Source organism: Oncorhynchus kisutch, unplaced genomic scaffold, assembly GCF_002021735.2.
Source record: "Oncorhynchus kisutch isolate 150728-3 unplaced genomic scaffold, Okis_V2 Okis02a-Okis13b_hom, whole genome shotgun sequence".
NCBI classification, from domain to species: domain Eukaryota; kingdom Metazoa; phylum Chordata; class Actinopteri; order Salmoniformes; family Salmonidae; genus Oncorhynchus; species Oncorhynchus kisutch.
In genome coordinates, this window is record NW_022261979.1 from 7,802,316 (window position 1) to 7,904,815 (window position 102,500).

Consider the following 102,500-nt stretch of genomic DNA (forward strand, 5'->3'; position numbering starts at 1 on the left):
CTCACCTGGTTGTCTAGGTCTTCATTGGTTAGTTAGGAACTCCCCTCACCTGGTTATCTAGGTCTTAATTGGTTAGGAACTCCCCTCACCTGGTTATCTAGGTCTTAATTGGTTAGGAACTCCCCTCACCTGGTTGTCTAGGTCTTAATTGGTTAGGAACTCCCCTCACCTGGTTGTCTCCCTCTTAATTGGTCTTAAAAACCAGCTGACACTGGGCCATGGAATGAGTGACACCCCTGACCCCTGGTATCCATACAACCCTAGTCTCATGGGATCATCCTTCCAAATCTGACCCCTGGTGTCCATACAACCCTAGTATCATGGGACTTCCAAATCTGGTCTCATTGATTGAGTGAAGGGGGTACACTGTCCAAAAACATCTAAAAGTGACAAGTAATATGAATCTCTCCCAAGCTCCCTAGAGTTACTCAAATTCCTCATCTCAAACTCAAACACCAAATCCTCCAAAACAAAGATGGATCCTCTCAAACACCAAATCCTCCAAAACAAAGATGGATCCTCTCAAACACCAAATCCTCCAAAACAAAGATGGATACTCTCAAACACCAAATCCTCCAAAACAAAGATGGATACTCTCAAACACCAAATCCTCCAAAACAAAGATGGATACTCTCAAACACCAAATCCTCCAAAACAAAGATGGATACTCTCAAACACCAAATCCTCCAAAACAAAGATGGATACTCTCAAACACCAAATCCTCCAAAACAAAGATGGATACTCTCAAACACCAAATCCTCCAAAACAAAGATGGATACTCTCAAACACCAAATCCTCCAAAACAAAGATGGATACTCTCAAACACCAAATCCTCCAAAACAAAGATGGATACTCTCAAACACCAAATCCTCCAAAACAAAGATGGATACTCTCAAACACCAAATCCTCCAAAACAAAGATGGATACTCTCAAACACCAAATCCTCCAAAACAAAGATGGATACTCTCAAACACCAAATCCTCCAAACAAAGATGGATACTCTCAAACACCAAATCCTCCAAAACAAAGATGGATACTCTCAAACACCAAATCCTCCAAAACAAAGATGGATACTCTCAAACACCAAATCCTCCAAAACAAAGATGGATACTCTCAAACACCAAATCCTCCAAAACAAATCCTTCAGTGTTAGAAGAAGCTGCTAGAAGAAGCGTGTCATATTTCAGCTCTGTAGTGCAGCGCTAGTGGAAAGTCAGGTGGAATTGTATTTATTTGTTATTTTACTAGGCAAGGCAGTTAAGAACAAATTCTTATTTTCAATGACGGCCTAGGAACAGTGGGGTTTAACTGCCTTGTTCAGGGGCAGAACGACAGATTTTTACCTTGTCAGCTCGGGGGATTCGATCTTGCAACCTTTTGGTTATTAGTCCTACACTCTAACCACTAGGCTACCTGCCGTCCCTACACTCTAACCACTAGGCTACCTGCCGCCCCTACACTCTAACCACTAGGCTACCTGCCGTCCCTACACTCTAACCACTAGGCTACCTACCGTCCCTACACTCTAACCACTAGGCTACCTGCCGTCCCTACACTCTAACCACTAGGCTACCTGCCGTCCCAATGAAATCCAGTAGGAAAGGTCTAACCTCAGTATACTAACTGAAGACTGAATAGTTTCTGTGAATGTGTTATCTAGCTATAGCAGCTGGCCTTGTCCTCTCCTCACACGGTCCTTTAATCTGAAGAGACAACAGCCACACAGCATGTTGATTACTTACACCAGATGTTGCAGGAATATCCCCCCGTTGAGAGATATTAAAGTTCAATTGAACTGAATTGAGTGTAGTCCACCAGAAATCCATCCTGGCCACCTCTAACTGATTAGGACTAAGATACACTAAACTCAAAAAAAGAAAAGATGCACCAACTCAAAAAAACGAAACAAACAAAACAACCCAAAGAAGCAGCAGAAAACGTGGTTGGAAAAGTGCTCCACTTGTATTTATCATCGTTGTTGTTTTTCTTCATACTGCTTTTTCAACGTTGCAGTAGGAACTATTGAAGACATTGACATCAACAATTGACATCAGTAGTCACGCTTGATTGAGGTTATTCATTATGCAGTAGTTAGGTTGTGAAGTAGACGTAGTCCAGTTCTCTCTCTCTTCCCGAGAAGGTAAGTCTTTCTGTCAAGTTGTCTCAATTGCTGCTGCTGCCAGTAGAGATGGAGGTCAGTGATCCATCTTTACCCTCCCTTTCCACTGCTTTCTTCTTCGTCTCATCTTTGAAGAAGAGTAGCGGGAACATCCCTAAGATGCAGCCGATGGCAACTCCGATGGCTTTACCCTGAAGACAAAACAAGAAACAACGTTCCATTACTACTCTGATGCCTAGTACTAATACAAATACTATACTAATACTAATACTATACTAATACTAACACTATACTAATACTATACTAATACTAACACTATACTATACTAATACTAATACTATAATATACTAATACTAACACTAATACTATACTAATACTAATACTAATACTATACTAATGCTATACTAACACTAACACTAATACTATACTAATACTAATACTAACACTATACTAATACTAGCACTAATACTAACACTAACGCTAACACTAATACTAATACTAACACTAATACTAACACTAATACTAACACTAATACTAATACTAATACTATACTAATGCTATACTAACACTAACGCTAATACTATACTAATACTAATACTAATACTAACACTATACTAATACTAACACTAATACTATACTAATACTAATACTAATACTAACACTATACTAATACTAGCACTAATACTAACGCTAACACTAATACTAATACTAACACTAATACTGACACTAATACTAACACCAGCACTAATACTTACACTACACTAATACTAACACTAATACTAACACTAGTACCAACACTAGTACTAATACTAATACTAATACAAACACTAGTACTAATACTAACACTAGTACTAATACTAACACTAACACTAGTACTAATACTAACACTAGTACTAACACTAACACTAATACTAATGCTAGTACTAATACTAATACTAATACTAATACTAACACTAACAATAATACTAACACTAACACTAATACTAACACTAATACTAACACTAGTACCAACACTAGTACTAATACTAATACTAATACTAACACTAGTACTAATACTAACACTAGTACTAATACTAACACTAACACTAGTACTAATACTAACACTAGTACTAACACTAACACTAATACTAATGCTAGTACTAATACTAACACTAATACTAATACTAATACTAACACTACCACTACCACTAATACTAACACTAATACTAACACTAATACTAATACTAACACTAATACTAACACTATACTAATACTAATACTGACACTAATACTAACACTAATACTAATACTAACACTAACACTATACAAACACTAATACTAACACGAATACTAACACTAATACTGACACTAATACTAACACTAACACTAATACTAACACTAATACTAACACTATACTAATACTAATACTGACACTAATACTAACACTAACACTAATACTAATACTAACACTAACACTATAACACTATACAAACACTAATACTAACACAAATACTAACACTAATATTAACACTAATACTAATACTAACACTAATACTAACACTAATACTACCACTAATACTACCACTAATACTAATACTAACACTAATACTAACACTAATACTACCACTAATACTAATACTAACACTAATACTACCACTAATACTAACACTAACACTAATACTAATACTAACACTATACTAATACTAATACTAACACTAATACAAATACCAACACTAATACTAACACTAATACTAACACCAATACTAATACTAACACTATACTAATACTAATACTAACACAAATACTAATACTAACACTAATACTAATACTAACACTAATACTAACACTAATACTAACACTAATACTAATACTAACACTAATACTAACACTATACTAATACTAATACTAACACTAACACTAATACCAACACTAATACTAACACTAATACTAACACTAACACTAATACTAACACCAATACTATACTAATACTAACACTAATACTAACAATACTACTACCACTAATACTACCACTAATACGAACACTAATACTAACACTAATACTAACACCAATACTAATGCTAACACTATACTAATACTAATACTAACACTAATACTAACACTAATACTAACACCAATACTAATACTAACACTATACTAATACTAATACTGCCACTAATACTAATACTAACACTAATACTATACTAACACTAATACTACCACTGACACTAACACTAACACTAATACTAACACTATACTAATACTAATACTAACACTAACACTAATACTAACACTACCACTATACAAATACTAATACTGCCACTAATACTAATACTAACACTAATACTAACGCCAATACTAACACTAATACTAATACTAATACTAACACTAATACTACCACTAATACTAATACTAACACTAATACTAGCACTATACTACCACTAATACTATCACTAACACTAACACTAATACTAACACTAATACTAACACTAATACTAACACTATACTAATACTAATACTGGCACTAATACTAACACTAATACTAATACTAACACTAGCACTAACACTATACTAATACTAACACTAATACTAACACTAATACTAACACGAATACTAACACTAATACTAATACTAACACTAATACTAACACTAACACTAATACTAACACTAATACTACCACTAATACCACCACTAATACTAATACTAACACTAACACTAATACTAACACTAATACTAACACTAATACTAATACTACCACTGATACTACCACTAATACTAACACTAATACTAACACTAATACTAACACTAATGCTATACTAATACAAATACTAACACTAATACTAGCACTAATACTAACACCAATACTAATACTAGCACTATACTAATACTAACACAAATACTAATACTAACACAAATACTAATACTAACACTAATACTAATACTAACACTAACACTAATACTAATACTAACACTAATACTACCACTATACTAATACTAATACTAACACTAATACTAACACTAATACTAACACTAATACTAAAACTAGCACTAATACTATACTAATACTAACACTAATACTAACAATAATACTACCACTAATACTAATACTAACACCGGCACTAATACTAACACTAACACTAATACTAATACTAATACTAGCACTAATACTAATACTACCACTAATACTAACACTAATGCTAACACTATACTAATACTAATACTGCCACTAATACTAATACTATACTAACGCTAACACTAATACTGCCACTAACACTACCACTAACACTAATACTAACACTAACACTATACTAATACTAATACTAACACTAATACTAATACTAACACTAACACTACTACTACCACTAATACTAACACTAATACTAATACTGACACTAATACTAACACTAATACTAATACTAACACTAACACTATACTAATACTAACACTAACACTAATACTAACACTAATACTAACACTAACACTAATACTAACACTAATACTAATACTAACACTAATACTAACACTAATACTAACACTAATACTACCACTAATACTAACACTAACACTAATACAAACACTAATACTACCACTAATACTAATACTACCCCTAATACTACCACTAATACTAACACTAATACCGACACTAATACTAACACTAATACCAATACTAACACTAATACTAACACTAATACTATACTAGTACTAATACTAACAATACTACTGCCACTAATACTAATACTAACACTAGTACTAATACTAGCACTAATACTAACGCTAACACTAACACAAATACTAACACTAATACTAACACTAATACTATACTAGTACTAACACTAATACTAACAATAATACTACCACGAGTACTAATACTAACACTAATACTAACACTAATACTATACTAATACTAACACTAACACTAATACTAACACCAATACTAATGCTAACACTAATACTAACACCACTACTAATACTACCACTAATACTAATACTGCCACTAATACTAACACGAATACTAACACTAATACTAACACTAATACTAACACTAATACTAACGCTAATACTAAACACTATACTAATACTGCCACTAATACTAATACTAACACTATACTAACACTAACACTAATACTACCACTAACACTACCACTAATACTAATACTAACACTATACTAACACTAATACTACCACTAACACTACCACTAACACTAATACTACCACTAATACTAATACTACCACTAATACTACCACTAATACTAACACTAATACTAACACTAATACTAATACTGATACTAACACTAATACTAACACTAATACTAACACTATACTAATACTAATACTGACACTAATACTAATACTAGCACTAGTACTAACACTAACACTAATACTAACGCTAATACTACCACCGATACTACCACTAATACTACCACTAATACTAACACTGGTACTAATACTAACACTAATACTAACACGGATACTATACTAATACTAACACTAATACTATGCTAATACTAGCACTAATACTATGCTAATACTAACACTAATACTAACACTAATACTGCAGTGCTACCAGTACGTAACCTACACACAACTCTAATTATAGCAACACAGAGAGGACTGACAGAGAGAGGAGAGAGAGAGAGAGAGAGAGAGAGAGAGAGAGAGAGAGAGAGGGAGAGAGAGAGAGAGAGAGAGAGAGAGAGAGAGAGAGCCAGGGACAGAGAGACAGGGACAGGGACAGAGAGACAGGGACAGAGAGAGAGGGGGAGACAGAGAGCGAGAGAGACAGAGAGAGACAGAGAGAGACAGAAGAGAGAGACAGAGAGAGACAGAGAGTGAGAGAGAGAGAGAGAGAGAGAGAGAGAGAGAGAGAGAGAGAGAGAGAGAGAGAGAGAGAGAGAGAGAGAGAGAGAGAGAGAGAGAGAGAGAGACAGACAGACAGACAGACAGACGGTGTGTACGTCCTCTCAGAGATACGACAGAGACTCACACTGTGGGTGCTAACTCTGGTCTGCCACATGTCAGCCTGTTTGGGGTTCAGATCAGGGCCCACCAACCCACAACGACAGGCCAGGGCTTCCACGTAACCTGCAAGGCTAACACAGGAAAATACCATGGTTACATACCTTAACACGCTAGAAAAAGGTTTGGTTACATACATCAATGTACTATCTCTGTTAACCCAGACGTAAAACCAGAAGTAATGTGATCAGCAGCATGATTAACTTCTGTGTTCATACTGTACGTGTTAGAAATGGAGAGTTCCGGAAAGAGTCCCCCCCCCCCCCCCCAAAAAAACCTGAACTAACGCTGCTCGGCTCTCACGTATCACATTCAGTCCTGGGAGATTCCCTCTGTCAACACGCAGAATCTGCCCACGGGAGAACCACGTTATAGACAGCTCTCAAACTATGGTCCTGGGCCCATATTGGGTCCAATTGTTGTGTTCTTTACCTTTTAATTATTCATCTACTTATTCTCTATGGATGAACTTTTCTATTGGATATTATTCTGTACGGTTGAGGAACAGTGGCAGGTAAAGCATTACACTGTCTCTATTACACCTGCTGTAAAAACCTGGGCGTGTGACGAATAAACTAGATTTGATTCTAAAAAAGACTAAAAAAGACTCTTTATGAGCTAAAAAAAACTGATCCTAGATCAGCACTCTGAGATTTATGAATACAAGTCCTGAGCTTTAAGGGATCACCAGAGGAAAGATCCCATTCATTGCTGGAGTGATGTACTATGGTAATACGAAATTACCATAATACGAAATATGGAAATATTAAATTCAACCAGTAAATATGCACGGCAGAAAACCTTCTGGCACAGACGTCTGTGCATAGAATCATAAAAAAATGGGGGAAAAAAAGTTTTAAATCATCATTAGTCAAAATACATGCTGTTATTCAACACCAGCCCTTCTCGGTCCTGGTCCTCCGATGGTGGAATGAGCTTCCCCTGAAGCTATGCCCTCTGATGGTGGAATGAGCTTCCCCTGAAGCTATGACAACAGAGTCCCTGTCCATCTTCCCCCCCCCTGAAGCTATGACAACAGAGTCCCTGTCCATCTTCCCCCCCTGAAGCTATGACAACAGAGTCCCTGTCCATCTTCCCCCCCTGAAGCTATGACAACAGAGTCCCTGTTCATCTCCCCCCTGAAGCTATGCCCTCCGATGGTGGAATGAGCTTCCCCTGAAGCTATGACAACAGAGTCCCTGTCCATCTTCCCCCCTGAAGCTATGACAACAGAGTCCCTGTTCATCTTCCCCCCCTGAAGCTATGACAACAGAGTCCCTGTCCATCTTCCCCCCCCCTGAAGCTATGCCCTCCGATGGTGGAATGAGCTTCCCCTGAAGCTATGACAACAGAGTCCCTGTCCATCTTCCCCCCCTGAAGCTATGACAACAGAGTCCCTGTCCATCTTCCCCCCCTGAAGCTATGCCCTCCGATGGTGGAATGAGCTTCCCCTGAAGCTATGACAACAGAGTCCCTGTCCATCTTCCCCCCCTGAAGCTATGCCCTCCGATGGTGGAATGAGCTTCCCCTGAAGCTATGACAACAGAGTCCCTGTCCATCTTCCCCCCTGAAGCTATGACAACAGAGTCCCTGTCCATCTTCCCCCCCTGAAGCTATGACAACAGAGTCCCTGTTCATCTTCCCCCCTGAAGCTATGACAACAGAGTCCCTGTCCATCTTCCCCCCCTGAAGCTATGACAACAGAGTCCCTGTTCATCTCCCCCCTGAAGCTATGCCCTCCGATGGTGGAATGAGCTTCCCCTGAAGCTATGACAACAGAGTCCCTGTCCATCTTCCCCCCTGAAGCTATGACAACAGAGTCCCTGTTCATCTTCCCCCCCTGAAGCTATGACAACAGAGTCCCTGTCCATCTTCCCCCCCCCCTGAAGCTATGCCCTCCGATGGTGGAATGAGCTTCCCCTGAAGCTATGACAACAGAGTCCCTGTCCATCTTCCCCCCCTGAAGCTATGACAACAGAGTCCCTGTCCATCTTCCCCCCCTGAAGCTATGCCCTCCGATGGTGGAATGAGCTTCCCCTGAAGCTATGACAACAGAGTCCCTGTCCATCTTCCCCCCCTGAAGCTATGCCCTCCGATGGTGGAATGAGCTTCCCCTGAAGCTATGACAACAGAGTCCCTGTCCATCTTCCCCCCTGAAGCTATGACAACAGAGTCCCTGTCCATCTTCCCCCCCTGAAGCTATGACAACAGAGTCCCTGTTCATCTTCCCCCCTGAAGCTATGACAACAGAGTCCCTGTCCATCTTCCCCCCCTGAAGCTATGCCCTCCGATGGTGGAATGAGCTTCCCCTGAAGCTATGACAACAGAGTCCCTGTCCATCTTCCCCCCCTGAAGCTATGCCCTCCGATGGTGGAATGAGCTTCCCCTGAAGCTATGACAACAGAGTCCCTGTTCATCTTCCCCCCCTGAAGCTATGCCCTCCGATGGTGGAATGAGCTTCCCCTGAAGCTATGACAACAGAGTCCCTGTTCATCTTCCCCCCCTGAAGCTATGCCCTCCGATGGTGGAATGAGCTTCCCCTGAAGCTATGACAACAGAGTCCCTGTCCATCTTCCCCCTGAAGCTATGCCCTCCGATGGTGGAATGAGCTTCCCCTGAAGCTATGACAACAGAGTCCCTGTCCATCTTCCCTCCCTGAAGCTATGACAACAGAGTCCCTGTCCATCTTCCCCCCTGAAGCTATGACAACAGAGTCCCTGTCCATCTTCCCCCCCTGAAGCTATGCCCTCCGATGGTGGAATGAGCTTCCCCTGAAGCTATGACAACAGAGTCCCTGTCCATCTTCCCCCCCTGAAGCTATGCCCTCCGATGGTGGAATGAGCTTCCCCTGAAGCTATGACAACAGAGTCCCTGTCCATCTTCCCCCTGAAGCTATGCCCTCCGATGGTGGAATGAGCTTCCCCTGAAGCTATGACAACAGAGTCCCTGTCCATCTTCCCCCCTGAAGCTATGACAACAGAGTCCCTGTCCATCTTCCCCCCCTGAAGCTATGACAACAGAGTCCCTGTCCATCTCCCCCCTGAAGCTATGACAACAGAGTCCCTGTCCATCTCCCCCCTGAAGCTATGACAACAGAGTCCCTGTCCATCTCCCCCCTGAAGCTATGACAACAGAGTCCCTGTCCATCTTCCCCCCTGAAGCTATGACAACAGAGTCCCTGTCCATCTTCCCCCTGAAGCTATGACAACAGAGTCCCTGTCCATCTTCCCCCTCCCTGAAGCTATGACAACAGAGTCCCTGTCCATCTTCCCCCCCTGAAGCTATGCCCTCCGATGGTGGAATGAGCTTCCCCTGAAGCTATGACAACAGAGTCCCTGTCCATCTTCCCCCCCTGAAGCTATGCCCTCCGATGGTGGAATGAGCTTCCCCTGAAGCTATGACAACAGAGTCCCTGTCCATCTTCCCCCCCTGAAGCTATGCCCTCCGATGGTGGAATGAGCTTCCCCTGAAGCTATGACAACAGAGTCCCTGTCCATCTTCCCCCCCTGAAGCTATGCCCTCCGATGGTGGAATGAGCTTCCCCTGAAGCTATGACAACAGAGTCCCTGTCCATCTTCCCCCCCTGAAGCTATGTCCTCCGATGGTGGAATGAGCTTCCCCTGAAGCTATGACAACAGAGTCCCTGTCCATCTTCCCCCCCTGAAGCTATGACAACAGAGTCCCTGTCCATCTTCCCCCCTGAAGCTATGACAACAGAGTCCCTGTTCATCTTCCCCCCCTGAAGCTATGACAACAGAGTCCCTGTCCATCTTCCCCCCCTGAAGCTATGCCCTCCGATGGTGGAATGAGCTTCCCCTGAAGCTATGACAACAGAGTCCCTGTCCATCTTCCCCCTGAAGCTATGCCCTCCGATGGTGGAATGAGCTTCCCCTGAAGCTATGACAACAGAGTCCCTGTCCATCTTCCCCCCTGAAGCTATGACAACAGAGTCCCTGTCCATCTTCCCCCCCTGAAGCTATGACAACAGAGTCCCTGTCCATCTCCCCCCTGAAGCTATGACAACAGAGTCCCTGTCCATCTCCCCCCTGAAGCTATGACAACAGAGTCCCTGTCCATCTCCCCCCTGAAGCTATGACAACAGAGTCCCTGTCCATCTTCCCCCCTGAAGCTATGACAACAGAGTCCCTGTCCATCTTCCCCCTGAAGCTATGACAACAGAGTCCCTGTCCATCTTCCCCCTCCCTGAAGCTATGACAACAGAGTCCCTGTCCATCTTCCCCCCCTGAAGCTATGCCCTCCGATGGTGGAATGAGCTTCCCCTGAAGCTATGACAACAGAGTCCCTGTCCATCTTCCCCCCCTGAAGCTATGCCCTCCGATGGTGGAATGAGCTTCCCCTGAAGCTATGACAACAGAGTCCCTGTCCATCTTCCCCCCCTGAAGCTATGCCCTCCGATGGTGGAATGAGCTTCCCCTGAAGCTATGACAACAGAGTCCCTGTCCATCTTCCCCCCCTGAAGCTATGCCCTCCGATGGTGGAATGAGCTTCCCCTGAAGCTATGACAACAGAGTCCCTGTCCATCTTCCCCCCCTGAAGCTATGTCCTCCGATGGTGGAATGAGCTTCCCCTGAAGCTATGACAACAGAGTCCCTGTCCATCTTCCCCCCCTGAAGCTATGACAACAGAGTCCCTGTCCATCTTCCCCCCTGAAGCTATGACAACAGAGTCCCTGTTCATCTTCCCCCCCTGAAGCTATGACAACAGAGTCCCTGTCCATCTTCCCCCCCCCTGAAGCTATGCCCTCCGATGGTGGAATGAGCTTCCCCTGAAGCTATGACAACAGAGTCCCTGTCCATCTTCCCCCCCTGAAGCTATGACAACAGAGTCCCTGTCCATCTTCCCCCCCTGAAGCTATGCCCTCCGATGGTGGAATGAGCTTCCCCTGAAGCTATGACAACAGAGTCCCTGTCCATCTTCCCCCCCTGAAGCTATGCCCTCCGATGGTGGAATGAGCTTCCCCTGAAGCTATGACAACAGAGTCCCTGTCCATCTTCCCCCCCTGAAGCTATGCCCTCCGATGGTGGAATGAGCTTCCCCTGAAGCTATGACAACAGAGTCCCTGTCCATCTTCCCCCCTGAAGCTATGACAACAGAGTCCCTGTCCATCTTCCCCCCCTGAAGCTATGACAACAGAGTCCCTGTCGAACTTCCCCCCTGAAGCTATGACAACAGAGTCCCTGTCCATCTTCCCCCCCTGAAGCTATGCCCTCCGATGGTGGAATGAGCTTCCCCTGAAGCTATGACAACAGAGTCCCTGTCCATCTTCCCCCCCTGAAGCTATGCCCTCCGATGGTGGAATGAGCTTCCCCTGAAGCTATGACAACAGAGTCCCTGTTCATCTTCCCCCCCTGAAGCTATGCCCTCCGATGGTGGAATGAGCTTCCCCTGAAGCTATGACAACAGAGTCCCTGTTCATCTTCCCCCCCTGAAGCTATGCCCTCCGATGGTGGAATGAGCTTCCCCTGAAGCTATGACAACAGAGTCCCTGTCCATCTTCCCCCTGAAGCTATGCCCTCCGATGGTGGAATGAGCTTCCCCTGAAGCTATGACAACAGAGTCCCTGTCCATCTTCCCCCCTGAAGCTATGACAACAGAGTCCCTGTCCATCTTCCCCCCCTGAAGCTATGACAACAGAGTCCCTGTCCATCTTCCCCCCTGAAGCTATGACAACAGAGTCCCTGTCCATCTTCCCCCCCTGAAGCTATGCCCTCCGATGGTGGAATGAGCTTCCCCTGAAGCTATGACAACAGAGTCCCTGTCCATCTTCCCCCCCTGAAGCTATGCCCTCCGATGGTGGAATGAGCTTCCCCTGAAGCTATGACAACAGAGTCCCTGTCCATCTTCCCCCCTGAAGCTATGCCCTCCGATGGTGGAATGAGCTTCCCCTGAAGCTATGACAACAGAGTCCCTGTCCATCTTCCCCCCTGAAGCTATGCCCTCCGATGGTGGAATGAGCTTCCCCTGAAGCTATGACAACAGAGTCCCTGTCCATCTTCCCCCCTGAAGCTATGACAACAGAGTCCCTGTCCATCTTCCCCCCCTGAAGCTATGACAACAGAGTCCCTGTCCATCTTCCCCCCTGAAGCTATGACAACAGAGTCCCTGTCCATCTTCCCCCCCTGAAGCTATGCCCTCCGATGGTGGAATGAGCTTCCCCTGAAGCTATGACAACAGAGTCCCTGTCCATCTTCCCCCCTGAAGCTATGCCCTCCGATGGTGGAATGAGCTTCCCCTGAAGCTATGACAACAGAGTCCCTGTCCATCTTCCCCCCTGAAGCTATGACAACAGAGTCCCTGTCCATCTTCCCCCCCTGAAGCTATGACAACAGAGTCCCTGTCCATCTTCCCCCCTGAAGCTATGACAACAGAGTCCCTGTCCATCTTCCCCCCCTGAAGCTATGCCCTCCGATGGTGGAATGAGCTTCCCCTGAAGCTATGACAACAGAGTCCCTGTCCATCTTCCCCCCCTGAAGCTATGCCCTCCGATGGTGGAATGAGCTTCCCCTGAAGCTATGACAACAGAGTCCCTGTTCATCTTCCCCCCCTGAAGCTATGCCCTCCGATGGTGGAATGAGCTTCCCCTGAAGCTATGACAACAGAGTCCCTGTTCATCTTCCCCCCCTGAAGCTATGCCCTCCGATGGTGGAATGAGCTTCCCCTGAAGCTATGACAACAGAGTCCCTGTCCATCTTCCCCCTGAAGCTATGCCCTCCGATGGTGGAATGAGCTTCCCCTGAAGCTATGACAACAGAGTCCCTGTCCATCTTCCCCCCTGAAGCTATGACAACAGAGTCCCTGTCCATCTTCCCCCCCTGAAGCTATGACAACAGAGTCCCTGTCCATCTTCCCCCCTGAAGCTATGACAACAGAGTCCCTGTCCATCTTCCCCCCCTGAAGCTATGCCCTCCGATGGTGGAATGAGCTTCCCCTGAAGCTATGACAACAGAGTCCCTGTCCATCTTCCCCCCCTGAAGCTATGCCCTCCGATGGTGGAATGAGCTTCCCCTGAAGCTATGACAACAGAGTCCCTGTCCATCTTCCCCCCTGAAGCTATGCCCTCCGATGGTGGAATGAGCTTCCCCTGAAGCTATGACAACAGAGTCCCTGTCCATCTTCCCCCCTGAAGCTATGCCCTCCGATGGTGGAATGAGCTTCCCCTGAAGCTATGACAACAGAGTCCCTGTCCATCTTCCCCCTGAAGCTATGCCATCCGATGGTGGAATGAGCTTCCCCTGAAGCTATGACAACAGAGTCCCTGTCCATCTTCCCCCCTGAAGCTATGACAACAGAGTCCCTGTCCATCTTCCCCCCCCTGAAGCTATGACAACAGAGTCCCTGTCCATCTTCCCCCCTGAAGCTATGACAACAGAGTCCCTGTCCATCTCCCCCCTGAAGCTATGACAACAGAGTCCCTGTCCATCTCCCCCTGAAGCTATGACAACAGAGTCCCTGTCCATCTCCCCCCTGAAGCTATGACAACAGAGTCCCTGTCCATCTTCCCCCCTGAAGCTATGACAACAGAGTCCCTGTCCATCTTCCCCCTGAAGCTATGACAACAGAGTCCCTGTCCATCTTCCCCCCCCCTGAAGCTATGACAACAGAGTCCCTGTCCATCTTCCCCCCCTGAAGCTATGCCCTCCGATGGTGGAATGAGCTTCCCCTGAAGCTATGACAACAGAGTCCCTGTCCATCTTCCCCCCCTGAAGCTATGCCCTCCGATGGTGGAATGAGCTTCCCCTGAAGCTATGACAACAGAGTCCCTGTCCATCTTCCCCCTGAAGCTATGACAACAGAGTCCCTGTCCATCTTCCCCCCCTGAAGCTATGCCCTCCGATGGTGGAATGAGCTTCCCCTGAAGCTATGACAACAGAGTCCCTGTTCATCTCCCCCCCCCCTGAAGCTATGACAACAGAGTCCCTGTCCATCTTCCCCCCTGAAGCTATGACAACAGAGTCCCTGTTCATCTTCCCCCCCTGAAGCTATGCCCTCCGATGGTGGAATGAGCTTCCCCTGAAGCTATGACAACAGAGTCCCTGTCCATCTTCCCCCCCTGAAGCTATGCCCTCCGATGGTGGAATGAGCTTCCCCTGAAGCTATGACAACAGAGTCCCTGTCCATCTTCCCCCCCTGAAGCTATGTCCTCCGATGGTGGAATGAGCTTCCCCTGAAGCTATGACAACAGAGTCCCTGTCCATCTTCCCCCCCTGAAGCTATGCCCTCCGATGGTGGAATGAGCTTCCCCTGAAGCTATGACAACAGAGTCCCTGTTCATCTTCCCCCCCTGAAGCTATGCCCTCCGATGGTGGAATGAGCTTCCCCTGAAGCTATGACAACAGAGTCCCTGTCCATCTTCCCCCCCTGAAGCTATGCCCTCTGATTGTGGAATGAGCTTCCCCTGAAGCTATGACAACAGAGTCCCTGTTCATCTTCCCGCCTGAAGCTATGACAACAGAGTCCCTGTCCATCTTCCCCCCCTGAAGCTATGCCCTCCGATGGTGGAATGAGCTTCCCCTGAAGCTATGACAACAGAGTCCCTGTCCATCTTCCCCCCCTGAAGCTATGCCCTCCGATGGTGGAATGAGCTTCCCCTGAAGCTATGACAACAGAGTCCCTGTCCATCTTCCCCCCCTGAAGCTATGCCCTCCGATGGTGGAATGAGCTTCCCCTGAAGCTATGACAACAGAGTCCCTGTCCATCTTCCCCCCCTGAAGCTATGCCCTCCGATGGTGGAATGAGCTTCCCCTGAAGCTATGACAACAGAGTCCCTGTCCATCTTCCCCCCCTGAAGCTATGCCCTCCGATGGTGGAATGAGCTTCCCCTGAAGCTATGACAACAGAGTCCCTGTCCATCTTCCCCCCCTGAAGCTATGCCCTCCGATGGTGGAATGAGCTTCCCCTGAAGCTATGACAACAGAGTCCCTGTCCATCTTCCCCCCCTGAAGCTATGCCCTCCGATGGTGGAATGAGCTTCCCCTGAAGCTATGACAACAGAGTCCCTGTCCATCTTCCCCCCCTGAAGCTATGCCCTCCGATGGTGGAATGAGCTTCCCCTGAAGCTATGACAACAGAGTCCCTGTTCATCTTCCCCCCCTGAAGCTATGCCCTCCGATGGTGGAATGAGCTTCCCCTGAAGCTATGACAACAGAGTCCCTGTCCATCTTCCCCCTGAAGCTATGCCCTCCGATGGTGGAATGAGCTTCCCCTGAAGCTATGACAACAGAGTCCCTGTCCATCTTCCCCCCTGAAGCTATGACAACAGAGTCCCTGTCCATCTTCCCCCCCTGAAGCTATGACAACAGAGTCCCTGTCCATCTTCCCCCCTGAAGCTATGACAACAGAGTCCCTGTCCATCTTCCCCCCCTGAAGCTATGCCCTCCGATGGTGGAATGAGCTTCCCCTGAAGCTATGACAACAGAGTCCCTGTCCATCTTCCCCCCCTGAAGCTATGCCCTCCGATGGTGGAATGAGCTTCCCCTGAAGCTATGACAACAGAGTCCCTGTCCATCTTCCCCCCTGAAGCTATGCCCTCCGATGGTGGAATGAGCTTCCCCTGAAGCTATGACAACAGAGTCCCTGTCCATCTTCCCCCCTGAAGCTATGCCCTCCGATGGTGGAATGAGCTTCCCCTGAAGCTATGACAACAGAGTCCCTGTCCATCTTCCCCCTGAAGCTATGCCCTCCGATGGTGGAATGAGCTTCCCCTGAAGCTATGACAACAGAGTCCCTGTCCATCTTCCCCCCTGAAGCTATGACAACAGAGTCCCTGTCCATCTTCCCCCCCCTGAAGCTATGACAACAGAGTCCCTGTCCATCTTCCCCCCTGAAGCTATGACAACAGAGTCCCTGTCCATCTCCCCCCTGAAGCTATGACAACAGAGTCCCTGTCCATCTCCCCCTGAAGCTATGACAACAGAGTCCCTGTCCATCTCCCCCCTGAAGCTATGACAACAGAGTCCCTGTCCATCTTCCCCCCTGAAGCTATGACAACAGAGTCCCTGTCCATCTTCCCCCTGAAGCTATGACAACAGAGTCCCTGTCCATCTTCCCCCCCCCCTGAAGCTATGACAACAGAGTCCCTGTCCATCTTCCCCCCCTGAAGCTATGCCCTCCGATGGTGGAATGAGCTTCCCCTGAAGCTATGACAACAGAGTCCCTGTCCATCTTCCCCCCCTGAAGCTATGCCCTCCGATGGTGGAATGAGCTTCCCCTGAAGCTATGACAACAGAGTCCCTGTCCATCTTCCCCCTGAAGCTATGACAACAGAGTCCCTGTCCATCTTCCCCCCCTGAAGCTATGCCCTCCGATGGTGGAATGAGCTTCCCCTGAAGCTATGACAACAGAGTCCCTGTTCATCTTCCCCCCCCTGAAGCTATGACAACAGAGTCCCTGTCCATCTTCCCCCCTGAAGCTATGACAACAGAGTCCCTGTTCATCTTCCCCCCCTGAAGCTATGCCCTCCGATGGTGGAATGAGCTTCCCCTGAAGCTATGACAACAGAGTCCCTGTCCATCTTCCCCCCCTGAAGCTATGCCCTCCGATGGTGGAATGAGCTTCCCCTGAAGCTATGACAACAGAGTCCCTGTCCATCTTCCCCCCCTGAAGCTATGTCCTCCGATGGTGGAATGAGCTTCCCCTGAAGCTATGACAACAGAGTCCCTGTCCATCTTCCCCCCCTGAAGCTATGCCCTCCGATGGTGGAATGAGCTTCCCCTGAAGCTATGACAACAGAGTCCCTGTTCATCTTCCCCCCCTGAAGCTATGCCCTCCGATGGTGGAATGAGCTTCCCCTGAAGCTATGACAACAGAGTCCCTGTCCATCTTCCCCCCCTGAAGCTATGCCCTCTGATGGTGGAATGAGCTTCCCCTGAAGCTATGACAACAGAGTCCCTGTTCATCTTCCCGCCTGAAGCTATGACAACAGAGTCCCTGTCCATCTTCCCCCCCTGAAGCTATGCCCTCCGATGGTGGAATGAGCTTCCCCTGAAGCTATGACAACAGAGTCCCTGTCCATCTTCCCCCCTGAAGCTATGCCCTCCGATGGTGGAATGAGCTTCCCCTGAAGCTATGACAACAGAGTCCCTGTCCATCTTCCCCCCCTGAAGCTATGCCCTCCGATGGTGGAATGAGCTTCCCCTGAAGCTATGACAACAGAGTCCCTGTCCATCTTCCCCCCCTGAAGCTATGCCCTCCGATGGTGGAATGAGCTTCCCCTGAAGCTATGACAACAGAGTCCCTGTCCATCTTCCCCCCCTGAAGCTATGCCCTCCGATGGTGGAATGAGCTTCCCCTGAAGCTATGACAACAGAGTCCCTGTCCATCTTCCCCCCCTGAAGCTATGCCCTCCGATGGTGGAATGAGCTTCCCCTGAAGCTATGACAACAGAGTCCCTGTCCATCTTCCCCCCCTGAAGCTATGCCCTCTGATGGTGGAATGAGCTTCCCCTGAAGCTATGCCCTCTGATGGTGGAATGAGCTCCCCCTGAAGCTATGACAACAGAGTCCCTGTTCATCTCCCCCCCTGAAGCTATGCCCTCCGATGGTGGAATGAGCTTCCCCTGAAACTATGACATCAGAGTCCCTGTCCATCTTCCCGCCTGAAGCTATGACAACAGAGTCCCTGTCCATCTTCTCCCCCTGAAGCTAGGACAACAGAGTCCCTGTCCATCTCCCCCCTGAAGCTATCACAACAGAGTCCCTGTTCATCTTCCCCCCTGAAGCTATGACAACAGAGTCCCTGTCCATCTTCCCCCTGAAGCTATGACAACAGAGTCGCTGTTCATCTTCCCCCCCTGAAGCTATGACAACAGAGTCCCTGTCCATCTTCCCCCCCTGAAGCTATGACAACAGAGTCCCTGTCCATCTCCCCCCTGAAGCTATGACAACAGAGTCCCTGTCCATCTTCCCCCTGAAGCTAGGACAACAGAGTCCCTGTCCATCTTCCCCCTGAAGCTATCACAACAGAGTCCCTGTCCATCTTCCCCCTGAAGCTATGACAACAGAGTCCCTGTTCATCTTCCCCCTGAAGCTAGGACAACAGAGTCCCTGTCCATCTTCTGGAAACCATACAGTGCCTTGCGAAAGTATTCGGCCCCCTTGAACTTTGCGACCTTTTGCCACATTTCAGGCTTCAAACATAAAGATATAAAACTGTATTTTTTGTGAAGAATCAACAACAAGTGGGACACAATCATGAAGTTTTTTTTTAACAAATCAAAAACTGAAAAATTGGGCGTGCAAAATTATTGTGCTCCTGGTAGCGTTGTGCTCCTGGTAGCGTTGTGCTCCTAGTCGCGTTGTGCTCCTGGTAGCGTTGTGCTCCTGGTAGCGTTGTGTTCCTGGTAGCGTTGTGCTCCTGGTAGCGTTGTGCTCCTAGTCGCGTTGTGCTCCTGGTAGCGTTGTGCTCCTGGTAGCGTTGTGCTCCTGGTAGCGTTATGCTCCTAATAGTGTTGTGCTCCTGGTAGCGTTGTGCTCCTGGTAGCATTGTGCTCCTGGTAGCGTTGTGCTCCTGGTAGCATTGTGTTCCTGGTAGCGTTGTGCTCCTGGTGGCGTTGTGCTCCTAGTAGCGTTGTGCTCCTGGTAGCATTGTGCTCCTGGTAGCGTTGTGCTCCTAGTAACGTTGTGCTCCTAGTAGCGTTGTGCTCCTTGTAGCGTTGTGCTCCTGGTAGCGTTGTGCTCCTGGTAGCGTTGTGCTCCTGGTAGCGTTGTGCTCCTAGTAGCGATGTGCTCCTAGTAGCGTTGTGCTCCTTATAGTGTTGTGCTCCTAATAGCGTTGTGCTCCTTATAGCGTTGTGCTCCTTATAGCGTTGTGCTCCTAATAGCGTTGTGCTCCTAATAGCGTTGTGCTCCTAATAGCGTTGTGCTCCTAATAGCGTTGTGCTCCTAATAGCGTTGTGCTCCTTATAGCGTTGTGCTCCTTATAGCGTTGTGCTCCTAGTAGCGATGTGCTCCTGGTAGCATTGTGCTCCTGGTAGCGTTGTGCTCCTAGTAGCGTTGTGCTCCTAGTAGCGTTGTGCTCCTGGTAGCGTTGTGCTCCTAGTAACGTTGTGCTCCTAGTAGCGTTGTGCTCCTAGTAGCGTTGTGCTCCTAGTAGTGTTGTGCTCCTAGTAGCGTTGTGCTCCTTATAGCGTTGTGCTCCTGGTAGCGTTGTGCTCCTGGTAGCGTTGTGCTCCTGGTAGCGTTGTGCTCCTAGTAGCGTTGTGCTCCTGGTAGCGTTGTGCTCCTGGGGAAGCTATATTTCATAGCCTGTCAGGGCCAGTGCATAGCGGGCATGGCTCTAAAATCTGATGGATGAATGCCACCTCAGATGAGATGCCCGCTGGCCACCAGCTTTCAGGTTCAGTACAGATGTGACCAGATGTCTCTGGAACATGGACAGCATCTGTAATAACCCCCTATTTCCCTATATAGCGCACTACATTAGGCCAGGACCCATATTGCTCTGGTCAAAAAGTAGTGCACTATATAGGGAATAGATGCACCCATGGGCTACATTTGAAATGGCACCCTATTCCCTATATAGCGCACTACTTAGCGCTCACCGCTTTGGGGCTGTAGTGGGTTAGGCTGATGTTGTGATGGATGGATGCTATCTCCATTATGATGCTAACTGACGGCCAGACAGAGCAGCTACCTCCATTATGATGCCAACAGAGTGCCAGACAGAGCAACTGAGGGCCAGACAGAGCAGCTATCTCCATTAAGATGCTAACTGAGTGCCAGACAGAGCAACTGAGGGCCAGACAGAGCAGCTTTCTCCATTAAGATGCTAACTGAGTGCCAGACAGAGCAGCTACCTCCATTATGATGCCAACAGAGTGCCAGACAGAGCAACTGAGGGCCAGACAGAGCAGCTTTCTCCATTAAGATGCTAACAGAGTGCCAGACAGAGCAACTGAGGGCCAGACAGAGCAGCTATTTCCATTATGATCCTAACAGAGCGCCAGACAGAGCAACTGAGGGCCAGACAGAGCAGCTATCTCCATTATGATGCCAACAGAGTGCCAGACAGAGCAGCTACCTCCATTATGATGCCAACAGAGTGCCAGACAGAGCAGCTATCTCCATTATGATGCCAACAGAGTGCCAGACAGAGCAGCTATTTCCATTATGATCCTAACAGAGCGCCAGACAGAGCAACTGAGGGCCAGACAGAGCAGCTATTTCCATTATGATGCCAAAAGAGTGCCAGACAGAGCAGCTATCTCCATTATGATCCTAACAGAGCGCCAGACAGAGCAACTGAGGGCCAGACAGAGCAGCTATTTCCATTATGATGCCAACAGAGTGCCAGACATCTCCATTAAGATGCCAACAGAGTGCCAGACAGGGGTACAGATGGCCCAGGAACATGAGCAGAATCCTGAAATGACACTTACTGTGGGCAACAGTAAGTAAGTCCCGTCTGACCCAGAATGGCCAATAGAGAGAACATTCCAGACTCAGCCGGCTGTCTGTACCACTTGGGAAGAAGCCATGGGATTGTGCTCCCACATTGGCCAATTCAGTTCGTTTTGGGTAAAGAAAAAGACTGTATAATCTATAGGAATGAAGTGAAAAATTTCTTTAATTGAGGAGTATTCTCGCAAATAAAAAATAGAAACGTCATCTAGTCTCAAGGTAAGAAATATTGTCATTTTCAAATACAATCTGTTTTAGAGTTGTGGTCAATTTGCAGTGAACAAATTATTAGAACTATGTTCAGTCAGGGGAGAGGGACCAAACGATCTGTTTAAATTCAGTCAGGGGGGAGAGGGACCAAACGATCTGTTTAAATTCAGTCAGGGGGGGGGGGGACCAAACGATCTGTTTAAATTCAGTCAGGGGGGGGAGGGACTAAACGATCTGTTTAAATTCAGTCAGGGGGGGGGGGGGACCAAACGATCTGTTTAAATTCAGTCAGGGGGGGGAGGGACTAAACGATCTGTTTAAATTCAGTCAGGGGAGAGGGACTAAACGATCTGTTTAAATTCAGTCAGGGGAGAGGGACCAAACGATCTGTTTAAATTCAGTCAGGGGAGAGGGACTAAACGATCTGTTTAAATTCAGTCAGGGGGGAGGGACCAAACGATCTGTTTAAATTCAGTCAGGGGGGAGGGACCAAACGATCTGTTTAAATTCAGTCAGGGGGGAGGGACCAAACGATCTGTTTAAATTCAGTCATAGGAATGTCTTCACTCCAGCAGAATCAATAAAAACCAATAACCCAACAGGTCACTGCAGATATCACCCGGGATAAACCTGGGATAAACCTGGGATATCACCCGGGATAAACCTGGGATATCACCCGGGATAAACCTGGGATATCACCCGGGATAAACCTGGGATAAACCTGGGATAAACCTGGGATATCACCCGGGATATCACCCGGGATAAACCTGGGATAAACCTGGGATATCACCCGGGATAAACCTGGGATATCACCCGGGATAAACCTGGGATATCACCCGGGATAAACCTGGGATAAACCTGGGATATCACCCGGGATAAACCTGGGATAAACCTGGGATATCACCCGGGATAAACCTGGGATATCACCCGGGATAAACCTGGGATATCACCCGGGATAAACCTGGGATATCACCCGGGATAAACCTGGGATATCACCCGGGATAAACTAACAAGCATCACTGTGCTCTGCTGAGCAAACAGCTTCCCTGACAACAGATGATGATGATGATGATGATGATGATGGCATAATGGTTGTGGATACAGTGAGTAAAACTAGTAAACAGGCTTAATGAGATGCGTTGATCGTTAGACAGTCACACACACACACAGAGGGAGAAATATGCTGCTCGTTACTATAGAAACTGATTGTCGTGGAGGAAGACAGGAACTTGTAAAGACCACCCTTTCTCAGGACAGACAATACATCCTGTATAATCTGACAGAATGGGGATAATGCACCAGATGTCAGCCGGGTGATTATTACATAGCTCCACATCTACGGTATGTACTTAATAGACATACAGGGATAATCTGACAGAATGGGGATAATGGACCAGATGTCAGCCGGGTGATTATTACATAGCTCCACATCTACGGTATGTACATGATAGACATACAGGGATAATCTGACAGAATGGGGATAATGCACCAGATGTCAGCCGGGTGATTATTACATAGCTCCACATCTACGGTATGTACTTAATAGACATACAGGGATAATCTGACAGAATGGGGATAATGCACCACATGTCAGCTGGGTGATTATTACATAGCTCCACATCTACGGTATGTACATGATAGACATACAGGGATAATCTGACAGAATGGGGTAATGTACCAGATGTCAGCTGGGTGATTATTACATAGCTCCACATCTACGGTATGTACATGATAGGCATACAGGGATAAAAAGGATAATTTGTTAGGTGGAAGATTACTTGACTACATGGACCGTTATGGACACACTGTAAAACAACATACAGTATGTTGGGACAGGTACTGCTATAACAGGGAACGATGCTCTAGTGTGTTGGGACAGATACTGCTATAACACGGATTGATGCTCTAGTGTGTTGGGACAGGTACTGCTATAACAGGGAATGATGCTGTAGTGTGTTGGGACAGATACTGCTATAACAGGGAATGAAGCTCTAGTCCGCAGGCCTGGGCAACTCCAGTCCCCGGGGACCTGATTGGTCCTAGCAAACACAACTGATTTAAACGAATTACATTCTAAACTGAAGATCAGAATCAGTTGATTATTGGAGTCAGGTGTGTTAGCTGGGACAAAATGTGACACCAATCAGGACCGTAGTTTCCCATGGCCTGCTTGTGTTAACCTCCATGCCAGTAGAGGGCAGGCTGGAGCCCCAGATCAAACCAAGCTAACAGAGGAGAGGCTGGAGCCCCAGGTCAAACCAAGCTAACAGAGGAGAGGCTGTGGAGCCCCAGGTCAAACCAAGCTAACAGAGGAGAGGCTGGAGCCCCAGGTCAAACCAAGCTAACAGAGAGGAGGCTGGAGCCCCAGATCAAACCAAGCTAACAGAGGAGAGACTGTGGAGCCCCAGGCCCCAGACATGGGACAAGTCTACAACATATCTGGGATCAAGCTATAACAGATCAGGGTCCAGGCTATAACAGATCTGGGTCCAGGCTATAACAGATCAGGGTCCAGGCTATAACAGATCAGGGTCCAGGCTATAACAGATCTGGGTCCAGGCTATAACAGATCTGGGACCAGGCTATAACAGATCTGGGACCAGGCTATAACAGATCTGGGACCAGGCTATAACAGATCTGGGTCCAGGCTATAACAGATCTGGGACCAGGCTATAACAGATCTGGGTCCAGGCTATAACAGATCTGGGACCAGGCTATAACAGATCTGGGACCAGGCTATAACAGATCTGGGACCAGGCTATAACAGATCTGGGACCAGGCTATAACAGATCTGGGACCACACTAGAACAGACCTAGGACCAGTCTAGAGCTAAGCGAACTGTAACTACATGTATCCTATTGGCCCTGTTGTCAGCATTATTTATTTATTTATTTTATTTCACCTTTATTTAACCAGGTAGGCAAGTTGAGAACACCTTTATTTAACCAGGTAGGCTAGTTGAGAACACCTTTATTTAACCAGGTAGGCAAGTTGAGAACACCTTTATTTAACCAGGTAGGCTAGTTGAGAACACCTTTATTTAACCAGGTAGGCAAGTTGAGAACACCTTTATTTAACCAGGTAGGCAAGTTGAGAACACCTTTATTTAACCAGGTAGGCAAGTTGAGAACACCTTTATTTAACCAGGTAGGCTAGTTGAGAACAAGTTCTCATTTACAATTGCGACCTGGCCAAGATAAAGCAAAGCAGTTCGACAGATAAAACGACACAGAGTTACACATGGAGTAAAAACAAACATACAGTCAATAATGCAGTATAAACAAGTCTATATACAATGTGAGCAAATGAGGTGAGAAGGGAGGTAAAGGCAAAAAAAGGCCATGATGGCAAAGTAAATACAATATAGCAAGTAAAATACTGGAATGGTAGTTTTGCAATGGAAGAATGTGCAAAGTAGAAATAAAAAAATAATGGGGTGCAAAGGAGCAAAATAAATAAATAAATACAAATTAAATACAGTTGGGAAAGAGGTAGTTGTTTGGGCTAAATTATAGGTGGGCTATGTACAGGTGCAGTAATCTGTGAGCTGCTCTGACAGTTGGTGCTTAAAGCTAGTGAGGGAGATAAGTGTTTCCAGTTTCAGAGATTTTTGTAGTTCGTTCCAGTCATTGGCAGCAGAGAACTGGAAGGAGAGGCGGCCAAAGAAAGAATTGGTCTTGGGGGTGACTAGAGAGATATACCTGCTGGAGCGTGTGCTACAGGTGGGAGATGCTATGGTGACCAGCGAGCTGAGATAAGGGGGGACTTTACCTAGCAGGGTCTTGTAGATGACATGGAGCCAGTGGGTTTGGCGACGAGTATGAAGCGAGGGCCAGCCAACGAGAGCGTACAGGTCGCAATGGTGGGTAGTATATGGGGCTTTGGTGATAAAACGGATTGCACTGTGATAGACTGCATCCAATTTGTTGAGTAGGGTATTGGAGGCTATTTTGTAAATGACATCGCCAAAGTCGAGGATTGGTAGGATGGTCAGTTTTACAAGGGTATGTTTGGCAGCATGAGTGAAGGATGCTTTGTTGCGAAATAGGAAGCCAATTCTAGATTTAACTTTGGATTGGAGATGTTTGATATGGGTCTGGAAGGAGAGTTTACAGTCTAACCAGACACCTAAGTATTTGTAGTTGTCCACGTATTCTAAGTCAGAGCCGTCCAGAGTAGTGATGTTGGACAGGCGGGTAGGTGCAGGTAGCGATCGGTTGAAGAGCATGCATTTAGTTTTACTTGTATTTAAGAGCAATTGGAGGCCACGGAAGGAGAGTTGTATGGCATAGAAGCTTGCCATATGGTTATGGTGAATTATAGAATAGAGTATTTGTTCATTAACCTCTCTCCAGTTTCATTCTGACAGGTTAGAGGACATCATTAACCTCTCTCCAGTTTCATCCTGACAGGTTAGAGGACATCATTAACCTCTCTCCAGTTTCATTCTGACAGGTTAGAAGACATCATTAACCTCTCTCCAGTTTCAGCCTGACAGGTTTGAGGACATCATTAACCTCTCTCCAGTTTCATCCTGACAGGTTAGAGGACATCATTAACCTCTCTCCAGTTTCATCCTGACAGGTTAGAGGACATCATTAACCTCTCTCCAGTTTCAGCCTGACAGGTTAGAGGACATCATTAACCTCTCTCCAGTTTCATCCTGACAGGTTAGAGGACGTCATTAACCTCTCTCCAGTTTCAGCCTGACAGGTTAGAGGACATCATTAACCTCTCTCCAGATTCATTCTGACAGGTTAGAGGACATCATTAACCTCTCTCCAGTTTCATCCTGACAGGTTAGAGGACATCATTAACCGCTCTCCAGTTTAATCCTGACAGGTTAGAGGACATCATTAACCTCTCTCCAGTTTCATCCTGACAGGTTAGAGGACATCATTAACCTCTCTCCAGTTTTAGCCTGACAGGTTTTCTGTTTAGCTATAAGCACATTGTGCACATTCCAGGTAGTATTTTTTGCAGTTGTTCACCGCAAATAATCAGTTCTCACAATGCTTGGAGAAGTCTGGAAAGTTCTCAAAAACCCTATTATGACTGTAGCAATCTTCCTATAGTGGCTACAATAGGATGCTAACAGGGACTGTAGCAATCTTCCTATAGCGGCTACAATAGGATGCTAAAAGGGACTGTAGCAATCTTCCTATAGCGACTACAATAGGATGCTAACAGGGACTGTAGCAATCTTCCTATAGCGACTACAATAGGATGCTAACAGGGACTGTAGCAATCTTCCTATAGCGGCTACAATAGGATGCTAACAGGGACTGTACACAGTGTGACTGCAATAGAACTCCACCAGGGACTGAACACAGTGTAACTACAATAGGACTCCACCAGGGACTGTATCAGCCCTAACAGACGATTGGTTTGATCGGCCTTTTCTTACCCGAGTCCAGCCAGGTCCGACACAAGGTTCCCCAAGGCAGCAGCTGCAGAGAGAGAAGAGAGGGAGGTCATGGTTCTGCCCGGGTGAAGGACTGGTTGATGACGTCAAGAGGTCGTTGTATGCTCCAATGAGATCCATTCAAACACAAACACAGGAGTGGAGCAGGCTGTAGCAGTAGCTGTGTCTCTGACTCATCATTAAACAGCAGGCTGTGTCCCTGACTCGTCATTAGACAGCAGGCTGTGTCCCTGACTCGTCATTAGACAGCAGGCTGTGTCTCTGACTCATCATTAGACAGCAGGCCGTGTCTCTGACTCAACATTAAACAGCAGGCTGTGTCTCTGACTCCTCATTAGACAGCAGGCTGTGTCTCTGACTCGCCATTAGACAGCAGGCTGTGTCTCTGACTCATCATTAGACAGTAGGCTGTGTCTCTGACTCATCATTAGACAGTAGGCTGTGTCTCTGACTCATCATTAGACAGCAGGCTGTGTCTCTGACTCATCATTAGACAGCAGGCCGTGTCTCTGACTCAACATTAAACAGCAGGCTGTGTCTCTGACTCGCCATTAGACAGCAGGCTGTGTCTCTGACTCGCCATTAGACAGCAGGCTGTGTCTCTGACTCATCATTAGACAGTAGGCTGTGTCTCTGACTCATCATTAGACAGTAGGCTGTGTCTCTGACTCGTCATTAGACAGCAGGCTGTGTCTCTGACTCATCATTAGACAGCAGGCTGTGTCTCTGACTCATCATTAGACAGTAGCTGTGTCTCTGACTCGTCATTAGACAGAATGCACCTGAACTAATAGAGAGAAAATCATGGTAAATGAGATGCGACAGAGCCAAATGTGAATTACCGTACAGCTGGTTTGTTAATGGATTTCATCTGCTCTTCCTGCTCGTTCGATGCTGAAAACAGTTTATTTACACTTGTGTCTGTCCAGAGACTGAGACAGACAGAATCACGGCCCACAGGACTGATGTGTTTTAACTGTGACTGACGTGCCTGGAACAATCATTGATCTGAATGTCATGGCAACGCAGGGTCGTTCTGGAGTCATGTAGGCTGCGAGGGACAAGGGGTCTGTTTAATGTTAACAGATACCCATGTTAACACATCAATCTATGTATTTCAATATCAAACACACAAACGAATCACTGAACGTCACATTAGAACGGCCCATAACAAAAATGCTGTGTTGAAGATTTAGAACCAACAAAGGATCTAGAACCTTAAAAGGTTTCTTCGGCTGTCCCCATAGGAGAACCATTTGAAGAACCCTTTTTTGTTTCCTGGCAGAACCCTTTTGGTTCCAGGTAGAATTTTTTAAAGTTCCATGTAGTACCCTTTATACAGAAGGTTCTACATGGAACCCAAAATAGTTCTATGTGGTTCCAGGTTTCTACCTGTAACCAAACATGGTTCTCCTATGGGGACAACCGAAGAACACATTTGGAACCCTTTTTTCTCAGGGTGCAGATACAGTAGTCTGAATCTAAAACTACATTGTGAAGATAGTGAATCTTGATTGGAGGAGAGAGAGAGAGAGAGAGAGAGAGAGAGACAGAGACAGAGACAGAGACAGAGACAGAGACAGAGACAGAGACAGAGACAGAGACAGAGACAGAGAGAGACAGAGACAGAGACAGAGACAGAGAGAGAGACAGAGAGACAGAGAGACAGAGAGAGAGACAGAGAGACAGAGAGAGAGAGAGAGAGAGAGAGGGGGAGAGAGAGAGAGAGAGAGACAGAGAGAGAGAGAGAGAGAGAGAGAGACAGAGACAGAGACAGAGACAGAGACAGAGACAGAGACAGAGACAGAGACAGAGAGAGACAGAGAGAGAGAGAGACAGAGAGAGAGAGAGAGAGACAGAGAGAGAGAGAGAGAGAGAGAGAGAGAGAGAGAGAGAGAGAGAGAGAGAGAGAGACAGAGAGAGAGAGAGAGAAAGAGAGACAGAGAGAGAGAGAGACAGAGAGAGAGAGAGAGAGAGAGAGAGAGAGAGAGAGAGAGAGAGAGCAGGACCAATGTAATTACAACCGTTTCAAGGTCAGCTGTCTGTAACTTATTTCAGCCTCAGGGTTCAGTCCCAAATGGCACCCTATTCCCTGTATAGTGCACTACTTATAACCAGGGCCCATAGGGTAGTGCACTACTTATAACCAGGGCCCATAGGGTAGTGCACTACTTAAGGAACAGGGTTCTATGTGGGATGCAGTCCCAGGCTGTAGCAGTACTGTAGCAGGGTTCTATGTGGGATGCAGTCCCAGGCTGTAGCAGTACTGTAGCAGGGTTCTATGTGGGATGCAGTCCCAGGCTGTAGCAGTACTGTAGCAGGGTTCTATGTGGGATGCAGTCCCAGGCTGTAGCAGTACTGTAGCAGGGTTCTATGTGGGATGCAGTCCCAGGCTGTAGCAGTACTGTAGCAGGGTTCTATGTGGGATGCAGTCCCAGGCTGTAGCAGTACTGTAGCAGGGTTCTATGTGGGATGCAGTCCCAGGCTGTAGCAGTACTGTAGCAGGGTTCTATGTGGGATGCAGTCCCAGGCTGTAGCAGTACTGTAGCAGGGTTCTATGTGGGATGCAGTCCCAGGCTGTAGCAGTACTGTAGCAGGGTTCTATGTGGGATGCAGTCCCAGGCTGTAGCAGTACTGTAGCAGGGTTCTATGTGGGATGCAGTCCCAGGCTGTAGCAGTACTGTAGCAGGGTTCTATGTGGGATGCAGTCCCAGGCTGTAGCAGTACTGTAGCAGGGTTCTATGTTGGATGCAGTCCCAGGCTGTAGCAGTACTGTAGCAGGGCTTCTGCAGGTTTTAGGCAGCCATCCAGAGAGAGAGGGAGAGAATGTGTACCAGACTTATTTAACAAGATCAGAGCCTAATAAAAGTCCAAAACAACATCCATCATATTGAACAATTGGACAGTGAGAAGTACAATAGGTTACATGACCAGCTGGAGTTTACATATAAAGCCTTCAACTTCAGGTTGGATTTGACTGATGATTCCAATTCATTTGTCAATTTAAAGCCGCAGACATGATTTATAATCCAATTTAGTATCCCCTGTGGACACTCAGAACTCCCCAAGAATCTTACTTCAGCATTTTGTTTCTCTGGTGTAGATGTTGTGCGGTATGTACAGTATCGTTAAGACTCTCTTAGATGTTTGTCTAACTGTTAGAAACACAGCAGGCTTGTTTCAGAAACACAGCAGTGAGGAAATACGATTACAGACAGACGGCAAAACTAGTGATATTCTCCTCCTTCATCCCCTCTGGTACTTTACATAACAGCGGGTGAAGAAACACTGTGTTCAAAGTGAAATTCGATCAAAAGTTGTTCTCTCTCCTTCTTTTCTTCTCTCCTCCTCAGATCAGCTGACACATCCATTTCCCTCCACTCAGATCAGCTGACACGTCCATTTCCCTCCACTCAGATCAGCTGACACATCCATTTCCCTCCACTCAGATCAGCTGACACGTCCATTTCCCTCCACTCAGATCAGCTGACACGTCCATTTCCCTCCACTCAGATCAGCTGACACGTCCATTTCCCTCCACTCAGATCAGCTGACACGTCCATTTCCCTCCACTCAGATCAGCTGACACGTCCATTTCCCTCCACTCAGATCAGCTGACACGTCCATTTCCCTCCACTCAGATCAGCTGACACGTCCATTTCCCTCCACTCAGATCAGCTGACACGTCCATTTCCCTCCACTCAGATCAGCTGACACGTCCATTTCCCTCCACTCAGATCAGCTGACACGTCTATTTCCCTCCACTCAGATCAGCTGACACGTCCATTTCCCTCCACTCAGATCAGCTGACACGTCCATTTCCCTCCACTCAGATCAGCTGACACGTCCATTTCCCTCCACTCAGATCAGCTGACAGAGTAGAGCTCTGGACCAAGCTAGTTATAGTAGAGCTCTGGACCCTGCTAGTTATAGTAGAGCTCTGGACCCTGTTAGTTATAGTAGAGCTCTGGGTCCAGCCTGCTGTTAGTTATAGTAGAGCTCTGGGTCCAGCCTGCTGTTAGTTATAGTAGAGCTCTGGGTCCAGCCTGCTGCTAGTTATAGTAGAGCTCTGGGTCCAGCCTGCTGCTAGTTATAGTAGAGCTCTGGGCCCTGCTAGTTATAGTAGAGCTCTGGGCCCTGCTAGTTATAGTAGAGCTCTGGACCCTGTTAGTTATAGTAGAGCTCTGGACCCTGCTAGTTATAGTAGAGCTCTGGACCCTGCTAGTTATAGTAGAGCTCTGGACCCTGCTAGTTATAGTAGAGCTCTGGACCCTGTTAGTTATAGTAGAGCTCTGGGCCCTGCCTGCTGTTAGTTATAGTAGAGCTCTGGGTCCAGCCTGCTGTTAGTTCTAGTAGAGCTCTGGGTCCAGCCTGCTGTTAGTTATAGTAGAGCTCTGGGTCCAGCCTGCTGTTAGTTATAGTAGAGCTCTGGGTCCAGCCTGCTGTTAGTTATAGTAGAGCTCTGGGTCCAGCCTGCTGTTAGTTATAGTAGAGCTCTGGGTCCAGCCTGCTGTTAGTTATAGTAGAGCTCTGGGTCCAGCCTGCTGTTAGTTATAGTAGAGTTCTGGGTCCAGCCTGCTGTTAGTTATAGTAGAGCTCTGGGTCCAGCCTGCTGTTAGTTATAGTAGAGCTCTGGGTCCAGCCTGCTGTTAGTTCTAGTAGAGCTCTGGGTCCAGCCTGCTGTTAGTTATAGTAGAGCTCTGGGTCCAGCCTGCTGTTAGTTATAGTAGAGCTCTGGGTCCAGCCTGCTGTTAGTTATAGTAGAGCTCTGGGTCCAGCCTGCTGTTAGTTATAGTAGAGCTCTGGGTCCAGCCTGCTGGTAGTTATAGTAGAGCTCTGGGTCCAGCCTGCTGTTAGTTATAGTAGAGCTCTGGGTCCAGCCTGCTGGTAGTTATAGTAGAGCTCTGGGTCCAGCCTGCTGGTAGTTATAGTAGAGCTCTGGACCCTGTTAGTTACAGTAGAGTTCTGGGTTCAGAACACCACAGCCTTGTCTTTCTACTGTTCACTGAAATAGCCCTGCAGTATCTCAGTGGGAGAGGATTCACAGTCTGTTATACAGCAGAGCTATATGACCAGCAGACACACCTCCACACAGAATATTATACTGGATCTGAATTCATTTACTCCACATAGAATACTATACTGGATCTGAATTAATTTCTTCCACATGGAATACTATACTGTATCTGAATTAATTTACTCCACATAGAATACTATACTGTATCTGAATTAATTTACTCCACATAGAATACTATACTGTATCTGAATTAATTTGAACTGTGGTCAAAACTAGTAAAGGGCCCAGTGAAATGCCTTTGTTGTAACGTGATTCTTCTATTGAAGGATAGTTACACTGTTTATTCCTCCGACCACACTAGTAAAGGGCCCAGTGAAATGCTTCTGTTTATTCCTCCGACCACACTAGTAAAGGGCTCAGTGAAATGCTTCTGTTTATTCCTCCGACCACACTAGTAAAGGGCTCAGTGAAATGCTTCTGTTTATTCCTCCGACCACACTAGTAAAGGGCTCAGTGAAATGCTTCTGTTTATTCCTCCGACCACACTAGTAAAGGGCTCAGTGAAATGCTTCTGTTTATTCCTCCGACCACACTAGTAAAGGGCTCAGTGAAATGCTTCTGTTTATTCCTCCGACCACACTAGTAAAGGGCTCAGTGAAATGCTTCTGTTTATTCCTCCGACCACACTAGTAAAGGGCTCAGTGAAATGCTTCTGTTTATTCCTCCGACCACACTAGTAAAGGGCTCAGTGAAATGCTTCTGTTTATTCCTCCGACCACACTAGTAAAGGGCTCAGTGAAATGCTTCTGTTTATTCCTCCGACCACACTAGTAAAGGGCCCAGTGAAATGCTTCTGTTTATTCCTCCGACCACACTAGTAAAGGGCTCAGTGAAATGCTTCTGTTTATTCCTCCGACCACACTAGTAAAGGGCTCAGTGAAATGCTTCTGTTTATTCCTCCGACCACACTAGTAAAGGGCTCAGTGAAATGCTTCTGTTTATTCCTCCGACCACACTAGTAAAGGGCCCAGTGAAATGCTTCTGTTTATTCCTCCGACCACACTAGTAAAGGGCTCAGTGAAATGCTTCTGTTTATTCCTCCGACCACACTAGTAAAGGGCTCAGTGAAATGCTTCTGTTTATTCCTCCGACCACACTAGTAAAGGGCTCAGTGAAATGCTTCTGTTTATTCCTCCGACCACACTAGTAAAGGGCTCAGTGAAATGCTTCTGTTTATTCCTCCGACCACACTAGTAAAGGGCTCAGTGAAATGCTTCTGTTTATTCCTCCGACCACACTAGTAAAGGGCTCAGTGAAATGCTTCTGTTTATTCCTCCGACCACACTAGTAAAGGGCTCAGTGAAATGCTTCTGTTTATTCCTCCGACCACACTAGTAAAGGGCTCAGTGAAATGCTTCTGTTTATTCCTCCGACCACACTAGTAAAGGGCTCAGTGAAATGCTTCTGTTTATTCCTCCGACCACACTAGTAAAGGGCTCAGTGAAATGCTTCTGTTTATTCCTCTGACCACACTAGTAAAGGGCTCAGTGAAATGCTTCTGTTTATTCCTCCGACCACACTAGTAAAGGGCTCAGTGAAATGCTTCTGTTTATTCCTCCGACCACACTAGTAAAGGGCCCAGTGAAATGCTTCTGTTTATTCCTCCGACCACACTAGTAAAGGGCTCAGTGAAATGCTTCTGTTTATTCCTCCGACCACACTAGTAAAGGGCTCAGTGAAATGCTTCTGTTTATTCCTCCGACCACACTAGTAAAGGGCTCAGTGAAATGCTTCTGTTTATTCCTCCGACCACACTAGTAAAGGGCTCAGTGAAATGCTTCTGTTTATTCCTCCGACCACACTAGTAAAGGGCTCAGTGAAATGCTTCTGTTTATTCCTCCGACCACACTAGTAAAGGGCTCAGTGAAATGCTTCTGTTTATTCCTCCGACCACACTAGTAAAGGGCTCAGTGAAATGCTTCTGTTTATTCCTCCGACCACACTAGTAAAGGGCTCAGTGAAATGCTTCTGTTTATTCCTCCGACCACACTAGTAAAGGGCTCAGTGAAATGCTTCTGTTTATTCCTCCGACCACACTAGTAAAGGGCTCAGTGAAATGCTTCTGTTTATTCCTCCGACCACACTAGTAAAGGGCTCAGTGAAATGCTTCTGTTTATTCCTCCGACCACACTAGTAAAGGGCTCAGTGAAATGCTTCTGTTTATTCCTCCGACCACACTAGTAAAGGGCTCAGTGAAATGCTTCTGTTTATTCCTCCGACCACACTAGTAAAGGGCTCAGTGAAATGCTTCTGTTTATTCCTCCGACCACACTAGTAAAGGGCTCAGTGAAATGCCTTGGTGCTGTAACTGTTACCCATAATCAAGAGAACAGAAGGTTTCCTGCTCAGAGGAATATATCTGAAGGAAAAAAGACTGAGAGAATACCAAACAGAAAACAATCTCCCACTATCACAATACATATGTTGTTGTCCCAGACCCCAGGATTCAATATGTTGTTGTCCCAGAACACAGGCCAGCCATAGGTGATGCTTCAGACCTCAACTACCCCAGGATTCAATATGTTGTTGTCCCAGAACACAGGCCAGCCATAGGTGATGCTTCAGACCTCAACTACCCCAGGATTCAATATGTTGTTGTCCCAGAACACAGGCCAGCCATAGGTGATGCTTCAGACCTCAACTACCCCAGGATTCAATATGTTGTTGTCCCAGAACACAGGCCAGCCATAGGTGATGCTTCAGACCTCAACTACCCCAGGATTCAATATGTTGTTGTCCCAGACCCCAGGATTCAATATGTTGTTGTCCCAGAACACAGGCCAGCCATAGGTGATGCTTCAGACCTCAACTACCCCAGGATTCAATATGTTGTTGTCCCAGAACATAGGCCAACCATAGGTGATGCTTCAGGCCTCAACTACCCCAGGATTCAATATGTTGTTGTCCCAGAACATAGGCCAGCCATAGGTGATGCTTCAGGCCTCAACTACCCCAGGATTCAATATGTTGTTATCCCATAACACAGGCCAGCCATAGGTGATGCTGCAGGCCTCAACTACACCAGGATTCAATATGTTGTTGTCCCAGACCCCAGGATTCAATATGTTGTTGTCCCAGAACACAGGCCAGCCATAGGTGATGCTTCAGACCTCAACTACCCCAGGATTCAATATGTTGTTGTCCCATAACACAGGCCAGCCATAGGTGATGCTTCAGACCTCAACTACCCCAGGATTCAATATGTTGTTGTCCCATAACACAGGCCAGCCATAGGTGATGCTTCAGACCTCAACTACCCCAGGATTCAATATGTTGTTGTCCCAGAACACAGGCCAGCCATAGGTGATGCTTCAGACCTCAACTACCCCAGGATTCAATATGTTGTTATCCCATAACACAGGCCAGCCATAGGTGATGCTGCAGGCCTCAACTACACCAGGATTCAATATGTTGTTGTCCCAGACCCCAGGATTCAATATGTTGTTGTCCCAGAACACAGGCCAGCCATAGGTGATGCTTCAGGCCTCAACTACCCCAGGATTCAATATGTTGTTATCCCATAACACAGGCCAGCCATAGGTGATGCTGCAGGCCTCAACTACACCAGGATTCAATATGTTGTTGTCCCAGACCCCAGGATTCAATATGTTGTTGTCCCAGAACACAGGCCAGCCATAGGTGATGCTTCAGACCTCAACTACCCCAGGATTCAATATGTTGTTGTCCCAGAACACAGGCCAGCCATAGGTGATGCTTCAGACCTCAACTACCCCAGGATTCAATATATTGACAGTCTCACAGACGTTTCCAGTTTCCACAGAGTCAATAGCTTCGTTTGCTGCTGGTACCCATCCCAAATTCCATCAGGGCTCACAAATGGGAAGAGATTGAAGAAATCCGCTGACAGAGCAGTGTGTGTGTGTGTGTGTGTGTGTGTGTGTGTGTGTGTGTGTGTGTGTGTGTGTGTGTGTGTGTGTGTGTGTGTGTGTGTGTTTCCTCAGCTAGTCTCATGGTCTTCATATAACAGGTTCTGCAGCAAACAGTTTATACGGTGCTGGTTCAATAACAGTTTGTGGTTCTACTCCTCTCCTCTCCTCTCCTCTCCTCTCCTCTCCTCTCCTCTCCTCTCCTCTCCTCTCCTCTCCTCTCCTCTCCTCTCCTCTCCTCTCCTCTCCTCTCCTCTCCTCTCCTCTCCTCTCCTCTCCTCTCCTCTCCCCTCCCCTCCCCTCCCCTCCCCTCCCCTCTCCTCTCCTCTCCTCTCCTCTCCTCTCCTCTTACCTCCACCTCCCCCCTCCTCTCCTCTCCTCTTCTTCCCTCACCTCTCCTCCTCTCCCCAAGGCCAGAGAAAGGGAAGGGAGAGGGACACAGTAAAATAGATCATTTTGTCATTATATTATGTATGGAGAGTGAATTATCCCCATCCTCTATCTGACAACCTGATGTTCTCCTCTGTTACAGACTCATTTATCTCTGATATGTTCTCCTCTGTTACAGACTCATTTATCTCTGATATGTTCTCCTCTGTTAAACTCTCATTTATCTCTGATATGTTCTCCTCTGTTAAACTCTCATTTATCTCTGATCGGTTCTCCTCTGTTACAGGCTCATTTATCTCTGATATGTTCTCCTCTGTTAAACTCTCATTTATCTCTGATATGTTCTCCTCTGTTAAACTCTCATTTATCTCTGATATGTTCTCCTCTGTTAAACTCTCATTTATCTCTGATATGTTATCCTCTGTTAAACTCTCATTTATCTCTGATATGTTCTCCTCTGTTAAACTCTCATTTATCTCTGATATGTTCTCCTCTGTTAAACTCTCATTTATCTCTGATATGTTATCCTCTGTTAAACTCTCATTTATCTCTGATATGTTCTCCTCTGTTAAACTCTCATTTATCTCTGATATGTTCTCCTCTGTTAAACTCTCATTTATCTCTGATATGTTCTCCTCTGTTAAACTCTCATTTATCTCTGATATGTTCTCCTCTGTTAAACTCTCATTTATCTCTGATCGGTTCTCCTCTGTTACAGGCTCATTTATCTCTGATATGTTCTCCTCTGTTAAACTCTCATTTATCTCTGATATGTTCTCCTCTGTTAAACTCTCATTTATCTCTGATATGTTCTCCTCTGTTACAGGCTCATTTATCTCTGATATGTTCTCCTCTGTTAAACTCTCATTTATCTCTGATATGTTCTCCTCTGTTAAACTCTCATTTATCTCTGATATGTTCTCCTCTGTTAAACTCTCATTTATCTCTGATATGTTCTCCTCTGTTACGGGCTCATTTATCTCTGATATGTTCTCCTCTGTTAAACTCTCATTTATCTCTGATATGTTCTCCTCTGTTACGGGCTCATTTATCTCTGATATGTTCTCCTCTGTTACAGGCTCATTTATCTCTGATATGTTCTCCTCTGTTACAGGCTCATTTATCTCTGATATGTTCTCCTCTGTTAAACTCTCATTTATCTCTGATATGTTCTCCTCTGTTACGGGCTCATTTATCTCTGATATGTTCTCCTCTGTTAAACTCTCATTTATCTCTGATATGTTCTCCTCTGTTACAGGCTGAAGTCTCATTAATCTGTGATGTGATATGACTGTTATGGTATGTTATATGTTATATTATGGTACGGTAGCTAGCTAGACTATGGATGAGTCCCAAATGGTACCCTATGCCCTATATAGTGCACTACCCTATGGGCCCTGGTCAAAAGCAGTGCCCTGTATAGGGAACAGGGTGCCATTTGGGATGCACTGTCTCTCTGTCGTTTGGTTCCCAAGAAGGCTGGATCATTGTGTTAAAATGCAAATGATCACCTCTTGTCCTAAAGTGAACGGCTAGGATATCGCTGTCGTCATTCAGACGACTGAAGAGGAATATTACCATACATATGAATAATCGTCATCCGCTATCTGTCACTCTCTTCAGTGTCTGGCAGCTAGCCAGACCAAGGGGACAAACTGAGAGAACGTGTGTTTCAAATGGCTCCCTATTCCCTATATCCCTCAAACTCAACTCTGGTCCTCCAAGTCAGTCCCTCTGCGTGTTTTCATTGTTCACCTCTAATCAGGGCCTGATTTAGACCTGGGACACCAGTCATTGTTCACCTCTAATCAGGGCCTGATTTAGACCTGGGACACCAGTCATTGTTCACCTCTAATCAGGGCCTGATTTAGACCTGGGACACCAGTCATTGTTCACCTCTAATCAGGGCCTGATTTAGACCTGAGACACCAGTCATTGTTGCCCTCTAATCGTGGCCTGATTTAGACCTGGGACACCAGTCATTGTTGCCTTATAATCAGGGCCTGATTTAGACCTGGGACACCAGTCATTGTTCACCTCTAATCAGGGCCTGATTTAGACCTAGGACACCAGTCAACGTTGTCCTCTAATTAGGGCCTGATTTAGACCTGGGACACCAGTCATTGTTCACCTCTAATCAGGGCCTGATTTAGACCTGGGACACCAGTCAATGTTGTCCTCTAATTAGGGCCTGATTTAGACCTGGGACACCAGTCATTGTTGTCCTCTAACCAGGGCCTGATTTAGACCTGGGACACCAGTCATTGTTCCCCTGTAATCAGGGCCTGATTTAGACCTGGGACATCAGATGTGTGCAGCGGGCTCCGGACCTCCTAGGGTCAGAGTTAATCTACATATGGTGGATTACTGACCACAGCCCTATGGTCATATTACAGTGGAGTCTGCTGAGGGGAGGACGGCTCATAATAATGTCTGGAACGGAGCAAATAGAATGGGAACCATGTGTTAGATGTATTTGATACCGTTCCACTGATTCCGCTCCATCCATTAACACGAGCCCCGTCCTCCACAATTAAGGTGCCACCAAGTAGTGTACTGCATAGGGGATAGTGTGCCATTTTGGAGGCAACCCAAGGCTTTAATTAGACGTTGAGTGTAGGATTAAATTGCCAAGTTACATTCAGATGGACATTAAATGTATTGAGATAGTCGCCAGTGAAAGTCTACACAACCCCTTGGACAGTCTTCACATTTCCTGCTTTAAAATTTAATCGAAAAAGAGATTCAATTAGATTTTTCCCCCCTATTGATCTACACAACCTAATCCATATTTTCATAGAGAAATAATAAAAATAAAAAATAAAATAAAAATGGATCTCCTAATAAAAATGTATTTACTAAGAAATTGAAAATGAGTGTAATTGACATCCAAGAGTGGAATGGGTGGAATCACTTGTGGCAGCCATTACAGCTGTGAATTAATGTGAATAAGATTCAACCAACATTGCACAACTCTTAGGGCAACATATATCAGAGAGAATAAAGTAGACGGCACACGTCAAACGTATGATTTATGACCCTATGTCAGGAAGATGTGTGCATGCCCAGGTTTGCGTCTTTGGACACTGTGCTATCTAACCTCCAAACAAGCTTCAATGCCATACAACACTCCTTCCGTGGCCTCCAACTGCTCTTAAACGCTAGTAAAACCAAATGCATGCTTTTCAACCGGTCGCTGCCTGCACCTGCATGCCCGACTAGCATCACCACCCTGGATGGTTCCGACCTAGAATATGTGGACGTCTATAAGTACCTAGGTGTCTGGCTAGACTGCAAACTCTCCTTCCAGACTCATATCAAACATCTCCAATCGAAAATCAAATCAAGAGTCGGCTTTCTATTCCGCAACAAAGCCTCCTTCACTCAAGCCGCCAAGCTTACCCTAGTAAAACTGACTATCCTACCGATCCTCGACTTCGGCGATGTCATCTACAAAATGGCTTCCAACACTCTACTCAGCAAACTGGATGCAGTCTATCACAGTGCCATCCGTTTTGTCACTAAAGCACCTTATACCACCCACCACTGCGACTTGTATGCTCTAGTCGGCTGGCCCTCGCTACATATTCGTCGCCAGACCCACTGGCTCCAGGTCATCTACAAGTCTATGCTAGGTAAAGCTCCGCCTTATCTCAGCTCACTGGTCACGATGGCAACACCCATCCGTAGCACGCGCTCCAGCAGGTGTATCTCACTGATCATCCCTAAAGCGAACACCTCATTCGGCCGCCTTTCGTTCCAGTACTCTGCTGCCTGTGACTGGAACGAATTGCAAAAATCGCTGAAGTTGGAGACTTTTATCTCCCTCACCAACTTCAAACATCAGCTATCTGAGCAGCTAACCGATCGCTGCAGCTGTACATAGTCTATTGGTAAATAGCCCACCCTTTTCACCTACCTCATCCCCATACTGTTTTTATTTATTTACTTTTCTGCTCTTCTGCACACCAATATCTCTACCTGTACATGACCATCTGATCAGTGTTAATCTGCAAAATTGTAATTATTTGCCTACCTCCTCATGCCTTTTGCACACATTGTATATAGACCCCCCCTTTGTTTTCTACTGTGTTATTGACTTGTTAATTGTTTACTCCATGTGTAACTCTTTGTTGTATGCTCACACTGCTATGCTTTATCTTGGCCAGGTCGCAGTTGCAAATGAGAACTTGTTCTCAACTAGCCTACCTGGTTAAATAAAGGTGTTCTCAACTAGCCTACCTGGTTAAATAAAGGTGTTCTCAACTAGCCTACCTGGTTAAATAAAGGTGTTCTCAACTAGCCTACCTGGTTAAATAAAGGTGTTCTCAACTAGCCTACCTGGTTAAATAAAGGTGTTCTCAACTAGCCTACCTGGTTAAATAAAGGTGAAATTAAAAAAAAATTAAAAAAAAATATTTGGGCATCCGGTCAGGACATCCTGGCGGGAACGGATCACGTGCTTATGCCCATATATGGGCATCCTGTTCCTGTTCTCACGCGTTAGAGGGTGTGCTAATTTATGCATATATCTATTCCTTTGAAGTTGTCATGATGATTGATGTGTAGGGACCTGGGGGGGGGGGGGGTCTGTGTTTGAACATTTGAAAGAGAATGGCCCCACACCCCCTATTGTATTGCCCTTAGGGTTGTTGTCTATGAAGCAGGAATGGCTGGGAGGGGGAGTGTGTCAACTACAGGTTTGGGTCAAATCCAATGCAATACAACACAGAGTGAAACTCTGTATTTTCAAGTAATGTGGTGGCAACATCATGTTATGGGTATGCTTCTCACCAGCAGGGACTGGGGGGTTTGTCAGGATCAAAATTAATATTAAAAAGAGTCAAATCCAGGTAAAAAGTTAGTTTCTTTTTTTTTGCATGACAATAACACACATTTGAATGCCAAAGACACACTAGAATGGCTTTCCAATAGGTGTTGATTGTTCCTGAGTGGTCCAGTCTCAGTCCTGACTTAAATTTGCTTGAGAATCTCAGAGACACGGTTAGAATATTACTGTCCATCAATGATTGCCAACCAAATTTACTGAGCTTGAGTAATTTTTACAAAAACAATGGACATACAGTGCATTCGGAAAGTATTCAGACCCCTTGACTTTTTCCACATTTTGTTACGTTACAGCCTTTTTCTAAAATTGATTAAATTACATGTTTTCCTCATCAATTTACAGACAATACCCCATAATGACAAGGCAAATTGATAAAAAATGTAAAAGTGAAATAACTTATAAGTATTCAGACCCTTTGCTATGAGACTTGAAATTGAGCTCAGGTGCATCCTGTTTCCATTGTTCATCCTTGAGATGTTTCTACAACTTGTTTGGAGTCCACATGTGGTAAATTCAATTGATTGGACATGATTTGGAAAGGCACACATCGGTCTATATAAGGTCCCATAGTTGACGGTGCATTTCAGAGCAAAAACCAAGCCATGAGGTCGAAGGAATTGTCCGTAGAGCTCAGAGACAGAATTGTTTTGAGGCACAGATCTGGGGAAGGGTACCAAAACATTTCTGCAGCATTGAAGGTACCAAAGAACACACTAACCTCCATCATTCTTAAATGGAAGAAGTTTGGAACCACCAAGACTCTTCCTAGAGCTGGCCGCCCGGGCCAAACTGAGCAACCCTGATGGTCACTGACAGAGCTCCAGTGTTCCTCTGTGGAGATGGGAGAACCTTCCAGAAGGACAACCATCTCTGCAGCACTGCACTAATCAAGACTTTATGGTAAAGAGGCCAGACGGAAGCCACTCCTCAGAAGAATGCACGACAGCCTGCTTGGAGTTTGCCAAAAGACTCTCAAACCATGAGAAACAAGATTCTCTGGTCTGATGAAACCAAGATTAAACTCTTTGTCCTGAATGCCAAGCGTCACGTCTGGAGGAAACCTGGCACCGTCCCTATGGTGAAGCATGGTGGTGACAGCATCATGCTGCAGTGATGTTTTTCAGCGGCAGGGACTGGGAAACTAGTCAGGATCGAGGGACCTCAGACTTGGGGTGAAGGATTAGCTTCCAACAGGACAAAGACCCTAAGCACACAGCCAAGACAACGCAGGAGTGGCTTCAGGACAAGTTTCGGAATGTCCTTGAGTGGCCCAGCCAGAACCTGGACTTGAACCCGATCTAACATCTCTGGAGAGACCTGAAAATAGCTTTGCAGCGACGCTCCTCATCCAACCTGACAGAGCTTGAGAAGATCTGCAGAGAAGAATGAGAGAAACTCCCCAAATACAGGTGTGCCAAGCTTCATACCCAAGAAGACTCGAGGATATATTTGTGTCAAAGGTGCTTCAACAAAGTACTGAGTAAAGGGTCTGAATACTTATGAATACATTTTCTCAAATGTATAAAAACCCGTTTTTGCTTTGTCATTATGGAGTATTGTGATGTCATTATGGAGTATTGTGATGTCATTATGGAGTATTGTGATGTCATTATGGAGTATTGTTTTAGAATAAGGCTGTAACGTAACAAAATGTGGAACAAGTCAAGGGGTCTGAATACTTTTCCTGTATGCTCTGTATGTTGGTAGAATATTATAAAAAATGATTCACCGCTGTCATGGCTGCCAAAGGTGCTTCCACCAAGTATTAACTCTGGGGGGGGGGGACATACGCAATCAAGACGTCTTCAGGTAAATTTTATTATTTTCCGTAAAGATTTTTCACTTTGAAAATGTGGAGTAGGTTGTGTAGACCTTTGGGGGGAGAAATTGAATGTAATTGTCACGCCCTGACCTGAGTAGTCTTTGTTTTCTTTATATATTTTGGTTAGGTCAGGGTGTGACGAGGGTGGTATGGGTGTTTTTGTCTAGGGTGTTTGTACTGTCTAGGGTTTTTTGTAGATTTATGGGGTTGTTTTCCATCTAGGTGTTTATGTAGGTCTATGGTTGCCTAGATTGGTTCTCAATTAGAGGCAGGTGTTTATCCTTGTCTCTGATTGGGAACCATATTTAGGCAGCCATCTTCTTTGGGTATTTTGTGGGTTATTGTCTATGTGATGTTGCATGTTTTGCACTCAGTGTTTATAGCGGTCACGTTCGTTTTGATATTCTGTTTTGTTTGTTTAGTGTACTTCGTGTTATTTTCGTCTTACTTTAAAATAATGGATTCACATCACGCTGCACTTTGGTCTCCTCACTACGACGTTTGTGACAGTAATCCCCTTTTAAATATAATTCCGTTTGAAATGTAATCCCTTTTGAAATGTAATCCCGTTTGAAATGTAATCCCTTTTGAAATGTAATCCCGTTTGAAATGTAATCCCCTTTGAAATGTAATCCCGTTTGAAATGTAATCCCCTTTGAAATGTAATCCCGTTTGAAATGTAATCCCTTTTTTTAAATGTAATCCCGTTTGAAATGTAATCCCTTTTGAAATGTAATCCCTTTTGAAATGTAATCTCTTAAAACTGTGCAAGGGGCGTGTAGACTTTCACTAGGCACTGTAAATATACAACAACAAAAAACATTACAAAGCATATAGCCTGCATCCCAAATGGCACCCTATTCCCCATATAGTGAACTACATAGGGAATACGGTCCCATTAGGGACTCGCATATTATTTCTGGTTTTCGACATACCTGCCATAGTTGAAATCCCAAGGACCACACCTATGGACAACTCAATCTGCGTGCCCTAAAAACAAAACACACAAACACCCTCATCAATTCTCTGTTGTTATTTGTTAAGGCCATGTGGGAAAAACCCCAAACACGTGACATATAGTGGGGCTTAAGTGTACTACCTATGATGAAAATTACAGGCCTCTCTCATCTTTTTAAGTGGGAGAACTTGCACAATTCGTGGCTGACTAAATACTTTTTTTTGCCCCACTGTATGTTTATATAGTGTGTGTTTCATGCTGTAATGAAAAACCACCGCTGAAAGCTAAAGCTTTTGTATTCAACTTCAATGAGTCAATTTTTTGTCCCTCAGAATGAAAGTCTTTGAATGAGGTTAAGTGAGTTAGATGTGGATAATAGAGTCTGCTTTTTGTGGCAAAAAAATAAATGTCAATGTTTTGAAAAGCTAAAATTAGAATTGACCAACTCTCTAGCTACAGTAAATGACAGATACCAGATTCTCACTTCAACGTCAATGAAACAGATATCTACCACATATTACTGTAGAATCTATCTAGTATTACTGTAATACTAGTATGGATAGAGATCTACCACATATTACTGTAGAATGTATCTAGTATTACGGTAATACTAGTATGGATAGAGGTCTACCACATATTACTGTAGAATCTATCTAGTATTACTGTAATACTAGTATGGATAGAGGTCTACCACATATTACTGTAGAATCTATCTAATATTACTGTAATACTAGTATGGATAGAGGTCTACCACATATTACTGTAGAATACATCTAGTATTACTGTAATACTAGTATGGATAGAGGTCTACCACATATTACTGTAGAATGTATCTAGTATTACGGTAATACTAGTATGGATAGAGGTCTACCACATATTACTGTAGAATATATCAAGTATTACGGTAATACTAGTATGGATAGAGGGCTACAGCATATTACTGTATAATATATCTAGTATTACGGTAATACTAGTATGGATAGAGGGCTACAGCATATTACTATATAATATATCTAGTATTACGGTAATACTAGTATGGATAGAGGTCTACCACATATTACTGTATAATATATCTAGTATTACTGTAATACTAGTATGGATAGAGATCTACCACATTTACTGTGATACTAGTATGGATAGAGGTCTACCACATATTACGGTATAATATATATAGTATTACGGTAATACTAGTATGGATAGAGGGCTACAGCATATTACTGTATAATATATCTAGTATTACGGTAATACTAGTATGGATAGAGGGCTACCACATATTACTGTAGAATGTATCTAGTATTACGGTAATACTAGTATGGATAGAGGTCTACCACATATTACTGTAGAATGTATCTAATATTACTGTAATACTAGTATGGATAGAGGGCTACCACATATTACTGTAGAATATATCTAGTATTACGGTAATACTATAGAGGGTCTACCACAGAGACACAGATCTAAACGTGATATTCATTTGATGAAGTGGTGTAACTTACAGCTACAATCATGATGGCGTTGTCCAGGAAACCAAATCCTACAAAAGGAATGGCGTTGTGTAGAAGGACTGCAAAAGAAAGAACACACACACACACACACACACGCACACGCACACAACATCCCATTTAACATCCCACACATGTACTGGAAACTTGAAGAAGTGATGAGACACAGTGAACCTGGACGAACATTTGGCAGTTACAAACGGGGAAGAAAAGTGAGTTCTACATAACTCGGCCCTCTGTCGTCAGTCCTACTTCTGGCCAAATGTTCTCTGGTACCAGACCAAAACAGGGAGGTGTTGCAAAAACATTGGCCGTCTGATTCAACTAATCAAAAGCAAAGGAATCTGTCTTGAACCTGAATGAACTCATTCTAACTCCTATTGGCCATCAATGTGGAATTCTTTTCCACTCTGGTCATCAACCCGGGTATACTGCATGATAGTCATCAGTTCAGCCCTGGTGAATATGTGGGCTGGGAATGTGTCTGTGAGCACAGACAGGGAGGAAACAAATCCTCTAGCGTTCTCCACTGTTTCATATATGAATCCTCCTGCGTTCTCCACTGTTTCATATATGAATCCTCCAGCGTTCTCCACTGTTTCATATATGAATCCTCCTGCGTTCTCCACTGTTTCATATATGAATCCTCCTGCGTTCTCCACTGTTTCATATATGAATCCTTCAGCATTCTCCACTGTTTCATATATGAATCCTCCAGCGTTCTCCACTGTTTCATATATGAATCCTCCTGCGTTCTCCACTGTTTCATATATGAATCCTCCAGCGTTCTCCACTGTTTCATATATGAATCCTCCAGCATTCTCCACTGTTTCATATATGAATCCTCCAGCGTTCTTCACTGTTTCCTATATGAATCCTCCTGCGTTCTCCACTGTTTCATATATGAATCCTCCAGCATTCTCCACTGTTTCATATATGAATCCTCCTGCGTTCTCCACTGTTTCATATATGAATCCTCCAGCGTTCTCCACTGTTTCATATATGAATCCTCCTGCGTTCTCCACTGTTTCATATATGAATCCTCCTGCGTTCTCCACTGTTTCATATATGAATCCTCCTGCGTTCTCCACTGTTTCATATATGAATCCTCCTGCGTTCTCCACTGTTTCCTATATGAATCCTCCTGCGTTCTCCACTGTTTCATATATGAATCCTCCTGCGTTCTCCACTGTTTCATATATGAATCCTCCTGCGTTCTCCACTGTTTCATATATGAATCCTCCAGCGTTCTCCACTGTTTCATATATGAATCCTCCAGCGTTCTCCACTGTTTCATATATGAATCCTCCAGCGTTCTCCACTGTTTCATATATGAATCCTCCAGCGTTCTCCACTGTTTCATATATGAATCCTCCAGCGTTCTCCACTGTTTCATATATGAATTCTCCAGCGTTCTCCACTGTTTCATATATGCATCTATCTTTTCAAAGACACCTCTCTCTTTTCAAAGACATCTCTCTCTTTTCAAAGACACCTCTCTCTTTTCAAAGACACCTCTTTCTTTTCAGACACATCTCTCTTTTCAAAGACACCTCTCTCTTTTCAAAGACAGCTCTCTCTTTTCAAAGACACACTCTCTTTTCAAAGACACCTCTCTTTTCAAAGACACATCTCTCTTTTCAAAGACATCTCTCTCTTTTCAAAGACATCTCTCTCTTTTCAAAGACACATCTCTCTCTTTTCAAAGACACCTCTCTCTTTTCAAAGACACCTCTCTCTTTTCAAAGACAGCTCTCTCTTTTCGAAGACACCTCTCTCTTTTCAAAGACATCTCTCTCTTTTCAAAGACATCTCTCTCTTTTCAAAGACACATCTCTCTCTTTTCAAAGACACATCTCTCTCTTTTCAAAGACACCTCTCTCTTTTCAAAGACACCTCTCTCTTTTCAAAGACACATCTCTCTCTTTTCAAAGACATCTCTCTCTTTTCAAAGACATCTCTCTCTTTTCAAAGACATCTCTCTCTTTTCAAAGACACATCTCTCTTTTCAAAGACACATCTCTCTTTGTTTTCTTCCTCTCTTACCGTATCTCAGCTGAGCCGATGTGGGAGGGGCGATGACCATTTCCCCTGAAGAAGGAGGAGAAAGAAAACATGCATTACTATGGAGAAGAAGACAGTCCTGTCTGGAAGGACATGTCATTACTATGGAGAAGAAGTCAGTCCTGTCTGGAAGGACATGTCATTACTATGGAGAAGAAGTCAGTCCTGTCTGGAAGGACATGTCATTACTATGGAGAAGAAGTCAGTCCTGTCTGGAAGGACATGTCATTACTATGGAGAAGAAGTCAGTCCTGTCTGGAAGGACATGTCATTACTATGGAGAAGAAGACAGTCCTGTCTGGAAGGACATGTCATTACTATGGAGAAGAAGACAGTCCTGTCTGGAAGGACATGTCAGACAGAGAAGGAGAGGGACAGAGAGACAGAGGAGGAGAGGGACAGAGAGACAGAGGAGGAGAGGGACAGAGAGACAGAGGAGGAGAGGGACAGAGAGACAGAGGAGGAGAGGGACAGAGAGACAGGGAGGAGAGGGACAGAGAGACAGAGGAGGAGAAGGACAGAGAGACAGAGGAGGAGAAGGACAGAGAGACAGAGGAGGAGAGGGAGAGGGACAGAGAGACAGAGGAGGAGAGGGACAGAGAGACAGAGGAGGAGAGGGACAGAGAGACAGATGTGTCCCAGGCCGACGGGACAGGGATTAGAAGGGGACTGTCAATGTATCCCAAATGGCACCCTATCCCTATTAAGTGCCCTACTTTTCACCAGGGCCCATAGGGAATAGGGTGCCGTTTGGGACTGACCTAGTGGAATTACATTGAAATCCCATTCTTAACACATTAAAATACAAAACGGTGAGTATTAATGGTGTGTGAAACGTCCAGTAGGGTAATGCCATGCTCTGCAACCAGGACCCACACAGGACGACTACCATGCGTCCCAAATGGCTCCCTAGTCCCCATATAGTGCACTACTGCAGACCAGGGCCCATAGGACTCTGGTTAAAAGTAGTGCACTATACAGGGAGTAGGGTGCCATTTTGGACCCAGTCCACATCTACCAGCCTACAGATTAAGTCTGTCTGCCTTTCAAAATAGTGTATTCAATTATCTCTATGCCCTTAGAGTCTGAGAGTAGGATCTTAATTTGATCACAGTGATGCAGGAGAACGTTCCTGAAATGCAGGACATTTAAAACCTTTTTTTGTGAATTTGAGGTTTAAAAAAAGGCTTCTAAAGTTTGTAATTTCCATTTCGAAATGCCGAAAACTTTATTTTGGACCCTTATGAAAAATGTATCAACATTTACAAAAAATGTCAATTAGTTACAATCCACATAATAATCGTTTCACTACATCCTCAATAACATCTGTTAGAATGTGTATGTGACCAATAAAATTGGATTTGATTATAACTCACATTTTCTGTTGCCGCAGGACTATTTTCCTGCTGTAGCAATCTGGCTCAAATTAAGATCCTACATCTGTAATCTGTATCTCAAATTAATGTCCATGTAGGGTTTATTCATGCCTATGTAGGGTTTATTCATGTCTATGTAGGGTTTATTAATGCTTATGTAGTGTTTATTCATGTCTATGTAGGGTTTATTCATGTCTATGTAGGGTTTATTCATGTCTATGTAGGGTTTATTCATGCCTATGTAGTGTTTATTCATGTCTATGTAGGGTTTATTCATGTCTATGTAGGGTTTATTCATGTCTATGTAGGGTTTATTCATGCCTATGTAGGGTTTATTCATGTCTATGTAGGGTTTATTCATGCCTATGTAGGGCTTATTCATGTCTATGTAGGGTTTATTCATGTCTATGTAGGGTTTATTCATGCCTATGTAGGGTGTATTCATGTCTATGTAGGGTTTATTCATGCCTATGTAGGGCTTATTCATGTCTATGTAGGGTTTATTCATGTCTATGTAGTGTTTATTCATGTCTATGTAGGGTTTATTCATGTCTATGTAGGGTTTATTCATGCCTATGTAGGGTTTATTCATGCCTATGTAGGGTTTATTCATGTCTATGTAGGGTTTATTCATGCCTATGTAGGGCTTATTCATGTCTATGTAGGGTTTATTCATGTCTATGTAGTGTTTATTCATGTCTATGTAGGGTTTATTCATGCCTATGTAGGGTTTATTCATGCCTATGTAGGGTTTATTCATGCCTATGTAGGGTGTATTCATGTCTATGTAGGGTGTATTCATGTCTATGTATAGTTTATTCATGTCTATGTAGGGTGTATTCATGGCTATCCCTCTGAGGCTAAATGTTAGTTTAGTGAAGGTTTCTCAGAAATGTAAAATGTCTTTTCTATCTTATTCTCCACACACGCTGCCACACCACACACACACACACACACACACACACACACACACACACACACACACACACACACACACACACACACACACACACACACACACACACACACACACACACACACACACACACACACACACACACACAAGGTGTAATAGCCTATGAAGTTTGGCTGACTAACTCCCACCATGATGATACAACACAGTCATCAGCAGGTAGGAGGTACTGACTAACTTCCACCATGATGATACAACACAACACAGTCACCAGCAGGTAGGAGGTACTGACTAACTCCCACCATGATGATACAACACAGTCACCAGTAGGTAGGAGGTACTGACTAACTTCCACCATGATGATACAACACAGTCATCAGCAGGTAGGAGGTACTGACTAACTTCCACCATGATGATACAACACAGTCATCAGCAGGTAGGAGGTACTGACTAACTTCCACCATGGTGATACAACACAGTCATCAGCAGGTAGGAGGTACTGACTAACTCCTACCATGATGATACAACACAGTCATCAGCAGGTAGGAGGTACTGACTAACTCCCACCATGATGATACAACACAACACAGTCATCAGCAGGTAGGAGGTACTGACTAACTCCCACCATGATGATACAACACAGTCACCAGCAGGTAGGAGGTACTGACTAACTTCCACCATGATGATACAACACAGTCATCAGCAGGTAGGAGGTACTGACTAACTCCCACCATGATGATTCAACACAGTCATCAGCAGGTAGGAGGTACTGACTAACTCCCACCATGATGATACAACACAACACAGTCATCAGCAGGTAGGAGGTACTGACTAACTTCCACCATGATGATACAACACAGTCACCAGCAGGTAGGAGGTACTGACTAACTCCCACCATGATGATACAACACAACACAGTCATCAGCAGGTAGAAGGTACTGACTAACTCCCACCATGATGATACAACACAGTCACCAGCAGGTAGGAGGTACTGACTAACTCCCACCATGATGATACAACACAGTCATCAGCAGGTAGGAGGTACTGACTAACTCCCACCATGATGATACAACACAACACAGTCATCAGCAGGTAGGAGGTACTGACTAACTCCCACCATGATGATACAACACAACACAGTCACCAGCAGGTAGGAGGTACTGACTAACTCCCACCATGCTGATACAACACAACACAGTCACCAGCAGGTAGGAGATACTGACTAACTTCCACCATGATGATACAACACAGTCATCAGCAGGTAGGAGGTACTGACTAACTCCCACCATGATGATACAACACAACACAGTCACCAGCAGGTAGGAGGTACTGACTAACTCCCACCATGATGATACAACACAGTCACCAGCAGGTAGGAGGTACTGACTAACTTCCACCATGATGATACAACACAGTCACCAGCAGGTAGGAGGTACTGACTAACTCCCACCATGATGATACAACACAGTCACCAGCAGGTAGGAGGTACTGACTAACTCCCACCATGATGATACAACACAGTCACCAGCAGGTAGGAGGTACTGACTAACTCCCACCATGATGATACAACACAGTCATCAGCAGGTAGGAGGTACTGACTAACTCCCACCATGATGATACAACACAGTCACCAGCAGGTAGGAGGTACTGACTAACTTCCACCATGATGATACAACACAGTCATCAGCAGGTAGGAGGTACTGACTAACTTCCACCATGGTGATACAACACAGTCATCAGCAGGTAGGAGGTACTGACTAACTCCTACCATGATGATACAACACAGTCATCAGCAGGTAGGAGGTACTGACTAACTCCCACCATGATGATACAACACAACACAGTCATCAGCAGGTAGGAGGTACTGACTAACTCCCACCATGATGATACAACACAGTCACCAGCAGGTAGGAGGTACTGACTAACTTCCACCATGATGATACAACACAGTCATCAGCAGGTAGGAGGTACTGACTAACTCCCACCATGATGATTCAACACAGTCATCAGCAGGTAGGAGGTACTGACTAACTCCCACCATGATGATACAACACAACACAGTCATCAGCAGGTAGGAGGTACTGACTAACTTCCACCATGATGATACAACACAGTCACCAGCAGGTAGGAGGTACTGACTAACTCCCACCATGATGATACAACACAACACAGTCATCAGCAGGTAGAAGGTACTGACTAACTCCCACCATGATGATACAACACAGTCACCAGCAGGTAGGAGGTACTGACTAACTCCCACCATGATGATACAACACAGTCATCAGCAGGTAGGAGGTACTGACTAACTCCCACCATGATGATACAACACAACACAGTCATCAGCAGGTAGGAGGTACTGACTAACTCCCACCATGATGATACAACACAACACAGTCACCAGCAGGTAGGAGGTACTGACTAACTCCCACCATGCTGATACAACACAACACAGTCACCAGCAGGTAGGAGATACTGACTAACTTCCACCATGATGATACAACACAGTCATCAGCAGGTAGGAGGTACTGACTAACTCCCACCATGATGATACAACACAACACAGTCACCAGCAGGTAGGAGGTACTGACTAACTCCCACCATGATGATACAACACAGTCACCAGCAGGTAGGAGGTACTGACTAACTTCCACCATGATGATACAACACAGTCACCAGCAGGTAGGAGGTACTGACTAACTCCCACCATGATGATACAACACAGTCACCAGCAGGTAGGAGGTACTGACTAACTCCCACCATGATGATACAACACAGTCACCAGCAGGTAGGAGGTACTGACTAACTCCCACCATGATGATACAACACAGTCATCAGCAGGTAGGAGGTACTGACTAACTTCCACCATGGTGATACAACACAGTCATCAGCAGGTAGGAGGTACTGACTAACTCCTACCATGATGATACAACACAGTCATCAGCAGGTAGGAGGTACTGACTAACTCCCACCATGATGATACAACACAACACAGTCATCAGCAGGTAGGAGGTACTGACTAACTCCCACCATGATGATACAACACAGTCACCAGCAGGTAGGAGGTACTGACTAACTTCCACCATGATGATACAACACAACACAGTCATCAGCAGGTAGGAGGTACTGACTAACTCCCACCATGATGATACAACACAGTCACCAGCAGGTAGGAGGTACTGACTAACTTCCACCATGATGATACAACACAGTCATCAGCAGGTAGGAGGTACTGACTAACTCCCACCATGATGATTCAACACAGTCATCAGCAGGTAGGAGGTACTGACTAACTCCCACCATGATGATACAACACAACACAGTCATCAGCAGGTAGGAGGTACTGACTAACTTCCACCATGATGATACAACACAGTCACCAGCAGGTAGGAGGTACTGACTAACTCCCACCATGATGATACAACACAACACAGTCATCAGCAGGTAGGAGGTACTGACTAACTCCCACCATGATGATACAACACAGTCACCAGCAGGTAGGAGGTACTGACTAACTCCCACCATGATGATACAACACAGTCATCAGCAGGTAGGAGGTACTGACTAACTCCCACCATGATGATACAACACAGTCATCAGCAGGTTGGAGGTACTGACTAACTCCCACCATGATGATACAACACAACACAGTCATCAGCAGGTAGGAGGTACTGACTAACTCCCACCATGATGATACAACACAACACAGTCACCAGCAGGTAGGAGGTACTGACTAACTCCCACCATGATGATACAACACAACACAGTCACCAGCAGGTAGGAGATACTGACTAACTTCCACCATGATGATACAACACAGTCATCAGCAGGTAGGAGGTACTGACTAACTCCCACCATGATGATACAACACAACACAGTCACCAGCAGGTAGGAGGTACTGACTAACTCCCACCATGATGATACAACACAGTCATCAGCAGGTAGGAGGTACTGACTAACTCCCACCATGATGATACAACACAACACAGTCACCAGCAGGTAGGAGGTACTGACTAACTCCCACCATGATGATACAACACAGTCATCAGCAGGTAGGAGGTACTGACTAACTCCCACCATGATGATACAACACAGTCACCAGCAGGTAGGAGGTACTGACTAACTCCCACCATGACGATACAACACAAGGCTCATATCCCTGAAGCATCGAGGTGATGGAGAACAGAAAAACACATTGTAATACCTGTTTTACGGCTTAAAGTGGCCATCTGGGATTCAAACAACAACAACACAACGCCACTTTGGTAAACAGCTGAGGGATCGGTCTGTAGTGGGTCTACAACGTACGTAAATATAGGCATCGTTAATGTGGTGGGGTCAGGGGTCAGTTACCTCGGTCTACGCTATTGTGGTGCAAATCATGAGGTTGATAACTAAATCAATATGCATAATGTGCTTGAGGGGGGAAGAGAAGGACGTTGACAGCAGATACAAACCATTAGTGTATTATTCAGTGTCCACTACAGTGGAAGGTGGAGAACATGGCAGGGTGACGTTTACTGGGAGTCTCCTAGGGCTTGTTAATGAGGCTGTGTTCACAACCCACTGGGTCTCCTAGGGCCTGTTAATGAGGCTGTGTTCACAACCCACTGGGTCTCCTAGGGCTTGTTAATGAGGCTGTGTTCACAACCCACTGGGTCTCCTAGGGCCTGTTAATGAGGCTGTGTTCACAACCCACTGGGTCTCATAGGGCCTGTTAATGAGGCTGTGTTCACAACCCACTGGGTCTCCTAGGGCCTGTTAATGAGGCTGTGTTCACAACCCACTGGGTCTCCTTAGGCCTGTTAATGAGGCTGTGTTCACAACCCACTGGGTCTCCTAGGGCTTGTTAATGAGGCTGTGTTCACAACCCACTGGGTCTCATAGGGCCTGTTAATGAGGCTGTGTTCACAACCCACTGGGTCTCCTAGGGCTTGTTAATGAGGCTGTGTTCACAACCCACTGGGTCTCATAGGGCCTGTTAATGAGGCTGTGTTCACAACCCACTGGGTCTCCTAGGGCCTGTTAATGAGGCTGTGTTCACAACCCACTGGGTCTCCTAGGGCCTGTTAATGAGGTTGTGTTCACAACCCACTGGGTCTCCTAGGGCCTGTTAATGAGGCTGTGTTCACAACCCACTGGGTCTCCTAGGGCCTGTTAATGAGGCTGTGTTCACAACCCACTGGGTCTCATAGGGCCTGTTAATGAGGCTGTGTTCACAACCCACTGGGAGTCTCCTAGGGCCTGTTAATGAGGCTGTGTTCACAACCCACTGGGTCTCCTAGGGCCTGTTAATGAGGCTGTGTTCACAACCCACTGGGTCTCATAGGACCTGTCCTTATAAATGCCTACATTTACAGCTGGCAGAATAGCTGGGTCTACTAGGACAGGTCAAATGAGGCTGTGGAACCAGGCATAATAGCTGGGTCTACTAGGACAGGTCAATGAGGCTGTGGAACCAGGCAGAATAGCTGGGTCTTTTAGGACAGGTCAATGAGGCTGTGGAACCAGGCTTATTGACTTAAACAGTGAGTGGTTAGTTGGGGACTATAGCCTGGCACCCTATTCCCTATGTAGGACACTACCTCTACTTAAACAGTGAGTGGTTAGTTGGGACTATAGCCTGGCACCCTATTCCCTATGTAGTACACTACCTCTACTTAAACAGTGAGTGGTTAGTTGGGGACCATAGCCTGGCACCCTATTCCCTATGTAGTACACTACCTCTAGTAGTACACTACCTCTAGTAGAGGTAGTACACTACCTCTACTTAAACAATAGTTGGGACTATAGCCTGGCACCCTATTCCCTATGTAGTACACTACCTCTACTTAAACAGTGAGTGGTTAGTTGGGGTCCATAGCCTGGCACCCTATTCCCTATGTAGTACACTACCTCTACTTAAACAGTGAGTGGTTAGTTGGGACTATAGCCTGGCACCCTATTCCCTATGTAGTACACTACCTCTACTTAAACAGTGAGTGGTTAGTTGGGGTCCATAGCCTGGCACCCTATTCCCTATGTAGTACACTACCTCTACTTAAACAGTGAGTGGTTAGTTGGGGTCCATAGCCTGGCACCCTATTCCCTATGTAGTACACTACCTCTACTTAAACAGTGAGTGGTTAGTTGGGGTCCATAGCCTGAATGATGGCTGCACAACGTTCATCTCATATCAGGGAACTGCTACAACTTGTCTTCAATTAGACATTAAATCCTTTTCACTTCTGTATTGTAATCCCGAAACAATCTGTACCATTTTGTTTTCCAAACCTTTTGTTTTCCAAACCTTTTGTTTGCCACATGCAACCGTAATGTATCCATGGTTACCAATCAACAGTTGGCCAGATGGCGTTTAAAAGCGTTTTAAACTCAACGTTCTCATTTGAAATGATCCTGTGATATTTCTCTACCACATTCCTCACTCTCCTGCTCTGGCCTTCGTTAGAAATAACAGTTTCACTTCTCAGTAATACCTCAACCGACTTTGCGTCTACTTTTGACCGGGGACAATAGCACTCTGGTAAAGAAAAAAAATACAAGTAGTGTACTACATAGGGAATAGGGTGCCAGTGGGGCTATAGCTCCTATCGCAGATCTCAGCTTCAAAGAGGATAAAAACGCCCAGTACTCTCCAATCCAGACAGGCAAGACAGATGGGTATTCTGCCCTAGCAAGCAAAACTAAAAGAAGCAACTGCTCATTTGGTCGAAAATGAGTTAATGTCATTTTTCCCCCCTACATTAAATACATGCTTAATCATTTGGACAAGTATCCTGCCTCTATTGTATTGTGTTCAGGAGAAAATGTGGGTCATGTTAGCAGTAACTGTATAAAGTTGCTGTGAAACCATGGTAAATAAAAAACTTTTTTTTTTCTCAGTTCCACGCTATGAGCAGTTACTGCCTTTTTGATTGGTAGGACAGTATTGTCTGTTTCCTTTAGATTAAAACAACAAATGGCCAATAAGGAATAAGTGCTCTATTTCAATCCGTATCGCGGAAATTCAGCGACAACGTGATTGGGGAATTTAAAGACAAATGTTCCTCCACGTTAGCGAACACTGCATTCACGGTAAACGCTTCACACTTCGGCTCAAATCGGCAAATAACCTTTACATTTCTCTGCCGGGATCTGGAAGCCCTAATTCTTGAATACGCAGCAGAGCAACCTCTTTCAGAGCTCATTTTTACATCAGGCTACACGCTGGACAGAAAACGAAAGCCCAAAATAGCCCCCAAAATCCTTATTACCCTGTTTAACAGAATAGAGGGCCATTGTAGATGCAGCGTATGTTACAGAGACACTAGTTTAGAGAGACTAAAGTTCCTCAAGTTAACCATTCAAGGAAATACGCCATTTATAGTCAAATCAAATCAAATTGTATTTGTCACATACACATGGTTAGCAGATGTTAATGCGAGTGTAGCGAAATGCTTGTGCTTCTAGTTCCGACAATGCAGTAATAACCAACAAGTAATCTAACTAACAATTTCAAAACTACTGTCTTATACACACAAGTGTAGGGGGATAAAGAATATGTACATAAGGATATATGAATGAGTGATGGTACAGAGCAGCATAGGCAAGATACAGTAGATGGTATCGAGTACAGTATATACATATGAGATGAGTATGTAAACAAAGTGGCATAGTTAAAGTGGCTAGTGATACATGTATTACATAAGGATGCAGTAGATGATATAGAGTACAGTATATACGTATACATATGAGATGAATAATGTAGGGTATGTAAACATTATATTAGGTAGCATTGTTTAAAGTGGCTAGTGTCATTATTCCCATGTCGATCCTAGTAGAAGAAACAGCCGTTATGATTTCATGGTAAACATCATTGTCTCCTCCTGAACGTCCTGTGAACCAGCCACTGTTTCTGGCAGCAGGAGGCAGAGAACAACAGAAGACAAAACCACATCAGGAAGATTATATTGATACAAGAGTCAGAAAGGCAAACAGGCAGGTTGGAGATAGTGAAACAGGCAGGTTGGAGATAGTGAAACAGACAGGTTGGAGATAGTGAAACAGACAGGTTGGAGATAGTGAAACAGGCAGGTTGGAGATAGTGAAACAGACAGGTTGGAGATAGTGAAACAGGCAGGTTGGAGATAGTGAAACAGGCAGGTTGGAGATAGTGAAACAGGCAGGTTGGAGATAGTGAAACAGGCAGGTTGGAGATAGTGAAACAGGCAGGTTGGAGATAGTCAAACAGGCAGGTTGGAGATAGTGAAACAGGCAGGTTGGAGATAGTGAAACAGGCAGTTTGGAGATAGTGAAACAGGCAGGTTGGAGATAGTGAAACAGGCAGGTTGGAGATAGTCAAACAGGCAGGTTGGAGATAGTGAAACAGACAGGTTGGAGATAGTGAAACAGGCAGGTTGGAGATAGTGAAACAGGCAGGTTGGAGATAGTGAAACAGGCAGGTTGGAGATAGTCAAACAGGCAGGTTGGAGATAGTCAAACAGGCAGGTTGGAGATAGTCAAACAGGCAGGTTGGAGATAGTGAAACAGGCAGGTTGGAGATAGTGAAACAGGCAGGTTGGAGATAGTGAAACAGGCAGGTTGGAGATAGTGAAACAGGCAGGTTGGAGATAGTCAAACAGGTAGGTTGGAGATAGTGAAACAGGCAGGTTGGAGATAGTGAAACAGGCAGGTTGGAGATAGTGAAACAGGCAGGTTGGAGATAGTGAAACAGGCAGGTTGGAGATAGTGAAACAGGCAGGTTGGAGATAGTGAAACAGGCAGGTTGGAGATAGTGAAACAGGCAGGTTGGAGATAGTGAAACAGGCAGGTTGGAGATAGTGAAACAGGCAGGTTGGAGATAGTGAAACAGGCAGGTTGGAGATAGTGAAACAGGCAGGTTGGAGATAGTGAAACAGGCAGGTTGGAGATAGTGAAACAGGCAGGTTGGAGATAGTGAAACAGACAGGTTGGAGATAGTGAAACAGGCAGGTTGGAGATAGTGAAACAGGCAGGTTGGAGATAGTGAAACAGGCAGGTTGGAGATAGTGAAACAGGCAGGTTGGAGATAGTGAAACAGGCAGGTTGGAGATAGTGAAACAGACAGGTTGGAGATAGTGAAACAGGCAGGTTGGAGATAGTGAAACAGGCAGGTTGGAGATAGTGAAACAGGCAGGTTGGAGATAGTGAAACAGGCAGGTTGGAGATAGTGAAACAGGCAGGTTGGAGATAGTGAAACAGGCAGGTTGGAGATAGTGAAACAGGCAGGTTGGAGATAGTGAAACAGGCAGGTTGGAGATAGTGAAACAGGCAGGTTGGAGATAGTGAAACAGGCAGGTTGGAGATAGTGAAACAGGCAGGTTGGAGATAGTCAAATAGGCAGGTTGGAGATAGTGAAACAGAAAACTATATTGTTTGTTATTGAAACTATATGTCCCAGTGATTTAGACGGTACAATGATTCCCTACACTACTCAGGTGGTGTTTTCTCACAAACTGAAATTGAGGGAACTGTGTAGAGTTTTTAGCAACCAGGAAATTACAACGTTGATTGTTTTCCCCGGTTTCCACTAGATAAAATAAAGTCAAACTGTATTCCCTTTTTGACAACAGAATCCGGGCCTGGAGGGAGAAATCCATTTCACAGCCAATCACAACACTGGGCGGGAGAAATCCATTTCACAGCCAATCACAACACTGGGTGGGGTAAGTGATATTGTGAAACATCATTCCACTGTTAATGCAGATACATTATGGATGCATGGCGGAGTGCCTGGACACAGCCCTTAGCCGTGGTATATTGGCCATATACCACAAACCCCAGAGGTGCTTTATTGCTGTTATAAACTGGACAGCAACGTAATTAGAGCAGTAAAAATACATGTTTTCTCATTTTGTAAACGTTTTGATATACCACGGCTGTCAGCCAATCAGCATTCAGGGCTGGAACCACCCAGGTTATAACATGCATTAAATGAACATAGAGTAGTCAACAACATTAAAGGACAGAGACAAGGGTTAGGACAAATCAATAGTGTACTGGAGGTGCAGGGAGAAAACTGGCCACACACATACATCAACATCTGACACATTTACTAACATCCTATTTTTCACATGATGTATCACATCAAATGTAAGGAAACACTAACGAGGGAGTATTGATTTAAAAGGGTAAAGACACTCATTCCAAGTTTGTTTTTAGGATGCAGCAACTAGGAAGTGGCAGCATCTTGTATGAATGACGTGTTGCTGTAAATGCACTCGTCTGATTACCAGCTACTTAAAGAAGTCTTTGTGGGAGAAGAACATAATGATGGATATGGATAATTGGCCCGGGCCGGGGTTCAAATCCATATCCCTTTTAATACCACACATATGTGTTTTTTTAGGTTCAATCTGTTGTTCTGCCCCTGAGCAAGGCAGTTAAGGCAGCCCCCCCCCTCCCCTGCACCTCTCTGATTCAGAAGGGTTGGGTTAAATGCAGAAGACACATGCTAGTGAGCTAGTGTGCTAGTGAGCTAGTGTGTTAGTGAGCTAGTGTGCTAGTGAGCTAGTGTGTTAGTGAGCTAGTGTGCTAGTGTGCTAGTGAGCTAGTGTGTTAGTGAGCTAGAGTGCTAGTGTGTTAGTGTGCTAATGAGCTAGTGTGCTAGTGAGCTAGTGAGCTAGTGTGCTAGTGAGCTAGTGTGCTAGTGTGCTAGTGAGCTAGTGTGCTAGTGTGCTAGTGTGCTAGTGAGCTAGTGTGCTAGTGAGCTAGTGAGCTAGTGTGCTAGTGAGCTAGTGTGCTAGTGTGCTAGTGAGCTAGTGTGTTAGTGTGCTAGTGAGCTAGTGTGCTAGTGAGCATATTAGAACTGTCTGTGTCTCAAATGGCACCCTAGTCCCTATTTTGCACAATCGTGGGAGGTTCTCATCAAAACTCTCGCACATTCTAGGAAATAGGGTGCCATGTCTTCACCGCTTCAGCAGAAACGACCTTCGACCCCTTTCTCTAACCACCAAAGAAGAAGAAGATAAAGGAAGTAAGAAAACACTGGAGGAAGAAGAAGAAGAAGTCTATTTCTACTGAAGAAGTCAACTAATAGTAGGACCTGTTCTGCATAGAGAAACAGACAATTCCCCCCCGACACCAATTAGTGATGCAGGGAACCAAAATAAAACTTGACAACAAAGGATAAAGATCTAAAACCAAAATCTCTGAGATCTTCCCCTGATTACCAGCAGCTAGCTAGAATAATGACTCTCAGGTAGAGAGGAGACAGAGAACAGCCGTCAATCTCATGCCAGCAGGCAGTACTCCAATTGGAGAAGAGAGAACTAGATAGCACAGGCAGTCATTAGAGAGAGAGAGAGAGCTCTTCGAGCGTTCACAGTCTGTCCAACTGACACCCCTATCAGATCACAGAAAAATCGCACTCTACTTGAACAGAGCAATACTCAATCATGACTCATCAAAGCCAAAGGAACTGAATAATATTAAGTAATGATATAGGTGGAAGGAAAGTAGTGTGGAAATCAACAACAAAACTATTAGGCAACAACAAATTCAATCCCTTCTAGACAATTTCCTCGTCAAAAGGTGTAAACTTGGCCTCAGAAAACCTAAACAGTATATTTGACCTATCGGCTTCCCTATCAAATCACTTCCCTATCAAATCACTTCCCTATCAAATCACTTCCCTATCAAATCACTTCCCTATCAAATCACTTCCCTATCAAATCACTTCCCTATCAAATCACTTCCTTATCAAATCACTTCCCTATCAAATATAAACATTTCAAGCAGACAACTTCAGAAAATTAACAACATTTGTCAAATTTATTTTACCTTTATTTAACTAGGCAAGTCAGTTAAGAACAAATTCTTATTTTCAATGACGGCCTAGGAACAGTGGGTTAACTGCCTGTTCAGGGGCAGAACGACAGATTTGTACCTTGTCAGCTCGGGGATTTGAACTTGTAAACTTCCGGTTACTAGTCCACCGCTCTAACCACCAGGCTACCCTTGCCTCCCCATCAAACAAATGGTTTGATGAAGAATGCAAAAACCCCAAAAATTAACTGAGAAACCTTTCCAACCAAAAACATAGAGACCTATAAAACCTGAGTCTACACCTTCACTATGGTGAATCACTAAAACAATACAGAAATACACTACGGAAAAAGAAGGAACAGCACGTCAGAAATCTGCTCAATGTCATGGAGGAATCCATAGACTCTAACCACTTCTGGGAAAATTGGAAAACACTAAACAGACAACAACAAAAAAAGAGTTATTTATCCAAAACAGAGATGTCTGGGTAAACCACTTCTCCAATCGTTTTGTCTCTATAACAAAGAACAAACTACAAAAACATACACATGATCAAACATAGATCTTAGAATCAACTATTAAAGACCCACTGGATTCCAGAACACACTGGATTCCAGAACCCACTGGATTCCAGAACCCACTGGATTCTCCAATTACCTTGAATGAACAGGACAGGACAAAATAAAAACCCTCCAACCCAAAAAGGCCTGTGGTGTTGATGGTATGCTAAATGAAATGATCAAATATACAGACCACAAATTCCAATTGGCTATACTAAAACTCTTCAACATCATCCTTAGCTCTGGCATCTTCCCCAATATTTGGAACCAAGGACTGATCACCCCAATCCACAAAAGTGGAGACACATTTGACCCCAATAACTATCAGGGGATATGCGTCAACAGCATACCGTACGACAGACCACGTCTGCACACCCTAATTGAACAAACAAACAAACCAAAACAAAGGCAAAGTCTTCTCATGCTTTGTTGATTTAAAAAAAGCTTTAGACTCAATTTGTCAGGAGGGTCTGTTATACAAACTGATGGAAAGTGGTGTTGGGGGAAAAAACATATGACATTATAAAACAACAAGTGTCCGGTTAAAATGATTCAAATTGGCAAAAAACGGAGCTACACTTTCTAACCTCCTGCCAAATGTAAGATCATATTAGAGACACATATCTCCCTCAGATTGCACAGACCCACAAAGAATTTGAAAATAAAACCAATTTTGATAAACTCCCATATCTACAGTGTTCCATCACAGCAGCAAGATTTGTGACCTTTTGCCTCAAGAAAAGGGCAACCAGTGAAGAACAAACACCATTGTAAATACAACCTATATTTATGTTTATTTATTTTCCCTTTTGTACTGTTACTATTTGCACATCAAATAGACATAATTTGACATTTGAAATGTCTCTATTCCTTTGGAACTTCTGTGAGGTAATGTGTAATGTTTACTGTTAATTTTTATTGTTTATTTCACTTTTGTTTATTATCTATTTCACTTGCTTAATAAAGACCCTTAAATTGAAATTGAGAGAGTGAGACTCTGCCTTGTCTGAGGACACTCCCTCCTCTCTCTACCTCCATACTCCGTCCTCTGAGGACACTCCCTCCTCTCTCTACCTCCATACTCCCTCCTCTGAGGACACTCCCTCCTCTGAGGACACTCCCTCCTCTGAGAACACTCCCTCCTCTCTCTACCTCCACACTACCTCCTCTGAGGACACTCCCTCCTCTCTCTACCTCCACACTCCCTCCTCTGAGGACACTACCTCCTCTGAGGACACTCCCTCCTCTGAGGATACTCCCTCCTCTATCTATCTCCACACTACCTCCTCTGAGGACACTCCCTCCTCTGAGGACACCCTCTCCTCTCTCTACCTACACACTACCTCCTCTGAGGACACTACCTCCTCACCCCCCCCCCCCCCCCCTCTGAGGACACTCCCTCCTCTCTCTACCTCCACACTACCTCCTCTGAGGACACTCCCTCCTCTGAGGACACTCGCTCCTCTGAGGACACACCCTTCTCTCTCTATCTCCACACTACCTCCTCTGAGGACACTCCCTCCTCTCTCTATCTCCACACTACCTCCTCTGAGGACACTCCCTCCTCTGAGGACACTCCCTCCTCTCTCTACCTCCACACTACCTCCTCTGAGGACACTCCCTCCTCTCTCTACCTCCACACTACCTCCTCTGAGGACACTCCCTCCTCTCTCTACCTCCACCCCCCCCCCCTCTGAGGACACACCCTCCTCTCTCTACCTCCACACTACCTCCTCTGAGGACACTCCCTCCTCTGAGGACACTCCCTCCTCTCTCTACCTCCACCCCCCCTCCCTCTCTGAGGACACTCCCAATACCCACTAACTACTGCTGGAGCAAGACTCCCTAACCACTGACTACTGCTGGAGCAAGACTCCCTAACCACTGACTACTGCTGGAGCAAGACTCACTAACCACTGACTACTGCTGGAGCAAGACTCACTAACTACTGCTGGAGCAAGACTCCCTAACCACTGACTACTGCTGGAGCAAGACTCACTAACCACTGACCACTGCTGGAGCAAGACTCACTAACCACTGACCACTGCTGGAGCAAGACTCACTAACCACTGACTACTGCTGGAGCAAGACCCACTAACCACTGACTACTGCTGGAGCAAGACTCACTAACCACTGACTACTAATGGAGCAAGACCCACTAACTACTGCTGGAGCAAGACTCACTAACCACTGACTACTGCTGGAGCAAGACCCACTGACCACTGCTGGAGCAAGACACACTGACCACTGCTGGAGCAAGACCCACTGACCACTGCTGGAGCAAGACCCACTAACCACTGCTGGAGCAAGACCCAATAACCACTGCTGGAGCAAGACTCACTAACCACTGCTGGAGCAAGACCCACTGACCACTGCTGGAGCAAGACCCACTGACCACTGCTGGAGCAAGACCCACTAACCACTGCTGGAGCAAGACTCACTAACCACTGACCACTGCTGGAGCAAGACTCACTAACCACTGACTACTGCTGGAGCAAGACTTCTCGGAGGCTGGCAAGATGAAGGGAGAAACAGGAAGAGAGAAGGATAGAGTCAGAGGAGAAGAGAGGAAAGAGAGAGGAAAGAGAGAGAAACAGGAAGAGAGAAGGATAGAGTCAGAGGAGAAGAGAGGAAAGAGAGAGGATGGAGGGAGAAACAGGAAGAGAGGATAGAGTCAGAGGAGAAGAGAGGAAAGAGAGGATAGAGAAGAAGAGAGGAAAGAGAGGATAGAGAAGAAGAGAGGAAAAAGAGAGGATGGAGTGAGAAACAGGAAGCGAGAAGGATAGTCAGAGGAGAAGAGAGGAAAGAGAGAGGATGGATGGAGAAACAGGAAGAGAGGATAGAGTCAGAGGAGAAGAGAGGAAAGAGAGAGGGTGGAGGGAGAAACAGGAAGAGAGAAGGATAGAGTCCGAGGAGAAGAGAGGAAAGAGAGAGGATGGATGGAGAAACAGGAAGAGAGAAGGATAGAGTCAGAGGAGAAGAGAGGAAAGATGAGAAAAGGAAGAGAAATGAAACAAAGAGGACGTTAATAAGGTACTAATGCCAATATGACAAAAACTGTTTTCTTCAGGTTGTCTAATAGCTTCAGTACAATGTCTCATCTTTACTCTTCAGCAAGAACAAATATCTCCGGTGAGGGACCTTTTTGACATGAGCTCTGAATATTTCCCTCGTCTGTGGTGTTGTGTCACAGAGATGTGTATATTACATTGTCATGACGTTGTCACTGTGTCTCTGGCTCCAGTCCAGACTGGGGAAGTTGTTATTAGATGAGTCTATCTGGCAGCCCCATCTGGTAACCCTGAGCGTGTAATGGCTGTCCTCAGGTTGTCACCACATAAACGAACATCAACGCGACATTTAAATGTGTTTCTAGAGTTGTGTATGACTTCCATTTAAATGTGTTTCTAGAGTTGCGTATGACTTGCATTTTAATGTGTTTCTAGAGTTGTGTATGCCTTCCATTTAAATGTGTTTCTAGAGTTGTGTATGACTTCCATTTAAATGTGTTTCTAGAGTTGCGTATGACTTGCATTTTAATGTGTTTCTAGAGTTGTGTATGACTTCCATTTTAATGTGTTTCTAGAGTTGTGTATGACTTCCATTTAAATGTGTTTCTAGAGTTGTGTATGACTTCCATTTAAATGTGTTTCTAGAGTTGCGTATGACTTGCATTTTAATGTGTTTCTAGAGTTGTGTATGACTTCCATTTTAATGTGTTTCTAGAGTTGTGTATGACTTCCATTTTAATGTGTTTCTAGAGTTGTGTATGACTTGCATTTTAATGAAACAACGTTCAGAGCAGAAATGATTTCTCAAGTTCAATAGTTCCCGATGAGTGAATGGCTGGCTGTTTATTGGCCCTTTTACAGAAGAAGGGTTTGACCTCTCCGATTAAGATGCCCTCAACAACGGATGCGTCACTGCTTTGTTACTCTTACACACATCAAGTTAACTGGGAAAGAAAATAGCATAAATACTGTATATCTCTGCAGGTTTCATAAAGAAACCTTTAAATGATCAACAACCTTTGTCACTTGTGAGAGTCCGAACGCACAAAGTGTTGCCATGGCTACTCGGCACTAAGGCGCAACAGACCTACAGTCGTAAATCACAACAAACTGACGCGTGTGTGTGTGTGAGATACGTCAGACGAAGCAGTAGTAGAATACAAGATGTCATAACCCTGCTGTGGCTTTAAAGCATAAAGCATAAAAGCAGAGCAAGACCCACTGTGGGTAACGGTACTGTGGGCTCACTGTGGGTAACGGTACTGTGGGTAACGGTACTGTGGGCTCACTGTGGGGAACGGTACTGTGGGCTCACTGTGGGTAACGGTACTGTGGGCTCACTGTGGGGAACGGTACTGTGGGCTCACTGTGGGGAACGGTACTGTGGGCTCACTGTGGGTAACGGTACTGTGGGCTCACTGTGGGGAACGGTACTGTGGGCTCACTGTGGGTAACGGTACTGTGGGCTCACTGTGGGTAACGGTACTGTGGGCTCACTGTGGGTAACGGTACTGTGGGCTCACTGTGGGGAACGGTACTGTGGGCTCACTGTGGGTAACGGTACTGTGGGCTCACTGTGGGTAACGGTACTGTGGGCTCACAGTGGGGAACGGTACTGTGGGCTCACTGTGGGGAACGGTACTGTGGGCTCACTGTGGGGAACGGTACTGTGGGTAACGGTACTGTGGGCTCACAGTGGGGAACGGTACTGTGGGCTCACTGTGGGTAACGGTACTGTGGGCTCACTGTGGGTAACGGTACTGTGGGCTCACAGTGGGGAACGGTACTGTGGGCTCACTGTGGGTAACGGTACTGTGGGCTCACAGTGGGGAACGGTACTGTGGGCTCACTGTGGGGAACGGTACTGTGGGCTCACTGTGGGGAACGGTACTGTGGGCTCACTGTGGGTAACGGTACTGTGGGCTCACTGTGGGTAACGGTACTGTGGGCTCACTGTGGGGAACGGTACTGTGGACTCACAGTGGGTAACGGTACTGTGGGCTCACTGTGGGGAATGGTACTGTGGGCTCACTGTGGGGAACGGTACTGTGGGCTCACTGTGGGTAACGGTACTGTGGGCTCACTGTGGGGAACGGTACTGTGGGCTCACTGTGGGGAACGGTACTGTGGGCTCACTGTGGGTAACGGTACTGTGGGCTCACTGTGGGTAACGGTACTGTGGGCTCACTGTGGGTAACGGTACTGTGGGCTCACTGTGGGTAACGGTACTGTGGGCTCACAGTGGGTAACGGTACTGTGGGCTCACTGTGGGGAATGGTACTGTGGGCTCACTGTGGGGAACGGTACTGTGGGCTCACTGTGGGTAACGGTACTGTGGGCTCACTGTGGGGAACGGTACTGTGGGCTCACTGTGGGGAACGGTACTGTGGGCTCACTGTGGGTAACGGTACTGTGGGCTCACTGTGGGTAACGGTACTGTGGGCTCACTGTGGGGAACGGTACTGTGGGCTCACTGTGGGTAACGGTACTGTGGGCTCACTGTGGGGAACGGTACTGTGGGCTCACTGTGGGGAACGGTATTGTGGGCTCACAGTGGGTCACTACTGCAGCTCCTTGGAAGCACTGGTGGCAGAGCGCCTGTGTTCAACCGCGAAGGCCTGTTTAGAGCCGCAGGATCGACGGATAGATAGGCCGGTGTGTGTGTGTGTGTGTGTGTGCGTGTGTGTGATACTGTAGATAGGCCGGTGTGTGTGTGTGTGTGTGTGTGTGTGTGTGTGTGTGTGTGTGTGTGTGTGTGTGTGATACTGTAGATAGGCAAATCAAGGTCGTAAAGAAGAGCCACTTCCCCATCCCCCACGAGGCACCATGGTGATTAGAGGACAGCGTCCTCCTGTGAGGGACTCCACCACGTGATATGTTGCCCCCTGCATCTCTCTCTTTCTCCTTCCCTCCCTAAATCTCTCCCGCCCTATCGGCCTCTCTCCCTGTCTGGCTGTCTAATTGCCTGTCTGTCTGTCCAACTGCCTGTCTGCCTGCTTCCCTACCTGTCTGTCTTCCTCTCTGCCTGCCTGTCTCCCTGTCTGCCTACCTCTCTGTCTGTCTGTCTGTCTGTTTGCCTGCCTTCCACCCTGCCTGTCTGCAAGCCTCTCTGTCTAACTGTCTGCCTGCCTATCTCCCTCCCTGCCTGTCTGCAAGCCTCTCTGTCTAACTGCCTGTTTGCCTGCATGCCTCTCTGTCTAACTGTCTGCCTGCCTGTCTCCCTCCCTGCCTGTCTGCAAGCCTCTCTGTCTAACTGCCTGTTTGCCTGCATGCCTCTTTGTCTAACTGTCTGCCTGCCTGTCTCCCTCCCTGCCTGTATGTGTAACACAAGCCCCAGAGGACTATAGCCTATACCATGAAGGTGACACTGTCACAGTCAACTGACTCCCCTTGAGAATCAAGACTGTAGGAAACAGACTCCCAGGTCTAAAGTAGTGCACTATATATGGGGAATAGGGTCCCATAGGACCCAGGTCTAAAGTAGTGCACTATATATAGGGAATAGGGTCCCATAGGGCTCAGGTCTAAAATAGTGCACTATATATAGGGAATAGGGTCCCATAGGGCCAAGATCTAAAGTAGTGCACTATATATAGGGAATAGGGTGCCATAGGGCCCAGGTCTAAAGTAGTGCACTATATATAGGGAATAGGGTGCCATAGGGCCCAGGTCTAAAGTAGTGCACTATATATAGGGAATAGGGTCCCATAGGGCCAAGATCTAAAGTAGTGCATATAGGGAATAGGGTCCCATAGGGCCCAGGTCTAAAGTAGTGCACTATATATAGGGAATAGGGTCCCATAGGGCCCAGGTCTAAAATAGTGCACTATATATAGGGAATAGGGTCCCATAGGGCCAAGATCTAAAGTAGTGCACTATATATAGGGAATAGGGTGCCATAGGGCCCAGGTCTAAAGTAGTGCACTATATATAGGGAATAGGGTCCCATAGGGCCCAGGTCTAAAGTAGTGCACTATATATAGGGAATAGGGTCCCATAGGGCCAAGATCTAAAGTAGTGCATATAGGGAATAGGGTCCCATAGGGCCCAGGTCTAAAGTAGTGCACTATATAGGGAATATGGTTCCATAGGGCCCAGGTCTAACGTAGTGCACTATATCGGGAATAGGGTCCCATAGGGCCCAGGTCTAAAGTAGTGCACTATATATAGGGAATAGGGTGCCATTTGGGACGCATCTTGGAACTCTATTTTCAGAGCAGGAAGTCCCCCAGCACCATGGCAACAGACTGTAATTAAACCAAATGGAGGATGAAAGACTGAAGCCTTTTCCTTCTTTATCCCCTCGTCTTCATTTGTGTTCATCTGGTCATAGGCCTTTATCTGCATCCCAAATGGCACCCTATGGGCCCTGGTCAAAAGTAGTGCACTATATAGGGAATAGTGTGCCATAGGGCCCAGGTCTAAAGTAGTGCACTAACCGGGGCCGCAGGGTAGCCTAGTGGTTAGAGCGTTGGACTAGTAACCGGAAGGTGAAGTGCTGTTCCTGAGAATGATCTGAGAGGTACTTCCATTACCGCAGTAGATCTGTATTCCATATGGCATTTAACATCAGCCCAGTAACTCCACGGTGACAGCATCATTGAGCATCCCCCAGGCAGATTGAAATGCTTTGTGATGTGTCAGTTCACAGGTCACCACATGATTATGCTACTTAGGGAAGCTACTTTTAAAGCAGTTAGGCCTAACGTTTAAGATCTCTTAATTGGGTCTTGATTCAGACATGGTCAATTAATTGATTCTCAATCTTTTTTTAATAAAATTTAAAAAACAACTTTTACCCCCTTTTTCATGTTATCTAATTGGTAGTTACAGTCTTGTCCCATCGTTGCAACTCCCCTACGGACTCGGGAGAGGCGAAAGTCGAGAGCCGTGCGTCCTCTAAAACACGACGCTGCTTCTTGACACACTGCTCACCTTAACCCGGAAGCCAGCCATACCAATGTGTCAGAGGAAACACCGTCCAGTTGGTGACCGGAAGTCAGCTTGCTGGTGGCCCGGCACGCCACAAGGAGTCACTAAAGTGCGATGGGCCAAACCCCGATCTAACTCGGACGACGCTGGGCCAACTGTACGCCGCCTCAAGGGTTTCCCGGTCACCGCCGGCTGTGACGCAGCCTGGGATCGAACCCCGGGTCTGTAGTGACGCCTCAAGCGCTGCGATACTGTTTTACAGCGGGGAAATGAAAACGTGTCAAATTTTCTACACTACGTTCTCAATAAATTTCCATCCAAAAGAGCCAAGAAATATCCAAGAAATATCCTTCAAATGTTGATTTCTTACATTGTGACAATAATGACGTCACGTGAATGACCCACACTAGCCGAGGTAATATTATGAACAAGTTTTAAAACTGACAGTCTCTTGACACCCCACATAAGAGGCATCATCAATTATATCGTTCTTTTAGTAGCTGTTGTCTAAATGACCCGTAAGGGAATGTGTCCCCTACACATAATAACCTCAACAGGCACGCAATAAAACAGATGATCGTCTAGAAACCCATTCAGTCCGCCTCAATAAAACCTAACGGAGAGAGTAGAGGGAGCAGTATCATCTCTGTTACCTTCCTTCCTGTTCCTGTACTATCATGTAGAGGAGATAATACCTGTTGTTGTTTCCCCTCTTACTTATCACGTTCACTACCACTCTACTGTTTCAGAGAGCACAGATATAGACAGCAACTACTTATACAGAGAACAGTGAGGAGGCCCTCAGATCAAAAAGATACAAAGAACCCTGGGCTGGGACCCTGGGATGGAACCCTGGGATAGGACCCTGGGATGGAACCCTGGGCAGGGACCCTGGGATAGGACCCTGGGCTGGGACCCTGGGATAGGACCCTGAGCTGGGACCTTGGGATAGGACCCTGGGATAGGACTCTGGGCTAGGATCCTGGGCTGGTATCCTGAGATAGGACCCTGAGCTGGGACCTTGGGATAGGACCCTGGGATTAGGACTCTGGGCTAGGATCCTGGGCTGGGACTGGAGGAGAGGAGACATTAAATACCTACAGTAATGTATGTAATGGAGGTGACTCAGTGAGAAGTAACCTTGACTTGGACCTGAAGGCTTCAGTTATCTCCTTGAAGTAATGCCTAAGGTTTTGCCGGTGTTTAGCTCAGTCTTACTACACTCAGGTGACCCAGGTTCAAACCAGAGTCTTACTGCGCTCAGGTGACCAGGTTCAAACCAGGGTCTTACTGGTCTCAGGTGACCCAGGTTCAAACCAGTCTTACTGCGCTCAGGTTACCAGGTTCAAACCAGGGTCTTAGTGGTCTCAGGTGACCAGGTTCAAACCAGGGTCTTACTGAGCTCAGGTGACCAGGTTCAAACCAGAGTCTTACTGCGCTCAGGTGACCAGGTTCAAACCAGGGTATTACTGGTCTCAGGTGACCCAGGTTCAAACCAGAGTCTTACTGCGCTCAGGTGACCAGGTTCAAACCAGGGTCTTACTGTGCTCAGGTGACCCAGGTTCAAACCAGAGTCTTACTGCGCTCAGGTGACCAGGTTCAAACCAGAGTCTTACTGCACTCAGGTGACCAGGTTCAAACCAGGGTCTTACTGCGCTCAGGGGACCAGGTTCAAACCAGGGTCTTACTGGTCTCAGGTGACCAGGTTCAAACCAGGGTCTTACTGCGCTCAGGTGACCAGGTTCAAACCAGGGTGTTACTGTGCTCAGGTGACCAGGTTCAAACCAGGATCTTACTGTGCTCAGGTGACCAGGTGACCAGGTTCAAACCAGGGTCTTAATGTGCTCAGGTGAGCAGGTGACCAGGTTCAAACCAGGGTCTTACTGCGCTCAGGTGACCAGGTTCAAATCAGGGTCTTACTGTGCTCAGGTGACCAGGTTCAAACCAGGGTCTTACTGTGCTCAGGTGACCAGGTTCAAACCAGGGTCTTACTGTGCTCAGGTGACCAGGTTCAAACCAGGGTCTTACTGTGCTCAGGTGACCAGGTGACCAGGTTCAAACCAGGGTCTTACTTTGCTCAGGTGACCGGGTGACCAGGTTCGAACCCAGACAGCCGTATAAACAGAGGAGAGTCTGATGGTGAGAAGGATAGGAGAACATCCCATGTCTAAAGGCATACAAATATTTACCATAACACCAAACCCAGGTGGACAAATGTTTACCGTACCACCAAACCCAGGTGGACAAATGTTTACCGTACCACCAAACCCAGGTGGACAAATGTTTACCGTACCACCAAACCCAGGTGGACAAATGTTTACCGTACCACCAAACCCAGGTAGACAAATGTTTACTATATTCCAGAAACAGCTGTCCAGTGCTCAATGTCCATTATGAAGTATTAAGGCCAGGGTAACAGTCAGAAGCATCCCACTCCTCAGCCCTATGTGACACAGGAGACATCTGCTCCCGATAACAGAGAGAACAGCAGAAGTGTGCTCCCTATGGATAACAGAGAGAACAGCAGAAGTGTGGTCCCTATAGATAACAGAGAGAGAGCAGGAGAAGTGTGGTCCCTATGGATAACAGAGAGAACAGCAGAAGTGTGCTCCCTATGGATAACAGAGAGAGAACAGGAGAAGTGTGGTCCCTATAGATAACAGAGAGAGAACAGGAGAAGTGTGCTCCCTATAGATAACAGAGAGAGAGCAGGAGAAGTGTGGTCCCTATAGATAACAGAGAGAGAACAGGAGAAGTGTGCTCCCTATAGATAACAGAGAGAGAACAGGAGAAGTGTGGTCCCTATGGATAACAGAGAGAGAACAGGAGAAGTGTGCTCCCTATAGATAACAGAGAGAGAGCAGGAGAAGTGTGGTCCCTATGGATAACAGAGAGAACAGGAGAAGTGTGCTCCCTATAGATAACAGAGAGAGAACAGGAGAAGTGTGCTCCCTATAGATAACAGAGAGAGCAGGAGAAGTGTGCTCCCTATAGATAACACAGAGAGCAGGAGAAGTGTGGTCCTTATGGATAACAGAGAGAGAGCAGGAGAAGTGTGCTCCCTATAGATAACAGAGAGAGCAGGAGAAGTGAAGTGTGCTCCCTATAGATAACAGAGAGAACAGGAGAAGTGTGGTCCCTATGGATAACAGAGAGAGAGCAGGAGAAGTGTGCTCCCTATAGATAACAGAGAGAGCAGGAGAAGTGTGGTCCCTATGGATAACAGAGAGAGAGCAGGAGAAGTGTGCTCCCTATAGATAACAGAGAGAACAGCAGAAGTGTGCTCCCTATAGATAACAGAGAGAGCAGGAGAAGTGTGCTCCCTATAGATAACAGAGAGAGAACAGCAGAAGTGTGCTCCCTATAGATAACAGAGAGAGCAGGAGAAGTGTGCTCCCTATAGATAACAGAGAGAGCAGGAGAAGTGTGCTCCCTATAGATAACAGAGAGAGCAGGAGAAGTGTGCTCCCTATAGATAACAGAGAGAGCAGGAGAAGTGTGCTCCCTATAGATAACAGAGAGAGCAGGAGAAGTGTGGATCATTACAGACATCATCTGCAACCATGATGCTCTCAGGCACTTTGGCTCTCTATCCCCCACCCTCTCTCTCTCTCTATCCCCCACCCTCTCTCTCTCTCTCTATCCCCCCCACCCTCTCTCTCTCTCTCTATCCCCCCCACCCTGTCTCTCTCTCTATCCCCCCACCCTGTCTCTCTCTCTATCCCCCCCACCCTGTCTCTCTCTCTATCCCCTCCACCCTGTCTCTCTCTCTATCCCCTCCACCCTGTCTCTCTCTCTATCCCCCCCACCCTGTCTCTCTCTCTATCCTCCCCACCCTCTCTCTCTCTATCCCCCACCCTCTCTCTCTCTCTATCCCCCCCACCCTCTCTCTCTCTATCCCCCCCACCCTCTCTCTCATCCCCCCCACCCTGTCTCTCTCTCTATTCCCCACCCTGTCTCTCTCTCTATCCCCCCACCCTCTTTCTATCTCTATCCCCCCCACCCTCTCTCTCTCTATCCCCCCCACTCTCTCCCTCTCTCTCTCTCTCTCTATCCCACCACCCTGTCTCTCTCTCTATCCCCCCCACCCTGTCTCTCTGTCTCCCTGTCTCTCTCTTCCTCCCCTCTCTCACTCTCTCCTCTCGCTCCCTGTCTCTCTCTATCTACTTCTCTCTCTCCATATCTCACACTAACACATTCACACCAACGTGCGCACGCACACACACACACACACACGCACACACACACACACACACACACACACATTACTATACTGCTTACAACAAGGGCATAAGCATTCTATCCTCACCTCCTTTTGCAGATCCAGAAATCTCACAATTTGAGGGCAGAATGTATTGATATCAATCAAGAAATAACGTATTGTTTTAATCTTATGAGAGTAAGTGTTCTGTAATGGACCTATAGTACAACGTAATACGTCTACAAACATTTATTTTTTACACCTACACATTTGAAACAATAGCTATTTTGTCATTCTTTGGTTTCTGGACCAAGCCGTTTAGCCTAGTGTGGACTAACGGTAAAGGACCAGAGTGACACTATAATGAACTCTCCGTGCGACTCGGGGAAGTGACACACATTTTCCAGTAGGCTACTGTTATTATTCTTACCTTGAGCTATTGCTATCGACTCAAACCGGTGCAGTTCTCTAAGCAGGGTTGTGCGTTCGGTGGGGTGAAGACTATAAATAAAATCCTTGGCTCCTTGAGGCGAGTTCAAGGGCTCCATCGGGTCCTTGTGAGGGTGTGTGCCCAAGTCGCAGCTCTGCTGGCTGGGTAGCATCGGTACAGGCTGGCGTAGCGGAGCTAGGTTTGACCCGCGGACTCTTGCCAACATGTTCCCCGACCTCAGAATGAGGGCGGGCCGCAGGACTCTCTGCAAACTGGGCAGCATGGTGGAGACAAAAGGGAAGTGGAGGCGTCGACAACCTAGAATAGAAATACAATTTTAACGCTGACTGAAGCGTAAGGAAAAATACAGGAGGCTACTTACAATACAACATCCTCGACTGTTTCGCGTATGAATGCAATGGATTATTTTGACAGCAGTAGGCTACTGTGGAATGGCTAAGCCTATTCATAGGCAATAAATAACAAAGTAGACACAGACTCAGATCGGGCTGTCAAAGTGCAACTTATGACAACACCGACCTCTCGATCAGCGGATGCTCTGCCGGCCTGTCCTGTCAAAAAATCAGATCTCTTTCAGGTGTAAAACGCAGCTCCGAACCATAAGTCCTTCGATCACAATTTCATAGATCATGAAAATAATTCGCCAACAAAACACATTCGTGGCAAAATCGGTGAGTCAAAAAGGAAACATTCCTCCTCATCTTCAAAGCCACAACATCGCCTAGGCTACTTCCCAGTCTGCGGTCGGATGGGCTGCTTCTCTTCCCCGTGATGTGCGCCCTTTCTCTCGATGCTAAAAATATTCTCCAATGGAATAGCTTGACTATACGTAGCTATGACGGCATTTGCCTTACGTTTTTGTATAGCTCATACAGTGAGTGGCGAAGGTACCACTAGACCAATAGCCTACTGTAGGCCTATTTGCGGCAGGTATCAATAGACATCCTAAGGACGTCTGCACAGGACATTTGACCATAGTACATGTATGACAACATGGGAAATGTATTTTTCATTCCATATGTAATGCCATTAAAGAACGTTCTACATGCTATTTTTAGTGACTACATTACCCAGATGAGCACTAGGGCTATTGAAAAACTACATTTCTGCTGCCGCATTATGGGAAACGTATTTTAGTCCGAACGGTGGCCTCTCCGCAATCTATTTATTTAGACAACTGGGAACTCGAAAAAAACGAGCTCCGGCAGGCTAAAATGGTTTGAACGGTCAACTCATTCGGAAATTCGGGCATCTTTCTAGAGCTTCGACTTTCCGACATGAAGATCACTGACGTCATGATTTGACCTGCTTTTTTCCCCGAGTTCCCAGTTGTCTTCAAAGCGCAATCTGGCGCATCATCAGTCCACAGACAGTGACCCAAGTCATCATATAGCTCTCCATCCAATCTCTGTATCCTGGCCACAGTCACAACTGAAGCTAACAATCCCCTCATCACAGAGACAGCCCTAAAAACTAAACATCCCTTTCTTGGGCTTGGTGTGGAATTACTATGTTACTACGACATCAGAGGGTAGACTACTAGTACAGGGACACAGAGTACTACAGAGTCACTAGTACAGGGACACAGAGTACTACAGAGTCACTAGTACAGGGACACAGAGTACTACAGAGTCACTAGTACAGGGGCAGTCAGTCACTAGTACAGGGACAGTCAGTCACTAGTACAGGGACAGTCAGTCACTAGTACAGGGACAGGCAGTCACTAGTACAGGGACAGTCACAGGGACAGTCAGTCACTAGTACAGGGACAGTCAGTAACTAGTACAGGGACAGTCAGTCACTAGTACAGGGACAGTCAGTCAATAGTCAGTCACTAGTACAGGGACAGTCAGTCACTAGTACAGGGACAGTCAGTCACTAGTACAGGGACAGTCAGTCACTAGTACAGGGACAGTCAGTCACTAGTACAGGGACAGTCAGTCACTAGTACAGGGACAGTCAGTCACTAGCACAGGGACAGTCAGTCACTAGCACAGGGACAGTCAGTCACTAGTACAGGGACAGTCAGTCACTAGTACAGGGACAGTCAGTCACTAGCACAGGGACAGTCAGTCACTAGTACAGGGACAGTCAGTCACTAGTACAGGGACAGTCAGTCACTAGTACAGGGACAGTCAGTCACTAGTGCAGGGACAGTCAGTCACTAGCACAGGGACAGTCAGTCACTAGTACAGGGACAGTCAGTCACTAGCACAGGGACAGTCAGTCACTAGTACAGGGACAGTCAGTCACTAGTACAGGGACAGTCAGTCACTAGCACAGGGACAGTCAGTCACTAGCACAGGGACAGTCAGTCACTAGCACAGGGACAGTCAGTCACTAGTACAGGGACAGTCAGTCACTAGTACAGGGGCAGTCAGTCACTAGCACAGGGACAGTCAGTCACTAGTACAGGGACAGTCAGTCACTAGTACAGGGACAGTCAGTCACTAGTAAAGGGACAGTCAGTCACTAGTACAGGGACAGTCAGTCACTAGTACAGGGACAGTCAGTCACTAGTACAGGGACAGTCATTGTTCTTACAGGAGAAGTTCTGTGAGACTGATGATGTCACTAACTGGATGCAGAGCCCAGAAGAGCCTGCTATGTGTGGGTTGCTTTATTCTCCTGACAAAAGGCAGACAGACTCATGTCCACCCTGTAAATAGTATGCTTCATTCACTGTATCTGCTACTATTGTAGTCCTACTAGTGCTGTCGACCATGAATGAAAACCTTGACAAGACTGACCCCTAGTGGACATTAAGAGCAATGTCACCCGGACGAGGTCTGGTTGAGGGGAGGAAATACGGAACAGGGGGTTGGTGGGACCTTAATTGGGGAGGACAGGGCTCACTCTGCATGTGAGTCCACCACAGGGGGTTGGTGGGACCTTAATTGGGGAGGACGGGGATCGTGGTAATGGCTGGAGCGGAGTTTATGGAATGGTATCAAATACATCAAACAAACATGGTTTCCATGGTTTCCGTGTGCTTGCTGCCATTCCATTCACTCCGTTCCAGGTGTTATTATGAGCCGTCCTCTCCTCAGCAGCCTCCACTGAAAGACGGATATCCACAGAGTGGACAAAATATTAAGAACACCTGCTCCTTCCATGACAGATTGACCAGGTGAAAGCTATGATCCTTTATTGATGTCACTTTGTTAAATCCACTTCAATCAGTGTAGATGAAGGGGAGGAGACGGGGTTAAAGAAGGATTTTTTAAACCTTGAGACAATTAGAGACATGGATTGTGTCTGAGTGTCATTCAGTGGTGTAAATGGACAAGACACAAGATTGAAGAGCCTTTGAACGGGGTTTTGGTAGTAGGTACCAGGCGCACCGGTTGGTGTCAAGAACTGCAACGCTGCTGGGTTTTTCACGTTCAACATGGGCCAGCATCCCTGTGGAACGTTTCTGACACCTTGTAGAGTCCATGAGCCCTGACAAACTGAGGCTGTTCTGAGGGCAAATGGGGGGTGTTCCTAATGTTTTGTAGACTCAGTGTAAGTGAATCACACAGTCAGTCACCACACAGATTCAAATAGTATTTGCCATTTAATATGTGCTGAAACATTCATTAATTACACCGAATTTAAAAAACGTTCTAGAAACAGATATCACCAGTAGAACTGCTGAAAATAACAGGGAAAAACACAGAGGTCAACTCTCAGTACTAACTAACTACTAAACAGGGTTGGGATCAATTCCATTTCAATTCCAGTCAATTCAGGAAGTAAACTGAAATTCCAATTCCAATCGTCTTCCGTTCCAATTCGGAATTGGAATTTGGTTTTACTTTCTGAAATGACTGGAATCGAAATGGAATTGAGCCCAACTCTGCTACTAAATCATTAGAAAACAAGGTTTTAGTAATAATGTGACCATCTGCTTTTACCCATATAGCAAAACACAAAATTATTAATAAACTATTAGAATAATCATAATTTTACACATAACATTTGGCAACTTTAAAAAATATCAAGATATGCTTTCAATTTAAATATCTAGAAAAACAAACAATTATGTCTGTCCATTGAAATAAAGTACTGCACCATTACAACGAAAGGTTTATACACAACGTACAATATCCCCAAAAGGATGTGGGGACACAATGACCAGGATAATGTTTACGTCCCAAACAGAAACCTAATTAGGGCGCCACTTGGAATGCCACGCAGAATGATAACATTATATGCAGAACGCATCTGCTAGATGGGATGGGAGAACAGTTCACCGTTTTAGAATCAAATCAATCAAATCAAATGTATTTATGAAGCCCTTCTTACATCAGATGATGTCACAATGTGCTGTACAGAATCCCAGCCTGAAACCCCCAAACAGGAAGCAATGCAGGTGTAGAAGCACGGAGATCTCTTAGTGATACATTGTCTCTGTCCCAAATGACATCCTATTCCTAATATAGTGTAGTACTTTTGGTCAGGGCCCATAGTAGTGCACTGTATTGACTAGGGTGCCATTTGGGATGCACCCTATGAATACAGGCTTCAGATTTGTATTTTATTTATCCGTTATTTTACCAGGTAAGTTGACTGAGAACATGTTCTCATTTACAGCAACGACCTGGGGAATAGTTACAGGGGAGAGGAGGGGGATGAATGAGCCAATTGTAAACTGGGGATTATTAGGTGACCGTGATGGTTTGAGGGCCAGATTGGGAATTTATCCAGGACACCGGGGTTAACACCCCTACGATAAGTGCCATGGGATCTTTAATGACCTCAGAGAGCCAGGACACCGGGGTTAACACCCCTAACTCTTAGTATAAGTGCCATGGGATCTTTAATGACCTCAGAGAGTCAGGACACCCGTTTAACGTCCCATCTGAAAGATGAGGGGGAGGCGGGTAGAAACCAAACACGAGCAAAACAACGACAGTCAACAGACAACAAAGGGGAAATTATTGTTCAATAGATTTTCTGCAAACAATGTTCCATCTTGTATTAGCATAACGGAGATTCAATATGTTACGGAAATCAGGATATGCTTTCCAAAGAACTAAAGGTTTAAATTCACAGTCATTTGAATGCAACAGAACCTGATTTAATATATATTTAAAAATGCTGAAGGTTTTTAATTTCCCATTTGTAGCACGAGGACCTCGACTCCTCAAAAAACTGCCCCTGGTCAGGTGGTCAGGGTCGACTCCTTTACTTCCTGAATTGAAATGACATTGATCCCCAACCCTGCTGTTCAGATTGTTCCCATCAGGTTCAAGACAACATAAACACCAATCCTCAAGGCTCTTTACAGAATGATCATGTTGTTGGTTGTGTCCCAGTAATCTGTGTCCCAGTAATCTGTGTCCCAGTAATCTGTGTCCTAGTAATCTGTGTCCCAGTGATCTGTGTCCCAGTAATTTGTGTCCCAGTATTCTGTGTCCCAGTATTCTGTGTCCCGGTAATTTGTGTTCCCAGTAATCTGTGTCCCAGTAATTTGTGTCCCAGTAATCTGTGTCCCAGCAATTTGTGTCCCAGTAATCTGAAGTGGCCATTACACTGCTAGCTTGGCATTTTCTGATCTGTACAGTAATCATGAATAGTTTGTCCGTGTTCTGGAGATATTCAATTACATATGAGGCCATTTGGTTCTTTGAAAAACAAGCAAAGAGCTTAATCTATAGATGTAGATGGAGAAGTACTGAAGGTCAGACCAGTAGAGTAGTGGAACAGAGAAACCAGTAGAGTAGTGGATCAGAGAAACCAGTAGAGTAGTGGAACAGAGAAACCAGTAGAGTAGTGGAACAGAGAAACCAGTAGAGTAGTGGAACAGAGAAACCAGTGGAGTAGTGGAACAGAGAAACCAGTAGAGTAGTGGAACAGAGAAACCAGTAGAGTAGTGGAACAGAGAAACCAGTAGAGTAGTGGAACAGAGAAACCAGTAGAGTAGTGGAACAGAGAAACCAGTAGAGTAGTGGAACAGAGAAACCAGTAGAGTAGTGGAACAGAGAAACCTGTAGAGTAGTGGAACAGAGAAACCAGTAGAGTAGTGGAACAGAGAAACCGGATCTGTGATCTGATCTGAGTACAGCAACAGAACCCGGTCTGTTCTGAGTACAGCGACAGAACCCGGTCTGTTCTGAGCACAGCGACAGAACCCGGTCTGTTCTGAGCACAGCGACAGAACCGGATCTGTGATCTGATCTGAGTACAGCGACAGAACCGGATCTGTGATCGGATCTGAGTACAGCGACAGAACCGGATCTGTGATCTGATCTGAGTACAGCGACAGAACCGGATCTGTGATCTGATCTGAGTACAGCGACAGAACCGGATCTGTGATCTGATCTGAGTACAGCGAGTACACAAATAGAGAAATAAAGATCTGAAGAGGGAATAAATTAATAAACATGTGTTCCTGGTCTGTCTCGTCAATACGGTATTTACACTGGATTACATATAGATTTCTCTAGTGCACTATATGGGGAAGAGGATGCTATTTGGGATACACCCTAGGTCTCCATCTGCTGCTACGGCTCAGCGCTTCAACTGAAATACAATTCAAGCAGGGATTTAAAAGTTGTTGATTTACAATGAATTATCACGAGGGAGTAGACTGGATGGATACTTGATATTAGATGCTTTACTATGAGCCTGTTGTAAGATAGTTATGCCTTCTTCTTCTTCTTCTTCCTGGTCGGAGGAATAAGATAGTTATGCCTTCTTCTTCTTCTTCCTGGTCGGAGGAATAAGATAGTTATGCCTTCTTCTTCTTCTTCTTCCTGGTCGGAGGAATAAGATAGTTATGCCTTCTTCTTCTTCTTCTTCTTCTTCCTGGTCGGAGGAATAAGATAGTTATGCCTTCTTCTTCTTCTTCTTCTTCCTGGTCGGAGGAATAAGATAGTTATGCCTTCTTCTTCTTCTTCTTCCTGGTCGGAGGAATAAGATAGTTATGCCTTCTTCTTCTTCTTCTTCCTGGTCGGAGGAATAAGATAGTTATGCCTTCTTCTTCTTCCTGGTCGGAGGAATAAGATAGTTATGCCTTCTTCTTCTTCTTCTTCTTCTTCTTCCTGGTCGGAGGAATAAGATAGTTATGCCTTCTTCTTCTTCTTCTTCCTGGTCGGAGGAATAAGATAGTTATGCCTTCTTCTTCTTCTTCTTCTTCTTCTTCCTGGTCGGAGGAATAAGATAGTTATGCCTTCTTCTTCTTCTTCCTGGTCGGAGGAATAAGATAGTTATGCCTTCTTCTTCTTCTTCTTCCTGGTCGGAGGAATAAGATAGTTATGCCTTCTTCTTCTTCTTCTTCTTCTTCCTGGTCGGAGGAATAAGATAGTTATGCCTTCTTCTTCTTCTTCTTCCTGGTCGGAGGAATAAGATAGTTACGCCTTCTTCTTCTTCTTCTTCTTCTTCCTGGTCGGAGGAATAAGATAGTTACGCCTTCTTCTTCTTCTTCTTCTTCCTGGTCGGAGGAATAAGATAGTTATGCCTTCTTCTTCGTGGTCGGAGGAATAAGATAGTTACGCCTTCTTCTTCTTCTTCTTCTTCCGGGTCGGAGGAATAAGATAGTTATGCCTTCTTCTTCTTCTTTGTGGTCGGAGGAATAAGATAGTTATGCCTTCTTCTTCTTCTTTGTGGTCGGAGGAATAAGATAGTTATGCCTTCTTCTTCTTCTTTGTGGTCGGAGGAATAAGATAGTTACGCCTTCTTCTTCTTCTTCGTGGTCGGAGGAATAAACAGTGTAACTTTTACAGAGGTAAGGCTTTAATCAGGCGTCTCTGATCAGAACTGTCAAGGACAGAAAACACAAAATCACAAACATAATAATAATAAAATTATAATAATAACATGACATAATCAAACGCAACCTTTATTTCTCTCTTCTAGTCAAAACCATTTCAACGTTGTACATCTTTCACTTTCCCCGTAATAAAGGGGCCTTCCCGTTCTCATACGTGGTGTTATTGTCTGTATTGGTGAATAATGACAGGTTTATCAGGTCCCTCATGTGGAAATGTACAGCGTAATGTGAAAGTAAGTTGTTACCAAGAGATGACTGATTAACTGGCAAAACACATGCTATTAAAAACAGTTGAAATACTGAGCATAACATAAAGCCTCCTACAACAGCTATTGTGGATTGTAGATCTGAAAATATGAAATTGAAACATGAAATCGGTTTCCATACCAAACAGCTTGGTGCCCCTGATAGTTGTGTCACTAAGATGCCACAATCTTTACAATAAATCTAAAACAGTTCTTTCAATAGCTTCAAATAATTTGGCACCTTGGAACTGAAGAGGGGAGGACTAGAGTCAACAGAACTGAGGAGGGGAGGAATGGGGGTGGGAGGACTAGAGTCAACAGAACTGAAGAGGGGAGGAATGGGGGTGGGAGGACTAGAGTCAACAGAACTGAGGTGGGGAGGAATGAGGGTGGGAGGACTAGAGTCAACAGAACTGAGGTGGGGAGGACTAGAGTCAACAGAACTGAAGAGGGGAGGAATGGGGGTGGGAGGACTAGAGTCAACAGAACTGAGGAGGGGAGGAATGGGGGTGGGAGGACTAGAGTCAACAGAACTGAGGAGGGGAGGAATGGGGGTGGGAGGACTAGAGTCAACAGAACTGAAGAGGGGAGGACTAGAGTCAACAGAACTGAGGTGGGGAGGAATGGGGGTGGGAGGACTAGAGTCAACAGAACTGAGGAGGGGAGGAATGGGGGTGGGAGGACTAGAGTCAACAGAACTGAAGAGGGGAGGAATGAGGGTGGGAGGACTAGAGTCAACAGAACTGAAGAGGGGAGGAATGAGGGTGGGAGGACTAGAGTCAACAGAACTGAAGAGGGGAGGAATGAGGGTGGGAGGACTAGAGTCAACAGAACTGAGGAGGGGAGGAATGAGGGTGGGAGGACTAGAGTCAACAGAACTGAGGAGGGGAGGAATGAGGGTGGGAGGACTAGAGTCAACAGAACTGAAAAGGGGAGGAATGAGGGTGGGAGGACTAGAGTCAACAGAACTGAGGAGGGGAGGAATGAGGGTGGGAGAACTAGAGTCAACAGAACTGAGGAGGGGAGGACTAGAGTCAACAGAACTGAGGAGGGGAGGAATGAGGGTGGGAGGACTAGAGTCAACAGAACTGAAGAGGGGAGGACTAGAGTCAACAGAACTGAGGAGGGGAGGAATGAGGGTGGGAGGACTAGAGTCAACAGAACTGAAGAGGGGAGGAATGGGGAGGGGAGGACTAGAGTCAACAGAACTGAGGAGGGGAGGAATGAGGGTGGGAGGACTAGAGTCAACAGAACTGAGGAGGGGAGGAATGAGGGTGGGAGGACTAGAGTCAACAGAACTGAGGAGGGGAGGAATGAGGGTGGGAGGACTAGAGTCAACAGAACTGAGGAGGGGAGGAATGAGGGTGGGAGGACTAGAGTCAACAGAACTGAAGAGGGGAGGAATGAGGGTGGGAGGACTAGAGTCAACAGAACTGAAGAGGGGAGGAATGGGGGTGGGAGGACTAGAGTCAACAGAACTGAGGAGGGGAGGAATGGGGGTGGGAGGACTAGAGTCAACAGAACTGAAGAGGGGAGGAATGAGGGTGGGAGGACGAGAGTCAACAGAACTGAAGAGGGGAGGAATGAGGGTGGGAGGACTAGAGTCAACAGAACTGAGGAGGGGAGGAATGAGGGTGGGAGGACTAGAGTCAACAGAACTGAGGAGGGGAGGAATGAGGGTGGGAGGACTAGAGTCAACAGAACTGAAGAGGGGAGGACTAGAGTCAACAGAACTGAAGAGGGGAGGAATGGGGGTGGGAGGACTAGAGTCAACAGAACTGAGGAGGGGAGGAATGAGGGTGGGAGGACTAGAGTCAACAGAACTGAGGAGGGGAGGACTAGAGTCAACAGAACTGAGGAGGGGAGGAATGAGGGTGGGAGGACTAGAGTCAACAGAACTGAGGAGGGGAGGAATGGGGGTGGGAGGACTAGAGTCAACAGAACTGAAGAGGGGAGGAATGGGGGTGGGAGGACTAGAGTCAACAGAACTGAAGAGGGGAGGAATGGGGGTGGGAGGACTAGAGTCAACAGAACTGAGGAGGGGAGGAATGGGGGTGGGAGGACTAGAGTCAACAGAACTGAGGAGGGGAGGAATGGGGGTGGGAGGACTAGAGTCAACAGAACTGAGGAGGGGAGGACTAGAGTCAACAGAACTGAAGAGGGGAGGACTAGAGTCAACAGAACTGAGGTGGGGAGGAATGGGGGTGGGAGGACTAGAGTCAACAGAACTGAGGTGGGGAGGAATGGGGGTGGGAGGACTAGAGTCAACAGAACTGAAGAGGGGAGGACTAGAGTCAACAAAACTGAGGTGGGGAGGAATGGGGGTGGGAGGACTAGAGTCAACAGAACTGAGGTGGGGAGGAATGGGGGTGGGAGGACTAGAGTCAACAGAACTGAAGAGGGGAGGACTAGAGTCAACAGAACTGAGGAGGGGAGGAATGAGGGTGGGAGGACTAGAGTCAACAGAACTGAGGTGGAGAAGAATGGGGGTGGGAGGACTAGAGTCAACAGAACTGAGGAGGGGAGGACTAGAGTCAACAGAACTGAGGAGGGGAGGAATGGGGAGGAGGACTAGAGTCAACAGAACTGAGGCGGGGAGGACTAGAGTCAACAGAACTGAGGAGGGGAGGAATGGGGGTGGGAGGACTAGAGTCAACAGAACTGAGGACGGGAGGAATGGGGGTGTAAGGACTAGAGTCAACAGAACTGAGGAGGGGAGGAATGGGGGTGGGAGGACTAGAGTCAACAGAACTGAGGAGGGGAGGAATGGGGGTGGGAGGACTAGAGTCAACAGAACTGAGGAGGGGAGGAATGAGGGTGGGAGGACTAGAGTCAACAGAACTGAGGAGGGGAGGAATGGGGGTGGGAGGACTAGAGTCAACAGAACTGAGGAGGGGAGGAATGGGGGTGGGAGGACTAGAGTCAACAGAACTGAGGAGGGGAGGAATGAGGGTGGGAGGACTAGAGTCAACAGAACTGAGGAGGGGAGGAATGGGGGTGGGAGGACTAGAGTCAACAGAACTGGGCCACAGGAAGCAACAAAGAGAAAATACCATGCATAATTATTTACACATTCAGAACTAAGAGAGAACATAATTAACACAACTCTGAGCTGCTCCACTGTCTGTCCAACAAGAGACCACCTTCTGCACCGTCTGAGACGACGAGCAGAGCTCTGTCTGTCACCACACACAGCATCACATGGAATGGACATGAGCTGAGTTCTGTTCTGTCCCGTCTGTCAGTGAGGCCGCTGGACGGTAAGTAGTATACAGGAGACCCCCCCTTAGCGCAGTGGACATGAGCTGTGTCCTGTCTGTCCTGTCAATGGGCAGGCGGTAGGCTAGCTAGGTACAGCTAGGTAGGATACCCTCCTCTGATGCTGCATGGTGCCACGGTGGCTCTCCTCTTATACGATGCGCGGTGCTGAGCGATCGTTGGTATTGGTCCTCTTCAGCTTGACTCCTCTCTGGATAACCAGCAGCATGTTTCCCCCCTGACCATCCATAACCTCCCCATCCTCCAGGGACCCCCCCTCGCCCTGACACTGGCCCCTAGGCTGGTGAGGGGCCAAGGGAGGGTTGGTGGTTGCTTGACCACTCCAGAACGCCAGGGGAAGTACCCCCAGCTCCCCCTCCTCTCCCTGGGCTGGAGACTCAGGGCTCTGGGCCTCCTCTGGTTCCTCCACCCCTACTCCTGGTCCTCCAGGAATCCCCAGCCCCCCAGGGAATCCTCCCCCAACTAGGCCAGGCACGGTGGGGATCTTGACTGGGATGACGGGGGTCCGGATGGGGATGGGGCCGGTGGTCCCGCGGCGAGCCGAGGGCTTGGTGGAGGGCGTGCGGCGGATGGTGGCGACCCCAGGGGTCATGATGACGGAGCCAGCCGTAGAAGGTAGGCCGGCGGTGGAGGCTGGTCTTTTGGACTGGAACATCCTACGGTAGGACTGGCTGATGTCACTGTTACGGGGGATGGTGGATGACTTGTCAAACTCCTGCTGGTCAACCTCCTGGTCCCCTCCCATGGAGAAATAGTCATAGTCTGACACTGGAATAAACAGAGAGGGAGAGAGAGAGAGAGAGGGAGAGAGAAAGAGTAATTGAGAGGGAGAGAGAAAGAGGGAGAGGGAGAGGGAAAGAGGGAGAGGGAGAGAGAATGAGGGAGAGGGAGAGGAAGAGAGGGAGAGAGAAAGAGGGAGAGGGAGAGAGAGAGGGAGAGAGAAAGAGGGAGAGAGGGAGAGGGAGAGAGAGAGAAAGAGGGAGATAGGGAGAGGGAGAGAGAAAGAGGGAGAGGAAGAGAGAGAGGGAGAGAGAAAGAGGGAGAGGGAGAGAGAGAGGGAGAGAGAAAGAGGGAGAGAGAAAGAGGGAGAGGGAGAGAGGGAGAGAGAGATAAAGAGAAAGAGTGAGAGACATGTTAGGACATTTTTTATTCTTATTTTTTATTTATTTATTATGGATCCCCATTAGTTCCTGTCAAGGCAGCAGCTACTCTTCCTTGGTTTATTATGGATCCCCATTAGTTCCTGTCAAGACAGCAGCTACTCTTCCTGGGGTTTATTATGGATCCTCATTAGTTCCTGTCAAGGCAGCAGCTACTCTTCCTGGGGTTTATTATGGATCCCCATTAGTTCCTGTCAAGGCAGCAGCTACTCTTCCTGGGTTTATTATGGATCCCCATTAGTTCCTGTCAAGGCAGCAGCTACTCTTCCTGGGTTTATTATGGATCCCCATTAGTTCCTGTCAAGACAGCAGCTACTCTTCCTGGGGTTTTATTATGGATCCCCATTAGTTCCTGTCAAGGCAGCAGCTACTCTTCCTGGGTTTATTATGGATCCCCATTAGTTCCTGTCAAGACAGCAGCTACTCTTCCTGGGGTTTATTATGGATCCTCATTAGTTCCTGTCAAGGCAGCAGCTACTCTTCCTGGGGTTTATTATGGATCCCCATTAGTTCCTGTTGCATATTTTCTCGGTGTGTTTGTGTGTGTGTGTTAACCTTGTGAAGGTATGGTGTCCTCTGAACAGCACGGGGTGGTACTCTGGGTACTGTAGCCACTAGAACAGTGTAGAGAGTCCCTACTGGAACGCTGTGTGTGTGAGTCCAGCTGTAGACCTCTGGACAGGGCCAGAGCCAGCTCCTCATGGGCCTCCATCTCACACACCTGGAAACAGACAGACAGACAGACAGACAGACAGACACACACACACACACACAGACAGACACACACACACACACACACACACACACACACACACACACACACACACACACACACACACACAGACACACAGTCAAACTAGACATTTCAAGAAAAATTGTGTGACTTGCCTCAGACATTTGTATAAAATATAGATTCACTTCTCTGGGATAGGGGGCAGCATTTTCACTTTTGGGTGAATAGTGTGCCCAGAGTGAACTGCCTCCTAATCAGTCCCAGGCATCTCTCGTTCCATTGCTTTTCTACAGACAATGGAATTATCCAGTTGGAACATTATTGAACATTTATGATAAAAACATCCTAAAGATTGATTCGTTTGACAAGTTTCTTCGACCTTTAATATAACTTTTTGAACTTTTCATCTGACTGGACCAGAACACCCTAACAAACGCCCTAACAAAAGAAGCTATTTGGACATAAATGGACATAAATGATGGACATTATCGAACAAAACAAAGCATTTATTGTGGAACTGCGATTCCTGGGAGTGCATTCTGATGAAGATCATCAAAGGTAAGTGAATATTTATAATGCTATTTATGACTAATGTTGACTACCCAACATGGCAGATATTTCTCTGGCTGGTTTGGGCTCTGAGCGCCGTTCTCAGATTGTGCTTTTTCCATAAAGTTTTTAGAAATCTGACACAGCGGTTGCATTAAGGAGAAGTGTAATCCAAAGTTCCATGCATAACACTTGAATTTTTCATCAACATTTATAATGAGTATTTCTGTGAATTCATGTGGCTCTCTGCAATATCACTGCATGTTTTGGAACTAGTGAACATAACACGCCAATGTAAAATACGATTTTTACCGAACAAAACATACATGTATAGTGTAACATGAAGTCCTATGAGTGTCATCTGATGAAGGTCATCAAAGGTTAGTGATTCATTTTATCTATATTTGTGCTTTTTGTGACTCCTCTCTTTTGGCTGGAAAAATGGCTGGGTTTTCCTGTGAGTTGGTGGTGACCTAACATGATCGTTTGTGGAGCTTTCGCTGTATAGCATTTTTGAAATCAGACACGGGGGGCTGGATGAACGAGAATTCTATCTTTAAAATGGTGCCTAATACTTGTATGTTTGAGAAATCTGATTTATGAGATTTCTGATGATTTGTATTTGGCGCCCTTCAATTTCATTGGCTGTTGGCGAGGGGTTCCGCTAGCGGAACGCCCAGTCCTAGACAGGTTAAAGCATGTGTCCAGCTGACCTTGGGTGGTGGAGGTAATGGTAGACTCCTGCTCCCTGGTGCTGGGATGACTCCAGCAGGCAGTGGTAGACTCCTGCCCCCAGGTGCTGGGATGACACCAGCAGGCAGTGGTAGACTCCTGCCCCCAGGTGCTGGGATGACACCAGCAGGCAGTGGTAAACTCCTGCCCCCAGGTGCTGGGATGACACCAGCAGGCAGTGGTAGTGGGGCATAGCTGGTGTCTGCTGGTACAGGATCCTTGTCCTTCCTCCTTCTAAGGGTGTTCACCATGGGCTGGTCATAGGGTCCTGGTTTAGCCCAGTCCTACAGGATACAGATACATAGCTGAGTTCACCTCCTCTACCCAGTCCTACAGGATACAGATACATAGCTGAGTTCACCTCCTCTACCCAGTCCTACAGGATACAGATACATAGCTGAGTTCACCTCCTCTACCCAGTCCTACAGGATACAGATATATAGCTGAGTTCACCTCCTCTACCCAGTCCTACAGGATACAGATACATAGCTGAGTTCACCTCCTCTACCCAGTCCTACAGGATACAGATACATAGCTGAGTTCACCTCCTCTACCCAGCCCTACAGGATACAGATACATAGCTGAGTTCACCTCCTCTACCCAGTCCTACAGGATACAGAAACATAGCTGAGTTCACCTCCTCTACCCAGTCCTACAGGATACAGATACATAGCTGAGTTCACCTCCTCTACCCAGTCCTACAGGATACAGATACATAGCTGAGTTCACCTCCTCTACCCAGTCCTACAGGATACAGATACATAGCGGAGTTCACCTCCTCTACCCAGCCCTACAGGATACAGATACATAGCTGAGTTCACCTCCTCTACCCAGTCCTACAGGATACAGATACATAGCTGAGTTCACCTCCTCTACCCAGTCCTACAGGATACAGATACATAGCTGAGTTCACCTCCTCTACCCAGTCCTACAGGATACAGATACATAGCTGAGTTCACCTCCTCTACCCAGTCCTACAGGATACAGAAACATAGCTGAGTTCACCTCCTCTACCCAGTCCTACAGGATACAGATACATAGCTGAGTTCACCTCCTCTACCCAGTCCTACAGGATACAGATACATAGCTGAGTTCACCTCCTCTACCCAGTCCTACAGGATACAGATACATAGCTGAGTTCACCTCCTCTACCCAGTCCTACAGGATACAGATACATAGCTGAGTTCACCTCCTCTACCCAGTCCTACAGGATACAGATACATAGCTGAGTTCACCTCCTCTACCCAGTCCTACAGGATACAGAAACATAGCTGAGTTCACCTCCTCTACCCAGTCCTACAGGATACAGATACATAGCGGAGTTCACCTCCTCTACCCAGTCCTACAGGATACAGATACATAGCTGAGTTCACCTCCTCTACCCAGTCCTACAGGATACAGATACATAGCTGAGTTCACCTCCTCTACCCAGCCCTACAGGATACAGATACATAGCTGAGTTCACCTCCTCTACCCAGTCCTACAGGATACAGATACATAGCTGAGTTCACCTCCTCTACCCAGTCCTACAGGATACAGATATATAGCTGAGTTCACCTCCTCTACCCAGTCCTACAGGATACAGATACATAGCTGAGTTCACCTCCTCTACCCAGTCCTACAGGATACAGATACATAGCTGAGTTCACCTCCTCTACCCAGTCCTACAGGATACAGATACATAGCTGAGTTCACCTCCTCTACCCAGTCCTACAGGATACAGATACATAGCTGAGTTCACCTCCTCTACCCAGTCCTACAGGATACAGATACATAGCTGAGTTCACCTCCTCTACCCAGCCCTACAGGATACAGATACATAGCTGAGTTCACCTCCTCTACCCAGTCCTACAGGATACAGATACATAGCTGAGTTCACCTCCTCTACCCAGTCCTACAGGATACAGATACATAGCTGAGTTCACCTCCTCTACCCAGTCCTACAGGATACAGATACATAGCTGAGTTCACCTCCTCTACCCAGTCTTACAGGATACAGATACATAGCTGAGTTCACCTCCTCTACCCAGTCCTACAGGATACAGATACATAGCTGAGTTCACCTCCTCTACCCAGCCCTACAGGATACAGATACATAGCTGAGTTCACCTCCTCTACCCAGTCCTACAGGAATACAGATACATAGCTGAGTTCACCTCCTCTACCCAGTCCTACAGGATACAGATACATAGCTGAGTTCACCTCCTCTACCCAGTCCTACAGGATACAGATACATAGCTGAGTTCACCTCCTCTACCCAGTCCTACAGGATACAGATACATAGCTGAGTTCACCTCCTCTACCCAGTCTTACAGGATACAGATACATAGCTGAGTTCACCTCCTCTACCCAGTCCTACAGGATACAGATACATAGCTGAGTTCACCTCCTCTACCCAGCCCTACAGGATACAGATACATAGCTGAGTTCACCTCCTCTACCCAGTCCTACAGGATACAGATACATAGCTGAGTTCACCTCCTCTACCCAGTCCTACAGGATACAGATACATAGCTGAGTTCACCTCCTCTACCCAGTCCTACAGGATACAGATACATAGCTGAGTTCACCTCCTCTACCCAGTCCTACAGGATACAGATACATAGCTGAGTTCACCTCCTCTACCCAGTCCTACAGGATACAGATACATAGCTGAGTTCACCTCCTCTACCCAGTCCTACAGGATACAGATACATAGCTGAGTTCACCTCCTCTACCCAGCCCTACAGGATACAGATACATAGCTGAGTTCACCTCCTCTACCCAGTCCTACAGGATACAGATACATAGCTGAGTTCACCTCCTCTACCCAGTCCTACAGGATACAGATACATAGCTGAGTTCACCTCCTCTACCCAGTCCTACAGGATACAGATACATAGCTGAGTTCACCTCCTCTACCCAGTCCTACAGGATACAGATACATAGCTGAGTTCACCTCCTCTACCCAGTCCTACAGGATACAGATACATAGCGGAGTTCACCTCCTCTACCCAGTCCTACAGGATACAGATACATAGCTGAGTTCACCTCCTCTACCCAGTCCTACAGGATACAGATACATAGCTGAGTTCACCTCCTCTACCCAGTCCTACAGGATACAGATACATAGCTGAGTTCACCTCCTCTACCCAGTCCTACAGGATACAGAAACATAGCTGAGTTCACCTCCTCTACCCAGTCCTACAGGATACAGATACATAGCTGAGTTCACCTCCTCTACCCAGTCCTACAGGATACAGATACATAGCTGAGTTCACCTCCTCCACACAGAGCTTGGTATCTGTAGCTGTGCTCTTTAATCATGGGCCTCTGAAGATCCTGTCAGCTGGGGATTCTGAACTATTATCACCATCTTCAAATACCTCTTCTCCAGGAACACATCTGAAATCTACCAATGAAACGTGTAGAAGACGATGTAGTATATCGTCCTACAGTCATTTTTCAATCTGACTGTAACATAATCATAATGTCATAGTAATTCAGAGGGTCCTACGTAATGACAGGATGTTGATGTTTCAGGAACACAAGGAGTCAGGACATGATGAGGAGGAGGACTGAACCAACAAACAAACCTTCCAGCTGGGGACTTTAGAGGTGGGGACCATGTTAGGCCCCAGGGTGCAGTAATGAGGGTAGTCAGGTAGCAGGGCCGAGCCCGGCCTGGACCACGACTGGGACGGACAGGAGGAGGAGGAGGAGGTGATGGAGGTGGAATGGGAGGAGGGAGGGAAGAGGGGGTAGGAACCCACCAGGCCTGAGCCCCCTCCCATCAGGTAGGACCCCCCCAGGCCTGAGCCCCCTCCCATCAGGTATGAAGAGTCTGAATGATGGTGATCGCCGTAGTGGTCATACCCGTTAGACAACTGAGCATGAGCAGGGGAACGGAATGACACAAACAAACAAACAAACATAAAAACACAACATTTGAGAAATTTGTCAAATTATAAAAACCAACACAATAGGGTTCAGGATAATAAACCGACACAATAGGGTTCAGGATAATAAACCGACACAATAGGATTCAGGATAATAAACCGACACAAATAGGGTTCAGGATAATAAACCGACACAATAGGGTTCAGGATAATAAACCGACACAATAGGTTCAGGATAATAAACCGACACAATAGGGTTCAGGATAATAAACCGACACAATAGGGTTCAGGATAATAAACCGACACAATAGGGTTCAGGATAATAAACCGACACAATAGGGTTCAGGATAATAAACCAACACAATAGGGTTCAGGATAATAAACCGACACAATAGGGTCAGGATAATAAACTGACACAATAGGGTCAGGATAATAAACTGACACAATAGGGTTCAGGATAATACACCGACACAATAGGGTCAGGATAATAAACTGACACAATAGGGTCAGGACAATAGGGTCAGGATAATAAACCAACACAATAGGGTCAGGATAATAAACCAACACAATAGGGTCAGGATAATAAACCAACACAAAAGGGTCAGGACAATAAAACAACACAACAGGTTCAGGACAATAAAACGACACAATAGGGTCAGGATAATAAAACAACACAATAGGGTCAGGATAATAAACTGACACAATAGGGTCAGGATAATAAAACAACACAATAGGGTCAGGATAATAAACCGACACAATAGGGTCAGGATAATAAACCGACACAATAGGGTCAGGATAATAAACCAACACAATAGGGTCAGGATAATAAACCAACACAATAGGGGCAGGATAATAAACCGACACAATAGGGTCAGGATAATAAACTGACACAATAGGGTCAGGATAATAAAACAACACAATAGGGTCAGGACAATAGGGTCAGGATAATAAAACAACACAATAGGGTCAGGACAATAGGGTCAGGATAATAAACCGACACAATAGGGTCAGGACGATAGGGTCAGGATAATAAAACAACACAATAGGGTCAGGATAATAGGGTCAGGATAATAAACCGACACAATAGGGTCAGGACAATAGGGTCAGGATAATAAAACAACACAATAGGGTCAGGATAATAGGGTCAGGATAATAAAACAACACAATAGGGTCAGGATAATAAACCAACACAATAGGGTCAGGACAATAGGGTCAGGATAATAAAACAACACAATAGGGTCAGGATAATCAACCGACACAATAGGGTCAGGATAATAAAACAACACAATAGGGTCAGGATAATAAACCGACACAATAGGGTCAGGACAATAGGGTCAGGATAATAAACCAACACAATAGGGTCAGGATAATAAACCGACACAATAGGGTCAGGATAATACACCGACACAATAGGGTCAGGATAATAAAACAACACAATAGGGTCAGGATAATAAACCAACACAATAGGGTCAGGATAATAAACTGACACAATAGGGTCAGGATAATTAAACAACACAATAGGGTCAGGAAAATAAAACAACACAATAGGGTCAGGATAATAAAACAACACAATAGGGTCAGGAAAATAAAACAACACAATAGGGTCAGGATAATAAAACAACACAATAGGGTCAGGATAATAAAACAACACAATAGTTCAGGATAATTAAACAACACAATAGGGTCAGGATAATAAACTGACACAATAGAGTCAGGATAATTAAACAACACAATAGGGTCAGGATAATAAACCAACACAATCAGAAACACAAGATAAAAGTTGGTGAATGAAATACAAATAACTCAACATTTCAGAAGAACAAATAAACAAAAGGAGTAAACTAAGAAAATGAATCCTGCCTGATTGACAAACCGGACCGCGGTTCTGAATTCTGAAATGTATGTGAACCACCATGATGACCCATGAGACTGGATACGTAACAGCAGCGATCAGACAGGTGAAAGGAAGCTGTGGGTGGAACACCTGGATGGGGTAGAGGGGTGTGGAGAAGGTGAACACGATGGTTCCTGTGAGGAGAATCTAGAATAAGGGCTACAACAAGGAGATGAGGGGTAGGGTATCTATCATGAGAGGGGACGAGGGGTAGGGTATCTATCATGAGAGGGGACGAGGGGTAGGGTATCTATCATGAGAGGGGATGAGGGGTAGGGTATCTATCATGAGAGGGCAGGGGGGGTGCTTCCTCTCAAAGGAGGGATGGAGGGAGTATTTCACCTTGTCAACTGCAGCCAGAGGCCCTCCTGAGGTGGGAGAGCTGCACTCACTGACAGACTGGCAGGTGTCAGAGGCCTCAGACGAGCCAGAGCTGGAGCAAGGCTGGAGGAACGGCAGGTTGGGTGGAGGCAGACAGACACGACACGAGGACGAGCACAAGGCAAGAGCAGAGAGTTTTGGTGTAAAAAAAAGAGAGGAGTTTGAGTTCAGTGTAGGGTTAAAAGATGACCGGATATGAACATACAGACAGTCACACACAGTCACAGACAGTCATAGACGGTCAAATATGGTCACAGACAGTCACAGACAGTCACACACAGTCACAGACCGTCAAATATCATCACACACAGTCACAGACAGTCACACAGTCACAGACCGTCAAATATGGTCACAGACAGTCACAGACAGTCACACACAGTCACAGACAGTCACATACCGTCACATATGGTCACATACCGTCACATATGGTCACAGACAGTCACACACAGTCACAGACAGTCACAGACAGTCACAGACAGTCACACATGGTCACAGACAGTCACACACAGTCACAGACCGTCACAGACAGTCACACATGGCCACAGACAGTCACAGACAGTCACAGACAGCCACAGACAGCCACAGAAAGTCACAGAGGAATTGAACACATAAAGGAGAGGAAGGCGTGTATTGTAGCCAGCACATAAAGGAGAGGAAGGCGTGTATTGTAGCCAGCACATAAAGACAGAACAGCAGGGAAGACGTTAGAAGGCATCAATCAGTCAGTGAGCTGCATGGGCACGTTTAAAAACAACAGCTCCCTGCCAGCAGGGAGGTTAGCACCGAGATTCAGGGGGGAATTAGCTGAAGTGAAACCAAGCAGAGAGGTGAGTCAGAGGATAGAATCATTTAGCATTAACTGTCCTTGTGGACAGCAGAGGGAGAAGCAGATAGACAGTCTGGTACGAAGCATCATGGTTAAAGAGTTTAAAGCCAGACACAGAAAGCCCAGGAGTAGTATTCTCCTGGTGGTTTTCTATGGAGTAGTATTCTCCTGGTGGTTTTCTATGGAGTAGTATTCTCCTGGTGGTTTTCTATGGAGTAGTATTCTCCTGCTGGTTTTCTATGGAGTAGTATTCTCCTGCTGGTGTTCTATGGAGTAGTATTCTCCTGGTGGTTTTCTATGGAGTAGCGGTGCGGCAGTATTAGTGGTCGTCACTCTGAGACCTTGTTCAGTACAGTGACCTAACAGAGGAAGGAACTCTACTCTAGACTGACAGTGACCTAACAGAGGAAGTGGGGACTCTACTCTGGGCTGACAGTGACCTAACAGAGGAAGGAACTCTACTCTAGACTGACAGTGACCTAACAGAGGAAGGAACTCTACTCTAGACTGACAGTGACCTAACAGAGGAAGGAACTCTACTCTAGACTGACAGTGACCTAACAGAGGAAGTGGGGACTCTACTCTAGACTGACAGTGACCTAACAGAGGAAGGAACTCTACTCTAGACTGACAGTGACCTAACAGAGGAAGTGGGGACTCTACTCTGGACTGGAAGTTGGCCTTGTAACGAGTTGTAACGAACCTCAACTATAACTGAGTTCCAAGCCCATCCCTCTACTCAAGGTTGTCCCAAAACAGAGCAGGTGAGGAGCTAAATTGAGGGTTAATTAGACCCTCTGAAAGCCACTTTTTATTTTACCTTTATTTAACCAGGCAAGTCAGTTAAGAACAAATTCTTATTTACAATGACGGCCTAGGAACAGTGGGTTAACTGCCTGTTCAGGGGCAGAACAACAGATTTTTACCTTGTCAGCTCACGGATTCGATCTAGCAACCTTTCGGTTACTACTATAGACTGACAGTATAGACTGACACTCTAACCACTAGGCTACCTGCCTCCCCTTGGACTGAGCCAGGATGGTTTGTGATCAGGGTTAGGGCTCCCCATCATGACCAATAGACTCCAGGGGTGAACACCAAGGTCTGCTCATGTGGTCAACCTTGTCTGAACCTGTAGTCTTCTGGACCAACCTGTCCCCTGACCATAATATCAGGTTTTATAACAACTATAATAGCAGTATAATATCCTCAGTCATCTAGAAAGCGTATCCACACCCACACAGATGAGTTTTCAACTAGTAAGAGAAGAGTTTGATCAAGGCTTATGTACTGTTACCAAAGAGGAACTCTCTCAGCTGAGGTACTGACAGGACTGGTCTGTCGAACAGCCAGCCCAGTTACTGACCTCCCAACAGGACTCTGGTAGTTCAGCTGAGGTACTGACAGGACTGGTCTGTCGAACAGCCAGCCCAGTTACTGACCTCCCAACAGGACTCTGGTAGTTCAGCTGAGGTACTGACAGGACTGGTCTGTCGAACAGCCAGCCCAGTTACTGACCTCCCCCAAGCCCCTCTCCTCAGGAGCAGGGTATCCTAGCAACCTGGGATGGCTAGTGTCTCTCATATATGATGTATAAGGAAGTCAAAGGTCACTTGAGGACCAATCGATCATAATATATTTATTGTTGATGCATACAGTCAGCCTGGGACAGGACACTGCCGAAAACTAAACTGTCCATACACTTCCAGAAGATGTGAAGGTTTAATCTCAGGGTAAAGAGTCCAGTGTACAGATAGTAGAGTCTTACCACTTGGTAGTGTAGTGTAGTTTACTGTAGTGTAGTGTACTGTAGTGTACTGTAGTGTACTGTAGTGTAGTGTACTGTAGTGTAGTGTAGTGTAGTGTACTGTAGGGTACTGTAGTGTAATGTAGTGTAGTGTACTGTAGTGTAGTGTACTGTAGTGTAGTGTACTGTAGGGTACTGTAGTGTAATGTAGTGTAGTGTACTGTAGTGTAGTGTACTGTAGTGTAGTGTAGTGTACTGTAGGGTACTGTAGTGTAATGTAGTGTAGTGTACTGTAGTGTAGTGTACTGTAGTGTACTGTAGTGTAGTGTACTGTAGTGTAGTGTAGTGTACTGTAGTGTACTGTAGTGTAGTGTAGTGTACTGTAGGGTACTGTAGTGTAATGTAGTGTAGTGTACTGTAGTGTAGTGTACTGTAGTGTACTGTAGTGTAGTGTACTGTAGTGTACTGTAGTGTAGTGTAGTGTACTGTAGGGTACTGTAGTGTAATGTAGTGTAGTGTACTGTAGTGTAGTGTACTGTAGTGTACTGTAGTGTAGTGTACTGTAGTGTAGTGTAGTGTACTGTAGTGTACTGTAGTGTAGTGTAGTGTACTGTAGGGTACTGTAGTGTAATGTAGTGTAGTGTAGTGTACTGTAGTGTAGTGTACTGTAGTGTACTGTAGTGTAGTGTACTGTAGTGTACTGTAGTGTAGTGTACTGTAGTGTAGTGTACTGTAGTGCAGTGTAGTGTAGTTTAGTGTACTGTAGTGTAGTGTAGTGTAGTGTAGTGTAGTTTAGTGTACTGTAGTGTAGTGTAGTGTAGTGTACTGTAGTGTAGTGTAGTGTACTGTAGTGTACTGTAGTTTAGTCTTACCTGCGGTAGTGTTTCCTGGGGCATGGGTGATGGTGACTTGGAGGTGTAGGTGTCTGGCTGGGAGATGAATCCTGAGTCATGGGAGGACATGGAGGACAGTCGTGCCACGGCCTGCTGGGGCAGGGTGGAGCTACGGTAGCCGTAGTGGGAGGAGCAGGAGGAGGAGGAAGGGGAGTGAGAGTGGGATGTGCCGCTGGAGCGAGAGTCACTACTGTTTACGCTGTTCAGACTGCTGTTAGGGTGAGACGGGTGGAGAGACAGACAGACAGGTGGAGAGACAGACAGACAGACAGACAGACAGACAGACAGGTGGACAGACAGACAGACAGACAGACAGACAGACAGACAGACAGACAGACAGACAGACAGACAGACAGACAGACAGACAGACAGACAGACAGACAGGCAGGCAGACAGGCAGGTAGAGAGACAGACAGACAGACAAGCAGGAGGGTGAGAGACAGACAGACAGACAGACAGACAGACAGACAGACAGACAGACAGACAGACAGACAGACAGACAGACAGAAGGAGACAGACAGACAGACAGACAGACAGACAGACAGACAGACAGACAGAGACAGACAGACAGACAGACAGACAGACAGACAGACAGACAGACAGACAGACAGACAGACAGACAGACAGACAGACAGACAGACAGACAGAAGGAGACAGACAGACAGACAGACAGACAGACAGACAGACAGACAGACAGACAGACAGACAGACAGACAGACAGACAGGTGGAGAGACAGACAGGGGAACAGGCAGGAGGGTGACAGACAGACAGACAGACAGACAGACAGACAGACAGACAGACAGACAGACAGACAGACAGACAGACAGACAGACAGACAGACAGACAGACAGACAGACAGACAGACAGACAGACAGACAGACAGACAGACAGACAGACAGTGAATGGGTTAACACTCCAAACCAATGCAGCAGGCAGTGACTGTGAACAAACCAGTCAAATTCAAATATTAAAACAACCAGGCATGAAATCATAATAAACATTACCACGATATATATATATATATATATTATATTTATATATATTATATATTTATATATATTATATATTTATATATATTATATATATATTTATATATATATCAACGTCTATCATGCTCAGTGCAACTACAAGCAAGTTGGACTGTGGTCGCCATACAGACATGTGCCTTTATCATTGGGTCCATTGACCGACCATCAACAGTGACATTTTAACTAGGATCTGTGGATCCTACAACTTTAATTTAAAAAATGTAAACAAAGTCAAATGGATCACAAGATGAAAACAAGGCAGGCATCACAGCACAAAGTGTTTTACAAACCAAACCAGTGTGACGACAACAACGACCATGTAAGGAAGGACACGAGGTGGAGGGGGGGTTTATTATGACTCATATTCTATAGAAACAGCTGGAAGGCTGAAGTTACAATCATAACACACAAAATGATATATTTACAAGTCTAGGTGAAATGAATTAACTATCTTCAATTCCCCCAGGAAACAAGTAGGTGAAGAGATTGGGCAGTGATATGACATCACAAACGGCTGCAGTTCCTCTACCCACCACTGGGGGGCAGGGTCTGTCTTCATCAGGGCGTCGAAGAGTAGGATCAGTTCCCCACTGTCTATATAATTGTTTCAATATGTAAAATTTTGGCAAAACTGATCCTAGATCAGATCTATGTGTGAATATGGGTCTAGTGTTGTTTTTCAGTTCAAGGTGAAACATTCTGGATGTGGTCTGGTTCTGGTCCAAGACACCACTACATACTGGGACTACTAGAGATGACCCATTTCCATCTGAAGGTTCTGAACAGGCCCCTCCCAGCGTAGACAAGCTGCGGTTCTGGTCCTAGGACACCTACCTGCACATACTGGACTTCCTGGACCTAGTGGTGCTGGGGGAGGAGGGAGGAGTCTGATAAGACCAGTTATAGTCAGAGCCTTTCAGATCCAGAATCACCTGACAGGACAGAACAACAATGACAGATCAGTGTCTGAGGAGGAAACACATTGGACAGATATGAAATGGAACCCTGTGGAGTTAGGGTCAGGGTTAGGGTTAGGGTCAGGGTTAGGGTCAGGGTTAGGGTCAGGGTTATAGTGTTAGGGTCAGGGTTATGGTCAGGGTTAGGGTCAGGGTTAGGGTCAGGGTTAGGGTCAGGGTTAGGGTCAGGGTCAGGGATACGGTCAGGGTCAGGGTTAGGGTCAGGATCAGGGTCAGGGTTAGGATCAGGGTCAGGGTTAGGGTTAGGGTCATGGTTAGGGTCAGGATCAGGGTCAGGATCAGGGTTAGGGTCAGGGATACGGTCAGGGTCAGGGATACGGTCAGGGTTAGGGTCAGGGTTAGGATCAGGGTCAGGGTTAGGGTCAGGGTCAGGATCAGGGTTAGGGTCAGGGATACGGTCAGGGTTAGGATCAGGGTCAGGGTTAGGGTCAGGGATACGGTTAGGGTCAGGATCAGGGTTAGGGTCAGGGTCAGGGATACGGTCAGGGTCAGGGTAACGGTACCTGTTCGCTGGCGGGGGGCAGCTTGTGAGGGTCCATGGTCAGCATCTTGAGGTCGTCAGATATGGTCTGGAGGTGGGTGACCTCTCCTAGCATGGAGATCTCCTCATCCTGGAAGGATCACAATGTGTTTATTGATCCTGCATTTATCCAGGTGATGTCATCAGTCCTACTCATACTGATCACAACAACAACAACAACAACAACATCTTAAACTGAAACGTCAGCAGTGTGCTTCTTATGGAACATTTCCTCTGGGTGTCAATGAGGAACATTTCCTCTGGGTGTCAATGAGGAACATTTTCTCTGGCTGTTAATGAGGAACATTTCCTCTGGGTGTTAATGAGGAACATTTCCTCTGGGTGTTAATGAGGAACATTTCCTCTGGGTGTTAATGAGGAACATTTCCTCTGGGTGTTAATGAGGAACATTTTCTCTGGCTGTTAATGAGGAACATTTCCTCTGGGTGTTAATGAGGAACATTTCCTCTGGGTGTTAATGAGGAACATTTCCTCTGGGTGTTAATGAGGAACATTTCCTCTGGGTGTCAATGAGGAACAGAACATTTCCTCTGGGTGTTAATGAGGAACATTTCCTCTGGGTGTTAATGAGGAACATTTCCTCTGGGTGTTAATGAGGAACATTTCCTCTGGGTGTTAATGAGGAACATTGCCTCTGGGTGTCAATGAGGAACAGAACATTTCCTCTGGGTGTTAATGAGGAACATTTCCTCTGGGTGTTAATGAGGAACATTTCCTCTGGGTGTTAATAATGAGGAACATTTCCTCTGGGTGTTAATGAGGAACAGAACATTTCCTCTGGGTGTTAATGAGGAACAGAACATTTCCTCTGGGTGTCAATGAGGAACATTTCCTCTGGGTGTTAATGAGGAACATTTCCTCTGGGTGTTAATGAGGAACATTTCCTCTGGGTGTTAATGAGGAACATTTTCTCTGGGTGTTAATGAGGAACATTTCCTC

General features: G+C 45.9%; 2 protein-coding genes across 15 annotated transcripts in view; both read right to left on the bottom strand.

Annotated features, from left to right (window-relative positions):
* Positions 1-1,483: 1,483 nt before the first annotated feature.
* Positions 1,484-75,905, bottom strand: LOC116359297 (transmembrane protein 65). Its single transcript, XM_031812076.1, has 8 exons — positions 75,458-75,905; positions 74,918-75,235; positions 47,696-47,740; positions 45,644-45,711; positions 44,125-44,179; positions 27,147-27,189; positions 7,080-7,185; positions 1,484-2,310 (listed from the first exon to the last, which is right to left on the bottom strand). Exons 2-8 carry the CDS (start codon positions 75,198-75,200, stop codon positions 2,164-2,166), a joined length of 747 nt encoding a protein of 248 aa, XP_031667936.1. The 5' UTR covers positions 75,201-75,235; positions 75,458-75,905; the 3' UTR covers positions 1,484-2,163.
* A 9,602-nt stretch (positions 75,906-85,507) lies between these two features.
* LOC109885437 (protein MTSS 1-like) overlaps positions 85,508-102,500 on the bottom strand; it is a 113,200-nt gene continuing 96,207 nt past the window's right edge. For 2 of the 14 annotated variants that reach the window (XM_031811846.1, XM_031811845.1), the window contains 8 exons: positions 101,524-101,631; positions 100,878-100,975; positions 98,994-99,123; positions 95,510-95,611; positions 92,971-93,261; positions 89,377-89,679; positions 87,937-88,102; positions 85,865-86,989 (listed from right to left, as the gene is read on the bottom strand). In XM_031811846.1, coding sequence (XP_031667706.1) covers positions 86,352-86,989; positions 87,937-88,102; positions 89,377-89,679; positions 92,971-93,261; positions 95,510-95,611; positions 98,994-99,123; positions 100,878-100,975; positions 101,524-101,631 — 1,836 coding nt within the window. In that variant the 3' untranslated portion in view covers positions 85,865-86,351. Of the gene's footprint in view, positions 86,990-87,936; positions 88,103-89,376; positions 89,680-92,970; positions 93,262-95,509; positions 95,612-98,993; positions 99,226-100,877; positions 100,976-101,523; positions 101,632-102,500 lie in introns of all 14 variants that reach the window. The other 12 variants (XM_031811842.1, XM_031811840.1, XM_031811839.1 and 9 more) reach the window with 8 other exon arrangements.

Bases quoted from the DNA above. Each gene is read 5' to 3' on its own strand.
- LOC116359297 (XM_031812076.1), bottom strand. From the start codon at position 75,200: ATGCTGCCCAGTTTGCAGAGAGTCCTGCGGCCCGCCCTCATTCTGAGG. The intron at 45,712-47,695 runs GTAAGAGAGGAA...TTTCTTTTGCAG, and splicing joins ATCGGCTCAGCTGAGATACG to TCCTTCTACACAACGCCATT. The intron at 27,190-44,124 runs GTATGTCGAAAA...CTCTCTCTGCAG, and splicing joins TGGGATTTCAACTATGGCAG to CTGCTGCCTTGGGGAACCTT.